Source organism: Aspergillus piperis (assembly GCF_003184755.1).
Source record: "Aspergillus piperis CBS 112811 unplaced genomic scaffold BO85scaffold_39, whole genome shotgun sequence".
In the NCBI taxonomy this organism is placed as follows: Eukaryota; Fungi; Ascomycota; class Eurotiomycetes; order Eurotiales; family Aspergillaceae; genus Aspergillus; species Aspergillus piperis.
In genome coordinates this window covers 1-131,930 of record NW_020291629.1, presented here as the reverse complement: position 1 = coordinate 131,930, position 131,930 = coordinate 1, and the positions used below count along the sequence as shown (strand labels likewise).

Genomic DNA, 131,930 nt, shown 5'->3' with positions numbered 1-131,930 from the left:
GACATGATGTGTGAAGCCTAAAAGAGTCCAGGTAGGAAGCCCCCGGTGAACACGGGCATAGTTTATCAGGATAAGTGATTGAAGAGAATTGATGGAGTGACGAGAGAGGACATCATCTGCGGCCAGACAGCGCAGTGAGGCAGATCGATACCGCGATGATAGGATTTTGATGTTACGGGTGACAGTCTTCTCCCGCCCTAAATCGGAAAGTAACGGCTCGTCATCCTCGAGCGCTGTGACGGCAATTCCCAGAATGGCAAACAGTAGCGCGATCCATGCTGTTGTGACGCTGCTGGAATCATGACAAAACTGTTGGTATTCGGCCTCAAATGTCAGGTCATGCAGAATATGAAACATCTAGGTCTCGTATTAGCAGTGATACTATAGGTGAAAGAGGCTTTGTGAGAATAAAACTCAAGCAATGGTTCAACATACTGGAGAGAATACTTGAAAGTAGACATTCTTCAACGCATCGCAATACTGACGTGGCGGCAGAATAGCAACCAGCTCTTCCCTGGAAACAGAGTTTTTCGCCAACGGGATTTGAAGGTCGTCGCTCTCATCTGGTATTTCACTATCTACACTGGGAAGTGAAGAGCCTGTACCGGGAGGACTCAGTTGAAGTTGGTTGGCATGGGTCGCGAATGGTAGATACCGAACGTATCCAGATGCAAAGCTCTGAAGAGTGCCAACGTTATTTAACAAGGGACTTCTCAGATTGCTAGGCTTTACCTCGACACCTCTATCGGACTCAAGGAAGCTGCCCGTAGCACTAGGGGAATTTTGCGGGGACACAGAGGCACTTGCGTGTGATTGCGCCTGTCTCTGAAGTAGCTCTTCCAGGTCACGGATCCGTGCGAGCAGATGTGTCTGCCCTGCCGACTCTGCTGTTAAGGCATGCTCGGAGGACAGCCTGGGCTGACCTAGGTATATGCAATCCTCAGCGCCCAATCCTCGACGAACACAGGTCTGGCACGGACGCCCGTCACGAGAGCAGCGTATCTTTCTCGAGCGACATGCTTGGCAACTTATGGGTAATCGTTTGCTGCTTGAGCGACTTGAGGTGGCCATGCTGATTAGGAGTGCTGGGCGGACGAGAATTAAGAGCAAATTTGGGTTTTAGAGGCTCAGTTAGCCTCCACTGTGTTGGATAAGGTTGGCGGGTGCGGTAAATAGGCAACGGAGGATAGCTGTAGACCCAGCCGCAGGGAATGAGGTCCAGTGAAACCGACTTGGTAAGGCTTGAGATGACTGGAAGAAAAAAAGATCATAGGCACAGAAGTCTTTAAGGGTACCTGGCGCGTACCTGGAGCTCTTTTAAACCGAATAATGCCTATCACAGATCTGCAAAGAATAAGAATGCATTGGGGGCCGACTGAGAGGCAGGCACTATGCCAGAGCCTTTACCCCCAGTATGGGTCCCTTGGCGCATGTTTTTCTTTTTCTCTGTCTCTATTTCATTAATTTTCTGCAAGCATGCACCGGCGTCATTCCAGATAACCAAAAAGGGATCTAGCGACTGCAAAGGATTGCTCGAGCCAGAATAGCTGCGTCGCAGCATTTAAGATCTCTTTCCGATTTAGTTAGAGTGCATCATGCATTTAATTTGCATATCCCGTCTCTTTGGCCAGAGAGTGCATCAACTGAAGGCACTAGGGGCAAATTCTGACGCATGGAACTCTTCCAGAAACATACCGAATGTGAGCTAGTCACCGCGTGAGTGGATTTTACGAGATCCCTGTCATTCTGGGCCCGACGAGGAGACCTGTCGCAAGGGGCTGAGACGGATCGAGGATCGCAATGACGTTCCCCGGTACTCGGGTCTGTGGTATTAGTGGGTCCTAGGCTGAAGGCCGAACCTATTAGTTTCTCCCAATTGCTGCTTGTGGCCCGTCCAAACTCGCGTGGGATATAGCGGCTGAGGCTAAAGGGATCAGGAGACGTCACCGCCACGCAGAGAACTGCAAGAGGGCGTATGGATTCCACACACACCGTCTCAAGAAAATTAGTTGCTCCGCTTGCTCTTCCTCGGGGTAGCCTGCCGGAAATCAACGAGTGTGGCGATTTGGCCCACGCTTCGACTACTCGTCGCATGGCAACGGACGATCCGTCTGTGCGCATCGAAGATAGGCACCACTTGTAGAAAAGTTTGCCTTGATCTCCAGGGGCTATTCCTTAGCTTGTTCAATTGATCGAACCGGAAGAGGCACGCGGGCGAATCCAAAAGCAATACTATGAGATAACGCCGTGCAACAGAACCCATGTGGGCTAGATGGACCCCAGCATCAGAAGCTGGGGGTCAAAGCGCAAGAAGACCGCTTACAGATGGGGGCTTTTAGTGGGTTTTCATAAAAAGCCTCCGGGCACGCAAGTTAACTAAAGCCAACTGGATGCAGGGATTATCGTCGAGATAGTCTCTTTTCGGAAGGAGTCTAGAGGAATTGCATCGCCCCAAACGCCAGAGCAGTTTGCGGATCTAAAAGGGACGGCAAGATCTCAACGGGCAAACATGGCTGACCGCTGCATGAGTAAAGTATTATGTCACACATCTGAGAGCCGAAGGAGAACTAGCGACACGCAAGCAGCCAGGCGGAAAAAGTATGTACTTTGATCATGCATGATGTAGGTAAGTGATACCAGCGGGATTTTCGTAGCATCCAATAGTCCGATGCATACGGACTGAACTCGGGCAAAGAATATCCAGAAGTGTGGGTGGCTCTAGCTGTTCGCGTGGCGAATTATGACCCACGGGTCGGAGGTTCGCCTAACATTAGTGAGAAATCAGACTCCATAGAGAATGAGACGATACGAGGAAAGTGCAGACCCAGCAGACCACTTTGGCCTTGGCTAGTCAATTTCTTGTGAAGGAAATTAACTGCGAGAGGTAGCAACTGCGGTGCACAGTCTGGGGATCTCCGAAGTGACAGGAAAGTGGACGTCAATCCCTGATGGGGAGCATGTCGGAAGGGGGGACTAGGGGCAAATCAAAGAAAGTTTGCCTGGGGGAAAAGTAAACATCGGGCAAAGGAAAAGAGGCAGATCAGAAGTCAAATGTGAAAGCGCCACCGCGGCTATTCGGAATTCAGTTCCGCTCATTTTCGAAGTCCGAAAGGGTCTTGCAAGTCCGAGTTACACATGGCTAGACACTTGCATAGAAATTTCGAAGCAAGCTGTGGAAAAGAAATAAATGCATTTCTGGTCCACTGATTGACAGGCGGCATGCTTCCATGGTTTTTCGACACGCCCAACCCACCAGGATCCGTGGAACCGGCCACCAGGAACAACTGGATCAAGTACAAGTCAACAACATGGGTATCTTGTTCAATGCTGAGGGCTTAGTTATGGAATTAAGCGGGCCATGGGTGCCGAATGGACAGAGTCGGAGGGATACAGACTATGTAGAAGCCGATGGTAAATAATTCACTAATTAGTTAGCATCGGGCGCAATGTCAGCCTCGTTCAATCTTTGTGCGTTTGGAATTCCGGGAAGGACCTCATGACTGTCACCCCAAGCAGGCCAAGAAGGACTCTGTGTACACTGCAAAGAAGTGAATCATTCGGATTGGTAAGGATGGGTTGATGCGGAAGAGTCAGAGAGAGAGAGAGAGAAGGAGTGAGAGAACAAGAAACTCGAGTTCTACAGTATCAGGGATACTTCCTAATTGGGCCATCACGAGGTCTCGCCTTCACGTGGCCGATCAATTTCTTGTTTGGGTCAAATCAATCCAATTCAATCCAATTCCAGTTCCATTCCATTCCCTCTCCATCATCTTCGTCATCTTCCCTTCCATTCTTGCCATCGCTGGGATTAGAAATTAGAAGATCTCTCTGATTTCAAATTGAAGCCATCTCACTCAGTTCCTGGAGATAGAAAGAAACCAGACTAGACTACTAGACTGCTACTAAGGATCCGCGTCTAGACACTTTACCAAGTGCCACTTGCTGTCCCGTCTATTTTACCCCTCCTCACACCAACCAATCCCTATTACAACACCACTAGCATTACTGCTCTTCGCTCAGCCACTGTTCGATTCTTTGACCATCCGCGCGCTTCGCCTGCTTCACTGTCCTATCGTCGGGCGTCTCTTGTTTCACCCTGGGATCCCTGATAATTTACACAGAACCATCAACCTCCTGCGTCAGTCAGTGTTGCCCGCCCGGCCATTTCGTCAGCCTTGCTAATACCCCACTTCCCTGCAGCCTCGCTTCCCATCTTTCAAATCTTCCATCTTCCTCTCCCTTCTACTAAACCTTGCCCCTTTTCCCCTCCTTGAGTGACCCTTCTTCCGTTATTTCATCCAAGTAAAATTATACCTCCCAGTTTTGAAGATTGTTAATCACCCCCTTCATGTCGACGTACATCTACAAAGAACGAGACCGTGAGCGGGAGTGGGACGAGCCCCGTTCTTCCACCGTCTCTATCAAGCGTTACGTCATACCCTCCGAAGACGAACGTGAGCGCGACTTTTTCTATCGCCGCGAGGACCCTGGTGATAGAGAGGTGGTGATTCGGCGCACGGTCGATCGTGAAGAACCTCTTACCGTGCAGCGCTACGAGCGTGAAGTTGATTATGACTCGCGCCCATATGACTATCGCTCCGAAAGAGACTATTACGAACGTGAGTACTATGCGCCCGAACGCATCCGCAGATATCCCGCCCCCATTGTCATTCGTGAAGCTCAGCCGGTAATCTTTCTTGAAGCCCGAGGTCCGGTCTACGTCAATCCGAGGGAGTCCGACTACGAAATCGTTCGCCGCTCTGAAGTAGACAGAGAGCCCGGAGGTTATTACTACCATCGCCGTGTTCGAGAATACGATGATGACCGCCGTTCTCGACGGGAACTAAGCCCTAGTGACTCCATCTCTCAGGCTGCCCGCCATCGAGATGACCAGGAGGCGTATAGCAGTGACGACAGCATGGTTTACATCCGTAAAGAAGTTCGAGAATACGATGATAGCCCCCATCATCGGCGACATCTGGCCGAGGGTGCGCTAGCGGGTGTCGGTGCCGCAGAACTGCTTCGCAATCACCGCAAAAAAGAAGGGGAAGAAGTGTCGGATGGTGTGGGCCGCCTGGGCAGGGATGTCGGCGCGGGTGCTCTGGGGGCTGTTGCGGCAGAGGCAGTTTCGCGCGTTAGAGACCACTACCGCAGCAAAAGCCGACATCGCTCCCATTCGATTGATGATGGCAGAAGCTCTCACTCGCGCCATCACCATCACCATCATCACCACCGCCATAGCCATAGCCGTCGCAGCCGCAGCCGTTCACACTCCCACTCACGCGCCAGACATCTTGCGGAACTTGGCCTAGGCGCTGCTGCCATTGCCGGAGCCGTGGCGTTGGCGCGGAGTAAGTCAAATTCAAACAAAGACCGACGAAGCCGCTCACGCCATCGCCGCGCCTCGAGCTCGCGCAGATCGCTAAAGGATAGCCATGAAGAGACACGCAGCCAGTCGCAACGCAGGAAACATATGGCAGAGGCTGGCCTGGCTGGAGCGGCTGTAGCGGGGCTGGTGGAGAAGGCACGCAGCCGTTCCCGCTCTCGCAGACGCGAGTCTCGATCACACAGTGCTATCCGGAAGGCCCTCCCCGTGGTAGCAGCTGGACTCGGAACGGCAGCGGCAACGGGTCTCTACGAGAAGAATAAGGAAAAGAAAGAAGAGGAGGAGTCACGACGTCGGGAACGTCGACGGTCGAGGTCGCGGAGCCGTGCCCCGTCGGAGGTGTACCCTGATCCAACGAGGGACTCACCTGGTTTGATTGAATACGGCGATCATCCAGTCCATGGCAGCATACCTCCTAACTACTATGGTAGGCCAGTGAGCCCGCATGGATATTATTCCGACGCTTCTGATCCTGTAGCCAGCGGTGCTGCGGGGTTCGGCTCCTCCAGGCATCGAACACGCAGTCTCAGTCGCAGTCGCAGCCGCAGCCGGGGCGTTCGATACAGTAGCGACTCGTCTGATTCCGATGGAGGCAGCCGCCGCAGGCGTCGAAGCCGTCACGGCAAGCATCGCAGCCGTTCCCGCGAAATTGCCGAAGCTGCTTTAGCCGCCACGGGAGTTGGGTATGCGGCCCACAAGCTTTCACAGAGAAACGAACGCAAGAAAGCGGATAGGGACAGAGATAGGCCGGGTAAGCCTTGGTGATCTGCGGTAAAAAACTTGGCATTCCAAGCTGACGATTGTCTGCTAGAATCCGATGAGGATGCACGCCGTGAGCCATATGACAACCCGTATAAAACTCCATTGCCCTATCCGGCCACACCTGCAGCAGCGCCTCGGCCAGTTGATGATCACCAGTATTATCCAAACGGCAACTACTTTCCGCCCCCTCCAGCGACAGGCCCACGCCCAGAACCGGCACCTTACAGCCCGGCTGACTATCCACACCCTCCTGGCCCGGTGCCACCCCAGTCGTACGAATATCCCTCTGGCCCTGGCCCAAACCCTTACGCTCCGCGGCCCCGCAGGGCAGACGAGAATGTGAGTGCATCGAACTATCCCCAGCCCACTGTCCAAGACCGCGCATTCGATGGTGGGTTCAGGAAGTCTGCCGCCAGTTGGGCTATTACTGACAGTGTTATTTAGGTATAGACGTCCAGTCGCCGCTGAGAACTCCCCGTGCGAGGAGGCGCCGATCACGCGCTGCCAGCCAGCCTCCGGGGCCAAAGTCAGTTGTATTTGATATCCAATCAGAGCATGAAAAGCAGAATGATCTCGGATACGAGACGGATGACAGCGATTCTACTATTGGGTCAATACATGGGAGCCGTCGCAACCGCCCTCGGGCTCGTCGACACTCTTCGTCGGAGCCGTACTCTTCATACAAACGTAGTGATGCTCGCTCTGGGTCACAGGGCCAGCAGGATAATGCGACAGAGTCAGATTCTGATTCGACGATTGATCTGCCAGACCGGTTTGACTCGCATGGTCGGCTTCTGCCACAGCCCGACGATGATCCGCTGGCAGGTCGGCTTGAGCAGCTCATGAGGGGATTTAACCGAGTCTTTGCGTAATCATGGTGTTTATTGTCACCTTTCTTTTTTTCCCACTGTTTATGCCGCTTCTGCTTGACGAACGAAGTAATGATGATGAATGATCTGATTTGACACGTCTGTTTAAACGAGAATATTACGCTTTAACGGCCTCATGTATCTACCAAATGCTTCCCTCTGGTCAATGTGGCTTCGTCTATGCAGAATGAAATTGATAACGCCGGCATTCGGCCGAACGATCTCGCAGATTTGATAGATCGTCCCGTTGAGGGAGATTTCCCAGTTCAAATGCCGATCTCTGCGTGCCTGCCTTGGACGAGGATGCGTCTTCCAGGAAAGGGAAATGCCGGGCGTAACCTAACATGTGCAGATCTGCAACCCCAAGAGCCGGACGATACATGAACCAATCCAACCGACAGGTCAAGTTAACTGTATTCCCTCCCTCACTGTGACCCACTGTGAAGAGAACAGCTGTCATTCTTGGAGTGTTCGCATTGGATGTATCTTGCAGTATGCATTATCCTCGGTCACAAGCACAGTCAGTCAGTCAGTCAGTAAGTAGTAGTAAGCCAGTTCCATCCAAGGCAGCCAGAAGAGACAACTAGGCAACCACCAGAACAAGAATCCTTCGGTTTATCTTGCATTGGGATCATCCTATTGGTGAGGATATTATATCCTTGTTCGCTTCTCGTTTATTCCTTCATCCTCCGCTGCCTTTTTTTCGTTCTTACCTACTTAGTAGCCTACTGCTTCTGTACCTGTGCATTAGAGTACTTTCATCTACGTCAAGTAAAGAAAGTATACTTGAGATTAAAGCCAAGTTGCCTACAGAATATCAGGAACAAAACTAAAAATAAAATAAAATACCTCAGCCAAATTTCTTCTATCCTTGCTTTAACTAGCACTCCAAACAACCATACTCAAATTGAATCAAGTGATCCACTACTAGTATTTACAGGTTAAGCATTATTAACCTTGCATACTTGATTCATACCCTTTCTCCCCCCCCACCCCATCATCATCATCATCATCATCATCATATACGTCTCTTTCCACTTTTCTCACTTCTTTACATACTACATACAGTAAGTTATGGCCTGTCTCATGTACGGTATTTATTTATTTTTATTTATTATTATTATTTTTTTGAGGTTCGGAATGTGGGGGGCAGCGCCCCCCCACCTCCCCCTGGGTTCCGGGTTTATTCGGGGTTCGGGATTTCAAAAGAGTGAAGAACATATGTATACTATACTAAGATATGCATTATGCAAGATTCGGAGTTACTTCGTTACTTCGGTTCCTCGTTTATTTTATTTTATTTTATTTTTTTTGGTTTCGTTTTCTCGTATCTGTCATGTTAGGAATAATAAGCAAATATCCATTTTTCTAATGCAACTATGGCAATCAATGGTTATGAAAACCTTCGACGTGAACTGAATTTAGTGACTGGGAGTTAATATTCATGGGTATCCATCACCCTTTTATAATAAGGAGTGCAAAACATGATTCACATACTACGTAGTTATCCAAATAAAAAGCTTGTCACTCTCTAGGATTAGACTGCGAGTACCTGATTTACATCTGGCTGGGTACTGGCTAGGTAGTTGGTACTAGGATAGTTCTCCATAATTAGATAGAGTTGTCTGTCTTCATGTTCTATCTGGTTCTTTTCTTAGTTGTCTTGTAGTATTAGCCTTCGGTATCTAGTCATTTCAGTGTATATACCTTTAGTATCTTTCGAGAGAAATCAGAAAAAAAATTGACTGAAATCACCAAGATTATCCAGTGTGTCCCCGAAACATGAAAGAAAACTACGGAATCCATCACCTCGGTATCTGTAGAGTTTCTAATGAAGTCAATCAGCCATCAGCTGAAAAGTATTACATCCATCCATCAATCATATTATGTATATCCATGCACTTCCCCCTATTCTCCTAAGTCTATGTACCCCTACCCCTATCTATCCACCATACCATGCAATTAACTTTCTTCAAATGTGGCACAGTCAAGCACCTCACATAGAATATTATGTACACACATACATAGATACAAAAAACGCATGGTTAGGAAGTTTCACAACCCCATGCAGAAGCAAAAGCAAGAGAGAACGACGTGTGCACCCGTCACCGATGCTCCCTCCCCTCCAGTCAAACACACAACGCTCCCAGCCAGGAACCAACCACGCAAGTTTGAAGCAAGCAACACAAGAAGAAAAACAAGTAAAAATAAGAAACAATTAAAAAAACAAACCCCCAGAGAATGAAAATAAAAAAAAGCTGTATAGAGCGCCGTGCTGATGCATACATAACGTTCTTTTCCTTTATTGTAATAAATAAAAGATGAAAAAAAACCGTGCCGTTCTCCATGCTTTTGCTGCCGTTTTCTTTTCATGATGAAAAATATCAGGTCGTTACACATCAGTTGAGAAATAGACCAATCGCTAGGTTTGATAAAATGAAAGCTCCAACAAAGGAAACACGTTATCGCAATAGCGTACTGTCATACGCCATGTTGAGTGGCACAAGGGGGGAGTAGCCCTTGCTCCGGTTGAGGGCCAACCCCATATGTAAGGGTCACCCCGGTCATTCAGTCCTTATCCAGGATAAATTAACCTTCCGCAAAATACAGGGAGGTAAAGACCGTCTAGACGAGAGCCCAGCACGATAAGGTATCGGAAGGAGACACAACTGAGTAATGCGAAGCCACGCGATCATGACTGACAGCTACGGAAAAACCAATTTCACGCCGTAAATGCTCGCTTGAGGGACCGAAAGGTCTTCTTCAACGCCTCGACCGCCGACATATCGACGTCTTCGGTTCGGGCGAGTCGGACTCGGCGATAATACTTGGTCCCAGAGATACTGACGGTCTTGTTGTCCGGCGGATGCTTGCCACCCCCATCCGTGTCATCGTCCTCATTAGGGATTACCTTAATGCTAGAACTGACGGATGCTGAGTGGAGACGGGAACTTAGTGGAAGTTGATATTTGACCACACCGCGGACGATTAGTTCGAATTCATGCTGGAGCACCCGCTCCCATCGCTCTGTGCCGCCTTCTTCCGTCTTGTTGCCCGGACGGGCAAGCCGAATTTGTCCTTTGGACGCCGTAGGAACATAATTCCATGGCGACGGCTCGAAAGACAGAGGGGAATCAAATCGGAACACCCGACCGAGCAACATAGTCTGAGGATCGCCCGCCGGATCAGATTCGATGGGATCTGTGCCCTTGTCCACGCCGCCCTTGGTCTTCTTGCCGTGCAGCGATAGGGTGCTGTTGAACAGGCAACTCGCATCGCCAGCGCAGCGAGCGATGAGAGCCATCTCGGCCCGTTTCCGGCTGTTCTCCACTCTGGGGACGGGACTCGAGTCGGTGCTGAGCTTGCGCCAAAGCTCGTCGGTTCCGACGAATCGACTCTTAGCGAAGATGTTCATGTCCATATCGTCAATGGACACGGGGAACAGGTTCGGATTGACGGCTTGTACATTGAGATCCAACATAATCTCTTGCTCGGAAGCAAGAACGTTTTGGATGTCCAGGATCTCCACATCCACAAGAGCCTTCGTGGAGGCCACCACGAACGACGTCACGCCCCCGACGAGCAAGAAAAGTAACAGACTGATGATGACACATGCACCGTACCGCGAAAAGTACCCGCGTTGCCGCTGTTGCATGTATTCCATCTGGCGTAGGCTGGCACTATTGGGCCGTCGTCCAGCGCCATGACGGCTGCGTGTCACTCGGGGGGACCCTACCAGCGGCGTCCGCTCGTCATCCGCCCCTTCGGCATCAAAATCATACCCGTAGCCATCATTCGACTTTTTGGTCCCGCTGATCGTGCGGTAGTTAGGTCCAGCGCGAGACCCCGGATGCCGGGACTGCCGGTACCCACCGCCGATAAAATGCCGGGGCGACTTGAGGTGCGTCTGAGGCTGAGGGAACGGTGACTCGTGATCGAACAAGGACGGATAGAGGTTATTGTTGCGTCCGTAACGCCCGATGTGATGGTGCCGGGGCGTGTGGGTGCCGCCGTTATCGACTCGGGAGTGGCTTCGGGCACTCTCCTCGCCAGGGTCGTCCGGCCCGGTAGCAAACGTATTATTCGTAAACTTCATGCTGCGTTTGCCGGTCACGCTGTGGTTGCCATCCCGGATTCCCGGCCGACTGCGAACCGCAGACAGCTGATCCACCTGGCTGGCCATGGAGGTGGCACTGGGGGTCCGGGAATGGTATCTGTTTTGCCGCACAGGATATGGGTCAGGAGGGTTGGACTCGTACACAAAGGTTTCGTCCGAGTCGGACACATCGGCCTCGTCAACGGCGCTGGCCACCTTAGCTTCGAAAATGTCCGCTTTGGAGGATGCAGCGCCGCTGGCCAAGGTCGCCGGTTTGCGCACCCGCTTCTTTTCTCTCTTGGCCCGGATTGTCTCCTGGCTACCTTTCATGCGAAGAGTGCCCGAAGGATCCACTCGGCCAGTATTACCCCGGTCCCCGGTAGCCACAGCGAGGGATACCTGGGGAATGGAGCTGACGGTCTCCGTCTCGACAATCATGTTCCGGACAGACCCATCCGCTGGTTTGGCACGAGGACCGCCGCTCAAAGATGTCGAGGACTGCTTGGAAAGAAGAGCATTGGTGCCCCGGGTCTTCGAAGCAGAATGACGGCGATGACCCTCCATTGGCTCGGAGCTCTTGTTCCCTCCACTATCGCTGCCACTCTCATTGTGGAACCGCGACGCCTTGGGGGTGGCGTCCGATTCATCGATCTTTTGTAACTGAGACTCTTCAGTCAGGGGTCGGTTCATGACCGTATCGGTCGAGGGCGTGGACTGATCGCTAGCCATCTCCTGGACGGTTTCCAGAGCCGACCCCTGGCCCCTATGTACGGCACGGGGAGCACTCCGGTCTGGCTTTGTCGCAAAGTCATCTGGCACCGACCGTTTGATCGAGGTATTCGGAGGAGTAGGCTCTTGTGGTTCCGACCGCCGCGTTGTGGCCCATAATGGCATGGTGGACTTGTCCGGATCGGGCACATCGGAGAACGTTTCGGCATTGGGGGGTGGGCTGAGGACGGGAGGTCTGCTGTTCTGGGACAGCGCTCGTTGTACGACCGTGGCGGAGGGGAGCGTGCCAGAACCAGTATTCGTTGTTGTAATGGAACGATTGGGACTGCGATCGATGCTGCCTTTGCGAGATCGAGAGGAAGTGTGACGGGGGGTTGCACTGGTCTTGCGCGGACGAGAGGAGCGGACGGGGGAGGACTCGCGGGAGGATATAGTCGAGTTGGTGGTAGACGTTGAGGCGGAGACGCCAGGAACCGCATGCGAGAACTTAGGCAGCTGTGACGCGGCGGAGCCCTGGGCTTGGGATCGAAAGGTTGAACGTGGCACTTCTATCATGTCACTTTCACTGGCAGATCGGCGTTGTGCAGACAAGGCAGCCTCATCTCCGTGGGCCATACGAGATCCACCAGAGGTCCCATTGGGATAAGGTGACCTCCCGGACTCCGCCGCCATGATCTCTGGCGAGTCAGAGCTTTCTGACAAGACCGGTAGAAATCACGAAGTCCGAGAGGGAACCGGAACAAAGGTCCGGACAGGGGAGGATGGGAGAAAAAAAAAGGGTAAGAAAAAAAGGAAGAAAAAGGAAAAGTAAATCCCAATAATGAAGTATCGGTGAGCCACCAGCCGGCAGGAGACCCCAGGACGGACGGAAGGGGGAGGAGGGCCCCAAAAAAAAGAGACAACAAAAAAAATAAAAGCACTGGGTGTCAGGAGATTCGGGGGTGCTCGAGAGGAAAAAACGGCGAAAGCTAAGTGGTCGCCGCGTTGGGAATTCAGGACAGCGGTATCCTGTCTGTCGTACCAAACCACGTTACACAGTCAACCGAATGAGAGGACGAATGGACGACAGCCACATGCTGCTGATGGTCTTGAGAATTACCAGATGGAGGGAAAAGTATATCAACCCTGCGAGGAGGAGGGGAAAGGTTTGTAGAGAGGGATGCAAGAACTAGGGGGGGTGTATGTGTGTGCGTGTGTGGTGAATGTATGGTGCAGCCCACCCCAGCGGAGGATATTGTGTTGTTGTTGTTGTTGTTGTTGTTGTTGTTGTTGTTGTTGTTGTTTTCCTAGCCCGGGCCCTTTTTTCAGGAAACCAAGTAATAATCCAAGTAGACCGAAGCCGTCAACGCGGGCGCAACCGTGCACATAACTCGATCAGAAGACGGTGAGATGGAACGTCTAGAACAAGGCTCCAAGCGCGTTAGCTCACGGGAAGGACGAGAGAACGGTGTCGATCCAGGTGGCCAACTGCAGGTATGGCCGGAACGAGGCTTGCGGGAGGCGGACGGTTGTGGATGGTGGAGGTGAAGAGGGAGGGAGGGAGGGATGGAGGGGAGTCCAGAGAGGGTTTGATGATGTCTATTGGCAGCTGGCAGGAGGGAATGGCGGATGGACAAGCCAGGTTTCGACAGGCTGTCAGACGCAAGGAATCGATTGCGAAGTCAGAAACTTTCGACAGCGGAAACTGTCAGACACAGGCAGTCAGCAGTACTAGTAGCACCGCCAACCAACCATCCAGCCATCAAGGAACCAGCACCAGCACCAGCACCAGCAGCAAGAGAATAGTAGTAGTGTGTAGTGTGTAGTGTAGTGTATCCAGCTAGCTGCTTGGTACTTGGTAGTGATAGCACTAAGCCGGTACCCGAGAGAAGCTGACCCAGTTTTTCGCCAGTAACCGGGGCACCCAGAAAGTTGCAGCACGGGAGATAGGCCGAAAGTACTAGTCTAGATAGCTAGTAGATAGCGACGATTGCACTGACTTACTTAGGTAAGTCTAGTAAGTAAGTCACTAGATAGTTCCAGTCGTCGCCTGCGTGCGTACACACACACACAGAGAGAGAGAGAGAGAGAGGCAGTAGTATCTAGTACTAAGAAGAAAGAGGAGGACCCCGATCGGGCCAGTCAAGGGGAGAGGGGACGGCGAGACCCAATGATAGCCGCCCACGTCAAGGAACGGGAAGGAAAAAAAGGTGTCTAGCGTGGGAGTCAACAAGCAGTGAAGTGGACCTGTTTTCTTCTCTTTCCTTCCTTCCTTCCTTCTTTCTTTCTTTCAGCTAGCTGGTGGAGGTAGAGTAGCCGACCAGCAGGTAGATTGTGAAAGGAAGATAAACTAAACAGAGGACAGAAAGAGGGGGGAAAATGACGTGAGGAGGGGGTAAAAGACGGGAGATGAGATGAGATGAGATGAGAGGAAGTAGTATGTAGTAGTTAAGGATGTTTTTGTTTCGAGTTTCAAGCTAAGAATAAAACAATCCCCTTCCAAACGGGATTCCTCAGGAATCCACGCCATCATGAGCCTGAAGGTAATCAATACCTGCAGTGACATCGCAGTTTGGTAACTTTACCTGCTGCCACACCACCTTTTCCCCGACCATATGGGACAATACGGAACCAATACGGAACATCCCTCCGACCGGGAGGATCATCATGACTTCATCTCACCCCCCGGAGAAACACATTCGAGACGCGGAAAGAACTTCTTCCCAGCAGGTTTGTGCTAATAACCAGAAAAACTCTGTTTAAGCTTTTTACCAGATATCTTAGAATATTTCAAGGGGAAGGGGGGTTACATTCCCCCCTTTCACATGCTATATACCATAACCTCTATCATCCTAGCCATAATTATTATACACTCAGATAGATGGAAAGGAAAGAAGCTGTAGCCAGAACCCAAAGGTATTGCAAATAAACTCTCATCACGCCATACCTCTTCAATGCAACCCCAGTGCAATAGCCAAAAGAGCAACTAAATAGGAAATTGAATTGGAACCCAGCAAACCAGAGCCAACCTTCTACCCAGATCATCCTCTAAACTAGACTAGACAATCTTATAAACTCGTTTCGCAATGTAGAACGACGCAATGGCGAACAGAACTAGCCCCGCAGTAACTGAAGAGTAACTCCATTAGCCACGACATCCTCATCCAATGTAGAAGAGAGGGAGGGAGAGACTTACTCGACCAAAACCACGACAAACTATCCACATCCTGACCAGGCACCTTGACATTCATCCCCCACATACCACAGATAATATTCAGCGGCAGGACGATCGTTCCCAGCACCGTCAACTTCCCCAGCACATCGGCTGTTTGTTCCTGCCGCTCGTTCATCAGGATGTTGATCTGCGCCAGGTAGTTTGAATGCGCACGCGACAGAAGCCTACAACACAGCAGTCCAATTAGTAAATCAAATACCATTATTCCAAAGGGGCGGTTGTCGCGACGTACGTTTCGTAGTAGGTCAAGCTGCTGGTCATCGTCATGATATGGTCTTGGATATCACCCAGATAGAGACCAATCTCCGACTTGGGCGCCACTTCCCATTGCTCGTTGCATCGCTTGGCGAACCCCTTGACAACGTCTGCCTTGTTGCTCAAAAGGCGGTACATCCCCATCACCTTCTTGCGGCACACGCCCACGCGCCGCAGCATCTCACCGGGGGCCAGAGACGTGGTCACGCTCTGATTATCTTCTTCCTTGTTGGGCCCCATACCTCGCTCATCTGCATGCATCTGCATGATCTTCTCGTCGATCTCATCGACCTCGTCCTCGATGGCCTGAATCAAGGGGCCAAATACGTCCGTGATGTCATCAATAAGAGCATACGAGATCCAGTCGGAGCTGAGGATAAGGTAATCCATTAACTGACGGATTCGTCGGCGCACATTCGCCGGATGGGGCGTCTGCGAGAAGTGGAAGGACAGCACACCTTCCCGGAACACAACGACATACATGTTCACGGGCTCGAGATAGTTTTCGCTATTGGGGTCTTGCTCAAAGGTGCGGTAGTTGACAAAGTAATAGTTCCGGAACAGCTCGACTTTCTCGCGCGCCTCTTGCATCATGATATCCTCGGTCGTCAGGGCATGGATACCAAAGGATTTGGCGAGCACTCGCATTTCTGCATCGGTCGGGCACAGAACATCAAGCCAAAAGGTCGGCCGAGGCCCATACCGTTTGGGCTTGGGTTGTGCCGGTTTGCGTAGAGGCGACGCTTCGGCGGATGTTCGTGCCTCGGTGACAGCCTCACTGATGATGGACGTTCGAGGCTGGTGCCGTTGATTCCCATAGACACCCTGGTGATTGTTGGGATTATGGATACCATTGCCATTCGCGCCGTGACTGTTACCGTTCGGCGACATGACCCGGGATACGTTGCCGCTGGGCTGACGGCTATGGTTGTTGTGGTCTGTTGTGCTCTCCCTTTGATGGTGCTCCTCCTCTTCCTCCTCTTCATCCGACGAAATGTCTAACTCTGGCGGATCAGGGATAAAAAGCTCGCGGAAACTACCACCAGGCTGGCATAGCTCCGAGATGGTCTGGGCGTGAATAGTACTTTGGAACTCTTCGTTGAAGTACGTGAATCGGTAGGGAGCTTCCTCCTCTTCGCGTCGCCAGAGTCGGTACTGTGGACGAAGACGACCCTCGACAAGCATAGGCTCACTGATCTTCTTCGCGCGATAAGCACCTGAACGCTCCTCCTTCTCCTGGCGGCTCCAATCCTCCAAGACGGATAGATCCGGCCATTCCCTAAGCCGCCGCCGTCGGCGATGGCCTTCTTTGGCCGCCCTCTGTGCGTCTTCTTCGGCAATCTCCGAAACCTCTTCCGTTGGGAAGCAGACATCTTCTTCAGCTGGGAAGGTCGTACGACGACGGAGACGCTCCTGAGGGTTAATCTGCGGTGACGTCGGCGACGACCCAGGTGACTGCGCGGGTCGATTATTGGTTCCATCGACATCGATCAACACATCATGCGAGCGAGCCAGTTGTTCCATACGATTGTCAATCGACTTGGCAAGCGAAAAGTCGAACTCCGCCCCGGTGACCACTGCATCGTCATAGTTCATCTCAGGCCCGAGCTTGGGCGACGTTGGCATTGACGGAGGGTTGTTGATGTCATAATCACGATCTTGTTGCTCACCAAACTTGGGACTCGGTATGGCACGAGGCGAGCATCGAGAAGAGCTCGAACGACTGGAGGCAGGTCGTCGCTGGTGGAACGACAGCGGGCTTGACCGAAAGTCGGCCCCGTACCGAGGCAAGCTAGGACTATGACCAGAGGGCGGTGGCATCAACGGTGTCCGATCATTGACTTCCTCTTCTTCCCCACCACTATCATTATCCACTCGATACGATCTATGCGCCGACGGCAGGGTCTGGGAGCCCGACTCGGGACGAAAGGGGGTGGTCGAGGAACCGGGACGGTAAGATTGGGCGAGACGACTATCTCTCCGAGGTCTCATCGACGGTTGATGACTATGTAGAAATTAGCCCGATGAAACTAAATCCCAAACCAAGAGAAACATGACTGAGCAACATACCGATGATCCAACAAAGCTTCACTCTCCAAACTCGTACTACTGAGATCCCTACTACCCAGTTTATAGAACGGCAGCGAAGCTTGCGGCTTCGTCTGATCAGCCATCATGCTGATATCCTCACCTGCGTCGGGGATCGAGGCATGAGGAGCAGCGGGATGAGGATCCTCAGCGCCGCCGAGAAAGGACTGACGGCGATGACGACGCTTTCGATGACGGGGTTTTTTCCGTTTGGCAGATTTAACCGTGGTACCTGATCTGCTTCCTGCGCCATCGTCCTGCTTCCGATCCGAGCCAGGAGTTTCGTAGCCACGCGTGATTGCTAACTGGGAGTCACCGGCACGTCGAGTACTGTGTCGGGAGGGTTTGGACGGGCTGGGAGCGGTCTGATGCGGAGTTGACGGTGAAGGCTGCATTGTGATCTGGAACGAGGGCCTCGGGGCCGAGGATGCTGCATGCACGATGATCGGCCCAAAAATTTGGGAAAATGTTCCCTCAATTCCTTATCTTAATGGGTTCCACTTCCCAAGGCGATAAGTTTGCAGCTAGTAGTAAATAGTATACGGTTTAGCAGCACCATGCACGGGGGTTTTCGACACCGAGGAATGACTGCTGCGATAAGAATGAGAGTAACGATGACGAGGATAAAAAAAAAGGCAATCCAAGACGCAAGGTTATCGGGTATGCAGTGTCGGCCAGCCTAGTAGGGCTCAGCGTGGTCAGGGACAATTCATCGGGGCGCAGTGCGCAGTGCGATTGGAGATCGGCGAGCGAGGGGCGAGGCGTGGTGGGACATGAGGCACTTCCAACGGTAAGGGTTGAGCTCCATCAACTGGAGAAATGGGGGAAAATCCTAAGAAGTACTGTGTAGTACAGAGTACACGATGGGGATAGACTAGAATGGGGGTGAAAGGTGGGGAAGCCAATGAAGGACCTCTGCTGTCAAGAGAAGTTCCGAAGAACAAGCAACGATGGCGAAGATGGAAGAGTGAGGGAGTTCCAGACCAAATGCCTGGCAAAAAGCAAGGAAACCGGGAGCTCCAGTCCCCCTGCCCGGCCATAATCACCGCTTTAAGGCCCGCCCAGTCAGGTGATGACATCACTGGCTCACCGATGCTTTTTAGCTTCCCCCCAACGCCAAATACGGAAGTCTGTTCTTCAGAGCCTGCAATGGTCTCATTGTCATCATACTACATACAGTCATACATATTAGACACCACAATGTTACATTAACAACATGGGGAAAAATAAAATAAATAAAAGGCATAACTTCAAAGTAGCAATCAAGGCCGTCATATCGTCAGCTCTAGATATCGGGCATCATCATAGACATCATCAATATGAGACAAGAAATGAGAATATTATGAAACAGAAAATAGACAAAAAGTATCAAAGCAACCAGACAGGGGATATAATTGAAAGCACAGCAAACGCTCCAAGTAGCCTTCCAAGCATTATTCATTACCTTTTTTGAACCGGGTTGGATTCCGGCTCTCATCATCCATCCGTCCTGACGCCTCCCGTGCTAACCAACGCGAAAGAATAAACAAAACCATAACAACCCGCAAAGTAGGATGGATCAGACTCCCAGCAAATTGTGCAGTCGTCGTCTCCTAGTAGACTATGAGACATATTCTGGTCTGAGTGTGACGCCTCAGATCACATTGCTCATGTCCATGGTTGACGACGGGGCGACGCTGTGGACCGATCTCGTGGCATCCAGGGACATGCGGTCGCCGCTGAGCATCTTCACCACCTTCTTGTCCTTGTTGGGTCTAGCAATGAGCACTTGGGCCGGGCAGACGACCACCTCATCGTCGCCTTCTCCCCGGTCATTGCCCTTCTTCACCACCAACGGGAACAGAACAACCCGGACTACCGCTTGCTGTGTTTCCAGCTCTTCATTTGACGTGGTCTCTCCACTGCGCTCATTCATCAAGGAGGCGTTGAAGTAGACCTGGCGAGCAAGATCACCATTGGTGTCATACTCGGGCTGCAGTGGCGGTAGCATAATGTATTCTGCCAGCTGGGTGCGCATCTCAATCGACAGGTGGACCGCGACACGGAGCACCTTGCGGAGCGAGTCCAGAAGCTGGGCCTCGACATTGGTAGGTGGCGGGAGGAGGCGTGACAGAGTGTCAAAGATCTCCAAGGCGACAGCTTCAGTATCACTCTCACGCTGCTTCGAGAAGGTTGGCCGTTTCGAGAGCAGAGTCAGAGTAGTGGCGCGCCACCGGTGGATAGCACTGCGTGGGCCAATGTCGGCTAGTTGTTTCTCCAGAGACTTGAGCTTCTGTCGTTGCTCACGATCCATGCCGAATAGGTATCGTGTGAAGATAAACTCCCATACCATAGTCATGACAACAGACATGAATACATCACGACGACGAACTCGATCGCCGAGGTAGCTGTCTACATCGGAACCGTCCAGGATGGCGTTGTCGAACCGGTCGGCAATCTTTTCATCCTGCAGATCGCTGAGCTTGCGGCAGCGACGGTGGTCGGAATGCTTGGAGAAACGGAGGACCCATTGCTGTACATGACCACATAGCTTTTGGCAAGCAGCATCGAAATAATCCTCGTCGCGGAAGACCAAGACGTCGTCCTGCATGGCTGCCGCGATCTGTTGCTGTAGTTGTTTCACCTTGTCGCGAGCATTCTCCAATTCCTCCCGTAGCCGTCGTAGCTCCATATCCTTCTGGGCCAATGCCGTCTCCACTTCTTGTCGCACCCGATCGTGCATTTCTGCCGACAGTTGTTGGTTCTCCGAGCGCAACGCATCGACTTGGCGATCGAACGTCTCCTGCATAACTTGGACTTCCTGCGCATGAGTGGCAGTGAGGTTGGAGCTCGTCGTCGTGAGCCCGGCATTTTCTTCGGTCAGACGGGCTACTTCTTTCTGCAACCACTCCAGCGAGCTCTTCAATTGTTCCACTTCGGCATCCCTGTCCCGCAGATCGGCGTCGCGGCTGTTGAGGGCATGGTCACTCTTGCGTCGGGCGACGGAGGTTTTGCGGAGTTTATCTTCAGCTTCCTCACGAGCGGCGGCGAGAAGACGATTTTCCGAAATAAGGCGGTCGAGACGAGACTCGAGTTCTTGGAGATGTTGCATACTTCGACGGTGCCGAATGCTGGGCGGTCGGCTAGGCGACCGGGGCGAGCTGGGCGTCTCACCCCAACCCTCCTACAGTAGTAAACAGACGATCGGTTAGCCAACCCAGACCTTTCGATAACGACGAAAATACCAATGCACAGAATTCATGAAAATTCAACTAGTAGTACTTACATAAACGTCCGTCATATTACGCAGGGGACGCTTGCCCTTGTCGGTGACGGGGTCGTAGGAGGAAGAAGAGGCGATGCGCTCGAGGTTGAGGTCCGAGGCTGAAGAAGCGGGAGGCTGGGGCTTGCGCTCTGATTGGTCGTCGCTCTCCTGCGCCTGAGTGGTGGCTGCCGCCCGCAAATCTCCGCTGGCAGTGCGATGATTGCGTCGCAGCGATCGAGGAGTCGGCGTCTGCTCGAGGTTCGGCGTCATGTTGTGCATGCTCTTGACTCCTCGGATGCTGCTGCTGGGCCGTAGAATTGGCTTGTCTTGTTCCGGCGTCTTGAGCACCTCAGCCGGCCATCTACCGTCCACCAGCTGACCCTCAGGGCTACGCTTCTTGACATCGACATCGTCAAACGGCGTTTCTTTATCCGGTGTTGGCCAGGCCTGACGGGCCAACGCATTGTCAGTAAACTTCCGGGTCGGGGTTTCGGGGCGAGGAAGCACATGTTCGGGCTTCATCTCCAGACGGGGCGTGCCGCGTCCGTGACCCACGGTTCTTGAACCGGTGGATCTCTCCGTTCGACCCCTTGGCTCATCCTCCTCGATGGTTTGCAATGGTGTCCGCGGCGGGGAGACTGCCTCTCGATCCACCCCTGTCGGCTGCGGCGAGGGCGTACGTGGCTGAGAGTTTTGGTCGACCTCCAATGACCACGGCCGCCGCGTTTGGTTAGATCGACCGTGGATTGACGGGCTACGTCGTAGCTCACAAGTTGGGCTAGAGCGTGACGTTTCTTGTCCAATCTCTTTACCGGATGGGGATCCTGACCGAACGAGTACCGACTGTCGCTCATGCACGGGAGACGGGGCGTATAGTGGAGCCTCGTGGTGGGAAGAAGGGCTAGGCTCTGCGGTTTCGGCTTCAACTTCCTTGGGAATCTCCTTGTCCTTTTGTTCTTCCCACCGTATGTCAATTTGTCTAGACTTCTCTTCCGGTCCGTCCGAAAGCACAGAAACATTATACGAAGTATCTGCTTCAACTTCGATCACAGGCTCGTTTGGAGAAGGGTGCAATCCAGTCTCCAGTTGTGTAGACTCAGCTGCTTCAGCAGGTTCCGTAGCAATTTTGGCATCGTCCTGCCCCGAAGACGGGGAGTCGGCCGTGTTAATGGGCGCCTCCAAGACTATCGCGCTGTCGCGAATTGCTTCCTTGTCAATAGTCTCTTCCTCAGCCCCATCTTTTGCTGACTCGGACGGCTCAACTAGAGCTGGTCGACGAAAAAACCCCCGTTCCAGTTGAGGAAAGATGCTGGCAACCTTGCTTTGCTTCTGCGACTCCGAACCGAGGGATTCGCTGCTAGTCTTTGCGTAGATAGAGGGTTCTACATCGAGTGCTGTAGAGGGTGAAATTGGCGGAACAGCAGTTGCTTCAGAGGGAGCTTGTATGTCGCCTCGGGTTTGCTGAAATGCTCTGACTGTCGTTTTCCCTGCCGCGGCTGATGCGCTTGGGTGTCGGATCACCCCTTCCGGGATTGCGTTCTCGTCAAAATCTGCAATGCCTGGCTCGAACGGGACAGCACGAGCTTCGGGTGAGGAATCGGGTGATCGTTCGGTAGCATCGACTTCGCTTTTCTCCCAGTCTATTATAGGCCAAGAGTCATCATCTTGTGCGCGTTGCTCCCAAGCCGGGATCTCAGTTTCCTGTGGTGGAAAACTGGTGGCATCCTTTATGTGGGGTTGCTCACCTTCTGGGTTCTTGACATTGAGGGTTTGGCTTTCCAGACGCTTCTCTTCTTGCCCAGAGAGTAATGCTGGAGAGACATCGTCCAACGTAGCCTGTTCAGCAGCCAGCACGTCTGGTGCTTCAGTCACTTGCTGCTGGACCAGGTTCTGGTCCGCCGAAGCACCAGCGTCAACATCTGGCTGCTGCCCTCTATCAGACTCTACAAGCACTTGCTCAGCTCTTTGCTTGGCCTGTCTGCGTTCCTTCTTGGACAACTTCTTCGTTAGGGGAGCTGGTGCCTCCTGTCGTTCCGGGAACTTCTCAGACAACTCTTCAGACATCCCAAGGTCGTGCTTTGCTGTTAGTGTCTCGGTCTCCTGTTCTGCATTGGTCGTTTCTGGTTCTTGCTGGACAACCATATCTTGTCTCTCTGCAGTAGACAGCTCTCGGGGCTCATCAAACTCTTCTGCGCTGCGGACTGGTTCTTCCTCAGCCTGTGGGGCCTGGTGCTCTTCCTCGTCTCCACCCTCCTGCAAGGTGGGAGTTGTCAATTGGTTTTCTTCGACGGCGTTGCTTAGTTCTTCGGCGGCAGGACGGATGGAATCAAGAGTATCTGTCCACGTCAAACCCTCGTCACCGGTAACAGCCCCTTCAGTCGGTGCAAGCGTGGGACTGTTTTGCTCATCTCTGGCCTGTTTCTTCGCCTTCTTCTTTTTCTTCTTGGATTCTTTACGAGTGAGGACTGCCTCCTCCAAGGGCTTCTCCTGGGTCACATCACTCGGAATGGCTTCTGTTGCTTCCGCAGCAAATGAGTTGGTATTGTCTTCGTCCCTGACCATGTTGTCTTGAAGGGACTGCTCTGACGCCAGTGTAGGTCCTTTTGGTGCTTCTGCGGCTGACTCGAGAGCCTTGTCACCCGAAGGAGCTGGTTCATCAACAAAGTCGTTCAAGTTTGCGTCATCTTGCACGACATCCAAGCTGTTCTTGTCTGCTGTGGGTTCCAAAGCCTGCTCGAGAGTTGCCTCTGTCACTCCCTGTTGGCCGACCAGCTCATTGTCCGGCACTGCTTCGCTCTCGACCTGCGGTTCAGTTACCTCATGAGGCTCAGTCTCATCTTTCGCCTGACTCAACGCCTTCTTCTTCTTTTTCTTGTTTTTCTTCGTCTTAGAGACTGGCTCTGCAAGGGGTTCCCCAACATCTACTGCGGTTTCTTCGGCAGCCTCCGGAGTGACACCTTCGGGAATAGCATGTTCCTCAGGGGTGTCTTTCTCCACCTGAACAGTTGTTGTATTATCCAGCTGCTGATCACCTGTATCAAGCTTTGATTCAACTGGGACATCATTTGGCTGTTCAGCTTCCTCTCCGTGACTCTCGACAGGGGCAGCTATTTCAAAATCGTGTGCTGCTGGCTCCTCCTCGTCCTTTGGCGACTCGGCTGGCATAAGGGATGCGTCAGGGCCTGATTCAGTACTGGGAGGTGCGGTTTCCATGGGTAGCTCGTCGGGAATATCTGTAGCTGTTGCTTGCTCGTTTCCCTGAACTGCTGTACCCTGTTCGGTTTCTTCCTGGCTTGCTGCCTGCTCTGCCTGGCGCTTTTTCTTCTTTTCTTTTTTGCTCTTTTTCTTTGATGGTACATTGGTCGTATAATCATCCATCGCAACTACCCCCTCGATGGACTCTCCTTGCTGCATGGCATCCGGGGCTTCGATGACTTCTCCTACACGCGTCTCCGTAGCCTCATCCGCCAACTCCTTTTCCGGACTGACGCTAAGCAACTCTTCCTTTTTGACAAGCTGCTCACCCTCGTGCTCAGCGTCCTCCATAATCGGCGCCTGCTCTGTCTCCTTTACAACATCCTTAGAGACATCTTCGATCACATTTCGGTCGGTGCTGGACTCTCCTTGCTCCCCAACTGACGTTTGCCCAGTTTCATCGTCAGGCTTGACCATATCTTCAGCGGGCCGCGTCTCTGATCTTCCCTGCGCATCACCCGACTCCTCCGGCTCGCTAATTGCTAAAGGTTCATCTTGGCTTAAGTTATTGGCATCCAAGTCAACGGGTTTGAGTACTTCATCGGAGGGAACGGAAACTGGGTCGTCTTCACTTTTCTCATGCTCGGGTTGGGGTGGATGAGCGAAAGAAGTCGCTTGCTCTTGCTCTACCTGCGGAGATACCATGTCATCAGTCCAAATCAGATCTTTATCGTTCTCGCCGTGGTTTTCGGTGCCGTGGGACTGATTGTCTTTACCGTCATCTTCAGCAGGTATGTTTGCCGTTTCGAGCGATTGTTCCGCGGTCTTCGTTTCGCTGGGCACTGGAGTGTCGCTCGAATGGCGAGTCTCGTCAGCAGGCTCCGTAGCATCGGCTAGGCTCTTGGACTGGCGTTTCTTGTCTTTCTTTGCCTTCTTCCTCGCTTTGGCTGACATGGGAGGGGCGTCCTTCTCGGGATCTTCTGGTTGTGGAGCGACTACCTCGGATTCATGCAGAGCAGGGACTGTAGCGTCGACAGGTGTATCAGGCTCAACCACGGTTTCAGGTTCAAGTGCGGCCTCAGGTTCAAGCGGCGTTTGAGGTTCGATTGGGGTTCCAGGCTCGGTAGATAGCTCAGGCTCTGCAGGAGTACCGGGTTCGATTGGCGTAACTGGCTCGCTTGGGCCATCATCTGCACCAGTACCTTCGTTTGCCTCTGCAGTCATGCTTTTCTTCTTCTTCTTCTTTTTCTTCTTGGACTTAGAGGAGCCACTCTCCTGTTCAGCAGTCGTGGTCACAGGCTGGGGATCAACTTCTGGGGCAGAAGGGTGCGCATCCGTCTCCGGACTCGCTTCGGGCTGCAGTTGCTCTGCTGCTTCTTTGGCCATAATGTCTGCGACTGGTTCGTTCTCTTCTGCTGATTCCTTGGGAGTAACAGAAGCATCTTCGACCGAGTCAGATTTCGGGGTCTCCGTGGCATCAACTTCGTTTGATGGTAGAGTCACCGGATCCTCCGAATCTTCATTTTTCTCCTCAGTCACAGGTTCGGGTGAGTGCTGTACAGCATCCTCAGGACCAGTGGCATCCGTCGTAGTAGCTTGACTTTCGTCCGCTAAATTATGCGTTTCGCCAGTAGATGTTTCTTCAGCGGGCTGCTCTGAAGCAGTTTTAGCCTCTTGAGACTGACTCATTCCACATCCAGTATCATGGGAATCTTGGCACAGCCCAGAATGAGTGTCGTCTTTGGGTACGGGCTCATCATCCTGCTGACCGGCGCCAAGTGCATCGGCCGCAGGATCGCTGGGCTCAGAAGGTTGCGATTCCGGTTCTGCGTCTGCGAAAGAGACCGACTTCCTCTTTTTCTTGTCCTTCTTCGCCTTCTTCTTGGACTTCGATGACTCCTGTGGATCTTGGACAGGTTCAGTAGGCTCGGTCGGCTCACTGAGCGCAGTATCAATGTCCCTGGTCTCCTCTGTTGGCGGTTCTGGGACAGAGTTCTCAGAAGGGTCGACGTCCTCAGCTACAGCAGAGTTGCTGACGTCCTCAGGAGTGTCAGTAGGCCCGCTGCCTGCCTCGACTGGGGTTTCGTTGCTCTCATCCTCTTGCGCGGGCCCAGGCTGGGACTCATCAAGACTGGCAGACTGACGCTTCTTCTTCTTTTTCTTGTCTTTCTTTGATTTTGTAGAAGATGTAGGCTGAGTTCCTTCCTGTGCTGGCCCTTCTTGGCCCGCGTCAGTAGGTGTTTCATGCTCGACTGCGCCTTGCTCCGAAGTTTCAAGACTAGCAGGCAGTTCCGCTGGAGCCTGTTCTTGAGAGGCCTCTACAGTTGAAGGCACATCATCCTGTGATACTGAAGCTTCAATGGCTGCCGTTTCTGCCTCGGTATTCTTCTCGATTGAAGCGTCATTTTCAGCGCCATCATTCATGCCTGTCTGGCCCTCTTCAGCCTGGTGCGCTTCAGATACGGGCTCATCAGTCTTGGGTTCAGAATGCTCTTCCTGCACGTCGGTGGATTCGACATTTTCCTTTGATGGCTCGTTGTCTAGAGGCGCTTGATCAACGGCATCCATGGCTCCAGTTGCTGAAGCTTCTGTCTCAGTTGCAGTCATCTCACCCGTAGGGCTCTTCTCAGCCGCCTCCTGAGGTTGCTCCTCTGTGGTAGTAGTGTCAGGTTCCGATACACCATTAGCAGAAATTTGTGGCTCAGCATCAGTGAAGGTCGCATCGTGATGCTGGTCGTCTGCAGTGTCTGCAGACTCCGTAGTCTCCGGCGCGACATCCTCAGAAGGTGCAGTTGCACCTTGAGGCAAATCGCTCGGTGACTCGTCGATTGCAATGGCCGGATTCTCTTCTTCAGAAGGAGCCTCCTTAGATTGCTCCAACACAAGCCCTTCGCTTGCCTCTACGTTTTCGTTTGTCGGAAGATCCACTTTTTCATCCACGGGAGACTTTGGCTCCTCAGGAGCTGGGTCTTCTGGTGGAGCATCCTCGGGCACGGCCACAGCTTCTGATTCGGGCGCTGGCGTGATGTCAACGGATTCGGCCTGCTTCTGCTGCTTCTTCTTTTCCTTCTTCGCCTTCTTCCTTTGAGCGGCAGTCATGGGAGGAGCTTCAGTGGCTTGCTCTACAGGGGCTTCGGTTGCGTCGATGGGTTCTGTCTCTCGGACTGACTCTTCTTGTTGCTCGGGCTCTGTGGGGGCGGAACCTTCGGCAGCGACGGGTACTTCCGCGGGCTCAACCGTAGGATCGATATTGTCTAGGGGAGGCTCGACAGGTGCTAGGCTCTCGTCGGGCGTCGCAGACAGGCTTTGTCGCTTCTTCTTCTTGTTCTTCTTGCTCTTTTTACCAGTCGGTGTAGAACTCCCCGCTTCGGATTCAGGGTCTAGTTCAGGCGCCGCCTCGACCGCCGATTGATCGGGCACATGTGGTGCCTGATCATTGGCCTCGGTCTGCTCCACCGGCAGGGTTGAGTCGCTAACTGTGGCATCGGCGAGGGGCTCCGCTATAGCGTCCTCGGAAGCCTCATTATTTTGCTGGGCGGCGGATGGCAGCTCACCGCTTGTTTGGAGGAGCGGGGGCTCGGCGGAGTCTTCTTGACTGGGGTCGGGCTGTTTAGCCTCAGCTTCGGGTTCAGGCTCAGGCTCAGGCTCGGTTTCGTCCAGGGCGGAAGATTTGCGATTCTTCTTCTTTTTCTTGTTTTTCTTCTTCGGTTGTTCCTCTACTGTCTCTTCTGCTTGAATCTCTTGGGCGTCCCCAGCCGAGTCGCCTGTCTCGGGCTTTTCTCCCTCAGAAAGCTTCAATTCATCGCTTCTCTCCGTTTCCGCAACATGGCTCGACAGTTCTTTGTTTTCGTCGCGAGCCTCATCTGGCACCTTCGATTCGGAGGATTCTTCGCCAGTCACAGTTGATTCAGGCACAGTTCCACTCGCGGTGGCGATCTCAACTTCAGTCGCAATTTCAGCCTTGGACGCAGCTTCAGTCACAGGATCACCTTCAATCCCCGAAGCAGCTTCGGTTTCGGCTGCAGCTTCGGGCTCCAAGACAGGTTCGCTCTCGACAGCAGCTACGGGCTCAGGAGCAACTTCTAGTTCCGGCGCTGCCTCGGTTCCGAGTGCAGCTTCCACTTCGGGGGTAGCTTCAGCGTTAGCTGCAACCTCAGGTTCTGGAGCAGGTTCACTCTCGGGGGCAGCTCCAGTGTCAACAACCGCTACATCCTTAGGAGCAAGCTCAGGTTCCGTGGCAGCTTGAGCTTCAGGAGCAAGTTCGGCCGAAGACGCTGGTAGAGAATCCTCAGTTGGCTCTGATTCTAGCGAGGTCGCGGCGGCGCTTTTGCGCTTGTTCTTCTTCTTCTTTTTGCTACTTTTGCGGGATAGAGAAGCTTCCGGTTCCTCTGCGGTTTCCTGGGAGTTATCTTGGGCTATAGCTGGGTCGGGAATCGTTTTCGCTTCATCGGCAGCAGATAAGTCCATGGTTTCCGCTATATCCTTCTGCAGCTCGGCTTCGGTCGCTGGGACCTCGTTATCTTCTTTAGCCTCGGAGAGCTGTTCTTTCTCTTGCGTCTGGATATCAGCTTCTTGGGCTTCGCTTTGCTGCAGCTGCTCTCTTGCTTTTTCGGACTCAACTGGCTCGGCTTTAATGGCTTCCTTTTCCATGGCGAGATCTTGTGACGTTTCTTCCGCTACTGTAATTTTAGTATCAGCACTAGGATATAGGTCTTCAGGCTGATGCTCCAAGACCGGCGCCTCATTCTCATTCGGCTCCACAACATCTGCAGAGTTATTATGGCTCGCCGTTTGAGTAATTTCAGGCTCAGTAGGTGCTGCAAGTTCCTGGGGCAACTGGGAGTTGTTGGCATCCTCCGTAGATTCTGTAGCATAAACGGGAGTATGGTCGGCCGGTGAGGTTTCAGGCGCATCAGCCGCTGTAGGCACGTCTGGTCCGGCTGCAGTAGCCTGACTGGTCTCCTCGTTCGCGAGGTTGACACCCTCCTCGGAGGGCTTACTATTCTCCTCTACACCCGTAGCATCCTGTGTTGTCACAGCCTCGTCACCTGGCTCGGCCTTGTTGTCCGTAGCGTCGTCCTCGAGGGGTGTCTCAGTCTCAACCTCCTTGGGTTGCTCGGTTGATCCTGCCGTCTGTTCAATAATAGCCTCCTCAGCTAGCTGAGCCGCATCTAGGTCCCCAGACGCTTTAGTAATCTCGGTCTTTTCTTCCACAACCGTAGACTCTTCGGCAGGCTTAGTGTCTTCGGCGTTTACAGCCTCTTCTGCAGTCAAGTCTTGGGATGCACCTTTACTCTTCTTCTTCTTCTTTTTCTTGGCTTTTTTAGAAGAGGCCGGTGCATCCGCAGACTCTGCGGCGTCAGCAACAGGTGCTGCTTCAACCTCTGGCTGAGGTTCGGGGATTGCCGGGGTCTCTTCTGCCTTAGGTTCCTCTACCACAGATTCTTCTCGTAGAGTGCTTGGCTCTTCCACGGCAGGCGTATCTTGAGGCGTAGTCGCTGCAGGCTGTTCAGTTTCTGCAGGCTCTTCGGCGGCTGGGATGTCTAGATTTGCATCGTCCAGTCCTCCCGATTTGGCTAGTGACTCCTCAGGTATGACTTGATCGGCCAGTTGTGGTTCCTGGGCGTCCTGTTCGGTTGGCTTATTGGCCTCTGCAGAAACCTCTTCTGTGATTGAAGCGTCACCGGGATCGGACACTTCTTGAGATGTGGGCTCGATTTGCTTCTCGGATTCCGCGGCAGGCGCCTCGGTTAAGGCAGGTTGCCCAGCTAGAACTGGCTCTTGTGCCTCTGTCTCCGCTAGCTTTCCCTCATTTTCGAGCTCAAGTGCAGTTTCTCCGGTCGATTCTGCGGCTACAGTAGGCTGTCCAGCGGTTGCTGTCTCTTGGGAACTGGGCTCTGTGTCGGCCTCAGCTGTTGTAGGTACAGGCTCCGTCTCGGTGACTATCTTTTCAGGGGCAGCAGCGGGCTCAGCCGGCCCCGGCTCCTGGATTTCAGACTCTAGCGCCTGCTCAGACACCGCAGGCTCATTAGCGCTCTGTGCAATCCGCTCCTCCTGGGATGTAGTTGGCTCATCCGAAGCTGGGGTAGGCTCGGGAGTGCCTAGGTCGATGCTCTTGCCCTTCTTCTTCTTCTTATTTTTCTTCTTCTTCGAAGACGTAGATACATCTGCAACAGGCTCTTCGGCTTGGGTATCGAGGGGCTCAGTCGTAGCGTCACCCGTGGCTTCGGCTGCGGGCTCCGAGCTGAGGAGAGCATCATCGGTCTTGATAGGCACCGGCGCCTGATGCTCGGTTTCAGGGGCCTTCTCGGACAGGAGTGGCTCTCCGTTACTCTCAGTAGGTCCAGCAGAGTCGCTTACTGGTACTTCCTGAGCAATCTCTGCCTCCACAAGGGCCTTTTCTCCCTCCGGCTCTTTCACCTCGACGGGGGTATCCTCGACGATTGTCACTTCAGGCCCACTGACGCCTAGCTCTTCGGGCTGTTCCTGCGTAGATTCACCGGCATGGTGTCCTGGGTCAGCTGGAGTAGGTTCCGGGTTTTCTACAGTAATGTCACCCGCAGCAGCCTCCATCGGCTCCTGTTTAGCCTCAGATGAGTCTTCTCCCGGTGCCAATACATCCACATGGGGTTCTTCGGACTGGATGGCGATCTCTGGGTCAGCACCCCTGGTCTCGTCTGCCGTCACCAGCTCTGGACTCTCTGCATCAGTTACCTCACGTGGCGCTGATTGCTCTTGTCTCTCGCTCTTGACGTGAGGCTCTGCAGGAACTTCAACATTATCATCCAAGGCATTGCTAGCATCCTCAGGCACTAAGTGGCTAGCATCTGCCATAACCTCAGCACTGACTTGTTCCGGATTGTGCTCGACGTTCTCCGCTCCAGCATGCTCTGCGGTGGAAATTATATCGGCATCCGCCTTCCCTTGAACTGGTTCATCAACGGTCGGGGCAGGTGCGACACCCTCAGGCACGTCTTGAGAATCTGTGCCAGTAACAACTGGCGGAGACTCTATTTCAGTTGAGGTGACATTGACAGGGAAGTTGTCTGGTTCCTTATGCATACTCATCTCGTCCTTGTCCTGATCAATTTCCCGAGCTTGTGGTTCTTCGGTTTGGTCTGGCTTGCCCAGTACAGAACCAGCAACAGCTGCCACAGCCGTACCGACCATAGCCGCAACACCTACAGATGCACTCTCTTGAACCGGCTCAATCGATCGATCTTTGTCTAACGCCAGAGAATCTGAGGTAGGGGTCTGGACCGGAAGGTCCTCACTTGCAGCAGCTTTGGCAGTGTGTTCGCCCTCCTCAATTGTCTGTGCGTTCTGTAGGCCGACCTGCTCTTCAGAGCGCTGGAAGTCGAGCTTTGTATTACCTGCCGTGCCAGCATCACCTCCAGTTTCTAGATCAGCATTGGGTTCATGCTTTGTGAAATCATTCCTTGTCTGTGTTGGTGTGGTTTCGGCCACATCTTCGCCATGAGGTACTTTGTTTTCAGGCGTAGATGGGCGTACTTCAGGAAGCGACGGGAGAGTCTCCAGGCGCTCACTTCCAATGTCTTCTTTTACACCAACTGTAGAACCTTCAGCAGAGGGAAGGGGACCAATCTCTGGTGATGGTGGCAATTCCTGGTGCACGTTGATGTCTTGCAAAAGCTCAGAGGGCGAATGGAACTCGTATTTTAGCTTCTCCTTCCTGGAAGGAGGGGGGTGAGGAATTTGCCCGAACGAAGCGGCGGTTGGAGTGCCTTGTTGAGAATCGAGGAAATCGTACGAGCCCTCATCGCTTGATTGGTTCTGTGCAGCATAAGTCTCTACAGCCATAGCCCGTGGCGGTCCCTGAACGTGTTCGCTGAGATCAACCATTTCCCACTTCTTCATATCTGGTAGAGCTGCAAGGTCTTCCACAGATGCGTTTGCTGAAGAAGCCTTGCTTGAAGGTAAAGAGGGAAGGGGCTCATCAGGGTGAGCCTCCGACTTGCTAGCACCAAAGCGCTCAACGAGCCACAAGGGCCGGATTTCACGAGAATTCTTGAACTCGGTGGAGGCCGGGCGGCGGCGACCCTGTGTTGGAGAACCAGGGGAAGGAACGACGACCGAAGAAACGGAAGGAGAGCGGTTGGCTCGAGGTGAAGTTGGTGGCCGACGGAAGTGTATGGGTACTGCAGTAGGGGATTCGGTTGACCGCAACACAGACGACCGCCGAGATCTTTGACCTTGGTTCTCTTCCTGAGACCGGGCTAGCTCAGGCGAGGTTGGTCTACTTTGCGACATGGGCGCGGGGTTGGCGGTCTTCTCAGACGCAGGCGGCGATGCAGAGCGACTCCGTAGCCGGGAGTCGAGGACATCAAGTCCTAGCCCTGTGATCTCAGGATCCAGCCGCCCCGAAGCACCACGATGACCATCACCCTCGTCTACCTTGACTGGCATTTCGGGGCCCTCCTCTAAAAAAGACTGTTGTTCGTCGTCCTGGGATTGTTTCCGATCCTATACATGGAAGAAGAAGAAAGATAATCTTAGTATATGCGCTGTACAAGAACTGTCAAACGATAATGGGAATAGCCAAGGCAAAGCCAAAATTTACAGGTAATCAGAAAGACGACCAAGCACTATACCTTCTCAAACTCCGACGATTTACCAGATTCCATCATGTCTTCGTATCTTTGTCGACGTCTCTCTTCCCTTCGTTGCCTGCTAGATTTATAATGTTCAACGTTAATGTTCTCCTCGTCATGCTGCTTGCGGGACTCGTCATCCAGCCCATCTCCTCGACTGGAGCTGCGACGCCGTGAAGATCTCTCTCTACGCCCAGACCCGATCTCCGATTGGACTTCACGAGAGGAAAGTTTATCAGCAGATGATGTTCCCTTGTCTTCTACCGGTGCTGAAACTCTTGACCCAAAAAGATTGCTCAAGAAACTGCCGGGTTTGGTGTCCTTCGTCTTTTCTTCCAGCCTGGCGGGCGAAGAGGTGATGGAAACCGCGTCTTCAAAGTTGTCACTACTACTGCGCTTGGAACGCCTCTTCCGTCTCTTCTTCTTCCCTTCACCCTCATCAGCCCCGACTGTGGATGAATTAATGTCATCGTCGATTGGCTCGATGTCACCGCCGCTCTGCGCTGCAGTGTCTCGCAATGTCGATGGGCCATCCTCTTTGGTTCCAGGCGCTGACACGAAGTAAGGAGAGTCGCGCTCTTGCGTGGAGGTTGGATCGCTCGATTTTTCCTGCCTCTCTATTGACTCTTCAGGCTCGAAGCCACCGGGCATGGAAAGGACCTCCACGGGAATTTCAGAAACGCTCTTGTTGGCGGGCTCCCGGCTTGGCTGAATGGCAGGGCTATCGCTGGCATTGTGCTCTTTTCTGCGGCTGAGGTGCTCGATAACTTCTTGGGCAATGGATTGCCGGGGCTCGTTTGCGAGCTCTTCACCAGTACGAGATTTAGGCTCCGAAAAGAGGGGCCCATCCTCGATGCGGTACTCCGGTGCCATTTGGATGTTCTCGTCATCGTCCGGCGTCTCGACTTCGCCTTCCACAAATCCATGAGGCACAGAACGTGATACGGGTGCTTCTTCCCAGGGTGACACAAACTGCACCTTCGGCTCCGAGGTAGGAGGAGAGCGCCTAGTATGGAATGTGGGATCATCCGTTACAAGCGAAGGGTCAAAGCCAGCAGCTGCAGTTGCAGCAGCAAGTGCAGCAGCAAATTCGATATCTGCTCCTACCATGGTTGGGGCCTCCTTAGTTGTAGATTGGGTAGAGGAGCTTGATGGCATGTCCCGTGCATTGTCTGCAGTAATAGGCTCAACCTCAATGTGCTCAAGAACCCTAGTATCTTGATCGACAGATTCATGCTCGGAGGATGTTGAGGGCACTTCGTACTCATGCGTCTCATGCTTGCCCCATGATACCCGTGAGCCGGTTGTTTGCCGTTCAAACCTGTTCTCTTCTTCGTGCCGTTCAGGGACCAATACAATTGGTGTCGCCCTGGCGGAGCCCACCTGGCTATGGGGAGGGGTTGGCTCAGTAAGCGTCAGACCCGGTACAGGCCACGGCAAACCATTGTAGTCAGGGTGCGGTTCCTCCGTTACAATAGCAGATTCGCTCGTAGGCTCTACTTCGATAATAGTTGGCATCGAAGTGGGCTCTCGGCGTGTGTAGGTATCAGGGCTGTAGCGTAGCTCCTCAGGAGCAAAGAATTGAGCATAGTCCTCGTAGACGGGCTTTGTGCGAGGAGGTGGGCGAGACTGCCGGGGCCTCACATCCTCCGGCAGGCGGTCTATCTGCGAGCGCTCCTCTGCCATGGTTCGTCCACTCTCCGACATTGTTAGACTTGATGCGATAGACTCTGATTCGGAAACGCGGCGCCTCTCTGCTCGGCGCTTTTCACGACGCTCCTCGTGCCGACGTTGGCTGGCGGTCTCGGAGAAATCATCGTTCGAACTGCTTCTAGAAATCATTGTGGAAGCAGCAAAACCACCTATCGCTCCTACAGCAGCAGCACCCATCAGGGACGAGGATTCTTTCTCTCTGCGTGAGTTTTCTTCCTCGATTCTTGACTTTTCATATTCACGTTCTCTCTGTTGGCTTGCTTGACGTTCAGCGTCCCGAAGCGCCATCTCTTGCTCTCTATCGACAAGTCGCACTCCTCCGCCGGCATCGCCCTCTCGTCGCAGACTTTCCAGGCGATTGGTACGCCGCTCCTTGTTAGCCTGTTCTTCGGTCAAGTCAAATTGGACTGAGGCCTGGTCTTTCAGCGTCGAGCGACGTCTAAAGCTTGACGACGACATTCTCTCGAGGGGCTCTGCGTGGAAGACCGGGGAGGAATCACTACGCCGGTGGGCCCGGTTGAACCTCGCGGAGATATCACTTCGCTCGGTATAGTCTGCGGTCCTCTGGTTCCATCTGTCGCTTCTTGATGGGGTTTCGTAAGGCATGAAAGCGCTTGCAGGAGTTGGGTGTACATCAGGTACGCTATAGGAGGGGATGGATTCGCCTTGAGAGGTATATACTGCTTGCGAAACCGGAGTCACTGGCTGTGGCTGCTGCAGGGGAATAGGTCCTGGCCTGACCAATGTCGGCTGGGAAGGAGGTTGAGATGAGGCCTTGATGGTGTCGAAATGTGAAGGGTCACTGGTGGGGACAGGAACCACGTGTTGAAGACTTCCAGTACTACTTGCAGCATCGTGACTGGATACCTTAGAGTCCCGGTGGTATGCAGATGCTAAGGCAGCCGTTCCGAGACCAGCTGCGACCGCAGCCTCTGTGGGGAAGCGGTTCTCCGAGGAGCGAGACCTTTTCTTCTTCTGCTTCTTCTTAGACTTCTTGCTTCCCCAATTCCAAGGCCATCTCGACGTTCCGGAATCAGAAGAGTGAGAGTCGGTGCTGGGAAAATGACCACTTTCGCCGAATGCGAGGCCGGAAGTAACACTTGAAGAGGACTGGTCACCCGAGTCAAGATCTTCCCAGCCCTCATCGTTAGCAGCAGACGACTCATAATCAGAGCGACCGGATCGGGACTCTTTGCCGACAAGTATCTCCCCAGTGCGCCGATTCTTGCGATGGGATGAGGCGGCCAGTGCAGTGGCAGCTGCGCCTAGACCCAGTAAGGCAGCATCCACATCTGTATCCGCTTTCTTCTTGCTTCGCCTGTTAGACTTACCTGGCTGGCGCTTCGTGTATCCAGACCCAAAGGCCAGATCTGCATCGAGTGATGATGACGAAGAATTGTTATTGCTGAAAGAGAAGATGCTCTTGCGCCTCTTGGTCCGACGCTTGCGACGGTTCTCTGACGATGCAGTGAAAAACGAACTGAAGCCACTACCGACAGTCTTGCGAGCGGGTCTTGAAATATCCACAAAAGATTCATCAGAAGAAGATGTCTTTCGAGGTTTCCTTCCTCTCGAAGATGTACTGCGGCTCCTGCTTCTGTGACGGGATTCGTATTCTGACACAGCCGCTGTTCCAACTGCCACGCCCAGGGCCGCATTCCTCAGGGCAGCATGTCGCTGACTTCTAGATGACGAGCGGGAACGAGACCGAGAACGAAGGCGAGATCCTTCATATCTGCTGAGTTTCGAGTCCGAATGATAGGAGCTGTGATCGGTATGTTCCCGCGATCGGCTTCGATGGGTCCGTCTGTAGACTCCGCGAGAGGTCTGGCTTCGTCGACCAGCTGTGGAGGCGCCTTCACTTTCGTGGATTGAATGCCGAGAGCTCGCCACCTCACCCGTTCGAATGCTGTAAGACTCGTCGAACTCCTTACTACTGAAGATAGATTTGACCGCATATCCACCAAGTAGCCCGGGCAACCACGAGTTTCTCGACGACCTGTTGCGACGCCTTCCTTCATCCTCTGACGAGGAGTAGCGGCTTGCTTTATCAACACGTGATCCATTACTGTACCTATCAGCAGAGCGCCGGCGAGGTTTGTGGTTGTGCTTGCGAGGTGCGTCTTGAGATGTTGTGCCTGGCTCAAAGCAGTATTTGCAAACCCCGATAGATTCCGTATAATCCTCGAACATGCCGACACCTTCTGGGTCCTTCCAAAAGTTGATAAATTTGTCCAAGGGACCCTGTTGACGTTGTTGAAAAGCCAAACCACCGGATTGGAAAGGAGCACCATGGTATACTGCAGCATGATCGGGATGTAGCGGACTCGCCGCGTACCCGGCCGCCGCCGCCGCCGCAGGTCCTGCAGCAAAAGGCAGCATGTTCTGCTGAGGGGGGAACGCCGGAGTCTCCGGGTAGGCCGGGAGTACCTCTTCAAAGTTTTGCATGGTGTACTGAGAAGAATGGTCAACGTTTGCGGACTGATGGTGGTGGCTCATCATATAACCGGCCGCTGCACCGGCGGCGGCTGCGCCAACTGCAGCACCCGCTCCATGAGAATGAGGAGGCTTCGGAGGGCTCGATGCGGTGGGCGGCACATAGGTTGCAGGGGATTCCGAGATAGTGTGCCCTGGGGAATCCACAACCTCGGCTCCTGACATTGTCGTTGCAGTGGCGACGGCAGGTGGGCTTGAGATTCCCGCCGTCTGTACAGAGGGTCTTGGTGGTCTTGACGGTTTTGGTGGTTTCGGCGCAGAAGCAGAAGGTGGTTTAACGGGCTGTTCCATTCCCAACTCAGCGTCATCCATAAAGTAGGCCGCTGCAGCGCCTATCTGGCCCAGTTCACTTGGCTCTGGCGGCGGGTTTGCGGTGGGCGATGCTGTCATCAGATGCGCTTGGTCGCTGGGGGCTACCAATGGAGGTTTAGGTCGGACGCCAGGCTGGTCTTGGACTGACTGCCCCTGATCGCCGTAGTAATCGGCTGCTTCTCCTGCAGGGTTTGGCGGTTGGTAAGGCTCAGCAACGTATGCCGGGAACTGGCCAGGAAACTGCTGTGTTACATGAGGATCGTAGAATGCGGTTGCATGCGGCGGGCTGGGCATCGAAGTGGTTGGCATTGCCTCAGTAACTGGAGGGTACGAATGAGGACTCGCGGTGGCGAAGTCACCAGGAGAAGGAGGCATGCCCGTAGTTACTGGGGATGCATACAGATCGCCTGACTGAGTTCGTTGTCGTTCACGCCGATCGCCATCACGCTCACGCTCGCGACTCGGCGATCGCGCTCGTTCACGCCTGCGGGAGCTTTTCCCTTCTCCATCTCCGTTGTCTCGGTATCGATCTCGACGGTCGGTGGTGTCGTTTGAATCTTGACGCCGGGGCGCGCGTTCGATCATCACCCGGTCGGGTTCGATGGGGGTGCCCTGGTCTGCTGTCGCATAGCTCGAGGCTACCGACTCGCCTGCCACACTTGGAGCATAGCGCTTACTCCGACTGCTGGAGGATCGGTAGTTGGACAGATCACCCAAGCCACGATCACGGTCGTCACCCCGTGAGGACTTGCGGCTTACTGTGGAAGATTTCGAGTCGGTTCTGCGACGGCTGCTGCTCTTGGAGCTTGAGGAGCTGCGGACATCAGAAGACGAGCGACCCCCGCCCAAAAGGGCTTTGAACATGGTGGGCAGAGAGCGATCAAAGCTCTAGCGACTCAGGCAACCATGTGGAATAGAGGGTAGACGCGGTCGCCTAATCGAGTAATCGAACCAAGCAGAAATTGATTGAAAGGGAAAGAAGGGTAAAGGAATTGAAGATTTAAAAAAAGAATTCGTAACAATCGTAACAGGGTCGTTAGATGAGAAAGGAGAGACCGTATTAGCGAGGCGAAGATTGGGAGGAGGGTGGAAGGGAAAGTTAGGTGGTGATGGGGATTGAAGATGAGAAAGAAAGAGGCGGGCGGGTATAGATCGGCGGCGTTGTTTTTGCGACGGGCGGAGGAAAGTAAACAAGTGAACCGTGGTTCTTTTTTTCTCGGGAAGTCGGAGGGTCCCCCAAGCTGGAGCGGAGACCAAAAGGTAGAGAACCACGGTCAGCCTTCAACACAAAAGCAGCCAGCAGAAGAAAAGAGGCGGGCTGGCAAGCGCTCGGTTGCTCCAGACAATCAGCCACTAACAGCCTTAGCGTGATGGACCAAGATGGGGCAACGATGGATGAGCAACGAGAGAGTGTGTCCGTGTGTTTCGGGATGGTTTAATAATCTAATCAAGTATGAGACCATGGAAAATAACCCGAAAAAGAATGATATAAAATTGCATGAGATGAGATGAGATGCGATGACGATGATGATGAGGAGAAAATCTTCTTTAGACTTGCGAATCTGTGACGTGCTAAACAACCAGGAATGTGGGGTATGTTTTCGATCGATCAGATGCGGGCGGATAGTTTGATGGGTTGAAGCATTCATCGGATCTCTAAAGGGAAGATGGAGAATGTAGATGTGAGAAAGTACTACTTACAGTACAAGAAATTAGTTAGTTGGAGGTCATGGCACACTCAAGCCGCTTCTCTCGATCTTCCATCACCTGCGAGGGATTCAGCGAAAATGCGAGGGAATCGGAAGGAAATTGAAGAAAACTCGCGGTGAGGCTGGGGAGGGTGGCCGGGGAGTCCCGGGCACGTGCTGGGGGGTCCCCATCGAAGAGGCTGGCTGGACCACGATTCATTCCTTCCTTCATAGGTTCTACCCTTCATGGACTGGCTCTCTTACACTTTCTTGCTGGGATCCCTCCTTCTTACTAGTCCCAACTTTCCCTCCCCCAAATCGCCCGATTGGTAACCACTTCAGTGGCTGCCACTTAAGCTCCTTCAAAGCTGATACGTCATATCGTCCCCATTCCCAGAGCTGAGCTGACTTCCATTACGCACTCACGCTTACTGAGCCCTGAGTAGTACCCTTCTAACACTGAAGAGCCCATATGTACATCCCTCATGCATACAAGTAGCTCACTTCATACTCTCAGCGGAAATAGGTAATATACTCACCGAACAAGCAAAATTAACCTCCTATTATTAATACCGATCGAGATAGAGATTAGTTTATCTGGCAGCAGGAACTCTACTTACCACATACGTCCAACATCTGCATGCAAGACATACCTCTCTAGCCATGGCCGTGCAGGTTCCTTCCGACTGAAACACTGAATAACAACAACAACAACAACGCTACTGGGCCCATACTATCCACGTTTCGGGAAATAAGAAACTACTCGTAAAGATATGTATACGCTTCCACTTGATTAAAATTAATTACATCCATTTTTCCACATCCCTACAACCAACTTACGATCGAAGATGGCGCATTTAGCGATCATTAGACACATTGGATACTAGCGGGCTAGTTAGTTAGCTAGATCATCAGCCAAGTGCATCAGTTCTACCAAGCTGTAACTCGACCACCTCAACAACAGACCCCGAAACACCTCAAGAGACTCCATTTCAACATTTACTGGCAAAGGGGAGAAAATAGCAAAGTATCTACTTAGTCTGACTACTGCATGCTTGGGGTTGTCACGCATCTTAAATGAAAGCCCGATGATGGGCCGCTCAACCCACTCCCTTCCAATGAGTGAGTGACATGCAGCATTAGCTGAGACCATGACAACTGGCAGGACAAATTGATTAGCTGCATGTCATGCCAGAGACAGAAAAGGAGCCCACGGTGGTGCATATGAGCTATTCACGTTAGCAGCCGAGAGATGATCTGGGCGAATCAAACATTTCCCAATCGGGATGCCAGCGCATTTGGATGCTCTGGCCGAGCACCACTCATGGCGCCGACAACAAGCCCATGCTCGTTTGTTCTGGTGCAATGAACATTTGCCACTAAACTCTACATAGGTCACAGTGATACCTAGCATGGCTGATCATCCTGCCTAGTTCAAACCACCTGTCTCCAACGCGTCTTCAACTTTCATCGGCCCGTCTCCTTCATGAGGGAAATGGGGAGACAAAAAAATAAAAGGAGGTAAAACTTCTATCACCAAAAACAAATAGATAGTCATGCACTGTACGGCCGTAATTGGAATCCTCGAGTGTACTGTACGCGGGGTAAATCCTTGATCCGCTGAAATGCAATCAGACATCCCTCCCAATCCGTTTCCTGTCTGCGAACAGCAGGATGCAAGTCGACGCCACTAGGAACTCCAAAGAAAAAGCAAAATTTGATCCCACAGCAATCCAACCCCCAGAAATAACAACGACAGAAAACTGCCAGAACTATGACGGTAATGTTAATCTCAGATAGCCACCTCTCCCTTTCACATGCATGGCACAAAGAACATAGATGCATATCACAGACGCTGCGAGAAATCACCAATTATCAACGAGGGGGAAACCGAGCCAGCCAGCCACCATGCAGCTCTCCCCGTATATAACATGCTGCATCACAATCCTAATCGGGAGAATGTGGTCTAGTATCCTGTGGAGAAAGATGCAAGGAACATTCCTTTCCCGCTAACTGTATCGACCCGCAAAATTCATGTGAAGAATAACAAAAAAGCAAAATCTGGTGTATGGGGCCAATTCTATGCCTCGGCCCAGAGGCAACGCAGAATTCTCAGCCTCTGTTGTCAGTATAATTACGGAGCCACGATATCGGCTGGCTCTCCAAAGATCTTCTCATATATCTCGCTGAGGATCTTTGCATCGGCGCGTAGGGTTGGCGATATCTCGCGGCTTTGAAGGAGGAAGCGTATTGTTCGCTTAAGCAAGCGATCAAGGTCATTCCGGTCAACCAACTCTGAAAGACTCGACATATACGTGGCTGACAATACAAGCATGTTACCGAATTGACTAGCAGAGAAACAGAAAGGTCAGCGACACCACTATCCGATTTCACGGCCTTTATTGAACTTCACTTACGCATGAGCTGTGCCGAAGATATTAGTTACTACCGGCCGACCTTTGATGCCATCAAAAGCCTCGGTACTCAATATGGCGGAGTCTATGCACACTTTGCACGCCCTTCGTAATTTCGGGTTGAGATCGCGATACGCAAGTGCTGGTCGCGAAATTGTCGGAACGGGGGTTGGCGTCGGTGCCGATCGACCCATGGTACCAACATCACTAGACAATCGCGCCATATTGATAGCACGTTGGCTGTGCGCCATTGAGGGCGAGACCTGCTGCGACTTCGCTCCCGACATCGCTGATCCGGTAGGAGAGTCCACTGACGCTGATCGACCATTTTCGGCAGGATGCGAATGATGCAGAGCCCAATAAAGGAGGGGACGATGGATAATGTAGCGTGCGCCGTAGTATTTAGCTCGCATCCGAGCAACATTGATGTCCTCATGTGGAGGGTCCGCGTCCTTCCACCTCATTATGTCGGGTAAGCTGCTTCTCCACAATTCAAGGTTCATGCTCAGGATCTCCTGTACGTTAGCAGACCACCTGTTCTCATTCTGTTCTGTAAAGAGGCGTTAGTACAGCCAAGGGCCCCCGCTTGCCTCGAGTCAACTTACTTTCGACTTTGTATAGATCGGTGTGAACACGGTTCAGAACCTTTCTCAAATGGATCTGGGCGGAGTAAAAGAACATCATCATGGTGTTCGGAGCAGCAGGGTCGTTGGGCAAAGAGAGAGTTCGGCCCTTCGGCAACTCAATCCGTGCTTCCGCGCGAGATATACCACTAGCCGGAAGATCCAGTTCGGCAAGAATGTCACTAAGAAACGACTCATAAGTACTTCTGGAGCGCATAGCGAGAGCAGCGTGCTTACCTCTCGAGCTGCAGGCAGGTCCAGTACGCAAAGTTGTATAGGTCTTTCAGCGGGCCGTCATTCATTTGCTCATACCGTTTCCTAGGACTGATTAGCACGGGATTCCCAGGAGGAAGAGGAGAAAAACGTACGATCGGACAAGCACTTGGCATGCTCTGGCCGCCTGGTAGATCCATCCATGGCTCTGGAAAGGATGTGCTAGCTGCCCCGCATAGAGTCCTGCTAACAAGGCTGCTTGAACATGATAGAGCCCGTTCGCGCCTTGTAGACTCCCCAATATCTGTGCGGCATACGCATAATATGCCAAGCCAGGAATGACATCCACGTTCCGTAAGTGACTAGTATCCGGGTATGGCGACCGATCGGGAGCAGCCTTCTGCCCTCCGGTAACAGGTGAAAAAGAATGGTTACTTGTCTGCGAGAAGAAACTTCCCTGGGACTGCATAACTAATTCTGTATCTGCTGATGATAGCATGCTGCGTGTAGAGGGTCCAGGAATCCGCTCCTTCTGAAAGTCCACGGGCGTGTCAGTAACTGGACCAGGGATGGCTCCTTGAACTTCACAAATACTGCCAAGTGCAAGAACCAAGAGAACAATGGCATTTTCCAGTGACTTCTCCACGCGACGTCCGCTAGAGCCTTCGTGTTTGGCACCAGGGGGAAACTGGACGTCGCATCCAGCACCGTGTAGCGTATCGCATGAACGCTTCCTCTTCGCACCGCGTGGTATGTCACCGGCGGTATGGCTGTTCAGGATGTTTACCGGAACAGAAACGTCGGGTAAGCAGTATTTCTGAATGAAGGATTCGATGCTTGCGCTCAATTCGGTTAGGTTGATGAATGGATGAAGCTTATGCATGTGATTCAGGTAGCTTTGGTGATAACGACGAACGGTTTTGGCATCTGTGCTGAATATTCCAAAATCATCAATGCTGGGTCCGAGGGGTTTGAGATGAGTGCCATTTTGGATGGCGCCTGGGTTCCATTGGCCGCTAGCAGGAGCCCCATTGCTGTAATTTTGATCCCAGTTGGATCGGGACGATGATGATGATGATGAGAATGTCATTGCCGGGCTTTCACTAGTATCGTGTCCCTCACCGCGGCCGTAAACGAGGATCAATCCTCGCTCCTCTTCCAGCTTCATAACATAATCTTCGTCGTACTCTCTTGGTTCAAGAAGAGCCTTGATAGACGGCCACGAAAGCAACTTGTGGGCTGCAGTGGTATGCTCGACAGGAATTGAAAGATCACCGTCTTCGCCCTGCGGAATCACTTCCCCTTCGGCTCTTTCGAGCTCCTGTCCGACAATCGCGTTCATGTCTTCTTCTTTAGTTTCGGTCTTTTGTAAGATATCAGGTATATCCGCCTTCGATATCCGAGGAATTGCCGGCTTCTCTGTCGTCTCCTTGGTACTTATCGCTTTAGCCTCTTTCAACCGAGGATACAGCGCAGTAAGTTGGTTCGAGTGCTCGACCTGGAGGGCATTAATGCGTTCGATCTTTTCGTTGAGACCGTCTTCCAACTGGGAGATACGGTCCAGAAGAAGCTGTGTTGCCTTTTCTTGCCTGGATACGCCGTCAGCACATGTCCATCGAATTGATAGGAGGCATCAGTATCAGTTGCCGGATCACAGACTTGTGAGGGGGAACTTCTTTATAAACGCATATCAAGTTGTTCTCCTTGCAATGGCTACAAGCAGGCCGGCCTTCATCGCATTTGGCCTTTCTCGTTCGGCACTGATCGCAGGCCTTCAAAGGTAGCCAAAGATCACGAGTTAGCCAGGGTTCCCCGATATTATCTCAGCTGACATAGCTGCAAGGAGACAACTCACCTGTTGCGCTCGCGCGGCCTTTCGCTGCTGGCGAATCCCGTAAGCCTGGTTTCCGTAAAGACCTGAGTCGTACGGCGTAGGAGTATGCGACGACATATGCGGAACCGGAGTGGGATACTGAGTCGGGGGTAAAGTGTGGGCGGGGAGCGGAGCGTCCCCATTGCTGTGAGGCTCCTGAGGGGTGAAAGACATCCGCGAGCGATAGTCGGGGGGTGCTGAATGGGGAGCGGCCTCATGGGGGGTTCCGTTCATAGGACGAAAGCTGGGATGAGGAGTGGGGGCTTCCGGGGGGGTATGCACCGGACCAGGCAAGCTGCCCTGTCGGGCATATGGACCGTCTGGTGGGAGCTGCGGCAGCTCCCGGTTTGGGTTGATCGGGTATCCGTGGGGTGGGAGCGCAGGCTGAGGAGCATTCGATGTGCGACGCTGGTCCGCAGGATGTCCGTCATAAGAAGACGAGTATGGAGGGCGCCATGGCTGCTCGTAGACTGCTGGAGCACTGGGCGGACCATGCGATCCGTCCAGAGGTTGTACGCGATGCATTGGCGACGGAGGGCCAGAACCGGCAAGAAAGACTTTCTGCTTGTCGTTGATCGGGACGACGTCGGCGTTCAAGAGGCCCCGGTTATGGCCACTAATTGCAGGTTGCCGCGGATCCACGGTGGATAGTCGACTCAGTGGGATAGTCATACAGTCAGGAGGACATGATGTCCCAGACAAGCATCAAAAACTCAGTTGTGCGACCGGAGAGTATTGGGTGGAACGTGTGAACGCAGAAAGTTTCCGATTCGGGGAATGGACAGAATGGTACGAAAGCTAATGTCGGTGCTATCGAGCCGTGGTTCTTTGTTTCAGAGTCCGCAATATTCTGGTTACAGTGCTGGGCGCAACCGACGAAGCATGGAAAGGCTGGCGCGATTCAAGATTCAATGGGCGCGCGAGGAGGGGTAGAAAATCGATCAGCAAGGGAGCCTGACGCAAGCAGCCGGTAGCTTTTTTCAATAGTTAGCTAAACATGGATTAAGTAGGCGGCGGTCGGGAAGGACAACGGTCAAACGATCAGCGAAACCAAGACAAACAATAACCAGTTGAGGGGGAGCAAACGAGGGGAGGGAGGGAGGAGGGGGGTGGGAGGGAAAGCGGAGCGGAACAGGAGTGGCAGCGGTTAATAACAAAAGTAGTACTAGTAGGAAGTCATGAATAGTAGTAGCTTGAAAATAGCTGTGATGGGTGGGGAAAGGTGTAAAAAAATGACTGGAGAAAGGCAACGGCGCTGTTTCGTAATAAGAACAATAATAAGATGAGAAAATATAAGTCAAAGGATGATCATCAGACAAAAGCAGATGCAATAGCGTGCGAGGGCTAGAAGATAGTAATAGTAGCAGACAGGAAGTATAACTTGACAGGGGAGCGAAGTGAGTGAGAGTGAGAGGGGGGTGGAGGTGGAGGACAAGAAGAGATCCGCGCCGCGACTAAAAGGTAATCAATCAATGTCTGCGATGGACACACCGACCCTGGCTGGCCGGCAGTTGGGCAAACTACTAGTAGTAGTATCACCACAGTCAACCATCAACCCAGTAAGCAGGTACCCTACTACTGAAGGAGCGGTCATTCAGCAGGTACCGTCCTAACCACTCCTAGTAAGTAGTAGTCAAATACCACAAGTGATTTCCAGGAAACCCGAGATGACCTCGCCACGCAAGTCAATGGAGTCATCGGGGGTGACAGCCAGGATTCAAATCATACCGATACCAAAAATAACAAGAATTTGAAAAACGAGCCCGGGGTATATGACAGAGGCTGAAAAAAGGAAAATAACAGGAAAGAAATGTAAATGAAAATGAAAATAGGCAGTGTAAGATAATAAAAAGCAAACAAGTCAAAGCGAAAGAAAAGGATCGAGAGCAGAGGGGAGGAGGTAAGAAAAAAAGAAAAAAGAGTGGTATGTATACGTACTTGATCACAAGTGTCTAGAGTCGCCCCAAAGATAAATGGAACAATTAACTAGTCGGTAGTTAGTAGCAAGACGAAGTAGTGGTGATAATAATGATAATAATACCGCCGGGCGGGTTTTAGCACTGGTTCTGGCGCTTTCCGATTAAGTGGAAGGAAGCAAGTAGTAGTAGTATAGGTCGGGTGCGGTGATGGGGGAGTAGATAGTAGTAGTATTTCTTAGCTAAGGTAGCTAAGCCAAGCTGTCGGGTCGCCCGGTGCAAAAACAGGTCGATCGAACGGTGGGAAGCGCCGTAGTAGAGCTTTGTTGGCGGGTGTCTTTTTTCCTTAATAAGAAGAAAAAAAAGAAAAGACAGAGAGGGGGAAAAAAAAAATAAAAATAAAAAAAGGGTCGAGGGATTCGGAGGGGTTCCCTAAAAGACGGCCGGACGTCTGGAAGGAAAGTCGATGGATCCTCGAACGGGATTAAACTAGAAATAGCAGGTTGACCAAACCAGACTTCCCGTCCGGTCACTCTTGGAGGAGCGAAAAGTTAACTTGATCAGAGTCAGTCCGGAGGGCACTACTACCGGGAGTAGTAAGTGGTAGGTCGGCAGGAGTGGATTGATGGATGGATCTGATGGGTAAAAGGCGGAATCGAGTCTTGCGGGAACACCAAAATGATGAGAAGGTTAGTTAGGGGGTTATGAGCAAGAAAGAGGAGGAGAGATGGGAGGATGGAATAACTAATAGTCAATGGAAATGCAAATGACAAGGAAAATGAACTATCAAGCAAACGGCCAACCCAGCAGAGGCTGATAGGCCTTGAAGAGTGTGGCAGATGAAGAGGTCTGCTTGCCCCTCTCTTTTTCCCTTCTTTCCTGGTGGAGGGAGGGGGTTTATTGGGCCCATAGAACAGCCGGTGCGCGCAAAGTAATAGCAGTAGCTAGGGAATATGGGCGATTTGCTGCTCTGCAATTCCTTACAGATGATGGGAATGATGATGCTGATGATAGTTGAAAATGCGCACCTCACAATCTCAGATGTCTCCAGTGAACCGTCCAGATGAAGAACTGCTTTTCGATCCGCGTTTTCGTTGCTTTGGTTTCTTCCTCTCGTCTGATGTTTCGATTTTGCTTTCCTCTGGGTTTCCTTTATTTTCTTTTCATTTATTTTTTCTTTTTGGTGCACGCCTTCTGAGGGGACTGGGTCTTGTAACCCTGAACCAGGATCCTGGTTTGCATGAATTAACACAAGCCACCTGAATTGACAGATCGCCTTTCTAATTCGTCTGGGCAGTCCTGCTTTTTTTCTTTTTCCTTCTTTTTCTTTTTTACTCCTCCTTAAAAGAGTTAAAAAGAAAATAAGGGAAGCGAAAATCAAAAGGGCAAGCAAAAGACAAAAAGGGAAAAGAGTAGTAAGAATTTCCCTTCATTTTTTTTTCTTTTAATTTGAATTTCTTTTTCTTTTTCTTCTCACTTTTTTTCTTCTCCTCTTTGCTTTCTTCAATATCTCAGTTTCGGCCTCTGACTGCTGGTGACAGACCAGAAAACAAAAAGGGCATAAAGTGGAGCCGCAAACTGGAGCTGAACCAGGACGGGCTAAAATGAGATTCGCAAAATAAAGAAGAAATGAGAACCCACTTACAACCAGCTGTGGTGCGGTCTTGGAGGACTGAAGGAACTGACTGGGTACCGTCGGTTTTTCGATCTGTTGGGGGCCCGCAATCAGCTCCGGTCTTCCTCAGTGCCACATGGATGGGTGGACTGGAGAATAATTAAAGGCGCTCAAACACACACACACACCCAACGTCAACCGCTTTCCGTTGGCGGTGGATTACAAGTAGTAGTAGTATTCAATGGTGTACGGGTCCGATTGGGAACGGTTTCTCCTCGGGGGAAGGCTTAAAGATGGGTGAGCTGATTGTGAAATGATCGGTGCCCAATACTTCGAGGGGTAGTGACTCCCGTGGCCAAAGGGGAGGAGGTCAATCAATCTGAGTGGTGATGATGGTGTAAATTGAGGGGAAACCGATTATATGTTTCCGCCTGAGGGGAAGGAAGAGCCTGAGAGGCGACAGTAAATACGTAGGTCGTCCTCTTGTCCTATCACACAGCCGGTGAGTCGATGGGACACTCCTGACGACTCATAGGACTCTGGCAAGACAAAACTGAAACCAAGAGTGAAATCGGCAATCAGACAAACCAGCCACAGCAGATGGGGAAAGAATTCAGTTATCCCTCCCAAGGGCTGATTAGATGGATGACTTAACCAGGCGGTAGCACGGAAGTTTACTTGTGTACACACTCGAGACATGCTTGCTGTCAACACACACTCTCACTCACAGCCTCTCGGCTTCATTCTTTCGGTCTGTTGGTGCCCATCCTTCTCTTACTCCTGTGATTCGGCTTAATTCACCTGATTATTGGCAAGGGGGGTGTCCATTCCCCTATCTTCACCCACGGGACGGACTCAGATCTAGAAGTCAATTTGTCCCTGCAACGGTGTCCGACAGGAGTGCCCTGGACGGTATGCTACGACGATGAAAAGCCAAGCATTATTGTTTACCTGGATGATGGCAGATGAAAATGGTCAAAAAGGGCAGGAAGCGCACAGGACAAATAGGCCCTGACTCGGAGTATGAAGCCAAACGGGAATGAGGTATGCATGATGCGACCCAGGAGGGAGGGGGAAAGGGAGACCTGAACGACTACTACTACGACGACGACGACGACGGTGCCCCACGCAGGAGCAGAAGACGGTGAGCACCCTCCACCTTGCTCGGGTGTCACTTGGTCATTGGAATCAAGGGTTTGACTTGCTACGCCAATGTTGTGCGCTCAGATATGCACAAGACGGACTCAATAGAGTTCTGCATGGATTAAGGAGCTGATGGGCGCTTCTAAAAGGCGGAGAAGAAATATATCGGGACACGCTGGTCCTAGAAATTCCCGAGGCGAGGTGAGCATTCAACAGGCTCCAAGGCAGACCTCGTTCTTCTTTTTATTATAAATTAACCTACTTAGAGCTGGGTGCAATTCAACACACTCTCAAACAGTCGTGTAGATTAATCACCTACTAGCCACTTCTGGGCTCCATACCTGTCATGATCATAGCTAGACCAGTGCCATGTCTCTCCCCTCTTGAAGGGCGAGCCACCGTTCGAGTTTCTACCCGGCCCGCCCGCTAAAAACCGGAGCAGCTGGACGATTAGATCATCACCCAGGGAGGCCCCTGTCACCAACTTGCATACATGGTTGCGCACATACATGATACATACATTTGCTGGTTGCTGCTACGGGGTAGGATGGAGTACGGAGTACAGGTAGAATACCTACCCTTACTACGTGTTATCATCTTGGTTGTTTACCTTTTCTTTCCCACCCCACACCCAAAAAAGCAAAACGGAAATTGTTCCCTGGGTCTTCATCTGCGACTAATCATGGTTCACCTCAGGGACAGCCGCTGACTTATCCGCGGTGGTCCGAAGAACGGTAACTTACGGAAGAGAACCTTGGGTTTCCCTCCTTTTACTTTTGGTTGTTTGGCTTACTGGTCGCAGCTTGTCATTCGGATTACATTCGGCCAAAACAAACCTTTTTCTGCCAAACGCCTAACAGCCTGCCTTCTTTCCCATGCCAATCTTCAATAAACCCCATCATTAGCGCGTATTCAAAACATGAATGCTCGCAACCTAACACAAAGAACTGACCTAGCTAGTCTGTTAGACTACTAAAATAGTCTACCGTCTAAAGGGAGTGCGCAGATATGTATAAGGGGTAGATCTCATGACGCAGCATCGGAGTGAGTACCCAGTTTGCCACCTTTCGGTCGCGTCGTATAGTTACCTACCTCGTATTGTGACACGGTTACTACTAGTAAACTCACCAGCTTGAGCCTCTGATTCTGAAAGCATTGACTAGTACATTCCCGCGCGAACCAGCAAAAAAATCAATAAGAACATGAAGAAACGGAAACGAAAAGAAAAGGTCAAAGAGCACTGTGAACCGATTAGGCTAAATGTGGCTACAGTCTTGCTTACTGCTGCCACACTGCAAGACTGTAAGACGACCGAGTGACTGGGCTCGCAAGCACAGCAGCCCGATCACCCTCACCTTCAATTAGTGGGGTAATATCAACACACCGTCGTGGCCTTAAACCGTCCCTAATATTTCGGCTGGAATAATCTCGGTCTCGGGAAAATGGAGGGGCATGATCCTGATGGATCTCTCGACTTTCCAACTAACCGCAACTCCGACACATTATTATTCTACTCAAACTTGTTACCGCAGAAGACCATGTCCTCCGCGTCTTTGTTCACATCAAAGCATAAACAAAAACCTAACTGACGCGATGACCCAACAGCACCCAACCATAACAAAAAAAACCACCTCCAGATTTACACCCGATGTTCACCGTCTCGCACTCAGATACGGAATCTTCCGTACCTTACAAAGTTCAAAATCGGAGTCAAGCCATGCCTTATTCATTACCGCCAATTGCCTGCCCCTCCACAGGTGACCCATTTCTGGCTTCCGAGAGCCAACGAATTCAACAGCTTGTCCCCCCATTCGGTCGATCCGCCTTTTTAGTGACGTTCCATGATCCCGTCTCCTGGAACCCACCATCGGCTGGCGGCATGTTGGGTCTGTCTTTGAGACTTCAACAGTTCTTAAGACAAGAGGCAAAAAAATAAAAAAGAAAAAAAAGAAAAAAAAGAAAAAAAAAAGAAAAAAGAAAGGGCGATGGCGCCAGGCTCCATTCTCCCTACAGTAAGAAGAACTAACTCTAACCATACTTAACAAACCCACCAATTCACTACCGACTCATCGTATGCATGGATTACTGTAAGACTGGAATCGCACGATTTCTTTCCGTTCAGGTTTTCCCTAATGAATGGAGATCCTGCAAGGCTGGGTCGACTGGCAAAGTTAGTAGCAAATGATGTGCATACTGTGCGCCGGTACTACACCTATGCGGCAAGTAGGGCCGGAGAGGAGGAGAGGAGAAGGAGGAGGCCTACTCTCTGACTCTCTCTCTCACTCTCAAACTAGTATTGGAATGATCAGGTGCCGGAAGCAAGGGATAGCCCTGTCCTTTATGTACAGATAGCTCGACGTTTTGTACTGGGGTTACACGGGTAGAGACACACTGTGGCTATTGGGAATTGGCCATCGAATTGGGGGGGCAGAGGGGGCGAATACACCATAGGTGGAAGTAAAAGAAAGATCCTGGTGCTAGCAGTAGCGCCCATGACTGATGCTGCTGTTGTGCTAACCTGATATGAATCCCCGGGATTTGTTCTGCGAACAACCTACTAGTACTAGTAGCAAACAGGTAAGTAGATAGGTAAGTAGTAAGCGCCATCTCAAGATTGGAATTTGCCAGACCTATTTTACAAAGTATTCATTCGTCTGACTTGGGGACCCATCTAATCGAAGAAAATAATAGAATAAAAAATAATCTGGAAGCCTACGTACCCAACAGCAAGCAACACAAGGAGAGTCCGATCCCCAACACAAACGCAACCTCGTCTGTAACCCGCGGGATTTCCTTGACAGCAGAAAACTCCGGCGGCGCAAGCACCATATACAGTACGTAGTAAATTTAGCTGCCGAAACTCCGGGTCTACCTACTACTTACCACCTAACTTATGCAAACACATGCCAGGACGGGGTTCTCCGTACCGTCCGCGGTGGTCGGAAGGCAGGCAAGTTGGCGTTGGCTGAAGATTCTGCCTAGCTAGCAGCTAGCTAGCTAGTAAGTATGTAGCTACCTACCTACCCTTAACCCACTCAGACTTTGAGGATTATGTGTGTGTCTGTGTGTGCGTGTGTGTGGAAAAGGCGACCAGCAAATAGAAAGTTGGAATGGGATGCGGTCATCACGAGGTCCGGGCGCCATTCTTTAGACCGATTACAGGTAAATCTTCGCCGGACCCAAATTGCAGATCAATTCCATGTCTCAGGCCTATCATTTGTCCCAGCAAGGACCATCAAGCTCCCCCTACCCCTCACTAGACTGGCTAGGTATCCTGACTCCTGACTCTTTTCTCGCAAGGTCATGAGATGTGCCAACCCAAATGCCTTATGGGGGGAGGGGGGAAGGGAAGGAGTTTGGGCCGGCCTGGTCAGACCGTCCGATAACTACTTACTATGTGAACTTATCGCCCGTATACGGGGGAATCAATCGATGGGGAGTCTAACCCCTCAGTTGTCCAGGACATACTTACATACACATACACATACACATACACATACACACATACACACCCACCAATTCTCGTTCTGAGAATAAGAAGGTGACAGCGGGACTGCCCGCCTTGTGACTCCGAGAGGGTGGTTCGGAGCGGATCATAATTCTACTGGGCGGTAGGATCGCAAGATGAAGAATAATGAAAAAAAGTGAGGCTGGGATTCCTTGGCGTTATATTGGTTGTTAAAGTTCTTAAAACACTATCCATCTGAAAGAGTGGCTACCGTAGAGGAGGTGGAGGTGGAGGAGGAGATGATGGTAATGGTGGTAGTGGAGTATGTCGCAACCGCGCGATATCAATTTGATCAACATGCTTCGATCATCGAATATGGATTTTCATATGTCATCTGGAAGGCAGCCAAGCCATATCTCAAGGACTCCATGAAGAAAAACCAAATCAGCGTCTCTAGTCTGTCGAGCTGGGGAATGGCTCACGGAGATGACTACTGGATGTGGCAGTGCTCTTCCTTTGGAGGGCATTATAGTGGATATGGATGCTATGCCGATCCAAGGGAGAATTATTTGAGATTGTCTAGTCTAAGGGAAGCTAAAGCCTCGTTATTGCGCTGATCCATTCGTCTACGGCGTGTCGCAATGAGGCTGCTTATCGTATCAATCTCATCGCAGGACTTAAGAGAGAAAGGAAGTTTGAGAATTGCAGCTTTGCGTGGGTGAGTGTTGGTTTGGGGATTAAATACTCGATAGAAGTATTGCGAGTATTAATTGTTGTCGACATGCATACTAATCACTACATATCAGATATATGCCTTTCCCTCTTAGCCAACTACCCAGCAGTATATCAACCCAGTTCCTACGAAGAATGAACAGCTTAACGTAAACTGTACACAATGGACCACGTGGGCCTCGCCTCCTGGGAAGCTTCCCTCCCTATCGGTAGTAAACTAGTAAAAGTAGTAGGAGGATGTAACCCACTCCAAATTCCGCTGTGAGAGCAATCGAGTGGCAAAATGATCCTTCTCCCGACCACATAATGACCTGTCCCATATCTTTTGCCCCCTCCTTTATGCGATTTGCGATTTGTCTCATGCTGCTCCGTACTCCAGACTCCGAACCCCAGGCTTTTCGACTAACCCTCTAACATACCAACCTTATCGAGGGACGATCGGTCGAGCTACTGTACTACAAGACTAAACGATCGCTCGAATCGGGGTAAGCGAGGGGGTTAAAGTAGAGAGCGCTCTACCTACCTATGGAGGGATAGAGGTAGTCACTTGCGCAGTGAGGAATCCAGGAACCGATCTTCAAATCTTACTGCGTGCATGCGCAGTGCACCCATTTCGTGCAGTAATAGGGATGAGTCGTACTACGAGTTCGGTGCCACAGCGACGGTCTCAATAATGTGTCTTGCCAGCCAGCTGGTATCATAACTTCTTTTTTAATGTGGTAATCAATCCCTAGCTAGGATTACGTGACGCCCAAGAATACCACGTCTTACACGAGGTCAATCTGAGAGTGTTGTATGAAAGATGGGAAGGTCGAATATGATCCGGATATATTTGAAAGGAATGATTATTTCTAATGACAGAGTTCCACTATCAACTTCTTAACCTCTTACTACAGTACTACTACCTGATTAGATACTGGCTAGTATCTATCTCCTGTAGTGATCCATACGATATCCATTTCTGCAGGTAAGAAATCTGCTGAGGGAATGCCTGCATATGACGCTAACCAAAAGGGGATGTGCAGGTTTTTCCTTATTTTGATTTTCCCTTTAGTGATTACTTTTCCCTGCTGCTCGAGTGGAGAGTTCCCGGCGTGCCCGGTTCTGCCGATGAGCTTACCTGCTCATTACTAGTGGGTAAGTAGTCATTCCTGCTCCCTACTCCCTGCTCAGGAGGTGCTAACTCGCTCTAAATCCCAGGCCCAAAACAAAGACATCGTGGTGCCCTCTAGGTCGTCCACAAAGAAAAGTGCACTGAGCAATCTCCCTTGGAGGCAAAGCGAGGAGAGCTGTCCTCACATCAGAACTGCTTCAGTTCCTTGATTTCCCGCCACCTCCAGACTACTACTACACACCCACTACACAGAGCTACTCGGTTGGAACAGGTTACTCCATATCGACTAGACTGCAAATCCCTAACACATGCACACAGACAGACATTTGGGCAAGTGACCATTCACCATTCGGGCACCAATAGTGTCAATCCGTGGTCTGTGTGTAAACGGTAGGACGGTTTCGCCCAGCCTTTTCGGTGACTATCCTCCAGTCAGCCTCACGAGTAATACGAAAGACCATTTTTGCTGCTGGACGGGCCGCGTTCGGGAAGCTGTTTGACATGTTTCCACAGACGGGTGTCGAGAGGGTATGACAGCAGCAGCTCTTTTGCGGGGGATGTCCCCGTCGCAATCTGGAAACTGCCGGAGAAACACCCGAACCCATTGGATGGGTTTCTCACCTTTGCAACGCCATCAAGCACCTGTCACCAACCTTTCTCCGTGGACATGGCTTCGACTGACATGGGCGCGCACAACAGAGTCGATCGCTACAGGTGTCAAATTGGTGCTAGGATTTAGCACGCGACGACGGCCTACCAATGCAAGTCAACCGAAGCGCGCGCGGTTTTCTTTTTCCCAGTCTGCCATTTTTTTTTACTTTTTCCCACCCTAGCCGCCACTGGACTCATCACATTCCCACCGGTCTGGAACCTCCACAACCTCCTTTTTTGCGATCACAGCGCGTCGCGCCGAGCAAGTCCGGCACGGCGCGCGATTGCTAACAAGGAAGGGAGTGGAGAAGATCGTACCTACATTCTATGTATGTGAACGGAGTAGTCCGTTCTGACGTACATGCGCATATACATGCGATTGTTGAGGACAATGATCAATGATGAAGACTCATGTCATATGCACTGGCATCGTTGCAGTCCCGCAATGGCCGTCCCGATTATCATTATTGCCGTCGCTCAGGTTGCGATCGCAAAGACTGCGCATGTGACGTTTTGGAGTAACGACGCTATCCATACTCACATACTCACTAGTAGGTGGCAGTTGGAGTCTTTCTTTCTTTCTTTCCTTTTCTTTTTCCGTCTCTTTTCCGTGATTTCTTTGACGGCAGCAACGGGCTGGAAAAGGAAGTCTGCCTTGGGAAGCAAACGAGATAAAGCAAGCCATCGCATCTCCAATGCTCACCGTGCCCAGGATGGGGGGCAACCAATGGCCACGACGCATGGCGGAGATGTCAATTTGCGAGGATCAGCATCTGGACAAAGCGCGACCCCCGGACGACAGGACGATCCGAGTTTCTAGATCCCGCTGTCTGACTCGATACCAACCAGGGAAAAGAAAAATGGCTAACGGGAAGCACCTAGTCTATACCACGTACACACAGCTAGACTACTACCCACGATGCACACATGATCAGACTAATGGACTCGAATAATGAGGGAGCGATCGAGAGAGTAAGTGAGACCTTTGACGGGTCCCAACTACTACCCACCCCGGTCTAGTCCCGCACGAAGGCAGAAAGGATTAATATAGATACATTAGTTAGGTAGCCATCACGGCCCATGCCATGTCCGTCGGGCCTATCTGGAGATTAAAAAAGAAATTCAGGGGCTGACCCAAACAGCCCCCAGGTAAAACTAACTAGATAGCAGCCTACTAAGAAGAAGTAGGAAGGTGACAGTCAGTCAGTCAGTCAATTCAAAGGTACCTTTCCATCCACTCTCATTGGTAAAAAGAGTGCTTCGTATTTCTCCCGCCTTGCACACTACTGTCCATCCCGGGGGGGAAGGCACCATTTACTTAACTTGGGTAGGGTGGTAGGTGTCAGACTCAAAAGTACGCTCTTGCCCTGTGTGTCGTATCCGCTTCCCCCCTTCCCCCCCTCCATCAACCCCCTGATCAGCAACCATGTGTCTGGGGCTAGACAAGATTCAGCTTTAGAGACGACCTGGAATGATCCTTTGGATAGTTGAAGTGAAGTGAAGCTAAGGGCTAAACCGTACCCGTGTGTGTGTGTGTGTGTGTGTGTATGTGTCATGCCACGCACACTTCAACTGACTAACTAGTTAGTTTTCGTGTATTGTCTAGGATGTGAATCCATGCAATGCTATCTTGATAACATTGATGCTTACCACATATTATAACATTACCTGTAAACTGTAGAAAAAACATCATAAACAGAGCACACGAGCATAGATATCACATTTACACAGAGAAACCCAACTACTTATTAACCCAAATACCCAGATGTGAATCACACACAGTATAGAAAATAAGTTATCTCTCATCGGAGAAAGAATCCGACTATCACTCACAACCACCAACATCATTCCCCATAGACCTGAAACCCCAATCAAATCAAATCAAATCAAATCCAATACCAACATCAACATCAAATACTAAGTACCCACCCAGTTTCATTTTTGCATACCCCATTACATACACACACACCCACACCAATACACAGACAGACTAAAATAACCCAACCCCCCTACCATCCTGGACTAGCCTTTCTAACCGAGAGAGGAAATGAAAAAACTGCTTTTCAAATCGAGCCTCACTATGCGGAGATTTCTGGTTGGTCGGCTGATTGAATAGGTGGATGTGTGGATGGATAAAATGGTATGGGAAGGATTAGTTGATGATAGACGACTGTAAGAGTAAGTGATGGGCTTAGTTCCCTGGGCTGAAGGGGGGGATATTCAATGGAAATTGGGGGTCTAGATTTGTACATATGTATATAGTTTAAGGTTTTAGGTTTCTGTCGTTTCGTTTGCCTTTTGCCTGCTTTGCTTTGCGGACCATTTGTATTCGTGGATTGTGGATTGTGGATTGTGGATGGATATTGTTTGCTGGATGGGTACTAGTAGTAGTTACTTAGTTAGTACGAAGTACTGAGTTGGGGTATGGTTTTACTCTGTGGGTGGAGATGTCTAGTATGTCTTTTTACTGCGGAGTACCTAGACTAGACAACTTCTACATGAGGTAGCACACACACACACACACACACACCTTGTACCTACGAATCACCACCCCAGCAGCATCCCTCCTCAGCAACATAATCCCAACAACAACACGAGTAGTAGAAATAGAATCAAATCGAACTCATCAAATCCACACATCTATAATTACCTTTTCTATTCGCCCAACAAAAAACCCAAAAAGATCCAATCTACATCTAACCGATATTCTATATGTGTTGAAAAACTTTCTATTGCCAATTAAATTGCTAAGTATGGTGTAGATGGGGCATGAAAACTGCGATATATGTCAAAGACAAAATCACAGATAAGCCAATCAGGTTCTTCCGATCACTGTGATCGAGGGTTTAGAACTAAGTAGGTAAGAAGAAGGACGGGAGGGTCAGGTCATTTGGGGGGGAAGGGAAGGGATCGAAGAAGGGGCCTGAGCTTTCATGCTTGCTTAGTGATGCTGCAATTCGGCATTAGGGATGGGAAATAGGATCCGAGGGATATGACTTACTACTTCCTTACAGTAATTATAATTGATTATCTATACAGTATGTACAGTAGGGATAATATCAAATTAGGGACAGTAAGTATATTGAAATCAAATTATTATAGTATGTCCGCTGACATTAATCATCGCCACCATAACTAATCCATAGGATGAAATCCTCCTCTGGAGTACAATCACATAGTATGTACTAAGTAGTAGTGGTTAATAATTCTCGCCTCACTTCATTAATTCCCTCTAAATGATAATGCAATAAGAAGAAAAAAATGGGCCATGGAAGTACAATTCCGAGCTGAAATAGAAGTTAGTAGGTATGGGCCTACTCGGACTTATGTACCCATATGTAAGAAACTAAGATAGCTAAGCTACATCGAGTATGAGACTGACTAGCACGTACGTGTCAGATGCGTTGGATTTGATTTGCGATTGGGGAAGAAAGAACACTAAGAAAAGGAAAAGTGGTGCTGGTGCTGGTGCTGATGCTGGTGCTGGTTCTTCTGGTCTGGTTGGAAATGGACTCTTACTAAAAGTAGGTATGTGATGATCCGATTCTTTTTCTCCGTTTCAGCTACACTTGTCTATCTGCTTGCTTGGTTGGTGTGGTGCTACTGCTACTGCTAATGCTCATGCTACTGCGAGGAAAGGAGGGAGGGAGATGCGTGTCATAGGTAGACAGGTACAGGTGGAGTGGGGAGAGGTGTCTGTTTGTCTGTCTGTCTGTGAGATGCATGTCAAATAACTCATGACTGTTCGTGTGGAGATGATTTGAATTTGTTTTGGTTTGTTGTGGATCGTCGGGTATGGTGTTGTTATTGTTAGAAGGTGACATGGTTACAATGGCATCTCACTCATACTGCTGAGAGACTGACGGCGCGGTTACCGACAGAATATGCGTCGTTTTACCTAAAATAGAGCGCATTTCCCCTTCAGGTCTTGTGCAACATCATGCATTTCTATTGTGGAGCAGTCTTTCAGTCGTCTAGTCAATCTAGGACAGGAACATGATTCAGCCGCTGAAACCCAAAGCAAATGCCAACTGAATATCATAGCCAATACATCAAGCCGTCATAATACACTCTGATCATGCCATGCAATGTAGACACTGGTTCTGGTCGTCTAATATCAAATGCAAACAAAGTGGTATATGAAACAAAAGTCAAATACTAACATCAACCCAGCCTCAGTTTAGAAACTGAGTCTCCGGTTGCTGTCGAAGGAGGTAGTGGAAGATGCGCCAAATGCCCTTCAGCGCTTCCACACGGTCTTCGCCGTTGAACAGGTCGTACCACCGGGTGCGTCGTAGCTGTAGAACATGCCACGGTTGCTCCGGCGTGTCGGTTACAGGCGGGAAGTTGCTGGACCCATTGGTGATGACTTCGAGATATCGTCGGTGTACGCGCAGATGAAGGATCGACACATGATGATTGATGGAGGACAATAGGTAGATCTGCCGTTTCAGTTAGTCCTATCCATGTAACCTAGACGAAGTGAGATGATCGGAGCAGGCCACTTACATCGTCAAATGCACTGTCAAGCGGCTTCCCAATCTGTATATACCGCATCCGCTTGTCCCAAAGACCGGGTCCGGGCTGGATGATCTTCCACCTGTCGCTGTTGCTCATTTTTCGCGCAGAGCTCGGTCGACGCGATGCGAGGAACGGGTGCTCGTACTTGGAGCGCTTGCGAGCATATCCCGACTCGGATGGCAGCTTGTCCTCCCCATGGGTCTCCTTCTCATTGTCACTGACGGAGTCGTTGGGAGCGCCGCCCCATCGGGGCACGGTTGTCCACCACTTGCCTTCACCTGGTCTCACCTCTGCTTCCCCCTGTCTCGCCCGTTCCTGAGCTGTCAGGAGCATGGCACCCACCTCCCGAAGCAAATCACACACCTCTCCCATGCCAGAGCCTGGGGCATCATGTGGCCCGCGCCATGAGGTCTCAGGTCGGCACTGCGCTGCAAAGATAGGCCCCTCCATGATACCGCTTCGCGCCAGTTGACGGTCCTTTGGCGATCGTGCGGTTTGGAAGGTGTGTCGAACAGGAAAGAGCAAAGTCTTTACAGCCAGCCGAGGTGGGGAGATAGGAGGGGCCGCCTGGCAGCCAAAGGGCCAAGCAGCCATTTCGGCCAGCGCTCGAACGGTCTCCTCACGTACATCCTCGGGCATCTCCTGTCCGGCACCAAGACGGCGACCCTTGTACATAGTAACCATTTCCTGCTGTGTCTCTGGCTGCGCCTGAGAACCGTCTTTTGTCGGTTCTGCAGGCGGCGCTGGGTCCACGTCCATGGGCGTTTCCGTATGGTCTTGCGCCGCTGGCAGTTGGGCATCCCCATCCGTCTGCATTTTGTCTGCACCCTCCTGCCCTGCCGGTGGGGGCGGCGTTTTCGGGCGCTCGTAATACTCGTCCAAACTGGTGTCCCAGTATTGAGCCATCCGTTCCAGGCCGGTCCAGAACTTCCTCGTTTGAGCCACACGCACCCTTTGACGGCCCTCGCGGGGCGGCAGTCTGCCCACCTCTCTGAAAGCGTCATCGTTATCCAGGAGGAGCTCGTTCTGCAACGCCTCGAATCGGTCTCGGGAGGGATAGGAATTGCCATTGTCCATCAGGATGGGACAGCCATCCTCATCCACCGGGGACGAGCGGGCTAACGAGTTATCCCAAGGGAGCGGAGGAGCCGTGTTTGACCCGCTCGGACGAACGATATCTGCTGCGGACACATTCTCTTCTAGTCTCAGATTAAGCGCCTCGAATTTCTGCGGGTTGATATCCTGTGGCCGTCGGATTGATGCCAGCACTTCACTCAGTCTCGACAGAGTAGCGTCCGGGTCCTTATCCGAAAGTTCCGGCAGGTTGTAGACGGGGAAGTCAAGGGGTGTGGGGGCGGGAGGAGGACGGCGCTCTTTCTCCGGCTCTGAGCTCACGGAGGGTAGGCCTGCATCGCGTGTCAGTATTAGGGATTGGACTCTCAGTCAACCTGGCTGACAGCAGGCCTAGAGGGTTGGGGGCCATTCAGTTAGAAGCAGCTGGAGACGATGGGACAAGGCGCGACCGGCTCAGCGACCGGGTCTCTCCATCATCACACCACTCTGACCACTTTCTGATGGGCCCACGCCAATTCGGCACGACTCATGGGAAGCAGAAAGCAGAAGGGAGCGCACCAAAGACGAGACGAGTCTAAAGAAAGCAAGGGGAAGGCGATTGACGACCGAGCGGGAGGGAAGAAGCTTACCCAAGGTACTACACCAGCCAAACATGATGCCGTAATTAATTAGATTGCGGAAAAGCGGAACGGGAACCAAGTGATGGTTTGGGTTTGTGATCGTTCTCTAGTACTCTATGCGCCAAAATCGAATCGAATCGAATCAACAGTCCAGAAAGGATGCGATGTGGATGCGATGCGAGATTCTCAGCACTAGACAGAAGCTGAGTCGGTTTGGTTCATCACTTTGCGATGTGAGGCTAACCGGCAGTGGGGGAGGAATGAAAAGAAGCACGAGGCACACGGAGGAAAGACAAATAAGAGGGCGGAAATCAAGTCGTGGAAAAGTAGTGGGAAGTAGATGAACCAGTCAGCGGGAAGAATGGGGAAACTTGGTTAACGTAGTAGTTAGTTAGTGGCTGAGTTGGAAATTGTTGGATGGATGATTGTTGGATAAAGGCGATGATGGTGGCAGTGGAGAGAGAGAGGAAGAGAGAGAGGGGAAGTGCATGCATTGAAATAGAAAATAAGATAGCAAGTAAGTACGTAGGTCTAGTAGTGAGCAGTGAAGAAAGAAGGTCAAATGGTCAAATGGTTTAGTCGCCTTCAAGTTTGCCTTAGCCTCTCTTCGTTCCTCGTTAGTCCTTGACACTCCCGAGCTTCATTGGAATCCATCATTCTCCTTCCCCTCCAAGTGGAGTTGGACCCATTCACTCCATTCCCTTTTCTCTCTCCTCTCTCCTCTAATACCATCCATCCATTTCACACTTCCGGGATTCCTCTTAACAATTTTGCCTCTGGGACCCAATTTATTACCCATCCGTGAAGGGTACCTGGCAAATTTCCCCGGGCCCAATATTGCGGGGGAAGGAGAAAGTATGGGGATAACCATGGGCTGGCTGCCCAGCGCCTTTCCCATTCTTGGGCTCTTGCGAAAGAACGGAACATTCTCTCTGGCTGTGATGTCAATTGACTTCCGATCCACCCTTTTTCTGATGGCGTTTCGACCAATACGTGCCCCCCAAATTCTGGGTGAAGGAGGGGACTTGTGTACACCGTAGTAGACGTGATCCCTGGAAGGGAAGATGGAGATCACAAGTCCCGCGGTGGCAATGCTTTTCTCTCTCTCTCTCTCTCGTCTTCTGACTATTGCACAGGTGCACTCCGTCCTTATCCGGGGATATATCATCATGCATACATACGTATACATTATTCCAGGGCACCTCGTGGGTGATCCAGTGATATTCAAAATCACAGAGAATTGAGTCTAAGTCTGATTTGCACCCCGTAGATGCCACTATTGCTGTCAAATGTCAAATCGTCCAAACCCAGACCAACTGGTCAATTCTTCGTCCGAAAGATGGGAACTGTCCCAATCAGGCTAGATCATCCTGACTCAGCCTGCACATGATGGCACTAATGTGGAAGTGAATTAGCGGTGGCTGACTGGGATGTCCCAAAAGAGTAACTCAGTCACGGGGCCCCCACTTGATGGTCCCCATCAGCCAATGAATATCTGCCAATCACATTTTCCTCACAATTACTTAATTAAACCAATCAGGGCAATTGCGCCAATCAATTCGTCCATCTCCATCTCCATCTTCTCCCTCTCCCATCTATCTACTACTCATCTATCCATCTATCCCATCTTTCCCTTCCTCCACGGTTCAGCTCCATCGGATAGATGAATCCATTCGATGTTCCATGTTGTGACTGACTTTGGTTCTCCAGGCTTATCCCCCTCCCCACCCCCTTCCATAATCCAATGAGACCCGTTCCAACGTCTGGTGGTTCCTGACCACCCCCCCAAAGGGCCGTTAGTTAACATAACGCTAGGGGCGAGGGGCCTAAACCCCCCTCTCTGGCCAGCGACTAATGCCGCCCAGCACCTTCGTCAGAGCTGCCGCTGCATCGCGGATTGGATGTCTTGGATGACTGCGGTTTCATCCACTTCCTCAAGGGCAGCAATCTCTTTCAAACCCCCCTGCTTCCTGTCGTCACAGCCGGTTTGTTGGTTCACCTGTACATGGCGCTTGGCCAAACACAATGCGATTCTTCTTTTTGTTTGTTTCCAGGGTCCCTGGTCCTCTTCTCTTCTCGCTCTCATCCCTGCTCCTTCACAGCCTCTCTCTTTTACCATAGCCTCTTCAATATATCTGAATCTCTCTTCTTTCTTCACGTGTGATCGAAATCTCACGCGTTTTTGGCCCTCCCGCCTCACCAGCCTATCCTGAAACGGGTGCACCACCTCCAGGCTATTGCCTCTGACATCTGCTGTCATGGCCTGCCCGTCTCCTCCCGGTAGAGAAAATCAGCAATGAGTCGGGCTTAGCATGTGTGTATTTGCTTTCTCCGACTGTATCCACGGCTTCCGTTTGTTCACTCTTTCCATACCTTCGTGAGCCGGTCATTCACTACTACTACTACAACATCAAGTACTACTGCTGCTGCTGCTATCATTGCCGCGGCCTCCCGCGCTCGTTTACGCGCCAGCAGCCTCAAATCCAGGGATTCCCTCTTTTTTTGCACTTTATTATCATACCTGGTTCTTCATGCAGGCCACGTTCTTCTCTTCTTCCCCTCCTTGATCCAGCAAAGTACTTCTTGCGTCCTCCGGCCTGCGGGCTTGGCGACATGTCCAGGTCGAGCTCTGCGGTTCTCCATCAGAGTTCGAGATGTGCAACTAAAATTCCTCGACACTCCAATATATTTGTGTCTTCGGCGCCGGTAATCATCAGTTCTTCCTTCACCTCAGCCGCGTCCTCTCCCTCATTCACGAATTCGGTCCCCACGTCAACGACCGAAAGCTCATTGTCCATCGAGCCCTCTCCGTCTAATACATGGCACTCAATAGCTGCAGCTTCAGCAGTTCTTACAGATGCCACGACTACGCAGTCGTTACAATCATCGGTTGTTGAGTCGGTGGTCGAGCCTACGACAACTGCATCTGCGACCCTAGCAGATCCTAGCGACTACAATCTCATACAAACACGTACGGAGGATGGCACTCATTTTCATATGCCGGTATCGGCGCAGACAAGTTCATTATCAAGCCATCAAACACAGCAGCCGACATCAAAATCATCCACCTCTGTGCTAAGCTCCATAACATCAACGATGTCAACGACACAGTACCCCCACACCACCTCTACCTCATTTACTCCACACTCAGCAGTAACTAGCGTTGTCACTTCAGCCAATGGCTCGTCGCATGGCTACATAGATCAATCGGATCATGGTGGCTCTCACGCCTCACTGGGCGCAATCTTGGGGGGCGTTCTAGGAGGCGTAGCTTTTGTTGCTCTTGCGCTTGCAATAGGTTATTTCGTGATGCGTCACAAGCGGCGCAAGCCCCGTGACGAGCTGGCCACTGGCACGAGTGAGGAACACCTGCAAGATGACCGCAGTCCGGCTGCTTCCTCAGCAGGCTCACATCAAGTATATCAGTCGTGCGGGTCATCTTTCACCGACCACTCCTCTACCCCCTCCAGCCCTCTGCGCGCTATGTTCCCAGTATCATTTCCTGCCAAGAGCTACCAAGCGCGTCGGACCCCTTCCGGTCCGAACCTCCTCTCCGACGCAAACCCTTTCCTAGACTCTGCGGAGATCAAGTATGTGTCGCGTGGTAGCGGCGTGCCCAGCAACGCGGGGACGCTTCGCAACCCGTTCGCCGATGCAGCTCCAAGCCACACTGTGGTCATGCGGCAATCGTACATGTCGCAGCGACCCACGTCAACTGCCTGGTATTCCCTGCACAGTGATCGCAGCTTAGGCAGTACAGTCCACCTACCTGGACGGAGCAGCGCGGGTAGCAGCCTGCAACGACTCAGCTACCCGTTCACCGCGGCCGAGCTCGAAGCATGTGAGCCCATGGCCAGGTTAAGCACGCGCAGTGATCCTTTTGATCTGGAATGTCCACCCCACGCTATGCATAGGCGTAGTTCTACCGTCATACCCATAGGGCACGTCTAACTTACGGCTGACGAGGAAGAAGATAGAGCTTCACTGCCCGCACGTAGTGTTGGGCATGAGGAAGCACACGAGATATGCGACATGAGTCCACGCTATCATCTGCAATTAAGCATATGGTATTCCCGTCTGGGTCGTTGAACGGGGGATGCAAAAAGAGAAAGCGGATTTCACTTCAAGATAACTGTATATGTATTTTATCTTATGATTGGTTTTAGTTGTTATCCGACATGGCACACAGGTAGTAGGTAGCGAAGGGTAAGAGTAAGTAAGGGTGCCATGCTGTCACAGCTGTATTTGTATGTGTACGATAATTACATGTGCAATTGTCGTGTGCGAATACAACATCCAATGAATTTCTGATTTGAAAGGACTATTTCTCAGATTATCTTCTCTGTATTAATTCTATAGTACTACTTACTAGTATGCTTCATCCGTTTCAACAACTACTAATACTTAATTTGGTGATGTTGGTGGTGGTGTGGTACTTACTTAGTACCTGGATATATATTCTTATTCTCTGCTTCCGTAAGGCTACTACTTAGCATCCCCGCGAATCCCCACCACAACCGCCTAATTCTAAAATCTACTAATAAGTAATAAAACGTAGCAGCCTACTGCTAACTAACTAGGAAACAATATACCTTACTATCGCTATAAGATTACTGAAATATATAACATCTTGTAACATGGTATAGAAATTCTGAAATCTTTCCAAGTATAACCTTGACGGGAACTACGAAGAGCCACGATTACGTAGTGGCGGGGAGGAGAGGAGGAGAGAAATCTACACACAGACCAACGCAGGCAGATTCGACAGCTGATATACTATAAGCGATAAAAAAATGAGAATAGAATAGAAGAGTGCATGCAACTAAAGTCTAGTTATATACTGTGATCAGAATTATGATTTTTCCAGAGAGAAGACAAAAGGAAGAGATAAGAGGTAATAGCACATTCTATGACTAGATTTACTGAAAGTCAAGAAAGCGGGGATGATGGACTTAATCCATTCCAGGCTGAACAAATATGAGGGGCGGGCTGGTTTTGACGTAATTGAAGGAGAAGAGGGAGGAGGGGGTTTGTGAACTGCAATTTCAATAGTTTAGGTAGGTTGCAGAAACTACAAGAGATATACGTTCTAGACCATTACAAGGAACAAACGTTGTGTGTTAACCCTCGGAATGATATTCAGGATGTGCGTTACGACATTACATGTTCAGTGCAGAGGTAAAGAATAGAGGAAAGAAGAAGAAGCAGCGGGTGCTTTGGGAGAAAAGCAGCAAGAGGGACAGATTATATCCGGGCGGGAGTTGGGCTGGATTTGATATCGGATAGCAAGCAAGCAGTGCAAGGGCGAATGCTTTTTTTTTTGTTGCACGGTCCAGGAAAGGAAGAAGAAAAGTTGGCGAAAAGGATGGAAGAAATAGTAAAAAAAAATTGGAAATTTCGCATCACACAAAGCGCCATGCCATTGTTTTGCTTTAACAGTTAGGTCTTTTTCCTTTTTTTTGCGTGGTCCTTTCACATGCTCTTCCCCGTGAAGAGGAAGAGACGGGGATGACGATGATGGTGATGATGGTGCATATCCTTGATCCCCAACCCTGTTCCAGGCTCCCGATACGATCCAAACAACCCCGTCCCGGATGCATCGAGCCACCGAGCCAGACCTGCAACGAACACGGAGTGGTCGATCAAAGTCCGTGGGCTGATCGATTCCCTCCCGCGTTTCAACCTCCGCACCGCCCAAGTTCGTTATCTGAGAGGATTTACTCCTGAGCCTCAGCAACGAGGGCGTTCTGCTTGGCCTCCTTGCGCTCCAGACGTCTCTCACGGAGAGCCTTGTTCTTGGCACGCTTAGCATCCATCTCCTCCTTGAGGACGCGCTCACGGTGACGCTCAGCCTTGGCCTTCTGGATCTGTAGTAGGGAAAGAGATCATGTTAGCCCCTATTCCCTCATCGTCCAAATAAGATAATCGTATAAACCCGTTCCGTCTCATAGTATCCAGGGTATATCGAAAGAACAACATGGCGGCGAAACTTACGTGCTCGATAAGGGAACGCTTGTGCTTGAAGGTGTTACCCTTGCTCAGGTGGTAGAGCTCGTGGTACAGGTGCTTGTCGATCTTGCCGGAGGCACGGTAGCGGACGAGCAGGCGACGGAGAATACGCATGCGGCGCATCCAGAGGATCTGGCTTTAATCCGATATCCATCAGCACACATTCGTTTCATCATATTTTCCTTCGCAGATGATATCTCGCTGAGTCGTGGGCGACCGAGAAAAATCCTTGCAACGGCACTCAAGGGTGAGGACAATGTGCATACCTGGGCATACGAGCCTCCTTGGTACCCTTGCGCTTACCGAGACCACGGTGACGGCCGATGCGGCGGGCGGCGGCGAGCTCACGGGCACGGGAGCGGGAGTGCATGGTGACGGGCTTGCGGATGATGAGGCCATCGCTGACGAGCTTGCGGATGGTCTGGCGGGAGTTGGCGTTGGAGATCTCATTCATCTCATTGGGGTCGAGCCAAATCTTGCGCTTGCCGCAGCCCACCACGGAGGCGGCGAGGCGCTTCTGGGTGCGAAGGTTGACCCTGTGTGGTGCAAAAAAAAGCAGTCGGTCAGCATGAAGTCCAAACCGATCGGGGGGTTGTTGCTGCTGCTGCTGCGAAAAAGCGCCATCTCAAGGCGAATCCGGGGCGTGTGCACGGGGGAAGAGGGGGGAGGATATACAGTCCAGCGACGAACAGTAATTCCCCCCCTTGATGCAGCAAAAATCAAGAGCTGGAGATGGACTCACATCTTGATGTCGGCGTATCGACGGTCGTTGGCGGATGATGTTCGTTGCACTCGTCGACGGGTAGAATTCCCAGGGCGAGGAGTTTGAGATACGGCGGCTGATTAGCTAAGCGGTTGTGTCTGCTAAGCGAGAGCAGCAAAACCCTCTGTTAGGGTTCGTGCCCCAGACGCTTGTCCCGATCCGGGGAACACCGCCGGGAGCCGCAACGGCGCCTTACAGCATCCAGCTGGAACATGCTACAGATTCTGGGCTGATTAGAACGTGGTATGGATTGGAATTACTATCTATATCATCACACCTATCGGATATGCACCTTCTCAATCCACGACTCGTCTTCTATCCGTCGCTCGGCGGTGGACCAACTCGGGCAGATGCGCCATTCCGGCTGGTCCACGTGATCTCCGCCTGTGTACTTGTGTTGTATCAGTTACGTATGGATGACTGAGGCTGACATCAAATCCGACCATTGGAAACCCGCGGAAACTCAAAACAAATGCATTGCTCATCTCATAATATGTATCAACATGCTTTTCTTTTCATCATTGGAGCTGGAGACCACGTCACCCAACTCTTTCCCCTACTCAAACAGAAGGGTATAGATAGTAGCAGATAGAGAGAAGTAGATCTAAATCGTCTCAGTGTCTAGCCCACCTCGACACCACTTACTCATCCCCAAACGACCCATCCCCGAGATCAACCTTTCCAATGCTCCACAATTCCCTCTCATCCTCTACCTCATCATTGGACAGCCCCAACCCTCCTTGTCCACCTTCCGCTTCCTTGCGCTCGCGGGCCTGGGCGGCAAGACGGAGCGCGACACGCTTGAAGTAGTCCGACATGCTCCGCTTGGGTCCCGGTGGCAGAGAAGCTCCGGGTCCGGCCATGTACTTATCGAACACTGCACCTTCGGATTCCTCCACAGAGAAGATCGCCAGGAATGCTGCCTCGGCCGCCAGCTTGACAGGAATGACCACGTCGCGAACGCTGGCGAAGATCGGTGGCGCCAAGAGGGCAAGGTGAGGCCGAGTCAACTCGGGGTGAAGCCGGCTGACCGTGCGCATCACCACCAAAGACAACCGCCGCGTATCAGACGGCGTACCGGGTTGAATGCAAGGCGCCAAGGCCTCGAAAATGGCCTTGTTGTCTTCGAAGTTGCGGTTTTCATCCTCGATCAGGAGGTACTTTCCGGCAGCGAGGACGCTGTTGTCGGAAATGAAGGGCTGCGTAGGATTAGCATCATTTTTCGAATAGGGTTGGAACCTAAGTACTTACATCCTTGTTCGTGACACCCTGGCAGATCATAGCCTGAGTCTCCGCGGAGAAGTGCTCCGTCAAGGACGACGGAGCCTCAACCAACAGGGCATTGAGACCCAGAATCGATGCGTGGGAAGGTGTGGCAGCGAGGACCCGGTTCTTGATCAGTGGGCCAGCAGTGGCGGCCGGGAGGACCTTCACTAGTGCACCAAGCAATTTCGCGTTCGTGATAGCGACAGCATCCGTTTGATCACTGGCATCGTCGTCAATAAGAGCGAGAATGGCATTCTTCGATGCCTCGCTCATGTTGGCGCCGGCCTTGCCTACCACCTCTTGAAGAGCCTTCATCATCGCGTTTCTCACACCGACATCTTCCGTCTTGGTACCCGTGATAAGCTCTGCAATGAGAGGGTCCACACGGGGTGTTAGGGTGATCAAGATACCAAGACCCTTGGCGGCCCTGTTACGCAGAGTCTCGCTGGATGCATCAGCCAAACCACGTGCGAAGGTCCGTTGAAGCTGGGGCAAGAAGGGCTTGACAGCGAGGGGAATCTTCTCCAGAAGCTTGTTGAGGGTGAAGAAGATAGCGCCTAGTATAGCCAATTAGTATGGAATATTACATAGGCAGAATTATAGAAAGCAACTTACATTTAATGTCCACCGATCGCTCGGACACAACACGAATGAGGGGACCAGTGATCTGTGTCACGAACAGCTTCAGAGAGTCTGCGCCAGTGCGATCGATGATGTCGCCGATGGCGAGAGCTGCCTGCGTACGCTGCTCGACGCTGCCGTTCAGAAGACCTTGCAAGAAGATAGGCAGAATGGCTGTGATACCCTTGGGCAGGCTGAAGCCAGGAAGGTTGGCACCCGGAACCCCGACACTCCGCAAGGTCTGGCGAGTGGAAATGGTGAGGACTTCCATTTCTTCTTTGCGCAAATGTTTCGTGAGTCCATTGAGCGCCGTCCACGCGGCCTTGACGACATCCTTGTCGCTGTCATCGAAGGAGATGAGCAGGACACGGATCAGATCCTGGTGGTACCTGGAGTAATCGATCTCTGCATTCGAGAAGAACTTGTCGAGATGAATGGCCGCGGTAGCACGGCGGCGATGGTCATCGTGCTTCATCAGAGTAATCATGACGTTCATCATGACATTCAAGCCATCGTACTCGTCCACCGAAACCAGGATCGTGTCAAAGGCATTGCTCAGTTCTTCGCGGTGAGCCTCGTCCTTAGTGGACACAATCTCGTCCATCAAGGAGTTGAGGATGGTAGGCAGCTTGCGGGTCATGGCAGAGCCGGCGACTTCGGCCAGGGAAGCAAGAGCCTTCGCGTTGAATGTGGAAATGGGAGAGGTGAGGAGCGTCGGGATAAGGTTGGGGAGGATGATATTCGCGCGGGTCTGCTCCGTGAGGAGAGTCAAAAGTGCGGACAACGCCTGCTCTGCATCCTCGTTGTTTCTCAGAAGAAGCAAGAGATGAGGCAGGACCTGGTCCACTGCCTTCTTGCCCAGGATCTGCTGCAGGGCGTCGAAAGCCTCGGCTGCAGCCTCGCGGACATCTTCGTCATTATCAACGAGCGCCACCCGAACCGTCGAGATAAGAACCTTCTCGTAATCCTCGAGGGCCTCGGCGGAGGCGGAAGTAATGAGTTCTCTCAAAGCAATGCAAATACCTTGCTTGACATCCACGTCGGGCGAAGTCTGGAGACCTTCTTCGAGAGAGGGAAGCAGAGCAGAGAGAACCGACTCGCCAGCCTTCTTGATAAGGTCACCAAGCGCGTTGCTAGCAATGACCTTATGCTCCATGTTGGAGGAACCGAGACGGCGAATAATGAGCTGAGACAGAGTGGGAACCATGTCCTTGAGCGTCTTAGGAGAAGCAACAAGTGACTTCCAGACGGCCATAGCAGCGCTCTTGACCATACCCGAAGTATCGCAGCGGCAGATAAACAGTGCCGACAAGACCTTGTCCCTCCTCTCCTCTCCGAGAACCTCCAGCAGCGACTGTCCAGCTTGAGCCGCTTCTTCCTCTTCCTCCTCGGCATCGGCCTTGGCTGTGATACCAGTGAGACTGAATAGAAGATCACCCACCAGCTCGACGGAGCTCAATCTGATGCGGTAACTGTCATCCGCAAGACCGCGCTCAAGCTCTGGCAGAAGGAGATCAATGGCCTTCGATGAGAAGTTCTTGACGAGCAAGCGACCTGCCTTGAGAGAGGTCTCACGGATAGATTCGACGTCGTCAGCCAAACCGGCAAGGATAGGAGGAATGATTTTGCTGAGATAGGCGGCGAAGCTGTTTCCGAAGCAGGCGGGAAGGAAGATAAAGAGCGTCATGAAACCCTCGCGAACAGAAGCCTTGGAACTGGACACATTCTGTAGAATAGTAGGCAGCGTCTCCTCGAGTCTGGTTGTACCCAGACCTGCCAGAACCTCTGAAAGAGCTTGAGCAGATCCCAGTCTGTCGCCGGCTCCGGTATCCGACTTGAGCGTAGACATGAGGTTGGGAATGAGGTCGGGAAGAGCGTCCTCTCCAAGCTTTTCGATAAGGGAACCGAGAGCCTTGGAAGCGGTCGCACGAGTAGTCGGCACAGGGTCGACGATAGCAAGCTGCAAGCCCGACACAATGATTGGCAGATGCGCTGTGAGGTCCTTGCGCTCTGTAAGGTGAGCCAAACTGCCAATGATCTGAGCAGATTTACGTTTCGTGTTCGACCTGTCGCCAAGACCACGTTCAAGAATGCGAACAACAAGAGCCAAGGACGGCGCATCCAGATAGTGGACGAAGGACACCTTGATGAGGGCATCCAGGGCCTCATCGGTGTACTTGGTGGGGTCGCTGAGCGCCTTCAGAAGTACATTAACCAAGCTCTTGACTTCAGGGTTGCTGATGACTTCGCCGAATCGCTGAAGACTGCGGTTTGCAGCATTGCGCACTTCCTTGTGGGTATCATTGAGGACCACAGTGAGCGGAGGGATAATGTCCGGAAGGCTTGCCGCGAGTTGCTGGGGATCGAGGTAGGCCATCGCTCCCAAGAGATCACAGGCTCCCTTCTGACTGCGCCATTGTGTGTCATCAAGACCATCGAGAAGGGTGGGAAGAATTTGCTTGACACCATACGAGCTAAGGTTCGAGAAGCAAGCCTTTGCTGCATCAAGGCAGGCAGCACGGACGTCGGGGTTGACATCACCGAAACCAGCCAGAAGCTGGGGAACAATCTGGATGACATAGGGCTCGAACGTCCGTCCAAGAATGGCGGCAAACAGCTCATATGCCAACAGAGCACCTTGTCTCTGATGAGGCTCCTTCTTGTTCTCAGTGGCATCACGCAGATGCGACATGACTTGGAACTCTCGAAGGGTGACAATACCCCTACCGCTGACGATACCAGCAAGTCCATAAGCCGCGCCACGCTGTGTAGCATATTTCTTGGACTGCAGCAGCTGATCCAGCATTTCTTGGACGTACTCACCACTCTGAGGGCGCGAAAGGCGGATCAGAGGCGGCAGACATCCCGAAACGGCGGACTGCACACTCTCCGAAGGAGTAGGAAGAGTGTCCAGCAGCCTCTTGATGACTGTCTGCAGACGCGGATCGTCCGCTTTGAGATGCTGGGCCAGGGAACCATACAAAACAACAACGGCCTCGTTAAGAAGATCAGACGTCTCACTTCCCTTGTCGGAGGTCTCCAAGGTTGTCTCCAAGAGCTTCATCAATTCCTCGACCTTCTGTTGCCCACGGGCAGCAATGACAGATCTGCCGCTCTCGGCCATCTGTGCGCGGACGGCGGAACTCTTGTCGATAAGAGGACCTCTTTCAATCAAGAACCGGAGGAAGGAGACGATCTGCTCGCCTTCAAAAAGATCTGTCATAGCTCCAAAAGCGAGGGCGATGCCACTGCGTAGCTCCCAATGATCCGTGACATCCATCTTCTTGGGCATACCGTAGCTATCTTTCTCGGGCACCTTAGGCTGGATCTCAATCGTGTATTTGGACTGCAATTCGGAGAAAATCCGGTCAAACACCGAAGGGTTCACCGCGATTGCATGAGCCAACGCGCGAGCGGCAGCACCACGAAGCTGTACATCCTTTGAGGAGAGATAGGGAATGATCTTCTCATAAGAGGAGTCGTCGACTTCCAGGGCATTTTCTTCCCAAATGTTCTCGGCGATCTCAGCATTCTCCTCTACGTGGTCATGGCATTCCAGCCAGATGTGTTCGGAGAAGTCGAGGTCTGTCAGGTCAATCTCAGCTTCGATGACCTGCAACACCGACGTACGGACAGACACATCTGTAACAATTGTGCCCTTGAGAAGAATGTCCAGCTCATCCTTAGTGATATTGGGTGAGATGCACCTGCAGACATCGAACAAAGTGTCCTTGATAAGCTTGTAGTGCTGGGTGTACTTCTGCATCGATGCAAGCAAGATCTTCAGGACTTCCACACGAGGAAGACGTTCGTCGACAACTGATTAACCATGAATTAGCCTTGAGAGACACTTTGTCAATTGTTTTTGGTAAACTCACAAGAGCCCGAATGGAAGGACAGCACTTCCAAGGCAAGGAGGACTTGCTCGCCCTCTTCATCACCTCTCTGTTCATCGATTCCGTTCTTGCTGAGCACCAAGAAGAGCAAGGGGAGAACGTAGGCCAGAGACGTGCTCTCGAAAGGACGTTGCTCGGAGGCAAAACGCAAGCGATAAAGGATTCTCGTTACGAGCTCTGCCGATCAGTTAGTGCAAGCTTCTCACATATAGCCAGAACATCAAACAACATACGTCCAAGTGCCTCTGCTTCCATCTGCGGAGGCAGGTAACTCTTGCCAATAGCCCGAAGCGTTGCAATGCCCACGAAAGGCCGCAAAGGCCCGAGACGCGAGGACAACTTCTCAGCGCACTTAACGTACGCTTTGGACACAACATCCCCAGCGTACAAGCCTGCACCGGCTTCGGTCAGGGAGAGCAAGGAGCTCACGGCGGGGTTGATCCAGCCATCCGCGTCGATGGCGGGCCCATCCGCGAGACCCTGAATGATTCCACATCCCCTTTCGATCTTCTTGATCACTTGGAGGACTTCCTCGCGGATCTTGGACTCCTTGGCAAGTTGGGCCTTGACCTTGGATTGCTCTTCAGGAGTAAGCTTCTTCTGCTTCTGGCCCTTCTTATCAGCCAATTGTGACCGTAGCTCCTCCTCCCACTTGAGGATGTCGTAGTCTTTAGTATTCTTATCAAAGTTCGACTGCTTGGACTTCGTGCTGAGCACGTCGACGAACATGGTTCCCTCGGGGGTACGGGCGATAGCGACATCGGTTGCCGTGAACTTGGACAGGCGCGAAGTATCCAGATCGTCCTGGATTTGGCCAACCAGTCGGGGAACCATAGCATCAGGTGCTACGAACGCCAATTCACCCGCAGCACTCCAGATTGCGGCATCGATTTGGGGGATTTTCGACTGAACAGGGTCCTAAGAAAGTATTAATTTGGACTTCCCAAGTTGCGTTTGACGAGTATAGGCACACAACATACCTCATGCAGACGAGTCAGCTGCTCCAGACACTTTTCGGGGAATTCGCGCACAAGGTTGCCAGGGTCAATTCCGGTCCTCAAGCAAGACGCAATCCAGGATGCGCTGGGAATAAGCTCGGGGCGACACAGGACCAGCAACTCAACGAGTTGGTCTTTCAGAGAAGCTGTGACGTTGTCTACTTCCTGCACACTAGAAGCAGGAGGGCACAGAGCCTTTACAACGAGATGGAGGAATCTTTCGCTTTCTGGTCCTGCAGAGACCGAGGCAGATTCTTTCTCGCCAGTTCTAAAGGAAAGTATCCAGGACCACAGAGCACTTGTGACTGTCCGACCCATACCTGCCACATCCTTCAAATGAATTTCTGACAAGGTCCGAGCAGCTCCATCCCGGAAACTGGTGTGAAGTCCAGGGGCGGCGATATTATAGATGAATGCCTGAGCCCAGGCGGTCTTGGCTGCATCCTCAGCCTTTCCGAACTTCGAACCGGTAGTGACTGCAGCAAGTGCGCGCACGGCCCACTGGATCTCGGTTTGGGTGGTCAACTTTGAGTAGGCCTTGGGGTTGAGGAGGAAAGACGGCTTCGGGTTGAGCACCATTGACTGAGCTACAGTTTCCTCCCATGCGGACTTGTCAAAGCTCCGCAGCGAGGAAGAGCGATCTAGAAGGGCGAGATATACATAGGCAGTTGACAGAGAGCCACCCTGAGCAGAGGGAAGAGGGTTGGCGGCAACCTCATTGTACAGCTCTTTCATCTTGCCGAGGAACTTGTTCACAAGGGGCTCGACATCAGTGCTTGCCAGAGTTGCAGGCTCGACTTGCCACATAACCTCTCCGACATTGAGCTGCCAGAGCTTTTTGAACGGAACACGCTTATCGGAAGATCCTTTCACAATGGCATTGATGACGTCGTCGCTGACCTTCACCTGAGACTGGACAAGGAAAGCCAGGTGCTTGCAGAACGATTTGATTTCCTGTTCCAAAGCGGCCTCATTGGATTCCCTGTTGAAAACGGGAACAAAGCCCTGTACCACGTCCTTCGAAAGATCGGCCGAAGGCAATATCGCAGCGACCGCTTGAGCGTACACCGCACGCTGTTCCGGATTGGTGATCTTCTGGGTCTTCAGAGGGCTGACGACTTCGCTCGTGATCTTGGTGAGCAAGGTCTGGTCCTTGGATTTCGCGAGAAGGGACTCAAATGAGCGAACAGCACCCTGTCTAATGGCTGGATTGTTCGACTTCATGCTTGATAACAGGTGCTTCAACAGCCGCGAATGCAAAAGCTCGGACATATCAATCTCCTCGGGCAAAGAGGCGCACAGCGAAGGCAACAAGCCATTGAAAACAACCTCGGGAGAGCGCAACATGGCCTTTTCGAAGGGCGGGATCAACTCGGTAGCGAGGTCATCGTAGCTAAGGAAAGAGACGAAAAAGTCGCCCAATGCATCGGCGATGTGAGCGGGAGGCGCGGATTTCGCACCAGCCAATTCCTTGACGTAGAACGAAATGATTGCCTTCTTTTCCCCTTCTAAGACTGGCTTCTTGGCGGGAAGACGCGCGCAGACGCCGGAGATGACCCCTAAGAAAGGTGCGTTCCTCTGGCCAGTAGTCGAGTCGCTGGTCAACCGGCGGACGGATTCACGAACAGCATCCTCACCCCAAGCGGTGGAGGAAAATGCAGCGCGTAGAGCACGTCTCGTAACCCGAAGGGCAGAAGCCTTCACTGCGGGTCTCGGGTTGGAGGCCAGACAGATATCTAGGGCCTTTGCATCGACCGCAATGGTGTCCAGAACGGCAGAAAGAGGGGTTTCGGAGTCACCTCCCAGGATCTGAAGCACCACCGAGCACCATTCCAACAAAACGAGGGCTGGACCAGGCGCCAGGCCAGGTTTAGCAGCCTCCACCTGTAACTTCTGGGTGAGGTATTTCAGATCGTCGGTCGGGACGGGCGCCTTGAGAAGCGAGCGGAGACATTGCTGAACGGCCTGCCGCGATGGACGATCGACGTAGCGAGGGTAAGTCTTGAAGAGAAGGCCGATTAGAGGCTGGTAGGTTTGAGGTTGTAGGCTAGTTCCTGTTTGGTGGACAGATAGTGAGCACAAGAGTACGAGAGCATCATATTGGGAAGTGAGAGAGTGAGAGTGAGAGTCAGAGAGAGGGGCTTTTGTTCTTCACGCACCGATTCTGTCACGGAGGTCCTGGAGAGCGCGAATTCTGCGAGCAGTCGAACTCGAGAAGAGAACGACCTGCAGACTCCCCAGGTCCCCTGATTCCACCTGATCCCATGGAAAATCGTCCATGATAGTCTAGGTGGCCTGAAGCATGCCCGGCGTGAGGAGCAATGGGCACGAATGGGGCCGCGGATGTTGTCATAAAAGTTTTGCGGCGTTGTGGGGGAAGCTCCGCCGCCTTGCCTTCCTTCCTTCCTTCCTTTGCTGGCTGTGAGTCGGAGGACCCGCTAGTCTCTCCTCCTCCATGACGAAGAATCTCGCCCATTTCTTCCCTCATACACTCCCCAGCTCAAAACTCTTTCTGATTTTATTTGCTCACTCTTCCCCTTGAGATTTCACTAATGATTCTAGACATTACCTTTCTCACTTCCTATCCTTAGAGCATTCTCTCTCCTTGTCCGCCCCGGCGGGAAATCTTGCAGCAGCCCACCTTCCCCTCCTTCAATCTCACTCAACCACCATGCCTCCTAACAACAGGAAAAAGAAGAAGCCCGCCTCCAATCCGGCTCGAGGATTTGCCACGGTCTCGGTGCCATCTAAACCCAAGCCTACTGAATCGTCAACCCCAGTCTCTACCGCAGACTCCAAGTCCGTTTCCGAAAGTGATCGTCCAACGCCCGTCGAGGGAAAGCAGCAACCTGCAGTAGACTCCAAAAGCGAAGCCGCCCCCTCATTACAGAACTACACTCCCGAAGAACTTGAGAAACACTTGGAGGAAGCTGAACTTCAGCTCTTAGTTGAGAAGTATGCTTCCAAGTGCAGAAGTGATGCCGCCCGCCAAGTCACCAAGTTGGAGACAGAACGCAGAGTATTCCGGCAACAAGCCGTTTCTATAAACCTGATGGAGTGGCTTCCCACCGAGGTGCTACAGAATATCATGCATCTGGTTGAGACGGAAGAGCGAGAGCTCAGTCCATTACCCGGACGGGATTCGGGAGGTCAGAAGAAAACTGTCTCGGAGGAAGAACTATATATGAGACTCTGGACTTTGAAGGAAACCCTGCTTAAACTCGGCTTCCCGGAAGAGAAAGTAAACGAGGCTTTGAAGCATATGCTTCTCTACTTTTCTGGTAATTTTGCCACATCTAATAGGGAGGTGGTTTGCAACCTGGATGAGGCTCTAGACTGGCTCGCCTTGCATTGCACGCCCAAGGAATTGCCTTCTTACATGCAGACGAATGCGCAGCAGCGCAATGAGTTGGATAGACATATCTCTTGGATAAATGGTAATCTTAGGTGTCTGGTATCCCGTAAGGATTGGATGGCTAACCTGACTGACATCAGATCGTGAGCCATCACAATCCTCCACCCCAAGTTTGGGCCCAAATAATAGCAAAGTGAAAAAGCCCAAAAGCCCTGTAAAGGAGCCGAGCCCTGCCCTCCAATCGAGCCCCTACGACTCGGACAGCTCCCTTGACCCTGACACGCTCATTCCAAAGTATCTGGACCTGCAGACTCGCCTGTATGGCCTGCGACCGGAGCTATTCGACCAACCCAAGAAGGGCAAGAAGGGAGGCCGTAAGCCTGCTGAAGCCGAGCAAGACCCTCAGGTCGTGAGGTTGCAACGCAAGATTACTAGCATTGAAAATGATGTGCTGTTTGACCAGCATGAGGCCGAATACAAGTGGAGAGAGAAACTTGACGATCTACGCAAAGAGGCGGCTTTTGTCCGGCGCTCACAGCCTGAAGAGAAGCCTGTTCAAGAGGAAGCTGAAAGTGCAGAGCAACCAGAGGAAACGGAAACGAAACCGGAGAATGGCGCACAGCCGCTTGACAATGAAGAGGCTACAGACTTGTTAGGCGACATGTTCCAAGATGAGGAACCTGTCCTGGAACTCGGTGTGATAACGGAGGAGTTAAAGAAGGCATCTGTCAAAGTGCGCGATTTCGGAAAATGGACTGGGCTTAGCCCCCGGCGAGTGCTAGAAGAAACGTGCAAAGCAAGGTATGTCTCGCAGTTAAGCTGGGGATGATCGACAACTAAGTCATCTGGGTAGGGACACGGGTTGCAAGATCACGTTCAAGGACATGTCCGCTTCGTCGCATTCGAACAGACAAGCTCTTGAAGTAAGATGGTCCAAACCTCAAGAGGTTCCCTTCCCTTTTGTCTGGGACACCACCACACATAATTCGAACGCTTACGCGACATTCGTCTCGATGGATTCGGTGGCGACTCCAAACTCTCAGCAAGCGGAATCCTTCGTTTCCACTCTTGCTCTTTTCATCCTATTCCCGCAGAACTCCAAAGAAGGAAAAGCATACCTGCGCCTTCCAGCGGTGTGGCGAGAGCTTTGGACGGAGTTTGCGAATGCGAAGAAGTTGCAGGAAGACGAAGCTGACAAGCAGACCGTCAAAGATCTGAAGAAACTCATACAGGATAATCATGGGGCATTTGAAGATGATGTTGTCTTGTCGCATAACTTCCGGAAGCGAAACGGAACTTCTAGCAAGCCGGAATCCCCCGTACGGGGAGCCGGCGTAAAGGACAGTTCTGAGCCTGACGAGGAGTTGACTCGGATTTGGACGGAAAAGTCGTCTACGGCCTCATTCCAGTACATGGCTCAGGGCAGGATGAACCTGCCCATCTGGAATTTCCGCGACGACATTCTCAATACTCTTGACACACATCGTGCACTCATCATCTGCAGTGAAACAGGAAGCGGAAAAAGTACGCAGATACCTTCGTTTATTTTGGAGCATGAAATGAAGCAAGGCCGACCGTGCAAGATCTATGTGACCGAGCCTCGCAGGATCTCGGCCATTTCCCTTGCCCGAAGAGTGAGCGAAGAGCTAGGCGAGAATAAGAATGATGTGGGAACGGCGCGCTCGCTCATTGGCTTTGCTGTCCGATTGGAGAGTAAAGTCAGCCAAGCTACGAGGCTTGTATTTGCGTATGTGCTCACCCTTGTGAACTTGGGAACGAGCTGACCCTGGCAGGACTACCGGAGTGGTAGTGAGAATGCTTGAGCGCCCTGATGACTTCCACGATATTACTCATGTTGTTCTCGATGAGGTCCACGAACGTTCGATTGATAGCGACTTCCTCCTCATCGTACTTCGGCGGTTGATGCAAAAGAGGCCCGATCTGAAGCTGATCCTGATGTCGGCCACACTTGAGGCGCAGCGCTTTTCCACCTATCTTGGCGGTGTTCCGGTACTGAATATTCCAGGTCGGACGTTCCCTGTGGAGATGAAGTTCCTAGAGGATGCCATCGAGATGACCAACTACCGGTTGTTGGAGAATGAATCAAACGCTGTGGAGGAGGAGATGGACGAATTGGCGCTGGAGACGGCGCAGGGCGACACTGCCGGCAGCCTGATGACTTCACTTGATGGATATTCTAAGCAAACCAAGGAGACCGTGGCAAACTTTGACGAATATCGCCTGGACTACCAGCTCATCAAGCGGCTAGTTGTGCAGATTGCTTCGTCGCCTGATATGACACATTACAGCAAGGCCATCCTTATCTTTATGCCCGGTATGGCGGAAATTCGTCGGCTGAACGATGAGATCCTGTCGGACCCGACTTTCCAGCAGGGATGGATTGTGCATGCGCTGCATTCATCTATCGCCAGCGAAGATCAGGAGAAGGCTTTTGTGGTTCCTCCTGAGGGTATGAGAAAGATTGTAATTGCCACCAATATTGCAGAGACAGGTATCACCATCCCGGATATTACTGCGGTGATTGATGCGGGCAAAGAGAAGAGCATGAGGTTAGTAGAGGAGAACGTGATTCAGTCATGCAGTAGCTAACTTGCCCAGGTTTGATGAACGCCGTCAGCTATCTAGGCTCGTCGAGACGTTTATTTCGCGCGCTAATGCGAAGCAACGACGTGGACGAGCTGGTCGTGTGCAGAATGGTATCTGCTACCACCTGTTTACGAAGCATCGCCACGATAAGCTGGTATGTGTAGCGACCACGGCTGCAAAAATTAATGCTGACTAGTTGTAGCTCGCAGAACAGCAGACGCCCGAGATGCTCCGGTTGTCTCTCCAAGATCTTGTGCTGCGTGTCAAGATCTGCAAGTTGGGTGAAGTGGAACCGACGCTGCTGGAGGCGCTCGACCCGCCGTCATCCAAGAACATCCGCCGGGCAATCGATTCGCTGAAGGAGGTGAAGGCCCTAACAAACGCGGAGAATCTGACCCCTCTTGGTCTGCAGCTGGCCAAGCTGCCGCTGGACGTTTTCCTTGGAAAGTTGATCATCCACGGCGCATTCTTCCGCTGTTTGGACGCGGCCGTCAGCATCGCCGCCATCTTGTCTTCGAAGTCGCCATTTGTGAACACAATGGGTTCCAACACCCAAAAGGACATTGCTCGACTGTCCTTCCGCAAGGGTAGGTACTTCCGAATTACTGTTTCCTACTTGTCACTAACAAAATTCAGGCGACTCTGATCTGCTGACGGTATACAACGCCTACTGCGCGTGGAAGCGCGCCCGCAACACACCCGGCGTGAGCGAATACGCCTTCTGTCGGAAGAACTTCCTTAGCTCGCAAACACTGCTTAATATCGAGGACATAAAAATGCAGCTGATTGTATCAATCGCCGACACAGGGCTATTAACGCTGGACCCATCCCAGAAAGCGCTCCTCAACCGGTACACTCTCCCCACCCCCATATGCCCCAAACCCCTACTAACAAATATTCAAAAATACAGTTCCCGATCCAACAACCGACGCAACTTCTTCACCATCCCGGAAGAATACGATTTCAACAGCGTCAACGATACCATAGTCAACTCCGTAATCGCCTGGAGTTTCTACCCAAAACTGCTCACCCGCGACGGCAAAGGCTGGCGCAACGTCGCTAACAACCAAGCCGTCACACTGCACCCCACCTCGGTGAACAAGCAAGCCGACGCATCGGCCATAAAATGGGTGTCTTATTACCATATCATGCAGGGACGGAATAAAAATTACAATGCGTTTGAAACGACGGCTGTAGATGACTTCGCTATTGCGTTGTTGTGCGGAGAGGCTGAGTTTAAGGTACCCCAATACCTCCTTATACATACCCACCAATCTAAGATCGATACTAATAACATTGAAAATTGGGAACAGATGTACTCCGGCGTCATATCCATCGACTCCAACCGCATCCGCTTCTCCCTACGAGATTGGAAATCCATGCTTGCGCTGAAGGCCTTGAGCGCGAGACTACGCGAGATCCTACAGAATACGTTCCGCGAACCGCATCGCGTGCCGTCATATAAACAGCAGCAATGGCTGGGTCTGTGGCAGATGATTTTTGCTCAGGTGAGGAAGTAATCGTCTGCCTACCCTGATTATTTGTCTTTGGTTGGATTTGGATTACTTGGTTGGTATGTGTTGCATTGGGTTTAGCTTTCTGGAAGATGCTTGTTTGCTTGTCTTGCCTCTGGACTACTAGACTTGGATTGGACAGTTTGGGATTGATTGTATTGGGTTACTGGTTGGGTTGAATTGAATTGAAATGGGTTGGGTTTGTATGGATGAATGAAATGCGTGTATGTATGTATAAGGACTGGATGGTGATGAAAATAAGAAGAAGGATGGGATGAGAAAATGAATGTATATGATATGAAATTCGATAGATGGATATAAACTCTCTAACTCCAACATAAAACAAAAAGACTTTGTTCATAACCAGATGACATCACGATATCATTGAAGAAGAAAAAGAAAATAGAAGCGATTGATCATCCCCAAACATCCTCCTGCCACTTCCCCCTCTTCTTCAACCCCTTACACCACTCATTCCACTGCCCATCACCCTCATCCCACCCCTTAACCCTACACATTTCCCTTCCGACCCTCTTCTCCACCTCTCGCGCCATCCCCGCCCTCCCACAGATATACAAGTTCGCCCTCTCCTCCACCAACAACCTCACCACCTCATCCCCACACTCCACAATCTTATCCTGCACATACTGCCTCTTCACTCCCCCATTCTCATACCTCGAGAACGCCGTCTCAATGCGCAACTTCCCACCCAACCCCTCATTCAACGCCTCCAACTCCTCCTTATAGATATAATCCTCATCTGGACGCCGACACCCGAAGAAGAGGATCATCTGTCCCACTTCACGACCAATCTGCTGCAGTTGGCGACGTTCGGAGATGAAGGCCCGGAACGGGGCTAGGCCCGTGCCTGCGGCGATCATGATGAGGGGGGTGTTTCCTGTGCGGGGCAGTTTGAATTTACTTTTGCGGAGGTGCGCGAAGACCTGTTCGCTGTTGAGGGCGTTGCTGGGTCCGTTGAGGTGGTAGGTTAGACCGTATGGGTGGGGGGTGGATGGGGAGGTGCGGTGTTGGGATAAGGCGAGGAGGTAGTTCGAGGTGATGCCGTGGATGAGTTCGTCTGGGTTTTCGGGGACAGGCGTGGTTGAGACGATGGCGGTGATGGAGGGTTTGCGGGGAGAGAGCACGCTGCTGGAGGAGATGGAGTAGTATCGGGGTTGGATGGGGGAGAGGGTCTCGACCAGGTAGGATAGAGGTAGGGCGGACCAGGCGTTGTCTGGGGAGGCGAGTTGGAGGAGACGACTGAGGGTGACGTGCGTGCGGTTGAGGAAGTTGGCGTAGCTGGTCTTGTCTTGGCCGAGTTGGAGGAGGTAGGCCTTTGCTTCGGGGGTGGGTGCGAATTGTGCTAGACCGAGAACAGTGTCGCGGTTCACAGGGGCACAGATCTCCAGGTAGTATCGGAAGAGGGCTGCCGCGGTCGTGGGGGTGGGGATGCGCACTTTCGTGGCCGGGTCGAGGGATTTGATGGAGATGGGCACCTCGCGGCGTGCAGTAAGGCCCAGTACCTGGAGGAGACGCTCGACCTCTGCGTCGGGGTTGCTAGGCCAGATGGCGAGATGATCGCCCGTCTTGTAGGTGAACTCGGGGACAGTGGACAGGTCCAACTCCATGTGTAGGCAGTGGCGGTCTGAGACCTGGAAGAGCTCATGGGTACTGGAGATAGTCACTGGCCGCACGGGGGAGCATTGTGCAGATGCCCTGCTAGCATCACGGGCATCTGGCTCGCCGTGGTTCAGGTCAATAGGCTCCAGGGACTCGTCTTCCTCGACGGATAGGGTGGGCAAGTACTGCATCTCACCCTCCTCGAAGCCGAGCTGGGACTTGAACATGGCAAACAGCTCGTCCTTCCAGCTGATAAAGTCCTCCTGCGTGGCTCCCTCGGCATCATTAGCCCTACCAACGGGCATGAGGGCCTTTGCGCCTCGACCATCCAGCGCCTGAACGACGACGTCCACGACGCGGTTGTAGAACTTGTAGTTGCTATTCCCCAGGCCAAACGCACAATACCTCACATTGGCCAGCGAGACATTTTCCGCCTTGTGAATCCAATCCCAGAACTCAGCCGTATTATCACTGGGATCTCCTTCGCCATAGGTAGACAGAATGAAGATCGCCAGCTTGGACTGAGGTATCTGCGAGATACTCTCCGGGTCATAATCCGACAGATCCGCCGTCAGAGTACCCTGACGGAAGCGGAGGGCAATTTCACGCGCCAAGCGATGGGCAAAGCCCTCGGCCGTACCGGACTGCGATCCCCAGAAGACGACGATGTTCTTGTCCGCCTCTTCGAGCTTCTGGGCAATGTTGCGGGTCTCCTGGTGGGCATTGGGGCCGGCGGAACCGGCCATCTTCAGCTGAGGACGTTCATACCAGAGGTAGTTGTAGGGGTCTGGCTGGTCCCAGAGGATGCCGCGCGACAGGTAGGTCGTGCCGGCCATGGCAAGGAGAGTTAGGGCGGCATAGTCGGCGGCTCCAGTGGGAGTGAGGACTTTGGTCAGCTCCTGCCAGAGGGCTGGTGATATCTGCCATGGAGACAGAGGGGAGGTCATGATGATGAGGATGAGGATGAAGTGCACTGAGCAGAACCAGCCAGTCCGTCAGTCAGTCAGTCAGCCACTCTGTAGTTTGGAGGGTTAGTAGAAGACGAAAGGGCAGCTGCTGGATCTATAAATCGATCCATGAGAGGGCGTGACACCATGATGATTTCCGATGGATGAATTGGCGCCAATGACCGACATGGTGGAGATAAGAGCGGCGCAAGGCAAGAGACACGAGGCAACGAGAAGCAGTAAATCCGAGCAAGAAGCAGATGCAGACACAGAAGCAGAAAGTTGGGGATCCCAAAGAAGAGAAGATGGAGAAAGAAGCGGCAATGTTCCCCGAGGGGAAAATTACCCCATTTGGGCGGCAGGCGGCGCCTTTTTCCATTTCGCCCATCCGACTTTCTGCATGTCTTGGGATCTGGTTGTTCCCTTCTTTCGCCTCATCCATTGTCCAATACGGTATAGTTTAGCCCACTTTAACCTCCCTCTCGGTCCCAATATACCCGATCCAGCTACTTTTCCCCGCGGTCCCTTTATTTCTTCTTTCTCTCTCCACCTTCACCCCCCGCACAGCACAGACCAAAAAAGCAATCAATCTTAGCTATTATTATCAATCTATCCCCCGCACTTTGTCCACTTTTTACCCCAGTCGGCTTTCGGGGCGTTACCTCCCTTTCCTCTTTCGTTATACTATACTAACGATGAAAGGGATGTAGCATGCTGCATACCCTTTCCCCACGGAACGGACGCATCGGTCTCGCTCCGATGGTTCCGGACCAGTCTGGCCGGACACCTCGGGGTCCCATGACGATCCCTTGTGAGACTATCTCGACGTAGTTACATGCTTGATATGCATGGCTAGCTGATTGAGTGTCTACCTAATTGAGTGTCTACCAAGGAAACTAGTAAGAAACTACGGACTATACCATCCGACACCAAGGAATTAGTGCAATATCGCTACCATTGTTTCATCATTCATCACGAAGAAGAAAAGGAGAAAGAGGAGAGACAAAAAAAAAAAAAAAAAAAAAAAAAAAAAAAAAAAAAAAAAAAAAAAAAAAAAAAAAAAAAAAAAAAAAAAAAAAAAAAAAGTCTAGCCTGTCTAGGAACAAGAAGAATACGAAGAAAGATTTTCCTAATCGGTGGCCGGCACCTGCCGTCGCCACACCTTCACCGGCATATCTCCCAGAATCAAGTTCATCGTCTCCAGTCGCTTCAGCTCCCACCCGGGGTGCGGCAGCGCAAACTCATACCGATGCACCAGCGACGCCAGGATCTTCGTCTGCTCCAAGTACGAGATGTTCCGCCCGATACAGGACCGTGCCCCCGCCGAGAACGCCACAAAGTACGGCTGCAGCGCTTTGCCTTCTTCTCCCAACCATCGCTCCGGGATGTACTGGTCCGCCTTGGGGAAAGCCCGCTCGTCGCGGTGCGCAACATAGGCCGACATACTGACCGTTGTCTTCCCCGGCACCCACTGGCCGAGGATCTCCATCCCCTCTTCCGGCGTCTCGCGCGGAAGCCCGTGCGACGTTGGTGGGAAGATCCGGAGTGATTCGTCCAGGCATGCCCGAAGATACGGCAAGTGCTTCACCTTGTCGTATGGCGCAACGACATCGTCCGCGTCTAGCACTGCGTCGATCTCTTCCCGGAGCTTAGCCAGGCAGTCCGGATTCCGCAGCAGCTGGTACATCACGTTGGCGATCGCGATCGCCGTCGTTACGCTGCCTGCGTTCATCATGATGTTCACTTCCGACACCACGTCGCCCCATTCCAGGTTGTTGGCCCGGCCGTTCTTATCCTCCATCAGCGCCTGGAAGAAGTCATCGAGCTTCTCCCCAGCCTCATACCGTCGCAGGCGCTCGATGCTGCGTCGCCACACAATGTTGTCCCAGTTGTCCGAGGATTTTTGCATCCGGCCGAAGAACGGGATCACGTTGACCAGCTTGTTCAGCACCGGGTACCATTCGTAGTTCCAGAGGATAAGCGACTGCTTCCGGGCCGTGGGATACAGTGCCTCCCGGAGATTCACCGTGTACGTTGACCCATCCTTCCGCTCAGCTATGCAGACATCGCTGCCCTGGTCCAAGAAGCCCAGCTTCTCCGACAGACCGATATCTGCGATAGCATCCAGCGTGAAGTAGTTGGTCCAGGCGCGGAAATCCACGGTCAGGTCTTTGGGGTCCGGCGCGACTTTGCCGGACGCCACAGCCGCAGACGGAGCGGCCGTGCACACCTTGTCAAAGTGGGCCACCACCTTCTCAACCTTGTCGCTGACTTTGTGCTCCCATGTTTCAAGGTTCTTAAGAGCGTAGGCGGATGACAGAACCTTACGCTTCCGCGCATGGTCCCCCTTGTCCACCACATCGGCTAAGTGGTAATGCGTGCCCGCCGTGACGACGTAGGATGGGTCCTTGATGCACTTGGTGTTATGGCCGTAAATGTCCTTGATCGCGCGCACATCACCATAGGAGAGCGTATTGGGTCCGGTACGGATTACCGGCTTCTCCTGGTGCAGCTCCTGCAGTTCTCGCGACCGGAACCCGCGGGACGCCATGAGCATGAACGGAATGGCAGACATGCCGGAGATTGGTGTAAGATTAGGGTATTTTCGGAGACCTGGAACAGTCGCTAGTCAGCACCTGGATACTGTGGATAGCCATCCATATACACAAGTATAAACATACCTTTGGGGTCTCTGATATACTGCACAAACGGCCATACCAGGAAGTAGGAGATCCCCACGATCCCGATAAAGAACGCGTAAGGGGCGATTGTGAAAAGTGACCACATGTTTGCTCTTTGGGGGCGTCACAAGAGAAACACAGTAGATCAAGTAATTGAATGTCAATGATGAACAAGGTTCAAATATCAAAGGTTCCTGGTTGCTACCAGCAAGCTCTCTGGTCGGAGAGCAGCTACTTATAACCCCAGGTAAACCGGGAGGAGAAGGGAATGGATGGATGGATGGATGGATGATCTAACCCATCCTCGTGAACCGCAGAAACCGACTCCCCCAGCATTCCACCATGCCCACGACATCGTGAGTCCCTGGCTGGTGTAACAGCTGCCATATCATTCCAGCATGATGCCGGATAAAACTGCCATTCAGGGTCATCCAGCCAGGGCGGAGAGAATTTCCCTTTTGTGCCCCGCCACCACCGACAGAGTAATAATCCTCGCGCGTTTGCCGGTCGAAATGCGATGGAATCAATTCGCGAGGATCAGCTGGACCCACTAGGCTTTGACAGGAGCCCCATGCCCCGGCTATTGTGCAAATAGCTCCCCGGTACTTATCGTCATAATAGCGGAGTTGACGGTATTTGAGGACATCCCCCGAGATGTGCAGATCAGCCAATGAAGAGACGCAGATATCCGGGTCCAGGCAAGTCTGGGGTAACCTGGGGATACGGCTGTCATCTTGAACAGACCCATGGAACCGTGCCGAACCCTGAGGCAATACCCGGACATTCCATTCCCCCCTCTTCGAGTCTTTAGTTCGCCATGGGGATGAGGGGGCAGGCATATACCCCCTCCTCGAGAGGGATGATGGAGATGGCGGTCGCTTTTCGGCAATAGTATTTCCCTTTGCATATATGCCCGCTGTCATCGTAGATAATTCTTCCACTCAGTCTTTAGCCACGTTGGCCGGGCTTCTGTGGTCATTGCACGGGTGTAATCTAATTAACACTTCATCCATAACCTGTATCTTCTTAAGCATACTGTTTCATTGTTTAGACTTTGGTTACTTCCCATAGCCCTAATCCAGACCATCATGGATCCTGCAGACGACTATTTGCCGGCCATCGACGATCTGAAACCAGAGACTTTCCACGATGACAACGCTGGCGCCGCGGAGGGCTTGGACGATTCGATCGAGACGACGAATCCTGGCAAGGCTGTATGGCTGATTGCGTGCACGGTGTCCATGGGCGGATTTCTCTTTGGTAGGCATGACCCAGGCCGTTAGCGTTTCATGGCCCATCATAGCCACTTTGCCCATAGACAGTCCCAGCTGACATGGTTCTTTCTCCTCACTCGACCAGGGTACGACACAGGCGTAATATCCGCAGTCCTCGTTAGCCTTGGAACCGACCTCGGCCAAGCTCTGTCCTCTAATGATCAGGAACTCATCACCTCCATAACTTCAGGGGGTGCATTGATCGGCGCTGTTCTGGCTGGCATGACTTCAGACAAGTATGGACGGAAACTAGCAATCTATGTGGGCTGTGCGGTCTTCTTCGTGGGAACCGCCTTGCAAGCCACGGCGTTCTCACTGGCCCAGATGGTGGTTGGTCGACTGGTGGTTGGTTTTGGAGTGGGTGAAGCGGCAATGATCGTTCCCTTGTATATCGGAGAGATGGCGCCTGCTAGATTCCGTGGTCGACTGATTGTGTTCGATAACATTTGTGTGACCTTTGGCCAGCTCATTGCCTATGCCCTCGGGGCCGCGTTCACTGACGTACATCAAGGCTGGCGATACACAATTGCCATTGGTGCTGTTCCTGCTATTGCTCTGGCGGCTACAATGCCCTTGTGCCCAGAAACACCTCGCCAGCTGATTTCCCATGGCCGTGACGATGAAGCCAAGAGAGTAATCAGAAAGATCTTTCCTCAAGCCACGGAACAGCAAGTGGTCAACAAAATCAGGGTGGTTCGGCATTCTATTGAAGAGGTTGCTGCCTCCGTATCAGACAAGAGCCTATGGTGGCAGATGAAACAGCTCTTCACTGTAGGCGCTAACCTGCGAGCCCTGGCCACCGCCTGCTCTATCATGGCTGGTAAACCCCCGTTATATTCTCGTGTTTTGATCAGATCATGGATACTGATATTGCCCAGTATCACAACTAGGGGGATTCAACACGCTGATGTACTATTCCGCCACACTGTTCTCCCTGGTTGGCTTCAACCAGGCCACGGCCGTCTCCATCGTCGTTGGAGCGACGAACTTTGTGTTTGGATTCCCAAACTTCGCCTTCATCGACCGCTTTGGAAGACGATCAATGCTTTTGATCACCGTGTTGGGAATGGTAAGTGCCGCATGTTCATCGACTCGCTCAGATCATAGCTTTGGTTAACCTTGACGCAGTCCCTCTCCCTGGTTGTCGTTGCCATCGCCTTCCATTGGATTCCTGTTAATTCGGATCTGAGCGTCACGGGGCCGCACGAGATGACCTGGGCAAGTATCCTTCTTCTTGTCGCACTGATTGTCTACATTGCATTCTATTCGGCCGGCGTCGCACCTATTTCCTGGGTGGGCACTGAATTTCTCCCCTTAGAAGTGCGTGCACTTGGCACAATGCTGAACACCGTGACCTGCTGGGGTTGTAATATCATCATCTCATCGACATTTCTGTCCATGATGAAGGCTATGACCCCCAGCGGAGTGTTTGCGTTCTATGCGGGTATTTGTTTTCTCGGGTGGCTCTTCGTCATCTTCTGCTATGCGGAGGTGCACAATATGCCTCTGGAGTCGGTGCGGGAAATTTACACCCATGGCTTCGGGGTGAAACACGCCAAACGATTGCAGAGGGAGCTCCGAGAGGCGAGAGCGAACGAGCAAAGTGCCCCATAGATAGATCTCCGAAGCCTCCCGCAGTTGGTCTGTGTATCGTTTGATCTGTGCGCAAGACAGCCATTCTGGCGCGGACGCTGGATCCACCCCGGCTTCAAGCTTCGGCTGTAGGAAGTAGTCCTGACAGCTCAGCGCTTGTATGTACGATGCGTGTTCCTTTCCCAGTTGTTATAGAGTAATAAAATGTGTTCGGTCATTTCCACACGCCAACGGGCCGGTGAATGAATTGTCCGTAGTGAATCGAAGCAGCTTGAAAGGCTTTTCCTCATTGGGAGATTTCCTGCCCCAGTCAATGGCTTGGAGCTACTATCAACAGCGATCAATACCCACCATTGCCTTTTCTTGTTTTCGCTTGTCTCACTCTCTCTTTATCTGATTACTTCACTCTTAGCTCCCCAGACATACTGTGGAAACTTCCCAGCCATCCTCTCGGAGGCCGAATAGAATTTGCAAATAGGCAGTGGTCCTAGCGCTGTGGCAACCGAAGACCAGAAAGGTACGTACGGCAGACTGGCGCATTTACGCGCGCCGCTAGCCAGTATCTAACCAGCAAGTCAGTGCATATTAGTCCAAGCCAACATAGACCAACAACAATGGCCCATTCACCATTCGCTAGAGAGCTTCAAGTGGCTTGTCTCGCTGTCCAGCGAGCCAGTATAGTCACCAAGACTATGCTGGCCGAGGCCGACAAGGGATCTACCGACAAAGCGGACGCGTCTCCAGTAACCATAGCCGATTTTGCGTCACAAGCCATTCTAATTAGCGCAATCCGCCACAACTTTCCCAGCGACAAATTCGTCGGGGAGGAATCAGCATCAGCCCTGCGGAATGATCCCGCACTAGCCGACCGAGTGTGGCAGCTGGTATCCAAAACTCAATTGCATGATACCGAGAGCGAAGAGATCGTCGCAGCCCCATCGTCGCTTGAGGAGATGCTAAGCATCATTGACTTGGGTGGCAATGGGGAAGGAGCCCGTCATACGCGTACCTGGATCATGGATCCCATTGACGGGACGGCGTCGTTCATTCAGGGCCGTCAGTATGCTGTTTCCGTGGCGCTCATCGAGAACGGCGAGCAGAAAGTCGGCGTGGTCGGTTATCCCAACCTGCACTTCCACAGCACCGAAGTCCACGAAGACACGGTCGATCGGAATGGGTACGGGATTATGCTGTCGGCAGTCCGGGGCCATGGAGCGTACAAGCGTCCGATGAGCAAGGAGCGCCTGCAGCCCGCCGTGAAGGTGTACAACGTCCTGGCACGGACCGATACCGGCCAGCCCGATCTGGTATTTGCAGAGAGCATGGAGAGCCCCTACATCGATCAGCGGCTACACCAGGTTGTTCGCGAGAGACTGGGTGTCACCAAACCAATTACTGATCTCTGGTCCATGCAAGCCAAGTATGCGGCCCTCGTGGTGGGCGGGTGCAACGTGATGGTCCGTATCCCCCGAAGCCCCGAGTATCGTGCCTATGCGTGGGATCATGCCGGCGGCATGCTGGTGTTTGAAGAATCGGGCGGCATGATCACCGATCTGGATGGTCAGCCTTTCAACTATGGGCGAGGCCGGACGCTGGCAGATAACTTCGGCCTAGTTGCCGCATTCCCAGAGTTTCACTCGAGGGTGCTGGAACTTGCGCAGGAAATCAGGGAAAGGCATAAAGAGGAGGGAGTGAAAGACAACACGCATTAATGACAGGGAGAATGAAGGGGAGAAAGAGGACGATGGAAACAGAGAAGAGGGAAGGAGGGAGGGAGAGAAGGATGATGCGTGGATTTGAGCCGCCGAGCCAGATCAGGCCATACATTGCTTCCTTTCTTTTCCCCTCATCTCTCACAGCCCCGACTTCCCTATATGCCGTTATTCGATTCGTATGCGAAATTGTCTACGTAAAGGTATAGCATAAATAGAATGTCTTACGATTATACTGTCTTCAATCGTTCTTGAATAGCCCATGGAATTTTTGAATGCCCATACAGTCAGAACAGAAACACAAAAACCTAGAACCAACGGTCCTAAGATGCAGGAATGGAGAAAAGCCACAACAATATAATAGGAAAAATGTTCTCATCAAGGAAATTCGTGACTTCATGGTCGTTAAATATAACCGGTCGGAAACAATCGCACACGCACACACACACACACATACCATACCATAAGATGACCAAAAAGCACCGTAACGCTGACCATCCCTCGCTTGATCCGTAGAGAAAGTGAGAAAAGCGAAGCGCGCAGTCCCAACGCTGCTCCATGAACCCAGATAACACACCCCTTGCGAGTAGGCTACCCATCCGCTGGGGAACCCTCCAAGGGGAAGCAACATAAGACATAAAAACGATCGAAAACCTGGTTAGCGGAGGAACCAAGCAATGCACCCATCCCAACCAGTGCCGGTGACCAGGCACTGTTCAATCAGTCCATCGAGAAACCATGCAACAAACGCAAAAGGCAAAGACACAAAAAGGGCGCTGTTTGTCGAATGCAATTGTTGAAGCGCTCGGGTGGTGACGAATGGCCTTCCACCCACTCACTTCATATCCCATACCCTGCCGTGCTGAATGTGTAGTCTATTATAAGAGTTAAAAACAACAATCAGGAACGTCCAAAGCCCCACAATTCACTCCAAGAAATGGAAAATAATAACCCATAACAGAACTAGAATTTTGTCTTTCCTTGGGACATTTTTTTCTTCTTTTCTATTTCTTTTTGATGCTCCAGGTCTTCACCCGATCAGGAAAGACGACTCCTGGAGTGGACGGTTACCGACGACGGGCCATAACACCGCCAGCCTTCATGGGCTGGAGCCCAAGGGGCACACCTCCAACGGGACCGCCGACCTCGCTCAGCGTCTTACGGCGCTTGCTATCATACTCCGTTCCTCGGCTGTCCGGTCGAGGAATGCGATCCACGTCATCGTCTTCCCGCATCCGCTTAGTGGAGCCTAAAGATCCGTTCATGCCTGTCGAGTATCCAGGAGCAGAGTTTGAAGCCACGGAGTAATTGTCAGAGGTCGCGCCATTGCCCGATGTCCCTCTGGTGTCGCTCACGATGTTGTATAGGCTGCTAGCAGCGGCGGGGCGCGGAGGGGTGTTGTATCCGGAGCCCCAAGGGGGAGGGGGCCCACCACTCGTACGGGGTGTCATGCGTTCAGACCCGTTTTGTTGGGTAGGAGAACCCGTGATCTCCGGGGTAAGTTGGGAGTGGTCACCCGCCAGACTACCCACCGAAGTGTTGGTGGTGTATGTGTAGGATCCCCGGTTGGTGTTATATCCAGAATTGTCATGCTGCACATACTCCGACTCATGCTCCGGAACTTGCTCAGCTCCATTGCTTCCAACATGTCCATTACTGTGGGCATAGCGCTCTTGCTTCACCTCAGGTGCATCCGTCTCCGGCTGGCCGCCAGGTGTCCGGCTTGACGGGGGTCCCATCTCACTCTTGATGTAAGGGTGAGACGGGATCGTTTGTCCATAGGACGCCATACCAGTCTGAGTCATAGGTTGCTGGGAAGCATAATGGGGATGAGAAGGCGGGGCAGCAGAGTAATATGGCTTCGACTCGTACCCGGATTGGCCTTGGAATGGCTGCATTCCCTGCATGTTGCTGCCCGGGGGTGTGGTGGCAGGTGTCGTCGGCATTGACCGAGCGTTGCTCAGAGCCGTATCAATGGAGAGCGGCTGGGAGTTCGGCACGCCCGAGTTCATCCCTTGGTTGTTCCAGTCATAGGAGTTGCTGGGATTGGTGATGGGCATGAGGCTCGAAGCACTAGCAGGAGGCGTGGGAAATGTGTGTGCTCGATCGAGTGCCGGCCGAGCACCGGCCTGAGAAGCCATGGTGTGGGGTTGCGGCATGTGCGATGGAACTGTGCCCTGCAGGGAGTGGTGATGGTGCAAAGTCGAGGGCTGAGGCCCCTGAGATGCTCGCGCAGCCTGAGGGCCCTCCAATCGCCGCTGTTGCGATTCTTGCACCACCATGTTCGTCCGACTCTGATTCGTCGGGTGATACAAGAGGCCACCAATGTTGTGAACGAATAGGGGATACAGGAGATCTGTGATTTTCTCCTTGTTGGCGAATTCGAGGGCACGCTCGAAGGGGATCCTAAAGCAAGATTCAGTCAGTCCTGATGCATGGAAATCGAGCAATCCAGGGATCGTACCAGACGCCCTTCAGATGCATGGGCCCAATCTTGACGACGTGTCGGACCTTCTCACTCTTCAGAATACCATCACGGCGACCTCTCGTCATTCCTGCGACGTTCAGGAGCTTTGTGCCGTTGATCATATGATTGTCTGTGAATACACATTAGCATAAAGTCAAAAAGGAGCAGCTGAAGTCAAGCTTACCTTCTCTTCTTGCCACGCAGACGCCCTTGGCTTCCACCTGGTAGCAGAGGCTGCCTTCGTCTTCCCACAAGGTGGCAGTAACGCGCGGTTTCGCTCCTGGAGGGGCTACCTGGCCAGTGGGATCATAGACATACCCTTGCAAGGGGGTCCCGGTCGTGTTTCCATAACCCGCTGTCGGGACAGCACCATGTGTTGTCACAGCTACAGAAATGCAGTTAGCTTGAAAGTCCAGCTGACCATGACATTTAGAGTAGCACGTACCTGGTAAAGGCAACAATTGGGTCGGGACGCCACTGCTCATGGAGGTGGTCGGGGGTTGCGGACCTCCTTGGGAGGAGGTCACTCCACCAGGGTAAGCATACTGAGAGTACGAGCTTGCCGGGCCATAGGTGGTTGATGCTGGCTGCAGAACGGGTGGCTGCTGGTACTGGTAATGCGCTAACCCTCCCGCAGTTGCGGCATGAGGCGCATACGGCTGAGCGGACGACAGGTGCGATGAGTGGACATCGATGTAGGATTGTGTTTGGTTCATGCTGCCAAGTGAAGTCTGATTTTGATAGAATCCGTCACTAACGGGGTTTTGTTGGAGCGAGTACTCCTGAGTCGAGGAATCCAATGAAAGCCGGCCCTGACCACCTGCCGCGAGGTCTGCAGACGTAGGCGGCGGGCTTCTAGCTTCACTAACTACAGGCGCAGCTCCCGATAAACTTGTTCGAGTGCTCGTGTTGTTGGAACCAAGGGCCGACGCGTCTTCGTAGCTAGCCCGATAGGACTGGCCCGAGATGGCCTGCGTGGCCGTTGGTAGACTGAGAGCTGGGAGTTTGTCGCCAGACAATAGGGGTCGCTCCGCAGCGTGGTGGTTATACCAAGGAATATCAACAGGACCTCTGGTGTGGACCTGCGAAATCGACGGCAGCTCCAGCTTTTCGGTTGGCGGGAGTAACGGTCTTGAAAAGTGAGGCGAAACGGGAGCGGTCGGACGTCGGACTCAACGATGTGTCCGGCGTGCCGTCAGGTGAAAGCTGTCGGTTCTTGTTTTTTGGTCTTTTATCAACGGGTAATTGTCAGTTCGCAAAGGCACGATCTGACTGTAGCATGCAAATAACAAAGCGAACTTCTTTTTAGTGGGTGTTTTCTTTTTCCTGTGATGGGATTTGACTTGACGTTATTGTATCGCGACCAATAGACTGGGTCAGATACAAGAGGATCAAGTTGGCGGGTGAGCCGAACAAATGAGAAGCTTCTAACAGGCAATGCAGAACATGCAAGGATGTGCAATCGTGGCAAGCTCGTGGAAGTCGTAACCGTAACACGCTTGAAGATGGCCGGCGCAACTGGACGAAAAATCGCTATGCAGTGAGTACTGACAGAAATCTAAATCCAGATACTTTCAAGAATCTTGGGTCGTCACAGGCGAAACCATGAAAGCAGGACAACAAGCGCTTGCGGATGGTCAACAGAAATCGCTCAGCCAAATTAGAAGCACAGAATCATGGGTCTCGTTTCAAGTCGTAAGAACAGAGCGGGAGAAGGCGACGTGACAGTCCAGCATCAAACGTCAAAAGGCCTTGGGTGACTTGCAACCAAAAGCGGTAGCACAGGATTGAGACGCGTCAAGCGGGCGAATGGCGGTGATTCTGCGACGAGTTGAGGGAAGAGGGACGTTAAGGCGTCGTAACAGGTCGTAGCAGGTCGTCGATGAACGGGAGGCGATACAGGCACTGACAGTTCTAGGAACAGGTCAATAACCTCATGCGAGCGAATTGGCAGAGACAGAGAAACAGTAGTAACAGGCAAGATAATGAGTCATGGGAAAAAGAAAAGAGTAAAGGTGGGAAACAGCAGGCGTAAGTAAGAAAGTCGTTCAGTTCGTCCACATAGCCACGTAGAGGGGGGAAACAGGAAAGAAGCAAGACAAGAGACGAAGTCGTGATTGATGGAGGGGGGAATGGTGGAGGGAAGCAGAGGCGGAGGTGTATGTATAAGAAGGCGTCAAACGGAAGGGATGGTACAGCAACGGAGGAGAGGCCAAGGGAGACCGGTGGGGACCAGGAAAAAATAGTAATCCGGACCAAGGAAGTCGGTCGATGGAAATTACTGGGGTTAGGGTGGAAATTGGGAAGAGGGAAATCCAAAAGGGCAGGTTAATTTTGGGTAAGGAAAAGAGGTGAGCGAAAAGGTAAAAAAAGGAAAAAGGCAAAAATGGATAATGGAAATAAGAAAAAGAGGAAAAAAGAAAAAGGAAAAGAAATTTAGGGAAAAAAGGGAAAAAAGAGAAAAATAAAAACCAAAAAGGAAAGAAAAGAAAAAGAGGGCAACAGATGGGATGGGCAAATGTCAGACACTCTCGACGTGGGCGATCATGACCGAGCAGAAGGACCAAGGCGGTGGAGGGCAGACGGGAATGATTGCAGCGCCGCCGGCGCAGCAGCAGATCATGGGCGAAAGGTGGAGGCTGGGGCAGAAACAGCAAACGCAGGCGCCCCCGGGCTAAGCCTGAGGTTCTCTGCAGCCGCCGGGGTTTCTGGACCGCGACCGATCCGCCTTGGAAACCCGTTTAACTCGGTGGGCGGGGAGAGGGGGAAAGGGAAGGGAAAGAAGAGAAAAATAAAAATAAATGGAATAAAATATGAATAAAAATAAGACCAAATCAAGAAAAGGGAGAATGTACCAACGCAATGATTCAACGTGGTGTGGGTGGGTGTGGTGAGGTTCTGTTGTTCTATCTGCTGTCCTCCCTAGGAGGATTGATAGGTGTGTGGTCGGAGCTGAAGGGGCGGGGAGGGGAAGCAATTAGAGACAGCTTTTCACCCATGGATGGCCAACGAGTGGATGAGGGAAATGGGATGGGCCGAGGAGGGGAGAAAGAGAGGGGAGAGGGGGGGAAGAACAGGTAGTAGGTTGGGTTCAGTTCGGGAGGGGGGAAAGTATGGTGAGATCGTGCTTGAACTCGGTACGGTAGACCCAGATAGTACTATGGAAGTAGTACTACTGACTAGTAGTATCTAGTACGTAGTACTGTGAAGGAAGGGAGGGAGGGAGGGGAGAGGGGGGCCAGCCGCTCAGCTTCCGCGTTTTAGTGGGAGGCTGGTGGGTTTCGGTTGGGTTTGGGTTGGCGCTGGACCGACCAGCAGAAGAGAGTCAATCAAGCCCAGCCTGAGGATCTCCGGCTGACGGGTGCAACCGAAGCCCGCGAAAAGACGGCCGAAACACCAGCCAAAACGATGGAAATCGGGTGTCAAAGTGGAAAGCAACCAAGGAAGGGAGGGGCGGTGGGTGTGCTGGGCAGAGAAGGATATTCTAGAAAGGGAGGAAGGTATGCTTTCTTCTCAGACTTCGAACCACGACACGTCTAAATCTGCTCTGTCGCAGGTGGAGCATAGACACAGTCCAGCGTATCTGCAGTAGTCCGGTGTCCTCATCGATCCAAGGGAGCGGCAACGGCCATTGGGGGTTGGTCCTCGGGCGGCTGGGCGCGTACCGCAGCAAGGACAGCAGCAGCAACAACAGAACTCTCACACAGCAGGAAGTGGTCGAGATCAAGGCAAGACAAGACATAAGACAAGACAAGAAACAAATCGCCCCGCGACTTTCGCCTCACGGGGAAAGACCGCGTGCACGCGTGTCAAGATGGAAGGGAAGAATAGCGCAACGAGAGAGAAAGAATAGGAAAATACACTCACATACCACCAGCACGTGTGTTTGGATCGTTTCTCGATCACCAGTTTCTTTTGAGACCTGCGGCGCGGGAATGTAAGAGAAGCTGCAAGGCAATTGTCTGCCGTAGAATGTCTCTGGTGCTTATAGCTTGTTCGCGCTCGTTGGCTGTCCTTTTTGCGTTTGGCCCTTTTTGCTCTATTATATGTATTGATCTAGGCGTCAGCCCCGGCCGGGTCCGTTTGGTCGCGGGTCCCGTTTGGTGTCGGTTCTGAAGAACGAGGCAAAAGGGAAACTTGGAGAGGGACCGAGCAGTGGATCACTGGGACCGTCTGTCACTATAACTATGTACTAAGTAGTTGTCCTGGGTCCGTCTCTTTTCTCTTTAATAAAACGGAGAAAGGGAAAAAAAAAATTGGGAAAGGGAAAAAAAAGAAAGAAAAGAAAAGGGAATAAAAAAAGAATAAAAATCAAAAAATCAAAAAATCAAAATAAAGAGGTGTCAGCAAAATCCCCCAACAGTTAAGAGGGGGAGGGATTAACGAAATAACTGAAAAAGGAATAAATCAAGAAAAGAAAATCATCAGAGTAAAATAGAAAGAAAAGCGCAAGATTAAAGTGGTAAAAATAAGGAAAAGAAAAAGAAACGAAAATAAAAATCAAAAAGAGGCACGATGAAATTAGAATAAGAAAAAGGGAAAAATAAGCAGAAAGGGAAATAGTCAGGTGTGGATCCCGCAACTAAAAAAGAGCAACAGAAGAAGAAGGGAAGTGGGATTTTCTGGGAGACAACGACCGTGCGTCTTGCGGAAGAGCGGAGAGACTACACCGTGGGATCTTGGTGCTGGTGCTCCTGCTGCTGCTGCTGCTTCCTGCTAGGCTGCTGCCGGTGCTGGTACTGGTGCTCCCACTCTCTGGCTGTTCCTTCTGGCAGGGTCCAGTCCACAAGTGCTGTGTCAAGCTCAGACAGTGAGGATTCCGCGAATCCGCCACGAAGCAAGGACCATCAGCCGGATAAGCTAAACAAGACGCCGGACAGGAACCACCGTTTGGGCTAGGACGGCGATGATCCAACCGACGCGGTGTCTGCACACTGGCCTCAGATTGGCTCCAGGGGAACACGATGGTGGGAATGACGGAGAGAGAGGGGAGAGAGGGGGTGGGAAAAACAGAGTAGCGGCAAAATTGATAGGTGAGGTGGTATTGGCAACAAGACAGACACGATACGTAGGAAAAATAACCAGACATGCGCAGGAGATGTCAGACTTGAAGGAGGGGGGAAATAAAAAGAAATTCAATGATCACGTACCCGTGGGAATAACAATAGCTAATGACTATGTCGATGATGTGAACAATGAGATCGATGGCTTAAGTGGAAGAAACAAAGAGACACCCGAGTTCTGGATGGACAGAAGAGTGATGCCACAGAAGAAGCAGAAGACGTCCTGTTCTGCAGGGTCGAGCAACCATTAAGAAACAATTCAACGCGGGCAAAGCCAGAGTAGATCAAAACAGAAGCGCCTACTGACCAACTCGGGAGACCGATCTGATTAGGGACTCCCCATCTGAAATAAGACGGGCTCATTCAATGTCTACTCACTAACTCGCTCCTGATTACCACAAAAAAATGATTAAATTTTAATTCAAATCAAATATTGACCATGCTAATCAAATTCTCACAAGGGTGGGGGAGGCCCCAAAAGACTCGGAGAAGGGGGTCATTACACCACTACAGTAGAGACGAAGGTATAGAAAAGGGAAAATTAAGAAGTGACGAAAACGGGTAATTTGGGAAGGAAATTTAAAAAGAAAAGGGAGAAAGTAACAGTAAAAGAAATGGTCGCTAAGATAAAATGAAATAATAAAAAGGGAAAAGAGTTGGTGAGTCCTTCACTTCCAATTGACTGCGTTAGTCGGGAGCCACTGTGAACTGTTGGGACCGATCGCGTTGCTGTAAGTCATTCGATCGTCCTGCGCTGCCGGGATGATGCTGGATCGATGGGAAGACGATCGAAAGCAACACAAACTAAGGGAGAGGGAAAAATAGGGAAATGGAAAAGAGGGTCATTTGGGGGGGGGAAATAGAAAAAAAAAAAGAATTAAATAAAATAGAATGATAAAAATAAGAGACCGTAATAAAAGAAGAAAATTAAAACAGAAATAATGGATGGAATTATTCTCCCATAAATTTTTTTTGGCTCCGTTCCTCGGAGCTGATTTGGTCGGTCTGAAATTTAGTCAATTAGCCCAGCTTCGGTGCAGTCTGGCTTAGTTTCTTTTGTTCTTCTTTTATTTTCCAATTTCTTTCATTTATTCTGTTCAAAGTCTATCGCGAGTTCGAAACGTGATCGGAGGATCAACCATCCTTCGACGTGTGAGAATGATGTCTCAAAAAGTGCCAGCAGCCTAGGCAGCCAAAGCAGCAGCGCTGCAGTAGCGCTTAGATCGGGCTGTGAAGAACCACGGAAGCAAAGCAACCACCAGATGACGGAATGACAGGCGTGTTCCAGTTCAGTTCCAGGTTCGAACAGCTGTCTCCACGATTGAGCGCGGGTCCCACACCGCGTCGTCCCATGGAATGGCTCAAAGCTGTATCTCTGTCACGGGGGCGGCAAACCAATGGTCAAGCATCCATGGATCCAGAAATTGCCTAATGTGGACGTACCGTTGGTAGGACTGACAGTAAGTACTAGACACCAGAACGACTGTTAATTAGTGAATGGCAGTGGACAGGCGTTCCTGTACTATTATCTAAGGTAGGTAGTGCGTGTGTATGTGAGCAAGTACTAGATACGTAGTATGTAGTCCGATGGTGCGGGCTGAACGATAACCATGCTTGCCGACCGGCCAGCCTACATGCTGTAAGGTATTCTTATTTCTGGTGTTTAATTCCTTAACCGCACGAGTCAGTCTGGCGCTGCCTAAGTAGAGTGCTGACGGCAAGTCAAATCAGTGACGAGCTCAATGCATGAAAGGTACCTGCTCCGTAGATAGTCCATACGCAAATGTGGATTCTGATCCGCCACCAGTAGAAGGGCGCCAGAATGGCCCAGAGCAACCAGGGAACGAATCACAAGAAGAAGGATTACTGGCTAGTAAGACCAAAGGCCTGAAATGTTGGTTTGGGGGACCACAGAGATGCACATACAGTAGTCATGCTTAGAGTGTCTAGGCAGGTCATACAAAGCCCGCCATCGCAGCAACAATGGAACCGATGCAGGATGTGAACGGTGTGTGGATCATAGGTGAAAGTAAGTGTATGTATAGCAGCGGGAAGCGTTCAACACAGACCAACGAACTATCTGAATGCGAAAAACCTTGAGATCCAACAACTATCAACTATCAGCTATCACAATATGTCCTTCTAGCCTCGAAACGAGAGAACCGCCGAAAAAAGGGCCGCCTTCAAAATGGCGGTGACATGGCAAGGAAGGGGGATCAAAAAAAAATATCAGGATGAGAGAGAGAAAGAGAATGATGAGAGATGAGAGAGAGCGCGCGCGCGCGCGATCGAGCAAGCGTCGGAAGTGAGGGAAATGTGTGAGTGGTTGAGGAGGTGCACACCAAGAGATTTTCTTTTACAAGGGATGCAATATTACCCAACCCCGAACAATCCCTCTTGACTATTTGCTAGTAGTATTTTGATGTGGTTAATCTCCCATCCTATCTATCTGCTTTTCCGCTCACTTTGTTACCCTTCCATAAAATATTATTATTATTGTTATTGACGAGATTTATTTTACTATTTCGTTTTTATCCCGAGGAATGCCGTAAGAGTATTACCTAACCTAGACAACACCGTCGCAATGAAATAATATTGAGATTTTCGGTCGCGATCCACCGAACTAGCCATTCTCCTTCATCGCTGTCAAGTCTGGACGAGCCCGTCGATACGAGATCTTTGCTAGGGGCAGACTAGCAGACGCCAGCCAGGAATAGCCTCGCGGCCAAGTGGAGCCTCCCCTCGGGGGGACAAGAGCTCTATTGGCCCGGGGGCTTGGCCTTTGGGGCTGGTGGTGTGTGCGATAAATAATTTAAGGCTTTCGGGACGATCTGGAGGGCGTTAGGGTGCGGGCCCCGCCCAGCGTCACCTTCCCTTCGTTTCTGACTAAAAGTGGTTCAATTCGACTGGGATAAGGGCTGACAAGTCACCACAATCAGATGAGTCTGGTGTGACTGGTCATAGCCGAAGATAAGTCGGCCCAGCTGGTAGGGTGGAAAAATTTAGAAATTTACTGTAGATGAAGTAATTTCGCCGGGGATTTGTTGGGAGATTGTGAGGCGGCAACAGATTGAGAGAAGGGAAAGGCGATTATCCATTCAAATCGTCAAGGGATCAATCAGTAAATCATCTAATAAATCGATTTGAAAGTGAAAGAGAGGGGTTTGAGGTCCTCCCATAGTGCTTCTACTACGTACTTCTACTAGGGGACTAAGGGACTACTTACTTTCGTACTAATCCCTAATCTCATAACATAATTCCATGAACCTGGCATAATTTCACACTTCTGCCCGTCAAGCCCAAGCCCAGAAGTTAATCGCGACAAAATGCCTCCAAACGGGTAAAGGTCATGCAAGCAAGCGCAGCCCACTTCTTGGTTGCACGGAGCAGAAGAAGAAGAAGAAGCGACCAGGATGAGGCAGAAGGACAGGGATTCCTGCAGATGGCCGTTCAAACTACTGGCTGAGAGACAACCACGCAGGCAGGGTGGCGTACGAGCATCCAGTCGATCAAGTCCGCTCGTCTTCTCTTACACACACTCACAGGCAGACAGACAGACAGACAGATACACACAGACACCCATACCCACACCCACACCCACTCACACTCACACACATACATCCACACCCCCGTCACTTGTCGACTTTTTCGGTCGGTAGGGGGAAGCTCAAGAGCAAAGACACCCTAGTTTGGTGACTAACTAGCTTCGCTCTAAAATTCTGTCAGTTGTCTTCAGATTCCCGACCGGTTACGTCCAGAATACTCTAATCCCGGTCCTGCCTACCTGCTTGCATACAGACAGACAGCTTTTTCAGTAGGTACGGACGGGCCTACATGGATACCTGGTACGGAGCAGCCCGCAGCTCCATCGCCAGATCATGCGCTTTTACTGTTTTCGGCTGAGTCTGGCCGCTCTCTTCATTTGTATCGCCCTACTTACTGTAGCTTCTTGGAAGGACTCATACTTACTGTACAGTTAGTAGGTCAACACTGTCAGTCTATCACTAATGGATCTAACTCCTCTCTTCCCCCCCTTCCCTTTTTTCTCCCAACCATTATTTCCCAATAAAGGGGGAGAGCAAGGAAGATTTTGGGAAGAGGAAATATAAGAAAAAGAAAAAATGAAAAAGAAACCAGCATCTTTTCTCTTCTACCGCTTCTAGGAGTTGTCCCAGTCGGAATGAAAATTCAACCTCCCTTTCTTCTTGCTTTTTGCGTTCATTTTTCTTTTCTCAATCAATAGCAGGTGGCGGAAAGACTCTTCGTCTCACCCGACGAGGCGGCTCGTTGGATACATCAGACCAGCAGAGTCGGTCAAGCGCCCAACCCCGGGTAATCGACCACGACCCTGGCCAGTCTGCCCCGACCTCATTCCTCCTAAACTAATTCTCCGCTGAGGATGAATGGGTGTTCCCCGCCGATGCATGGGACTGGGGTTGTCATTGGTGGAATGCTGGCGTTTCACGAGCCAACTTTAGCCTGGGCTACGACTAGTATAGTCGTGCTGCCAGGTATTGGGCTCGTCGTCAATGTGAGGGATCTGGCGTTAATTTCCAGATTCGTCCGAGTTTAGACTATCATACACAGGTCTGGTGGCTCATTGGAACCTAATCGAGCTACGTCAGGATGGATGAATAGACAGGAAAGCGCCCATGATAACTGGCAACAGTCCATACACACCATTTACCCGTCTCTCCAGCATATTTTTCGAGAAGAGTAGGTAGGTATGGACTAATCTATCTATCTATCTGTCTCAGATCGGCGAAACCTTCGTTCTGAGGGAGGTTGGTGCAGAGCTTCTATGGAGTCACGATGGAGTATCCTGATCCATCATCACCCATGGAAGTGGGCTCTTCCCGCACGATGATTATGGGTACCCTGATGTACATCATCTATCTAGCTCCAAGAATGGAGCCGGTGAGGCATTGACCAAGTTCCTGACTCCAGCGTTACAGTAATTTTTCTTGATTATCGCTCGACTCTCGCGGTTGACTGACGGACCCCTGGTCGTTTCAAGCCGGGATCGCGAACAATCCGGTGTAATTGGATTCACGGTCATGAAGTGCACAGGATCTTTTTTTTGGGCGCAAGGGCATGAACTCAACAGCCAAAAAGGACAGCCCTCCAGGCCTCACCGCTGGTTCATCGTTTCTTTTCCGGCGAGTAGAGGGAGCAAGAGGGAGGGGGAAGGGCGACTGTCATTTGACTGACAAGCCCTATCATTCCAGCTGTTCATGCTCGGCTGACGGAGGAGGGGGGCGCAGACGATAGGCCCGGGAACCTTCTTCCTGCGGGCCTGCAGCAACTCTCCCTCGCGACCCCTTGCGTGAGGTGGAGGAGACTAGCGATCTTGGTCCACGACACTCTTCTCTGTCCCACTTTTGGGAGGCCCAAACTCCCCTTCAATCACACTCTCTCACACCCCCGCCCCCCACTGATTTGGTTTGGACTGGACTGGACTGAACTAGACTAGACTATGGATTACTCTTTCAGTATCAGAGGTACGGGAGGAGGAGAAAAAAAAAAGAAGGTGAGAAAGTAGAAGCTTCCCATTGTTGGAGACAAGGCCTTGTCTGCCTTCTTTCTTTTTCTGTCGCTCATCACCCCCGGCCCGAGGAGAGTATTACGAGTACTACAACTTTACTTTACACCAAGCCTACTTACTATCTCCTAGTAAGGTGTTACGGTGAGAAACTACGGGGAGGTGGGAGATATTTTTTTTTTTTTGTGTTGACAGGTTGGGGAGTCCCGGATCGAGTAGGACGGCCGATGAGGGGATTCTGGGTTTCATTTTGTTGGACAAGTCGCTTTTTATTTCCGACCGTTAAGCGCGTCTAGTTCAGGACTACTCCTGTGTAGCCATCCGTTGATGGTTGTCCATTCATCATCCATGGTATGGACATTGGAGATGGATGTTTTGGCTAGTTTGGATCCAGGATTGAACAGCGTATCCAGAAACATCCAATGATGAGCTAGTTACCTGGTAGTGTGTGTGCCATGGATGTCAGGCATGACAGGGTGCAGCAAGCAAGCAACCTTGAAACCTGGGGAGCTTGCTTCTTTCCCTCCCGGTCTTTGCCTCTTAGCTCTTACGCCATACAAGATTGATGAGCATTTGGAAGGTCTGACTGACTGACTTGACTGACCGACTGCTGCTACCAAGCAGCGCCCCCCGCCTGTCATGTCCCTGCCACATGTCCAACCGACCGACAGAGTTGAGAAGCACGACTACTGTAAGTTGAATATGCAAGTGTATTGGCTGTTGAAGGTAAGACCGAATGCACATCTATCTGGCATTCAACACTCTCACAAGCACCATGCACCAGGCGGTCTGTGTTGAGCGCCATAAAAAAAAACCAGACTAGTCATCTGGTGGGTGTGTCAGTGCGATAGTTATCCACACCTGGTTGACAGTTCCGTGAGTGAGTAACTACACAAAGTGAGATTGAAAGAAGTACATCAGCGTCACTACGGACAAGACGAGCAACACTGTCCCTCCGAGCTTGTGCCGGGACATCAATGATCGACCAGGGTGAATGACCGTCGGAGTTAGTCTCAGTGTGCTACCAGCCGGGGATCGCTCAGGGCCGTGCAGTCTAAGATGAGGATCAACCCAGTCTTTTACTCTTTTATGTTTACCTGGTAATTTTTGAAATGCTTTTCTTCTTAACAAGTTCACTTTGCTTTGCTTTTCTTCCCTCCTTTTCTGTCCAGGTCTCAATTCTATTTTCTGATTTTTTTTTTCTAGTTTAGTTTTTCCTGTGTATCCTCTCTTTCTGACCGGAAAATAGGAAACTAAGACCGGCTCATCCACCCCATGTGCACATCATTACGGGGCCCAGAGAGAGAGAGAGAGAGAGAGAGAGAGAGTGTGTGTGTGTGTGTGTGTGTGTGTGTGTGATCCTTCAAAGCCAGACACCAGGCCATACTGCTGGATCTATCTAGTCATTCTTGGAAGTCCGCTACCGACGGCCCGACACCCGCAGCCGTCGTACATACAGCAGATCTTGCGGGGCTGTAGCTCATCCTGACGGAGTATACACCAGGGTAGACGGCAAAGATGGTTGGCCCCGACGGAGTTATTCACCTTGAGTTGAATATGGCCAGGGTCATGGATCCAATCGGGAGGTCATTCAAACTTGCACCGCAGCTATCGCCGACCAGCGCCATCCTGCTACAACGCAGCCCTGGGCATCCTGGGCAACCCTTTTGCTTGGAGCAGGAACCCAGTGGCGCTAGCCCTGGCGCTGCAGAGCATGCAGAGTTCTACGCCCATAGGTACTTCCGTGCCATAGCATCCTGGCTAGTGTTGTTTCTCCTCTCCAATTTCGCGGACAGTCAGACTGAACTAGACTAAACTTGAGAGACACTACTACACTAACTAGACTACTGCTGCTGCTGCTAATCCACTCTACAAAGTACTCAAACTAGCACGCTATATTTTTCTCTTTCCCTGGGCTGGAAATTCCCAAATGGCCCGAGGATGCCAATTGACAAATGACAAGTCGTGGAATCTCCACCTCACAGGAGTTGGCCTAGAGTTGGCGCCGGAGTGAACCGCGGAGAGAGCAGAGCTCAGGATTTCAACGAGTTGAAGGGCCCGTCCGGGTCACGCTAGACTCAACAGCGTAAATGCACGGAGATCAACTCGATCCGTCTTGTCTTTCGCTTCCCCTCTTTTTTTGCCTCCTTCTCTCTATCATCCTCTGTCTTTCCTTTAATTAATCTATCGACAATTCGACACATCCCCGTCATTATGTGGTACCATTATTTTTTCTACCAATTGTAATCATGTGTATGTTTCGTCGGAGCAGTGTGAGCCTCGGACGAGACTTGTCCATGAACCAACCCCTCCACTTGTTGATTGATCATGGGAGAGACAATTAAATCCAAAGCAGGATAGGAATTACTCCGGTCCTGACTGTGGGGCCCGCCTTCTCTTGTACCGCCAATGCGTGGATAACCTCCTCTCAGGTCGCTTATGACTGAGATCGCTATCGGTCCGGTGCTCGACGGACGGCCTTGGACTTTCCTACTAACCAACCGTCTCCCTCTGTTCCCCTCTCTTTCCCCCCCAATGTCTCATTTCCACTCTCCAGTGTTATGAGACCCCGTCTAGACTACTAGCGACTACTCACCTGTCAGGTTTCCGGCGGTACCTGCAGCTGCCATGCACGCCCCAAGGAAGGACCGCTTCCCAAGTCACTGCGCCGGCGAACTGCTTCATTCTTCAGCAGTCGATAACCTGCAGCCGCCAGGATGGTAGTACCGAGGCAGCGTGCACTGGGCATGGCGCAGATGTTAGTTAGGTAGCCGGTCTGTCGCCTTACTACTTGCACCTTAGCAGGGCGCTAGTTTGCTCCGATGGTGGTCAACAGACACTAAAGCAGACTCCTCCACTCCCTTCAGTGGTTTTTTTCCTTCTCTGCCTCAGCACGCCGTACTATCTAAAAACACTAACTATTGCGCCCCCCTTGATGGCCCCTGTTATTCCTTAGGACCTAGTTGTCTAGCTGCTCCCGCGGATGCTGAATCTCCGGATAATGGACGAGGATTACATTGCGCCCCCCGTTCCTTCCCCCCCCCCCCTGCTGTGCAACGTTGGCCACGGGAATAACCGGTCGAGGACAATTTCTAGGCTAGTGAGTAGCTTGACGCCCCCCGAACAAAGGGAGATAAATCTACGGGAAGGGGGTATTTGCCATTCTAGAAGACAATTACACATTTGGCAGAAAGCAAATAATTCCGTGCTGATCGATTCTACTTCTCCGGCCGGAATGTGATATGGCCCCCAACTCCTGGGTCTTGTGCAACCGTCAGCACGAGCGATCTCAACACATCCATCTATCCATGCCTCTCTGGTCGATGATGACCGGTCTCCCAACTAGGGAAAGGAAATGCGCGCCTCGATTGGCTGTGTCCCCCTCAACTGTTCAGCGACGACCCGAAAAAACCACACTAAATCAGCTTCAAACCACCCCCGGTCGTCTCTCCAGCACGCCAACCACAGCCGAATTCAGCCCGAGCCCGTCGCTTTTCTCCGGACAGATTCGGGCGGAGTCGATTGGACGGGCGCGTGCGGAGGGGAAATTCGACGTGAAATCACTGTCTCCAGCACGGCGGCCACGACCGCTAGTTGGTTTCCCCATCCCATCCTTCTCTCCTTTTCCGGAGCGTTATTGGTGCCGTAAGAAAGGGCCAGGAATGAGTTTAGAGGCATCTCATCTCACGGTAGCGAGACGGGACGGACAGTGGGCAGAGGGCAACGTGAGTGGTCAGGACTGCTGCACGCAGTAAATAACCTTACATTGCATGTTCCGTTGTTACCCGTGCACGATCGACTGCGCAGGTGGATAGCCAGTGCACTAAGCTTTGAACGATCCTACTCACTCCCCTCTGGACATCCACGGCTGTGGATTACTTTCATCTATTCCTCCTCCTTTTTCGCGATGACCAATTTGAAAAGGGCTGCTGCCTAGACAGAGACTTTAGCGGTCAAGATAACGCTGACGGATTGCTGCAACCTTAAACAATCCGGATATTGTTTCAGTGGGATAATGCGACCGGCCAGTGAAGAACCGGATTGTTGGTGGCTGATGTCACGATTCAGAGTCTCCATTTTTAGAGAAGGAAAAGTGACCGGAAAGAGAAGAGAATATCATCGTAGTATGGCAATAGTGGGATTTCCATTTCTTTTTCCTTTTATTCTCCCTTCTATTCCTGAATTAAATAATTCTACTTCTCTAATACGGGGCAGTCAGTGAACAATTCCATCCATGATAAGTAGATGACCTTCCAGATCGGGGAACCCGGCCTTTGCAGGACGATGAGATGAATGGATGGATGGAATACAGTAAAACCGGCAACACAAGGAAATTGGAGGGAAGGAAGGAAGACCAAACGGGCCACGATGATCAGCGCCAAGCGACACGGACCCTCGTCGCCCGATTGTCTGAGGCGAGATTCTCGACTTGAGGGGTTGTGCTGGTCATGATTGGGTAGTGAATCTGGTTAGTGGGTGAGTAGTTGGTGAGGAGGTGGGAAGACGTGGGAGGGGAGGGGAGAGGGGGGGGCGCACCGACTGGCGGTGGAGGCGACCACGTATCTTTGCACATCCAGATTAATCTGGCAAAAAGTGAGTTGGCAAAAAAAGAATAATGAACGTGATGATGGCAGAAACGGGAAAATTGAACTCACACTCTCCCACACACGGCAGACCAGGCAGGTAGGCAGACAGACAGACAGACAGACAGACCGCTAAACTACTAACTAGTAATGAAAGTACCACTACTTAGACTATCCTTGCGTTGGGATGGCGTTGTTTGGTTTCAGCAGCAACAACCCGTGATGCATACTTACATACATAGTTACATATATTACCATTTGCCAGTTATATCTGCCTATGGTACTAGTGATAGGATACATAAAGTAGAAATAGATATACAGATGATATAACGTATGTACATAAAATGATGAGGAGTCTGTCGATCGCTGCACGAGTGAGAAATAGATAGTAACCCCCAACCACCATCAAGTAAAGTAGTAGGGCTTGAACTAAACTAGTAAGTAGGTTCATGAAAAGTTTCCTAACATAGTAATGCAGAGTGCAGCAGCAGCAGCAGCAGCAACAACGTACATACATATATCCAGAAAATACAGATCGAGATACATACATAACATTGAACTGAAAATCGATGACGATGATGACGATGGTGACCCTACATCAGCTGACAGATGATATGTACGATAGTTTATTACTTGAATATAATCCCTTTTTTTTTTTTTAGAAAATAATCTCTTTTATCGAGTCAGTCATTATGTTGGTTAACGTTTATCCCTTGATTCATTTCCATTAGCCACTCAATCACTCACTCACTCACACTCTTTACCGTTATTTTATTTCTTCTTATAGCTTTTGAGTTCAATCCTTACCCCCCACCCCCTCCCTTTTTCCTTAATACAGTATTCCCTATTACTACTTGCATACATCCACATATACATACATACATACATACATATACTCATACATGATCCTACATACTTGAAATAAGAATGCTGGGCAAACACAGAGGGCTAGAACAAGGCTACACAAACCCGTGCAGGATGCATCATCCCAACTTATTTTTTTTCCCAACCAAGGATATAATATTACACAAAAAGTGGGTTGGTCGTCAGCCAGCCAGCCACGATGAGCTCATCTATCTTTTCTCTTCGTTTCTTCACCGTCTTTCCGTGGAGGGAGGGGGGAAAAAAGAGGAGGTTGGAATGTGAGTGAGTGGTATGATCTCTGATCTATGATCTATGATCTACTAGCTCTGATGATATTGTGCGAGGGACTCGTTGCTATGCTTCTAGTATACTACGTATCTCATATATTCAGAAATATATTTTTCATGATGGTATAGATGGTACACTTATGTAGAGTGTAGTGTAGTGTAGTGTATGCATAGCATAGCATAACTACTGTATGTCAAGTATGTGCTTATGTAGGATTTATGTACACCTAGTGTGGTAGATGTAATTTCAAGTTATTGTGTGCAATTGAAGCATATGGAATTTACTACCATACCACGGATGGATCATGCTATGTCAGGCAAGGCGAGGTGAGGTGAGCTAAATTAACTTAATTCTTTGTAGTGGTGTAGTTTGCTTTGCTGTTGTTGCTGGCAGTGATACTACTATCTATGATATCTCTACTGTTAGCAATAGTAGTAGTAGTAGTAGTAGTAGTAGATATTGTTGTTGTAGAATAGTGTTCTCCCACACTGGATATATATATAATGTACTATCATAGTAGAATCAGTGTATATCACTGCAATAATGGTGGTAACTAACATCTACACTACCACCACCATACCATAAACCCCAATTAACTACTACTACTTTTAACTAACACCCACCTCATCCAAATAGAAGAGCCCTTACATACTCACCAAAAATAATACCACATCAAATACCCTGCAACACCTTCCTCCACCCCATTTCACCGATAAGATAAAACACACCCGATAACCCACATCACATGACCGATAAGAAACTCTGGTATCCCCCCTCCAACCACCAAACAAAACACACACACACACACACACCAACACAACTCTCTCCACAGAAAAGATACTACTCTGCAATGCCACCGCCACCTCCCTCCAAACCTCCCCCCCTCCCCACAAACCACCTCACCTTCGACACCTGGAACTCCTCCTCGACAGGCCACCAAATCGCCGACCCCGGATCCTCCCGCGGAATCACCTCATGGCGCGAGACTCGACGAGAGAAACTCACCAGACAGTTTGGGGTGGGCAGGGGGGATTGTACATATGACAGTGATGGGGAGAAGAAAGGGGAGTGGGTTGTGACCACCCAGATACCTGCAGAATTGCAGAAGAAGAAGGAGAATGGAAGAAGAAATCAGCAGAGGGATATACGGAGTATGTTTGGAGTGTCGAAACCAATTCCTCATTCTACTACTGGGATATCTTCATCATCATTGAAGAGAGATGCTACGTCATTGGATAATCATGAACAGGAGGAGAAGGAGAAGAGGATAAGAATTGATCATCAAGACATTAATGGGAATAAAATAACAGACACAGACACATACACAGAATCAATATCAAGGAGAGAAATTAATGCATCTACATCTACATCTACCATCTTCTCCTCCCTAAGCATCCACATAAACGGCCAAACAACACCCACCGTCTCAGACCACAAACTCAAACATCTTCTCATCTCGCACGGCGCAAATCTCTCGCTTCATATGCATCGTGGAGTTACGCATGTTATTCTGGGGGAACCTAATACTCCTCCTTCTTCTTCTTCAATAAATTCAGGAATAAAGGTAGCAGGGGCAGGGGGTGGGTTAGCAGCTGAAAAGTTACAAAAGGAGATACAGAGGGGTGGGTGGAAGGGGGTTAAGTTGGTGAGGGTTCAGTGGTATGTCCTCCTTTCCCCTCTTTCTTCTTTCTTTTCTACTCGGGTTGTTGAATCGGATGTGCTAATTGTTGTAGGGCTATGGATAGTATTGCAGTAGGGAAACGTCTCTCCGAGGCGAAATATGCTGCTCAGTTGAGAACGAACCAGAGGAGTGTGCTTGCATTTACGACGTCGTCTACAGCTACATCAAATACCATTTCATCAGTTTCATAACATTATCTATCTATCATACTATATACATTAATATCATCCTGTTCATATCATATCTTCGTATCTCATATCATACATCCCAAAATATGTCCAATCAATATCGTTAGATGAATGCTCCTCGTCTCCCGGGCAGTTGCACACTGCCTCCACTACTCGCCGATCCATGTCTGCGCCAGCCCATACTCCGTCCGCTCGACGACAGCGTCCCCGCGCTACTATGCGATCCGCGCCGGCCCATATCCACCGGCGCATACGGATCCTCAAGCGGCTCTTCGTCCGGAAGCGGTGGAAGCGGGTTGACGCGCAGCCGGGCGGGGTATAGCTCCGGCGAATGCATTAACCCGGAAGGCAATCGGCCGGGTCCGTCGTCGAATGTACCATCGTGTGAGTCGAATCGGTCGAGCTTCTCGTCCACATCGTCGTCCGGTGCTGTCTCGCCGCGGGAGTCGCCGCGCACGAGGCCGAGGCGTTCTTCTTCGGTGACGGACTGCGCCCGGTGGCGAGGCGGTCGGGGAGGAATGCTGCTTCGCGATGCAGTTGCTTCGTGGCCTGTTTTCATGCGGTGGAGCATGGTGTTGAATGAGAATTGGCGTCGAGCGCCGCCGTGGGGTGGCGGGGAGGGGGCCCCGCGCTCTTCTCCCCATGGCGTGTGGCTGCGCGAGTCGTCTGCGATGGACTGCGGGTAGCGGGTGTCGGGATGCGGTTTGTGGGCAGACAAAGCCGTCATGGTAACAGGGTCCGGCGTGGCATGTTCATCTTGAATGGGCTGCCAGGCGGGATGGAAGAGGCTCGAGGCGCGGGATCGCAGGTCGTCGAGGAAGGAATGGCTGCTCTGCTTCGTGTCGGGTCGCTCAGGCTCGTCTGGTCGCTCTTCCGGTACGTGCGACATGCCCAGTGGCGGAACGGGATACTTGACCGAGGGGTTGCGAAGGGTTCGCGTGCGTCCCAGGGTGGTTGGACCTTCGCCGAGGACGGTCTTGCGCCGGCGCAGCCCGTCCCATTCAATCACCTCATTCTCCGCTGGGGGCTTCATGTCCTCCGCGCGGTCGTGGAAGTAGCGCCGGGCTTCCTCGGCTTCCATCTGGCGACGTGGGGTAGAGAGGCGACGAATGATGGCGGCAGTGGCGCGAATGGAGTCGGCCTTGGGCTCGAATTCAGGCTCTTCTTGCGTGGCGACCTCGCGCACCTGGTCGAGATCACCCTTGAAGACAGCGGCATCGGGAACGTCTTTGGCGGACTTGGACAGCTGCAGCAGCACGACCCCGGCGCAAATTTGCAGAAAGCCTAGGATGACCGTGACGATGGAGGAGACGGAGCCCTTGAAGCCGCGGAACAACACGGCGGAGGTGACAATGGTGGAGCTGGTGAAGAAGACATAGTAGGTGGGGGTGACCAGCGCAGCGTTGAAGATGTTGAGGGCTTTCTGCTAGGCATTAGTATGACCGACCCAAATAAAACTCGGAAATCAAAAACAACAAGGGTAGGGGAGGAACGCACATTGAGATAGATAATCTCAGTCAACAGCGTCGCAATAACAAACACCAGCAAGACATACATAAACCACTGGTTGAATTGCGCCTCGCCATTTATCTGAGCCAGGATAGCAGACCCCAGACCCTGCGTTGCCACGACACTCAACCCTCCAATCAACGAGCAAATGCTGATATACACAAACATGCTCTTCTTGCCATATTTAGGCCCCAACCAAACCGCTGTGACGATACACCCCACGATAATCACTCCAGCATAGGACAAAAACCCCGGAGCAATGACATAGCTCTTCATTTCCTGGATATCACTCACCGACGACTGCTCCGGCGCATTCAACGCAATAACCACACTGCCCAAGATGCAGCAAAAACAGCCTACTTTCCCAACAAAACTCAGCCTCTCCTTCAGGAAGATCGCCGACAAAATGGTGGTCACCACGACCGTCAGTGCGCCCAGCGGCGTCACGAGGATAGCGTCGACAAAAGCATAGGCAACAAAGTTGCACAGCTCCCCGATGATCATCAGGGTCATGCCGCCCCACCAGAAGAGGTTCTTCAGGTATCCGTACCCTTCGCCGGCTTCTTCATTGTACTTGACGTTGGCGCGGAGGAGACCTTTCTTCTTGAGTACGAAGGAGACACCGATGAAGAAGCCCGAGGCAATGGCGAGAGAGATACCGATGGCTTTGTAGGAGGCTGGACGGGAGGAACTGTCGGCGCGGGCGGCGAGGAGGTTCACAGGATGTAGTGGATTATCGGAGTCCATGATGGGTAGCTTGGCTGCATCGGGGACACTGCCTGCAGTGTCTTGAATCTTACTCACTCACAGTCTCACTCTCTCGTGTCGATGCTGTGCTGACAGGTGGGAGAGAGGAAGAAGGTGTCGTATGTGAGATCGGACGCGAAGGATAATAGGGGGGAGGAGCGATAAGCGAGAATGAGATATAATTAGTCGGGGCCTGGCGCTAGACAGCCATGGATGAATGGTTGAGGCGCTGCAGGGGCGAAATAGATAGACTGTTGAATGATTGGATTGGGCTGCTTTTCCACGAGGTCAGACTGACAGCGGATCGAGGAATGCAAAAAAGGCGTGCGATCGACAGGTCCGTGGGATCGGAATGTGCCAGATCGATACTGATCGAGATCTGATGCTGCGAGGGTGTGAGGGGAAGGTACGTAAATTGATCTTAGTAGAAAACAAGGGGGGGAGAAAGTGCAGAAAAGCAAGACAGCAGGGGGGAGAAAAGAAGAATGGCTTGCGTAAGATGAACGGTTTGTTTGTTGCAGAGAAAAGCGAGGCTGGGAAACTGAAGTCAATCGTTGGTTGATCCGGCGCCAGTTGGGCGGCGCAGCACATCCCGATCCACGGTTCGTCGCAATGCTTCTTCTCGTTTCAATTTACCTATCCTTCTAGAACATTTTACACCATTTCTATCTACGCACACTGTCCAGCCGTCTCAACAATAATATTCATTCATTAACGGGTCATTAGGGTATCCATCAGATCATAACTGGAATTCGCCCGCTTTCCTTGCAGGATTCTCGCAGACGCCTCCCTCATACACCGTAGAAGTAGACTCATCATCAAAAATCAAAAAAGAAAAAAAGCACAAAATAGATACAAGAAGGTATTGGTATCATCACCGCACATGGTAACTCGGCTTCCGCTGCTTGTTTACCACCGGTGGCTCGTCCACTGGATACGGCGGTCGAAGTTTCCCACTCAAACTTCCACTGTGACTGTGTCCCGGGCTGGTCGTTGTCGGCATCGGCATCGGAATACCCCCCAGTTCACTGGGATACTCAGAAGGATAAGGAATCGGTGTCTTGGGAGGCACCGGCGGAGGCATCCCATCGTGGCCATGCCCGGTGCTGGGTCGAGAGGACCCGTGCGTCCGTGAGCTAGGCCGACTGACCTCGCCAGCCCCCGGACTGGCCAGGTCGCCTGATGTCCGCCCCGGTGATGGTAGCACAGTATCCTGTGGCGTGGGGTGCGCTGGCAGTGAGTCCTCTGTTGTGATATAAGGCACAAAGTCACCCGGCAGCTCAGCTGGTAGCTCCACGGCCATCGGGTGCGATGGCGGCGGCACCGACAGTACTGGACTGTGCATGATAGACGAGGTCCCATCGTCGACCTGACCCGCCGCCGCATGGTCAGCCAGCCGGCGGTGTTGGCGCTCAATTTTGGCGAACTTGACACCGGCATCCAGGATCTGGTGCTTCACCTCCGGTCGCGTCAGGTAACGCCGTGTGTTGGTGCTGATGTCTGCCAGCCGGTTCCATTCATTCATGCCAAACTCGCCCACGCCCACCTCGACGTTCAGCCGGTAGTAGTTGTCCTTGCTCACATTGCGCTTAGCTAGATGGTCGCGCAGCATCGCCAAATGAATATCCTCGCAACCCTCGATCTTGGCGATCAGACGTCGACGGGCTTCTGCGAATGTGCCCAGGGCATCCCCAAAGAAGTCCTCCCACCACTCGTGTTGCCGATTGTTGGTGCCTGGTGGGCGCTTGCCAGTGCCCACGCTGACAAACACCCCGATTTCGCGACCGGGCCACTCATTCATAACCGCTTCATCCAGCGCCTGCGGCGAGGGGTTGTAGGTACCGGCACCTTCATCGATGAAGACGTGCTGTCCAATCTGAATGGGCTTGAAGGCTAGCCCAGTGGCCGAAGTGGCACGACCAGCCTGCCAGACAGTGCAGTTGAACTCGGGCGGGGGTTCTTTGCGCGAATCGTAGGATCGGAGGAGGACGGTCGAGCCGTTCCGGGACGTTGTACCTTTGTAGAGTGCAGTCACAGCACTAATCAGTCAGCACAGAGTCACAAAGAAAGGAGCCAAGCAATAAAAAGTTTAAAGAAGGCAAGACAGCAATAAAGAATAAACATACGTTTTCGTCCGATACTCCCGGTTATCATACAACAGCGCATCCGGATTTCCCCAGCGCAAACCGTTCACAAATGTCGAATTCCGCTGACTAGCATGACCCGACGAATGAGAGCCAGTAGTACTGAAGCTAGCGCGACTGCCCGAGCGCTGGGGCACCGACATGGAGTTGGGACTAAAAGGGGCACTGGCCAGCGAATTGCGCGCCGACGGGCTCAAATCGTTACCCTCCGCTTCGAAGACGGTATGTTCGCGGACGCATTCGCGGATGGCTTCTTCCAGCTTGGAAGCCTTAAACAGGGTTTTGTGGAAAGGAATGCCGGCGAATGTCTTGTCGGTTTCGAACACGCGGCGGGTCATGCGGACGTAGACATCTTTGCAGGTCTCGAGATCCAGGCGTAGCCGGCCCAGCATGAGGGCGATCAAGCCGCCGGTTCCAGTGCCGACGATGAGGTCGAAGTGGTCACAGGGTTTAGGGATTTCATCGCGACGAGGAGCTTTGCCTTCGCATTCGACGTAGACGCGGTACATGAGTTCTTGGAGGATGATAAGCATGGAGTAACCACGGACGCCGCCACCATCTGCCATTCACGTGTTAGGTTAGTGGGGGTTTCTTTATGAGCATCTAGAACAGATACTTACCGAGCGACAGGATCCGCAAAGGCGGACCCTTGGTGGTATCCTTGCGGCGGAGGTTGACGGAGTAATCCATGACCCCGCCGGGCGAGACGGATGAGGATGGATCGATGGGCTGATAGATGAAAAAGGCGAGGTGTTGTGAAGAGGTGCTATCGAGGATGATATGACCGGGATGTGAAGATACTTGAGATGGTGTGAGAAAAGAAGCGCCCGACAGAGTAGTAAGTAGTGGTAGCACGAAGGCAAGAAGATCTTTTGGCCTTTTGCGGGATGAAGAGAGAAACTGCGGGAAATGCAGGTGAGCGCTGCGCCACGGTCGGGCCCACGATGACATAAGGAAGCCCGCGTAGGGCAGTAATAGTGCATGTTCATTGGCTGCAAGTGGAACAAGCTGTGGCGGTGTTCCCACCAGGGCGGTGCCGGTTTCCCGTTTGGGCCGGAAGTTCGTATTCAATTCGGCATTTTACCGATGCCGAATTACCCTTCCAGGCACCACTGTTTTCTCTTCTTGCATGATATCATGACAAAGACTGCAGATACCCTCACTTTCTTTGAGTTGTTTGTTCTATCACACCGTAATTTGTTGGTGCTACTAGCTGTATCACACCGACAATGCAATGCATCAATCCTCGCCATATCAACTTAGTACTGGAATAGGTAACCAGCTCTACACAGCCCGAAATAGAAGCACAGCACCGTCCAGTCTCAGTACATCCATGGATCAATAAAGTCACATTCCCAACCCAAAGTTGACTTCCTCCCACTCCACTCCTCTTTATCTCTTCTACAGTGCTGGAGTGGTAGGCTTAACCTCTCCAATAAGTAAATCCCTCACCAACTTCAATCCCTCCCCGGCAAAAAGCACCATGTTCTTTTCTCTTTCCGCGGTTCCCGTCTCCACCTCCCTTGTCACCGTTCCAGACGGCGTCGATACTGCGAGCGCCACATATCCACTGCATAACTACGTATCAGCACACTTTGCATCATCCTATACGACGACCCTTTCTCCGATATATTAGAATATTATAGTAGAGATCGGTTGACTCACGGGGTCCGATTCCTGCTCGTCCCACCTGTCGGTCCTGCCGTGCCACTCTCACAAACGGTATATGTAGATTTCAGTGTGCCGCGCACATTTTCCGCGATCCCCGCCACTATTTCTGGGGTCGGGCCACTGTAATTCTCTAGATGCTGAGGGGTCCAGCCGGTGTAGGTAATGCGGGAGTCGAGGGTGTATACCTAATCCTGTTAGCCATGGGGAGGTGACGTGCCCAGCAAAAGGTAAGTACCGTCAGCCCGCCTTTGTAGATGCTGGATGCGTCTGGGGCTGAGAGGAGACAGGCAGAAATGAGGCCTCCAGATGCCTATATAATTGATAGCCTTGGTCAGTTGTGAAGGGACCACGGTGGGGTAAGCGGAGGGAGGGGTACAGTTTCAGCGACGGAAATGGTCTCTTTGCGGGTGCGGAGGAGGTTGAAGACTTCTTCGATAAGGGGGCGGAGACTGGATGGAGGGAATTCAGACATCGTGATGTTACTGAAGGGGGAGGACTGTAGGTGAGGGGGTGGTTGACGTTGAGGTTGATGAGGGGAGAAGCAGAAGTGGTGAGGAGTAAATCGTCTAGTAGTCGGTACGTCATCGCCAATCAGATTCTATCGCTAAGAAATATCCATAGTATCCTACATCTATATATCTACCCTCTTAAATGTCCATCAGTTGGTCAATCCCGGCCAATCTGTACTTATCAGTCACACAAGAACTCTCAGATGGTAGAACAGTAGCACACTCACCATAAACCGTCCGTTCCTTAACCCTCCTTGCTACCACCACCGCATCTCCAACCCGCACCGTCCGGCCATCCGACCCTCCATCCAAAAACCCATATCGACCAAACACTGGACTGAACTTGGCGCCCTTATCGACTCGGCGATCCTTCATCAACTTCTTTAGCACAGTCCCTGACTCGCCCGTACCCATCTTCCCCGTCGTATAATCAACATTAAGACTCTGACACCGTATACAATTGGCCGTGAGCAATAGCTTCGCCGAACCAGGCTCTCCAATCTGCACTTCAGCCCAGAAGTCCTCTTCAAAGGCCGTCTCTGCGCCAGATATGACAATGTTCGGCCGGGCCTTGGTAACATCCATTTCCTCATTGCCAGCTAACCGTGCAGAGACATCCTCGACTGAAGTGCGCGACACAATCAGATATGGCGCCGTATCAGCAAAAGTAATCTGTTCTTCCTTCTTATTCTGGCGTCCAGCCCCATACCAAACCACAGCTCCTGCTGCCCCTGTTGCTCCTATACTCCCCAGTATTCCCATACTCATACCTACCCAAGACAACAAAATCATCACACCCACCAGCCCTGTTCCTAGACCTAGCACCCCGTCCCTCCACCACCACCCATGTATGCCTCTATGCGCCGCACTCTTCTCCGGCGCAAAACTTCCCAAAACACCTCTATAATTCCCGCCCAAATAGACAAGCACCACCCGATATCCAAAACACTCACTAAACCACCCGTTATACTCCTCTCTCATGATATACCCCTTTGTCGGACTCTGGTGCATGACGACTTCTACCTCCTCTAACCCCGCCGTATCGGGTATCAGCGGTACCTCCAACTTCCGCTGGGACTGGGATTGATCAGCAGCAGGAGGACGATATGTGACCACTATCCTGCTGGACTCAGACCCTGATGCTTTCTTGTCATCATCACTGTGAATGATATCGGTATAGAAAAGCGACATTTCCGGGAAATGAGGCACATGCATATTCTTGTATTCGCCATTGGGAAGGACTTTGAGGAGCATATAATGGCGGTCATAGGGGAAGCCGGTTCGAGTGAAAGTTGCGTTGGAGATGGGAACGCCTTGAAGGGATTTGATGGGGTAGGTGTAGAGCTTTTGGTTTATTGTTGTTAGTATTACTACCATTGATATTGGTATACGGGCATGGATGTGGGGGATGATGTACTTGACTGATGTGCATGGTGATTTGGTGTTAAGAAGAAGTAGTATTATAGTAAATATATGGTATATCTGAATATGTATGAATTCATACGAGAGTCAGACAGAAAGGAAGAAGGGATACAGGGTCAGGATGAATGACTGACTGAGTGATGCATTCCGCGGGAATTATTAGCCAAAGCAAGCTAGCTCCATGCGGAGATAAGCCGGGGAATCCAGACTCGGAGGGGAAAATGACTCCAACTTGCTTGTCCTATCGGCGCTTTTTTCTTATCGGCGGGTCTCTCCTTCCCCGTCTTGCTTTTGTCTCCGCACGGGTTTCCCTTCTTCCCCGACTCTCTCCGAATTCCATTACTCCCTCTTACTTAGTAAAAGACCCCTGTTATGATGTGTTGAACATTTTGATTTCACTGTACAGACATGCATTCGTAAATTAAACATAACCATGATCATTTCCCCCACCTCTCCTACTCATCCTTAGCCCAAGGCAGACTAAATGTTCCCGCCCAGTCCTCCACCTCCTGCCGCAGGAGCACAATCTCCGGAATCTCCTCGCCCTCGCGCACATATTCCAAGAAAGCCTTGACGGTGTTCGGGTTCTTCACACCCTTTGCAGCCGCGCTCTCCTTGGCTGCCTTGTCCAGCTTCTGTGTAATGATCACCGCCCGGTCCACAATGTCTGCGACGCGGCGGAAGTCCTCCGGCTGGAAGCCTCGCGTCGTCATGGCCGGCGTGCCCAGACGTAGACCACCGGGCTTCAGAGCCGACTTGTCACCTGGCACTGTGTTCTTGTTGCTGGCCACACCGCACAGCTCCAGCACCCGCTCGACGCGCGCGCCGTCCACCCCGCGGTTCTTCAGGTCCACCAGCACCAGGTGGTTGTCGGTGCCGCCAGAAACGATGTTGTATCCCAGACCTCCGTTGCTAAGCGGGCTGCCAAGACGGTCTGCCAGGGCCTTCGCATTGGCCAGCACTGTCTGCTGGTAGGTCTTGAACTCAGGCGACTGCGCCTGCTTCAGCGCCACAGCCAAGGCGGTGATAGTGTGGTTGTGGGGGCCACCCTGGTGACCTGGGAACACGGACGCGTTGATCGGGCCCTCCAGGTCATACATCTCTGGGTTGACCTTCTTGTCCGTCCGGCGGACACCCTTGCGGAAGAAGATCATCGCGCCGCGGGGACCCCGCAGCGACTTGTGGGTCGTGGTAGTCACCACATCTGAGTGGGCGAAGGGCGACGGGAGGACGTCCGCAGCCACGAGACCGGAGATGTGAGCCATGTCGCTCAGCAAGTATGCGCCGGCGGCGTCTGCGATCTGGCGCATGCGAGGGTAGTCAATCAAGCGGCTGTAGGCCGAGGTACCGGCGATGATGAGCTTGGGGCGGTAGAGAAGCGCCTGCTTCTCCAGGGCGTCGTAGTCAATGAGACCGGTAGACTCATCTAGCCGGTAGGGCAGCGTTTCGAAGTACTTCGAGATGAACGAAATCTTCTTGGTGGGGGTCTGGTAGCCGTGAGACAAGTGACCGCCATGGGGCAGGTCCAGGCCCATCAAGCGGTCGTGGGTGTTGAGGATGGCGGAAATGGCGTAAAGGTTAGCGGGCGAGCCGGACAGCGCTGTGCTGGTCAGTATAGTTGTCGCACGCCAATGTCACTATAGAAGTCTCACGTTGCACGTTCACACCCCATTCTTCGGGGTTAAGGCCAAAGGTCTCGAGCGCACGCTGCTGGCATAGCCGTTCAGAGGCGTCAATGTGCTCGTTTCCACCATAGTATCTAGCACCGGGGTATCCCTCCGAGTATTTATCTGTTGTCGCGTCAGCTTCTGCTGCCCCCAGGATCGAATGATGGAACTTGACTGACTTTGCATGACACTGCCCAGTGCATCGAGGACAGCTTGTGATGTGAAGTTCTCGGAGGGGATGAGGTTGATGAAATGTTGCTGACGTTTTTTCTCCTAATCCTGGGGTGAGTGGATATACCAATTGCACTTGAAGAATTGGTAGTCCTACCTTCTGGAGAATGTCATAGATGGCGGGGTCGGACTCCTCTAGGGGTGCGGAGAGCAGCTGGAGACGGTAGTTAGCGGGTATGGTACGATAAAGATATGTAATGACATCAGGCGACCCGGAAGCTGCTGCATTGCATGAATTCCGCACAATGAGGGAACACATACAGTCTGCTGTCCTTCACGCGTCGAGGAGGACACGCTGCGGCCTTGTCCCGGCAGGCGCAAAGGAGCAACCACCGCAGGACGAAGCTGGAGAGGGATGGCAGTCGACCGAATAGCGGAGCTTGCCGTGCGCGGGATCAGGCGCGAGGCCTGACGTCCACAGCGACTCAACATGATGCAGAATTTGTGATGTACAACGGGATCAGATTGAGAGAAGGGAAGAGGAGGCAATGGAGAAGATAAAAGAAGAAAAGAAGAGGAGGGAACGAGGGACCCAGCGGACGAAGACGCAAGGAATGCGCGGTGATGGTATCAGCTCTCCGGCGCTGATAACGAGCTTGCCCGACTGGCCGCCAGTTGCCCGCGGGAAGCACCTGACTCTAGCCCCAATCGGGTTTAGCATCTCCGAGGGGCCCGTGCGTCCGGGAGGAGTAGATAATCCGGTTCCGGGCTCGCTTGCGGGAATCCTCGCTTCCCTCCTTTCATTTTGTTTGTGTTTTTCTCCCTCTTCTCTTCTTCTTCTTTTCTTTTTCCTTTCTTCATCACACAACTAAATCCAAGATGAAGAAGGGCGTTTACGCTTGGCAGTTCTCGTGGATGGTCTGGTCTCGATCAGGCTAACCCGGGCGATGCTGACATGTCCCCGCTCTCACCATCCATTAGGGACAATTTGAACCATCCGATTGGAATCGTGTTTGTGTGTGTCTTCTGAAATGATGTGATCCACAGCTATACATGGCTGATAGGTGATAAAGAGATGGCTGGGACATGGGATGAAGTGTTTTTTTTTCTCATAATATCTATAGTGGTTATGATAGACCGTGTATAGTTTATGTGATAGTCAGGGACTACTTCCAAACTAATGAATGCAAGTTGTCAAGAAAAACATCGATGATCACGATCTAGAACTGTTTATCCACTAAAACTATACTCCGTTCTACTAAGTACTCCGTTTCCTCGTAGCGAGGCTCTCACATTGACCTTCAGCTGCAAACTCTAGCACTGTCGAGCAGGATGATCCTGAGATTTGGCGACTTATGAATAGAAACCGGATATGGACCTATGACTGAAGGGGGCAATGATTCTCAGGAGTCATTAAACCTTAGTGAACAACACCCGGTTCCTGACCCAAAGACAACTGGTAGCCACAAAAAGAAAGACGGTGAAGGGGGGAAAATACAGAACAAGACAGACCCAAGCAAAACTAACAGATCGACTTATGATGCCAACAGCATCCAGACCCTGAGAGAAAGGCAGTGAAGCACTCATTAATTGGTGATGTTTCACCATTGCCAGTTGCCCGCTGGGTTCCTGCAGCCCGAAATTGAACGTGGGGAACTTCCAGGTGGTAACGGTATGGTCACTAGGGGGAAAGAATACCCCGGAGAAAGGGTAGAAGATAGGAGAAATAATAGAAGACACTAATTCACTGTATGTGTATTGTTGGTAATGGCCCGACTGTGGACGGACAGCACTAGACTGGAAGGAGCGATGGTGGCTGCCCCCTCTTCGCTCCTTCCTTTTACTCTGTATTGTTATTTATATTAATATCGGGATCGGCCCGCTGGTTCGCCTCCTTTTCTCTCTCTCTCTTTCTCTCTCTCGTTCACTCTTTTCTTCCCTCCACTCACTCGCTGTTTCAGCTCTTCCGGTTCTTCAACCGAGTACATTCTTTTTACACGAACACAGTCAATCCCTCCCAAGACTACAGTCTTTACAAACGAGAAAAGAGATCCTATCTCTCCGTCAGTCCTTCGACGTCATCTATATATCCAATTTCTACACAAAAATCCAAACAAAGCACCTTCAATTCCACCCACATCCATCAAAATGCGTGTCGCTTCCGCTGCTGTCGTTGCCTCCCTGGCTGCCGGTGCCATTGCTACCGAGTACAAGACCGTCTATGTCACCGAGTACACCACCGTTTGCCCTAAGGCCACTTCTCTGGCCACTGGTCCTGGTGCCGGTTCTGGCTCGGGTGCCCAGACTACCCCGGTTGCTGCTCAGGTACGACATTTTCACCCTCCCTGAATTTTCCGCCTCAATCAGCATCAACTGACTTCATTCGATATAGCCTACCACTGTCACCATCTCCGGCACCCCTTACACCTACTCCACTCCATTGGTTACCTCGACTGTGACCCACTGTGACAAGTGGTATGTTCTCGGCTCCTTCCGCGAAGATCACTATCCGAATAACCTCAAACTGACTGATTTGATATCAACAGCTCCGCTACTGCCGTCCCTGCCACCTCCACCCCCGAAGGTGCCGCTGCTGTCGGTACCGGTGCCTCCCCCAGTGAGGCTCCCGGCTCTGGCTCCGGCTCTGGCTCTGGCGCTTCCCCCAGCGAGGGTGCCTCTCCTAGCGGTGCCGCCGCTGGCTCTGGCTCCGGCTCTTCCCCCAGCGGCGCCGCTGCTGTCGGTACCGGTCCCTCCCCCAGTGAGGCCGCCTCTGGATCCGGCTCTGGATCCGGTGCTTCTCCTAGCGGTGCCTCCGCCGGCTCTGGCTCTGGCTCCGGCTCCGGCTCCTCCCCCAGCGGTGCTGCCGCTGGTTCCGGAGCTGGTTCCCCCGGTGCTTCCGCTGGTCCCAGCGGAGCCGGTGCCATTGGAATCGGCGCCACCACCCCAGTCGTCTCTTACACCCCGGTCCCCACCCCTAGTGGCTTCCACCCCTCTTCTCGCCCTCTGATCCCCAGCAGCAAGCCCGCCTCCTCCAAGCTCGTTGCTTCCTCCAGCGCCACCCCCGCTGCCTCTAGCCCCGCCCCTGCTAGCTCTTCCAGCTCCAGCTCCAGCTCCAGCTCCGGCTCCTCTGCTACCTCCCCCGAGGGTGTCTCCGCCGCTGGCACTGGCTCTGGCTCTGCCACCACTCCCTCCGCCCCTGTCTTCACTGGCGCCGCTACCCGCGCCGCGGCCGGTGCTGGTGCCGGATTGGCCTCCGTCTTCGCTCTCGTCGCCTTCCTTCTGTAAATGAGTTGACTTGAGTGTGTGTGTGAATAGAATCAGAGCTATAGAGGCATATAGAAGGTCCCTCTTGACTTTCGGGACTTCTATCTATACCATGCGAGAATCTACTGGATACTAGCGAATCAGTGGAGGTAAATGATCGGATGGGTGGTTTCTTTTGTTTGTGTCGATACTTTTTACCTTTTTTTTTTCTTTTACGACTCGACTGACAAATAACTTATTGTGTGCTTTATACCTTATTGGAATCTTCTGACGTCTATGGTTTTTTTACTCTTCTTTTATTCATATTCATCTACGGCTTCGCATCGCTTGGCTTCCGGTTGTTCATGTCCTCGATTTTTTATTGTCTATAACTTTAATGTTTTGAGTCACGTCTCTGAAGCGATTCAGATACAGATACATACACATGTTCACTTATAATATTTGCGTATATTCGTTCAACAGATACATAAATCTCGGCCGTGCATTGACGAATACAATCGAGTCAATGGTAGAAGCTTCACACACCCGGCATCCAACTCGGCAGTTGCAGCCATATATATCAACAAATGTCACCCGTACAGCTTTATACGTATCCAATGTCACATTATCCAACAAGTGATTACAGCTTCGCCCGTTCCTGCCGCTCAAAGTACTCCCGCACCCGTCGTCGTGCCTCATCCACAACCTCGGCATCTTCCACCGTCGGCGGCACATTCACCGGCGCCTCGTACTCCCCGCGCACTGCATGCTCAACCAGCTCCCGCAGCACCCGGCGTAGCGTCTTCCCACTGCGCGTCTTCGGGATCATTCCCCGGCCCTGGATCATGCCTCCCAGGGACGCGATTGCCCCGATCTGGTCGCGCACCAGCCCGTTCACCTCCTGGAACAATTCCGCTGCAGGTTTCGCGGGGATGGGCCCGGTCGCGGTCCGTGGCTGAATGAACGCGAACGGGAGGTGGCCCTTCAGCGGGTCCGGGAGGCCAACCACGCTGGCTTCGCCAATTTGCGGGTGCGAGAGGATTGCTTGCTCGATGGCGCCTTTCATAGAAGTGTTAGCCTGTACCTACTCTCCCTACGTAGATTTAGTGATGCGACGTCGAGACTTACCCGTACTGAAGCGATGCGCCGCAACGTTGATGATGTCGTCGGATCGTGCCATGATATGTATATATCCGTCTTTATCGATCATCCCTGCGTCTCCGGTGTCGAGCCATTGTCCCTTGAATCTACGTAGATAACTCCGGTAAAATCGATCGTCGTCGTTGAAAAGTTGCGTGAATGCGGTGGGCGCCAGTGGAATGCCCAGGACAATATTCCCCATCGTGCCCGGAGGCAACGGTTTTCCCTCGTCATTGACTACGCGCACGTCAAATCCAGGCATGGGCAGACCTGCAGAGCCTGGTCGAATGGCCAATGGCTTCACTGCGTCAGTATGGCGCGAGGACGGCTCCATTGCCGCAGCGCTTCTTAGTGCCAAGCCAGATATGGGAGATCCTGACTCTGATGACCACCAATTGTCCACCACCTTTGCACCGGGAGCAGCATATTGGCTCAGAAGTTCTTGGTAGGCTTGGACAATGCTGGGTTCACTCCTTTCTCCCGCAAGAAACAGTGCGCGAAAGTGTTTGAGACCGCCTCGCTGGGCCACCTCTTTAAAGCAGCGATTATTGGGATCATCCTTGCGGATGGCCCGCATGGCTGTGGGTGCCGTGAACAACACATGGGCCTTATGCTCTTCGATAATCCGCCAGAAGGTGCCCGCGTCCGGCGTTCCCACCGGTTTTCCTTCGAAAAGGATTGTCGTTGCTCCGACCAAGAGTGGCCCATACAAGATGTATGAATGACCGACCACCCATCCAATGTCAGAGGCGCAGAAGATGACATCTCCCGGGCCTTGTATATCGAATAGGTGTTTCATTGACAGCTGGAGTCCTACTGCATGCCCACCGGCCTCGCGAAACACGCCTGTGGGAGAGCCCGTGGTGCCTTGGGATTGGTTCTCGAGTCAGTTTTACCCAAGGGCCTCATTGACGATCGGGGTCATACCACTAGTATAGATGATATAGAGTCCATCTGTGCTCTTCACGGGTACCGGCTCGGCCCTGATGCCACGCATGCGTGCGCTTTTTACCAGTCGTTGCCAGTTACGTTGTCCACCTAACTTATCGGGGTTGTTCCATCGCAGCTGATCCCTCTGCCACACGATCACTTTCTCTGGCTTGAATCGACTCAGCACGATAGCACCCTCAACCAACGGTCGGTAGGAGATAGGACCTTTCGACCCTTCGATACCGCACGACGCCGTCATGACGACGCGTGGCTTGGCCGCTTCGATGCGTTGTGCGAGCGACTTGGCTGCAAAACCGCCAAAGACTGCGGCATGAATAGCACCTAAGCGTGCGATCGCCAAAGCAGCAATGAGTGCCGCAGGAATCATAGGCACTGCCGATCGTTAAATTCTGGTTCATTTATCTTGGTCGAGGATGCTTCAGAATTGAGTCTTACTGTAGATAATGACGACGTCGCCCTTTCGCACACCCTCTTCCCTGAGCACGCCTGCTAGAACTTCGACTTCGTCCAATAGCTGTTTGTATGTATATTTCTCCTTCGTCCCCGTCACCGGGGACTCCCAGATGATAGCAATATTATCTCCATTTCCCGAATGGACATGCCGATCGACACAGTTGTAGGTGGTCGAGATCTCTCCGTCCGGGAACCAGCTCCAGTGAGAATGACTGGAGCCATTGGGAGTTGTTTTCGTTTGCTGATTGATGGCACGTGATGGCGGTTTATGCCAGTACAGTTGTTCGGCCTGGCGAGACCAGAAGCCTTCTGGGTCGCGCAGGGAGATGTTGTGTACCAACTGTTGCGGGTGGAGTGACATCGTGGATCGAAAACGATGCTGGAAAAGGGAGGGGCCTCTCTTCGAAAGCGTCGAAGGGATAGGACCGAAACAAATAGTAACGGATGCAAAGCCGATGGAAGAGACAAGAAATGGACTGGCAGCAACACACGCCCACATGGCCAATATGAATAGGGAGCGGTGTCAGTTCTGGTGGGAGGATGAGGGTCCTCTTGCAGATACTGAGCAGTTAGTCCCTGTCACATTCCGCGGGATGGGTCAAGAATTGGACATGCTATCCGGGACCGCGCTGGTGTGCCGTGAGTCTAGGGGGTTTTAGCATGGACACCGGCGTTTAACGTGCAGGCTCGGGGATGTTTCGGTCTGTACTAGGGCGATGCACCGCCGAAGTGGCCACAGAGGGGAAGGGACACTTTGAACATGGTTTGTCTTCAATCCAGAGTGGCGTTCGCGGCGGCGCGAGCGCACCGAGACAACATGGACCGACAGGGATTCTACGGTGACAACCGAGGGGGGATGTGTTGTCGATCACCGAGGATGAGAAGGAGGGGAAGTGGCAGAGTAAAGGTGAGAGGGAGGAGACAAGACAAGAAGAGAGAGAGGGAAGATGAGGGGGAAGCAGACCAAAAGGTGGGGATGACAAGGAAGGGAGGTGAACCAAGTGGTCAATCTCCCTTCCCAGAGACCCACACCATCTTTCTCCGCTTTATGGAGACACTTTCTCAACATGTGCTACTGCAGCAAAACCAGAATCAATTCCTTGGGAAAGCGAAAACAATGGTACAGTACAGTTGGAGTATCTACTGGTATCTACCAGAAATGAGCGAAAATCCTGAACGAAGAGACTTTAACCACTGGTAGTACAGAACTTACTCCAATGTTGACTAGTGACCAGTTGAGTTAGACAGCCTCAAGAATGAGACCTCATGCATACAGTAGTAGTATCTAGCAGTATCAGACGCGATAACCGAGCTGTGACAATCTTAGTTAGCATCATTTACCTCACGGGACAGTTCGTATTCAGGAAAAAGGAATACATTTGATGCCTGCATTGGAACATCCTCACTGGTCAGCTGGTTTCAGCTAGCTTCAGCTGATATGTATACTACCACCTTTAGTTAGTATAGGTATTCAATTACCGATTGCTCAACCTACAAATGTCAAGATACTAGCATAATCACAGTACTAGTATAACTCATTAGTTACTATCTGGGTCTCTCCCCGCATACGGAACCATCCTCAACATCAGCTGGTGTGACGGAAATAGAATAGTATATTAGGTTATCGAAGGGATCCATCTTTCTTTTTTTTAACATCTTTGTGATTCTTTTGTGGTAATGCGAATGCATCGAAATTTCACAACTCAAAAGCTCAGCCGTAGGGTATCATATCGCAATGCCTGCTAAACGGTCGACTGCCATCCTCGCTCTACCACACGAGTCGTTCCATCATCTACCGCCGCCCCTCATCGCTTCCTCCGACTCATCGCTCTCCATTGCCTCGACCAGCTGTCCCTCTTGCCTCCTGGCCCTTCATGCGCCATTCATATATGCGGAAGGTTGGGCGCTATGCCGACGGGCGCCGGACAACCAAAGCCAAGAAGAAAACGAAATAATAAAAAAAAAAAAAAAAAAATTAACAAACAAGAACAGAAGGTGCGCATCGTTCTATGGTCCCAGCAGCTCCGGAATCCCCTGTCCTTTGAAACATAAGATCCCCCATTGTAGCCGAAACACCCTGCCATGGACGCGAAAGAAAAACCCAGCCCCCGGGCACATATAATACTATTAATAGACAAGCATGGTTCATGCATCAAGCACAATCGCTGACCCGCCCTCGCATCTGTTCGGATTGGGCACCTGCGAGGATTGGGGACCGAGAGGACGAGCGTCAACGAAACAATAAACAGGTCGAAAGTTGTACGTTGCGTAAAGATCTTGCTGGACGGCGCATTGTCGACCAACCGGTATGAACATGGGGAAGATGCCGCCCCTGGTCCGAACCTCCACGAGGTCATATAAGAGAAGTATGAGATAGAGAGGCCAGGAGCAGACGTAGGTTGGTGAGAGGGAAAAAGAGATAAGAATGCGAAAGATTATCAGATCACTGACTGATCGAGAAATATAGGTGTGTGATCCTTGCAGCAGCAGAAGCAGCAGGGCCAGCATCTAGGAGCCGGGAAAGGAATCAATCAGCCAGCTGAACGGGTCGTGCGGAGCCAACTATTCACAGAATCGTGCACTTGAAGGGGCGGCGATGGCTTCCTGTACGGTCGGGCCGGAACGATCTGGGATATTCGGGACCAGGATCACGCCCGGCACCCAAACCGGTCGTTCGTCTATCCTGAGATCGCCCTTGCTGTTGCTGACGCTGCTGTCGCAACATGCGGACCACGTCATAAAAGGCCTTCTCCACATTAATGCAGTTCTTTGCGGAAGCCTCGACGAATTCGCAACCAAGATCCTTGGCGAGCGCCTGTCCCTCCTGAGCCGAAACGGCGCGCTCAACGGCCTTGTCGCTTTTGTTACCGACCAACATGACCGGCACCGGAAGCGGGGGGCCCGAAGGCGTGTGAATCGGGGATCCCAGATAACTGGCTCCCGAGGGCGATCCGGAGTTGGCCGATTCCTTGACCATCTTGATCTGATTGTAAAACTTCTGTATGCGGGAGAACGAAGCTCTCGAGGTGATGCTGTAAACGAGGACGAACCCTTCGCCGTCACGGATCCATTGGTCTCTCAGCGCAGTATATTCCTCCTGACCTGCTGTGTCCAGTACTTCCAACATGCACGACTGTTGATCAATCACGACTTGTTTACGATACGAGTCTTCGATGGTCGGATCATAGGTTTCAACGAAATGGTTTAGACAAAGCTGTTGGGAAAGACCAAGGTCCAAAGATCAGTTGTCGGGACACCAGTGCGGGCGGGTACGCGAAGGGCTAACCTGAATTGTGAGGGCTGTCTTTCCGACACCACCATCCCCTAGCACCACCAATTTGTACAATGTCATTTTCCCCGACATGGTGAATGATTATTCTACCAGAATGGTAGGGTGATAGGTTGAGAAATAATTGGGTGTGTCACTGGGGAACAACCGGGGGTGGGTAAAGACCACAGGAGTGAAAAGAGGAAGAGAGGGAAAGAAAAGAAAAGCAAAGAGATCTATGAAGGCTCCACGGTGAGCACGGACGCGGGAACGGAGCGTTTCGATTCGCGAAACGCTGGGGTCCTAAGGAGGACGGCTATTTGGGTAGTGCGGTTAGCCACCGGAATCCATTGCCTTTGGACCCCCAGTCCAAGCTCACCAGTCCACACCGGAAGCGACAGGAGCAGCCAGAGGAGGGGGTTAAGGGAGGGGAAAATACGTACCTAAAACGCTCTGGGAAGAGGGTGGAAATTAAGGGAGAAAAAGAGTGAGGGAGAAAGGTGTGAACGAAGAGCGATGAAGAAGTCGCCGAATTCTCGTTACTGCGACCTTTGTAGCAATGGAGGGGGGAAAAGCAACCAAAGATTGGAAGAGAATGTGGTGAAGGAGAACCTCTTGATTTGGCTCGAGGACTCTCAAATAAGCGGCCACCCACAGCTGCAGAATGGCACAAGCGGGCGGAGTTCAATTAGTGAGCTGGCCCGGAACTCCGCGTGAACGTAAGAAAATAAGATGAACGGGGCTTGCCCGAGCTTCGAGACACACAGGAAGGTTTGCCTCAAGGTAATTCTGCCACGTGAGGGGCGAGACGCAGACAATGATCGCCAGCAGCGGATGTACTGAGAAAGTATCCGCAGGCTGCAAAAGGTGACTTTTTTTTCGGGGGG

At 51.8% G+C, this 131,930-nt stretch overlaps 29 protein-coding genes across 29 annotated transcripts in view; 8 read left to right on the top strand and 21 right to left on the bottom strand.

Annotated features, from left to right (window-relative positions):
- Window positions 1-1,231, bottom strand: part of BO85DRAFT_217030 (Zn(II)2Cys6 transcription factor) — a 2,567-nt gene extending 1,336 nt beyond the window's left edge. Inside the window, exons 1-2 of the mRNA XM_025654654.1 lie at window positions 436-1,231; window positions 1-357 (exon numbers count right to left, since the gene is read on the bottom strand). The exon at window positions 1-357 is cut by the window's left edge and continues 812 nt beyond it. Coding sequence (XP_025509764.1) covers window positions 1-357; window positions 436-1,071 — 993 coding nt within the window. The 5' untranslated portion in view covers window positions 1,072-1,231. The remainder of the gene's footprint in view (window positions 358-435) is intronic.
- A 2,830-nt stretch (window positions 1,232-4,061) lies between these two features.
- On the top strand, window positions 4,062-7,108 carry BO85DRAFT_216938 (DUF3824 domain-containing protein). The gene is made up of 4 exons (XM_025654652.1): window positions 4,062-4,142; window positions 4,201-6,137; window positions 6,198-6,539; window positions 6,593-7,108. The coding sequence occupies exons 2-4, from the start codon at window positions 4,349-4,351 to the stop codon at window positions 7,018-7,020; spliced, it is 2,559 nt and encodes an 852-aa protein (XP_025509763.1). The 5' UTR covers window positions 4,062-4,142; window positions 4,201-4,348; the 3' UTR covers window positions 7,021-7,108.
- A 2,408-nt stretch (window positions 7,109-9,516) lies between these two features.
- Window positions 9,517-12,916, bottom strand: BO85DRAFT_216904 (putative phospholipid metabolism enzyme regulator). Its single transcript, XM_025654651.1, has one exon. It carries the CDS (start codon window positions 12,512-12,514, stop codon window positions 9,740-9,742), a length of 2,775 nt encoding a protein of 924 aa, XP_025509762.1. The 5' UTR covers window positions 12,515-12,916; the 3' UTR covers window positions 9,517-9,739.
- Window positions 12,917-14,633: 1,717 nt separating this feature from the next.
- On the bottom strand, window positions 14,634-17,945 carry BO85DRAFT_216897 (cora family metal ion transporter). Its single transcript, XM_025654650.1, has 4 exons — window positions 17,382-17,945; window positions 15,289-17,316; window positions 15,018-15,220; window positions 14,634-14,950 (listed from the first exon to the last, which is right to left on the bottom strand). The coding sequence occupies exons 1-4, from the start codon at window positions 17,792-17,794 to the stop codon at window positions 14,880-14,882; spliced, it is 2,715 nt and encodes a 904-aa protein (XP_025509761.1). The 5' UTR covers window positions 17,795-17,945; the 3' UTR covers window positions 14,634-14,879.
- Window positions 17,946-18,532: 587 nt separating this feature from the next.
- Window positions 18,533-25,444, bottom strand: BO85DRAFT_454510 (uncharacterized protein). Its single transcript, XM_025661301.1, has 3 exons — window positions 22,389-25,444; window positions 20,665-22,283; window positions 18,533-20,562 (listed from the first exon to the last, which is right to left on the bottom strand). The coding sequence occupies exons 1-3, from the start codon at window positions 25,222-25,224 to the stop codon at window positions 19,033-19,035; spliced, it is 5,985 nt and encodes a 1,994-aa protein (XP_025509760.1). The 5' UTR covers window positions 25,225-25,444; the 3' UTR covers window positions 18,533-19,032.
- Window positions 25,445-32,444: 7,000 nt separating this feature from the next.
- Window positions 32,445-37,835, bottom strand: lah (involucrin repeat protein; the record flags this gene model as incomplete). The annotated part of the gene is made up of 1 exon (XM_025656595.1): window positions 32,445-37,835. The coding sequence occupies one exon, from the start codon at window positions 37,833-37,835 to the stop codon at window positions 32,445-32,447; it is 5,391 nt and encodes a 1,796-aa protein (XP_025509759.1).
- Window positions 37,836-40,648: 2,813 nt separating this feature from the next.
- clcA (putative C6 finger domain protein) lies at window positions 40,649-43,615 on the bottom strand. Its single transcript, XM_025654648.1, has 6 exons — window positions 43,569-43,615; window positions 42,065-43,488; window positions 41,934-42,014; window positions 41,679-41,878; window positions 41,077-41,623; window positions 40,649-41,007 (listed from the first exon to the last, which is right to left on the bottom strand). The coding sequence occupies exons 2-6, from the start codon at window positions 43,249-43,251 to the stop codon at window positions 40,794-40,796; spliced, it is 2,229 nt and encodes a 742-aa protein (XP_025509758.1). The 5' UTR covers window positions 43,252-43,488; window positions 43,569-43,615; the 3' UTR covers window positions 40,649-40,793.
- An 11,057-nt stretch (window positions 43,616-54,672) lies between these two features.
- BO85DRAFT_215709 (uncharacterized protein) lies at window positions 54,673-55,452 on the top strand. The gene has a single exon (XM_025654646.1). It carries the CDS (start codon window positions 54,763-54,765, stop codon window positions 55,219-55,221), a length of 459 nt encoding a protein of 152 aa, XP_025509757.1. The 5' UTR covers window positions 54,673-54,762; the 3' UTR covers window positions 55,222-55,452.
- A 2,875-nt stretch (window positions 55,453-58,327) lies between these two features.
- Window positions 58,328-61,138, bottom strand: BO85DRAFT_454502 (uncharacterized protein). Its single transcript, XM_025661300.1, has 3 exons — window positions 60,626-61,138; window positions 58,911-60,328; window positions 58,328-58,843 (listed from the first exon to the last, which is right to left on the bottom strand). The coding sequence occupies exons 1-3, from the start codon at window positions 60,648-60,650 to the stop codon at window positions 58,577-58,579; spliced, it is 1,710 nt and encodes a 569-aa protein (XP_025509756.1). The 5' UTR covers window positions 60,651-61,138; the 3' UTR covers window positions 58,328-58,576.
- BO85DRAFT_454501 (uncharacterized protein) lies at window positions 61,096-61,885 on the bottom strand. The gene has a single exon (XM_025661299.1). The coding sequence runs from the start codon at window positions 61,782-61,784 to the stop codon at window positions 61,257-61,259; it is 528 nt and encodes a 175-aa protein (XP_025509755.1). The 5' UTR covers window positions 61,785-61,885; the 3' UTR covers window positions 61,096-61,256.
- A 1,344-nt stretch (window positions 61,886-63,229) lies between these two features.
- On the top strand, window positions 63,230-64,567 carry BO85DRAFT_432764 (uncharacterized protein; the record flags this gene model as incomplete). The annotated part of the gene is made up of 1 exon (XM_025658394.1): window positions 63,230-64,567. One exon carries the CDS (start codon window positions 63,230-63,232, stop codon window positions 64,565-64,567), a length of 1,338 nt encoding a protein of 445 aa, XP_025509754.1.
- A 1,402-nt stretch (window positions 64,568-65,969) lies between these two features.
- On the bottom strand, window positions 65,970-67,501 carry BO85DRAFT_454496 (60S ribosomal protein eL19). Its single transcript, XM_025661298.1, has 4 exons — window positions 67,368-67,501; window positions 66,892-67,161; window positions 66,611-66,761; window positions 65,970-66,483 (listed from the first exon to the last, which is right to left on the bottom strand). Coding segments are annotated over exons 1-4 (573 nt in total). The 5' UTR covers window positions 67,370-67,501; the 3' UTR covers window positions 65,970-66,333.
- Window positions 67,502-67,844: 343 nt separating this feature from the next.
- On the bottom strand, window positions 67,845-76,502 carry BO85DRAFT_454494 (putative translational activator). Its single transcript, XM_025661297.1, has 7 exons — window positions 76,329-76,502; window positions 74,152-76,223; window positions 73,405-74,089; window positions 73,154-73,348; window positions 69,270-73,094; window positions 68,640-69,211; window positions 67,845-68,587 (listed from the first exon to the last, which is right to left on the bottom strand). The coding sequence occupies exons 1-7, from the start codon at window positions 76,447-76,449 to the stop codon at window positions 68,030-68,032; spliced, it is 8,028 nt and encodes a 2,675-aa protein (XP_025509752.1). The 5' UTR covers window positions 76,450-76,502; the 3' UTR covers window positions 67,845-68,029.
- Window positions 76,503-76,840: 338 nt separating this feature from the next.
- BO85DRAFT_385422 (putative ATP dependent RNA helicase) lies at window positions 76,841-81,651 on the top strand (the record flags this gene model as incomplete). Its single annotated transcript, XM_025656594.1, has 10 exons — window positions 76,841-77,606; window positions 77,665-78,325; window positions 78,378-79,271; window positions 79,318-79,859; window positions 79,962-80,094; window positions 80,144-80,285; window positions 80,334-80,718; window positions 80,768-80,981; window positions 81,042-81,372; window positions 81,445-81,651. The coding sequence occupies 10 exons, from the start codon at window positions 76,841-76,843 to the stop codon at window positions 81,649-81,651; spliced, it is 4,275 nt and encodes a 1,424-aa protein (XP_025509751.1).
- Window positions 81,652-82,061: 410 nt separating this feature from the next.
- Window positions 82,062-84,498, bottom strand: BO85DRAFT_524834 (NADPH cytochrome P450 oxidoreductase family protein; the record flags this gene model as incomplete). The annotated part of the gene is made up of 1 exon (XM_025665440.1): window positions 82,062-84,498. The coding sequence occupies exon 1, from the start codon at window positions 84,210-84,212 to the stop codon at window positions 82,062-82,064; it is 2,151 nt and encodes a 716-aa protein (XP_025509750.1). The 5' UTR covers window positions 84,213-84,498.
- A 780-nt stretch (window positions 84,499-85,278) lies between these two features.
- BO85DRAFT_454492 (cytochrome P450) lies at window positions 85,279-86,838 on the bottom strand. Its single transcript, XM_025661296.1, has one exon. It carries the CDS (start codon window positions 86,785-86,787, stop codon window positions 85,342-85,344), a length of 1,446 nt encoding a protein of 481 aa, XP_025509749.1. The 5' UTR covers window positions 86,788-86,838; the 3' UTR covers window positions 85,279-85,341.
- A 61-nt stretch (window positions 86,839-86,899) lies between these two features.
- Window positions 86,900-87,999, bottom strand: BO85DRAFT_215556 (uncharacterized protein). The gene has a single exon (XM_025654645.1). It carries the CDS (start codon window positions 87,814-87,816, stop codon window positions 87,187-87,189), a length of 630 nt encoding a protein of 209 aa, XP_025509748.1. The 5' UTR covers window positions 87,817-87,999; the 3' UTR covers window positions 86,900-87,186.
- Window positions 87,914-91,706, top strand: BO85DRAFT_473117 (myo-inositol transporter). Its single transcript, XM_025662603.1, has 7 exons — window positions 87,914-88,153; window positions 88,253-88,987; window positions 89,046-89,236; window positions 89,296-89,712; window positions 89,838-89,918; window positions 90,226-90,281; window positions 90,356-91,706. Exons 1-7 carry the CDS (start codon window positions 87,982-87,984, stop codon window positions 91,470-91,472), a joined length of 2,769 nt encoding a protein of 922 aa, XP_025509747.1. The 5' UTR covers window positions 87,914-87,981; the 3' UTR covers window positions 91,473-91,706.
- BO85DRAFT_215306 (uncharacterized protein) lies at window positions 91,593-92,321 on the bottom strand. Its single transcript, XM_025654643.1, has one exon. The coding sequence runs from the start codon at window positions 92,101-92,103 to the stop codon at window positions 91,714-91,716; it is 390 nt and encodes a 129-aa protein (XP_025509746.1). The 5' UTR covers window positions 92,104-92,321; the 3' UTR covers window positions 91,593-91,713.
- On the bottom strand, window positions 92,322-95,142 carry BO85DRAFT_215337 (apses transcription factor StuA). Its single transcript, XM_025654644.1, has 4 exons — window positions 94,385-95,142; window positions 94,124-94,324; window positions 93,937-94,069; window positions 92,322-93,878 (listed from the first exon to the last, which is right to left on the bottom strand). The coding sequence occupies exons 1-4, from the start codon at window positions 94,653-94,655 to the stop codon at window positions 92,540-92,542; spliced, it is 1,944 nt and encodes a 647-aa protein (XP_025509745.1). The 5' UTR covers window positions 94,656-95,142; the 3' UTR covers window positions 92,322-92,539.
- A 14,122-nt stretch (window positions 95,143-109,264) lies between these two features.
- Window positions 109,265-109,741, bottom strand: BO85DRAFT_215253 (uncharacterized protein). Its single transcript, XM_025654642.1, has one exon. The coding sequence runs from the start codon at window positions 109,675-109,677 to the stop codon at window positions 109,411-109,413; it is 267 nt and encodes an 88-aa protein (XP_025509744.1). The 5' UTR covers window positions 109,678-109,741; the 3' UTR covers window positions 109,265-109,410.
- Window positions 109,742-109,809: 68 nt separating this feature from the next.
- Window positions 109,810-110,373, top strand: BO85DRAFT_454484 (uncharacterized protein). The gene has a single exon (XM_025661295.1). The coding sequence runs from the start codon at window positions 110,055-110,057 to the stop codon at window positions 110,271-110,273; it is 219 nt and encodes a 72-aa protein (XP_025509743.1). The 5' UTR covers window positions 109,810-110,054; the 3' UTR covers window positions 110,274-110,373.
- A 682-nt stretch (window positions 110,374-111,055) lies between these two features.
- BO85DRAFT_215243 (uncharacterized protein) lies at window positions 111,056-112,201 on the top strand. The gene is made up of 2 exons (XM_025654641.1): window positions 111,056-111,938; window positions 112,013-112,201. The coding sequence occupies exons 1-2, from the start codon at window positions 111,130-111,132 to the stop codon at window positions 112,149-112,151; spliced, it is 948 nt and encodes a 315-aa protein (XP_025509742.1). The 5' UTR covers window positions 111,056-111,129; the 3' UTR covers window positions 112,152-112,201.
- Window positions 112,144-114,495, bottom strand: BO85DRAFT_215232 (DUF803 domain membrane protein). Its single transcript, XM_025654640.1, has 2 exons — window positions 113,646-114,495; window positions 112,144-113,571 (listed from the first exon to the last, which is right to left on the bottom strand). The coding sequence occupies exons 1-2, from the start codon at window positions 114,402-114,404 to the stop codon at window positions 112,252-112,254; spliced, it is 2,079 nt and encodes a 692-aa protein (XP_025509741.1). The 5' UTR covers window positions 114,405-114,495; the 3' UTR covers window positions 112,144-112,251.
- Window positions 114,496-115,278: 783 nt separating this feature from the next.
- BO85DRAFT_464418 (SHMT-domain-containing protein) lies at window positions 115,279-122,480 on the bottom strand (the record flags this gene model as incomplete). Its single annotated transcript, XM_025661981.1, has 11 exons — window positions 115,279-116,443; window positions 116,531-117,107; window positions 117,169-117,277; window positions 117,334-117,348; window positions 118,918-120,210; window positions 120,244-120,283; window positions 120,610-121,750; window positions 121,803-121,940; window positions 121,997-122,090; window positions 122,146-122,202; window positions 122,310-122,480. 11 exons carry the CDS (start codon window positions 122,478-122,480, stop codon window positions 115,279-115,281), a joined length of 4,800 nt encoding a protein of 1,599 aa, XP_025509740.1.
- A 1,656-nt stretch (window positions 122,481-124,136) lies between these two features.
- On the top strand, window positions 124,137-125,273 carry BO85DRAFT_493568 (putative GPI anchored protein; the record flags this gene model as incomplete). The annotated part of the gene is made up of 3 exons (XM_025663834.1): window positions 124,137-124,313; window positions 124,381-124,463; window positions 124,535-125,273. The coding sequence occupies 3 exons, from the start codon at window positions 124,137-124,139 to the stop codon at window positions 125,271-125,273; spliced, it is 999 nt and encodes a 332-aa protein (XP_025509739.1).
- Window positions 125,274-125,871: 598 nt separating this feature from the next.
- BO85DRAFT_432731 (putative acyl-CoA synthetase) lies at window positions 125,872-128,136 on the bottom strand (the record flags this gene model as incomplete). The annotated part of the gene is made up of 4 exons (XM_025658393.1): window positions 125,872-126,290; window positions 126,348-127,238; window positions 127,299-127,694; window positions 127,758-128,136. 4 exons carry the CDS (start codon window positions 128,134-128,136, stop codon window positions 125,872-125,874), a joined length of 2,085 nt encoding a protein of 694 aa, XP_025509738.1.
- Window positions 128,137-129,342: 1,206 nt separating this feature from the next.
- Window positions 129,343-130,251, bottom strand: BO85DRAFT_215141 (uncharacterized protein). The gene has a single exon (XM_025654639.1). It carries the CDS (start codon window positions 130,130-130,132, stop codon window positions 129,659-129,661), a length of 474 nt encoding a protein of 157 aa, XP_025509737.1. The 5' UTR covers window positions 130,133-130,251; the 3' UTR covers window positions 129,343-129,658.
- Window positions 130,252-130,341: 90 nt separating this feature from the next.
- On the bottom strand, window positions 130,342-131,139 carry rasB (Ras small monomeric GTPase RasB; the record flags this gene model as incomplete). The annotated part of the gene is made up of 2 exons (XM_025656592.1): window positions 130,342-130,989; window positions 131,062-131,139. 2 exons carry the CDS (start codon window positions 131,137-131,139, stop codon window positions 130,342-130,344), a joined length of 726 nt encoding a protein of 241 aa, XP_025509736.1.
- Between the last annotated feature and the right edge of the window lie 791 nt (window positions 131,140-131,930).

Coding starts and splice junctions, on each gene's coding strand:
- BO85DRAFT_216938 (XM_025654652.1), top strand. CDS start 4,349: ATGTCGACGTACATCTACAAAGAACGAGACCGTGAGCGGGAGTGGGAC. Junction 6,138..6,197: donor TAGGGACAGAGATAGGCCGG/GTAAGCCTTGGT, acceptor ATTGTCTGCTAG/AATCCGATGAGGATGCACGC. Junction 6,540..6,592: donor CCAAGACCGCGCATTCGATG/GTGGGTTCAGGA, acceptor AGTGTTATTTAG/GTATAGACGTCCAGTCGCCG.
- BO85DRAFT_216904 (XM_025654651.1), bottom strand. CDS start 12,514: ATGGCGGCGGAGTCCGGGAGGTCACCTTATCCCAATGGGACCTCTGGT.
- BO85DRAFT_216897 (XM_025654650.1), bottom strand. CDS start 17,794: ATGCAGCCTTCACCGTCAACTCCGCATCAGACCGCTCCCAGCCCGTCC. Junction 15,221..15,288: donor AGCTTGACCTACTACGAAAC/GTACGTCGCGAC, acceptor GCTGTGTTGTAG/GCTTCTGTCGCGTGCGCATT. Junction 14,951..15,017: donor TTTGTCGTGGTTTTGGTCGA/GTAAGTCTCTCC, acceptor GTTACTCTTCAG/TTACTGCGGGGCTAGTTCTG.
- BO85DRAFT_454510 (XM_025661301.1), bottom strand. CDS start 25,224: ATGGCCAAAGAAGCAGCAGAGCAACTGCAGCCCGAAGCGAGTCCGGAG. Junction 22,284..22,388: donor CAATGTCAAGAACCCAGAAG/GTGAGCAACCCC, acceptor GGCCTATAATAG/ACTGGGAGAAAAGCGAAGTC. Junction 20,563..20,664: donor GTAATATGACGGACGTTTAT/GTAAGTACTACT, acceptor TTACTACTGTAG/GAGGGTTGGGGTGAGACGCC.
- clcA (XM_025654648.1), bottom strand. CDS start 43,251: ATGAACGCGATTGTCGGACAGGAGCTCGAAAGAGCCGAAGGGGAAGTG. Junction 42,015..42,064: donor TGCCAAGTGCTTGTCCGATC/GTACGTTTTTCT, acceptor AATCAGTCCTAG/GAAACGGTATGAGCAAATGA. Junction 41,879..41,933: donor ACCTGCCTGCAGCTCGAGAG/GTAAGCACGCTG, acceptor GTCGTTTCTTAG/TGACATTCTTGCCGAACTGG.
- BO85DRAFT_215709 (XM_025654646.1), top strand. CDS start 54,763: ATGCGCATATACATGCGATTGTTGAGGACAATGATCAATGATGAAGAC.
- BO85DRAFT_454502 (XM_025661300.1), bottom strand. CDS start 60,650: ATGTTTGGCTGGTGTAGTACCTTGG. Junction 60,329..60,625: donor TGGCTGGTGTAGTACCTTGG/GTAAGCTTCTTC, acceptor CACGCGATGCAG/GCCTACCCTCCGTGAGCTCA. Junction 58,844..58,910: donor TTGACAGTGCATTTGACGAT/GTAAGTGGCCTG, acceptor CTGAAACGGCAG/ATCTACCTATTGTCCTCCAT.
- BO85DRAFT_454501 (XM_025661299.1), bottom strand. CDS start 61,784: ATGATATATCCCCGGATAAGGACGGAGTGCACCTGTGCAATAGTCAGA.
- BO85DRAFT_454496 (XM_025661298.1), bottom strand. Junction 66,762..66,891: donor AAGGAGGCTCGTATGCCCAG/GTATGCACATTG, acceptor ATCGGATTAAAG/CCAGATCCTCTGGATGCGCC. Junction 66,484..66,610: donor AGCGTTCCCTTATCGAGCAC/GTAAGTTTCGCC, acceptor TCCCTACTACAG/ATCCAGAAGGCCAAGGCTGA.
- BO85DRAFT_454494 (XM_025661297.1), bottom strand. CDS start 76,449: ATGGACGATTTTCCATGGGATCAGGTGGAATCAGGGGACCTGGGGAGT. Junction 76,224..76,328: donor GGACCTCCGTGACAGAATCG/GTGCGTGAAGAA, acceptor TCCACCAAACAG/GAACTAGCCTACAACCTCAA. Junction 73,095..73,153: donor GTCCTTCCATTCGGGCTCTT/GTGAGTTTACCA, acceptor ATGGTTAATCAG/TTGTCGACGAACGTCTTCCT.
- BO85DRAFT_454492 (XM_025661296.1), bottom strand. CDS start 86,787: ATGTCTGCCATTCCGTTCATGCTCATGGCGTCCCGCGGGTTCCGGTCG.
- BO85DRAFT_215556 (XM_025654645.1), bottom strand. CDS start 87,816: ATGACAGCGGGCATATATGCAAAGGGAAATACTATTGCCGAAAAGCGA.
- BO85DRAFT_473117 (XM_025662603.1), top strand. CDS start 87,982: ATGGATCCTGCAGACGACTATTTGCCGGCCATCGACGATCTGAAACCA. Junction 89,237..89,295: donor TGATCACCGTGTTGGGAATG/GTAAGTGCCGCA, acceptor ACCTTGACGCAG/TCCCTCTCCCTGGTTGTCGT. Junction 89,713..89,837: donor TTTACACCCATGGCTTCGGG/GTGAAACACGCC, acceptor TCTGTGCGCAAG/ACAGCCATTCTGGCGCGGAC.
- BO85DRAFT_215306 (XM_025654643.1), bottom strand. CDS start 92,103: ATGTTGCTTCCCCTTGGAGGGTTCCCCAGCGGATGGGTAGCCTACTCG.
- BO85DRAFT_215337 (XM_025654644.1), bottom strand. CDS start 94,655: ATGAACCAAACACAATCCTACATCGATGTCCACTCATCGCACCTGTCG. Junction 94,070..94,123: donor CTGCGTGGCAAGAAGAGAAG/GTAAGCTTGACT, acceptor GTGTATTCACAG/ACAATCATATGATCAACGGC. Junction 93,879..93,936: donor ATGCATCTGAAGGGCGTCTG/GTACGATCCCTG, acceptor ATCTTGCTTTAG/GATCCCCTTCGAGCGTGCCC.
- BO85DRAFT_215253 (XM_025654642.1), bottom strand. CDS start 109,677: ATGTATGTATCTCGATCTGTATTTTCTGGATATATGTATGTACGTTGT.
- BO85DRAFT_454484 (XM_025661295.1), top strand. CDS start 110,055: ATGCTGGGCAAACACAGAGGGCTAGAACAAGGCTACACAAACCCGTGC.
- BO85DRAFT_215243 (XM_025654641.1), top strand. CDS start 111,130: ATGCCACCGCCACCTCCCTCCAAACCTCCCCCCCTCCCCACAAACCAC. Junction 111,939..112,012: donor AAGTTGGTGAGGGTTCAGTG/GTATGTCCTCCT, acceptor TAATTGTTGTAG/GGCTATGGATAGTATTGCAG.
- BO85DRAFT_215232 (XM_025654640.1), bottom strand. CDS start 114,404: ATGGACTCCGATAATCCACTACATCCTGTGAACCTCCTCGCCGCCCGC. Junction 113,572..113,645: donor CTGAGATTATCTATCTCAAT/GTGCGTTCCTCC, acceptor AATGCCTAGCAG/AAAGCCCTCAACATCTTCAA.
- BO85DRAFT_215141 (XM_025654639.1), bottom strand. CDS start 130,132: ATGACCTCGTGGAGGTTCGGACCAGGGGCGGCATCTTCCCCATGTTCA.